This window comes from Hyperoodon ampullatus, assembly GCF_949752795.1.
Source record: "Hyperoodon ampullatus genome assembly, chromosome: 10".
Classification (NCBI taxonomy): Eukaryota; Metazoa; Chordata; class Mammalia; order Artiodactyla; family Ziphiidae; genus Hyperoodon; species Hyperoodon ampullatus.
The window spans coordinates 8,818,210-8,962,388 of record NC_136923.1 but is presented as its reverse complement, the minus strand read 5'-3'; the positions used below and the strand labels follow the sequence as shown (position 1 = coordinate 8,962,388).

At 48.3% G+C, this 144,179-nt stretch overlaps 1 protein-coding gene across 1 annotated transcript; it reads left to right on the top strand.

Annotated features, from left to right (window-relative positions):
- Positions 1–67,693: 67,693 nt before the first annotated feature.
- On the top strand, positions 67,694–124,769 carry LMCD1 (LIM and cysteine rich domains 1; the record flags this gene model as incomplete). Its single annotated transcript, XM_079712342.1, has 6 exons — positions 67,694–67,735; positions 95,773–95,861; positions 102,614–102,869; positions 109,201–109,530; positions 122,647–122,862; positions 124,611–124,769. 6 exons carry the CDS (start codon positions 67,694–67,696, stop codon positions 124,767–124,769), a joined length of 1,092 nt encoding a protein of 363 aa, XP_079568468.1.
- Between the last annotated feature and the right edge of the window lie 19,410 nt (positions 124,770–144,179).

The window sequence follows — 144,179 nt, the reverse complement described above, 5'->3', positions numbered from 1 at the left end:
CCTTAAATAGTTACACACAGGAAGTTTACATAAACAGTAGTTAAGTGTGTGGGTCCTGGAGACACCAGCCTGGGTTTGAACCTCAGGGTGACCATTCAGCAGCTGTGTGACCCCACACAAATTGCTGAACCTCTCCAGACATCAGTTTCCCTGTCGGCAAAATGGGATGAGCATCACCATATGGTTTCACAAGCCTGGAGTGAAGATTAGGTGGAATAATGCACAGGCCTCACACACAGGAGGCATAACAAACACTGCTGACCACCAGCTTTCCTGTGATTGTAATAAAAGAAGGCGAGACAAACCTTCTCTCCTGCACCCCTGGCGCTTCTGTCTTCTGGGTCCAGAGGCAGAATTCGGTGCCTTGCGGCTCTGTCATCCACAAAGGGGAGAGGCCTCGGGAGAGGGCAGTGGCCCAGCCCAGGAGAGCAGTCAGATATCCCAACACTAGAGGGTGGAGGGGAAGACAGCACTGGCCTCTCTCCCGTGCTGCATCCTTAGAGGGGGCAGGACCACCCAAAAGGTATAATGGGCAGAGACAGGGTGTCCACCCTAAGCTCTATGGCATTCAGACCTGCAGAAAAGGTCCCAGGAGAAACCAGCCCCCGAGAGGCCTGGGGGGCCACGACAGCCAGGAGTGAGACCAAAGAGGCCTTCATGTGTCCTCTGGGCCACGGGAACCCCATGGGGCCCTCACACAAGCCTGGGGATGGCGGGGGGCTGCTCGAAACATAAACCAGTCTGAAGGTCTTGCCCTTTCTGACAAATGGGGGAAGGGCCAAGGCAGACTGATTCGGTTTAGAAACACAGAGAATGTGGAGTGTTTCTGGTGTCTTCTTCTCCCCAGCTCCTCCCTCCCCCTCCCCCCCTTTTTCTTCTTGTGATATTCGCTCATGAGTCCATTGCATCCACCCATAGAGCACAAGCTCAGCTAACAAACAAACGCCCCGGCTGAGGTGCCAGCTAAGGACCTCGGTGAGGCTCCCAGGCATCTCTGGGCGTCTTCTACCAGGGCCACGGCCAGGCCACACCCAACACAGCAAGAGAAAGCCGAGGCCACACACCCACTGGTCCCGCTTCAGGGGACAGCCCCCTCAGGCCACACGGGGACAGAAAGGCCTGGGAGGCAACTGAGAGGTGCCGTGCAAGACCTGTGCTTGGGGGTCAGGGAGTCCAAACCTCAGCTCTGCCTCGTGCCCACACCAGCCTCCACTCTGGGCTCAGGTTCCCCTTCTGTCCAGTGGAGACTGAATCTACCTCGGAGGACCACAGGGAGAACTAAATAAGAGAATTCATGTCAGGAAGTTGGCACATCTGGGCTTGTGATAAATCCCATGGGTCTCTAAGTAGAAGTGAGTCTCAGTGCTGGTGTGAGCAGAGCTCCCTCCTCTGAGCCCCCTTCAGGAAACCAGACTCATCCCCATCACAACCTGCACCCCTTGGCTTACAGACCCGCCTCCCCAACAAACTGCACTCACGTCCTGAGGCCTGGATATACTAGATGCTCAGTAAGTGGTAAAAAAGTCAAGGAACAGGGTTTCCCTGGTAGCGCAGTGGTTGAGAGTCCACCTGCCGATGCAGGGGACGTGGGTTCGTGCCCCAGTCCAGGAAGATCCCACATGCCGCGGAGCGGCTGAGCCCGTGAGCCATGGCAGCTGAGCCTGCGCGTCTGGAGCCTGTGCTCCGCAACGGGAGAGGCCACAACAGTGAGAGGCCCGCGTACCGCAAAAAAAAAAAAAAAAAATAGAGATAATAAATGGTTGGAAGGCTTAGTCATAAAATATGGGGGTGCCCAGAACAGCACTTCAAACGTGTTCGCTCTCAGCATCCTGACGATCCTTTTTAATCACTGTGACTCATCCACCAGGTACCACTTTCCACGTCCCTATGTTTCACTCACGGGCAAGCCCTCCTCTCTGGGCAGTGGCTCTGTGACTCCCTGTCCCACCTCGTTTTGCTTTTCCATTATTAAAATGAGCTGGGCTCGGTCACCCAGTGGAACCCTAGCATCCCCCACGATCTCTCGCAAGCCTGGCAGCGTCTGGGCCAGCCACAGGCACAAGCAGATCAGGAAGAGATCGCGGGGTGACGGGGAGGTGGGGATGGCCAGCAGGGACCAGCTCCAGGAGTCCCTGAGCAAGCGGGGCTGGGAGCCACCGGGAAGGGTGTGCAGCCAAAGAAAGGAAAACTGGCGCACTACCTTGCAAATAACCATTCTCTGAAAAAGTCTCAGGCTGATCTGACTCAGTTTTGCCAGAAACATCTTTCTGGCCTGGGGGGGCAGTTTTCAAAGCCCTCAAAGGCATGTCTCAGCTTTCTTTTGCTGACTGGCTCCTAAGAGGACTTCACCCAATCTTCTCAACGTCACCGGTGCAATTTTCCTGGACTCCAGCTCCGATTTTTGTTTTTCAGGCCTGAGTAGGAACGAACGCTTCCTCCCAGGCTTGCACCCATCAGCCCCTTGAGCCCCTCCCCGAAGTAGCTGGCTGCCACCCTGAAGGACCCGTCGTCATAAATCCATCAAGAGCCTCCTGCCGAGCAGGAGCAGCTTTTCACAAGAAGGAAATTAAGGCACTATATTCTGCTTCAAAATGAGAAAATTCTCATTAACAAAAAGCATACCCTATGTTTTAATTTTCATTCGTTCATTTGTTCTTGTTAATTGTTAAATAAAACGAGACGCAAAGGGTCACGGGATGCAGATTCCCCCCACCTTCTTTCACAACACCTAGTTATTCCACTTGGTGTTAAAATCATAGCCTCTGCACTCAAGGTTACAAGGCCACAAAAACCCACCAGTCTAAGCTAACATGAGACATCGATATCTCCTGGCTTCAGTTCCTGGAGTTGCAAGTTTATTTATGAGGGATAATTAAATATTTTAACAAACACATCATGCGTTCTATGTGCAAGGCACTGCTCAAAACACTTACAAGCACTAATTCCTGTAACCCCTGTAATAACCCTACGAGGTCACTATTATTAGGATTAGTCACCTTTTGCAGATGATGAAAGCAAAGCACAGAGAGGTCGAGTTATTGACCCAAGGTCACACAGCTAGTCAGTAGCAGAACAGGATTAAAACGCAGGCAGGGCCTCCCTGGTGGCGCAGTGGTTGAGAGTCCGCCTGCCGATGCGGGGGATACGGGTTCGTGCCCCGGTCTGGGAGGATCCCATATACCGCGGAGCGGCTGGGCCCGTGAGCCATGGCTGCTGGGCCTGTGCGTCCGGAGCCTGTGCTCCGCAACGGGAGAGGCCACAACAGTGAGAGGCCCGCGTACCACAAAAAAAAAAAAAAAAAAAAAAAAAAAAAAAAAAAAAAACGCAGGCAGCCTGGCTGGCTACAACGTTTGTGCGCGTCGCCACTACACTATGCTGCAGATATTGTAACTAGAACTTTCCACTACACCTGAGAAAATGTGAATGGCCACCAGCTCAAATGGTGAAATCTACCATCTCAAGACACCGAGGTCTGAGAGACCCCTAGTGGCCACTCCGAGGTAGTACAACCTCAAAGTTGGGCTTAGCCTTGAACCTGGGGTTGACCCCTCTTCTTGATCTTGGCTGAGTGACTTCACCCCTCTAAGCCTCAGCTGCTGCTGCTGCTGCTGCTGCTGCTGCTGTGAGGATTAAAAGCGTAAAACTTGCACAGCATTTAGAGCAGTGCCTGGTGCAACTGAAGAGTTCAATAAATATTGGCCCCCGTCTTACCATCACCTTGCAGATGAGAACACTGAGACACGCAGAGGACTCTGCCAAAGCAGAGCCACACTCGTGCATCAGGGGCCAGATCAGATCCACGTGTCCAGCAGATTCTCCGAGGGCAGCTGTGGGTTCATTTTACCACACGCCCTTCCCGCCCCACCAGCTGGGATACCCGCTTGTTCTAATGACACATCAGGGCTCTTCCCTGAAGGCACCCCGGACACCCATCAGAGAGGAAAGGGATTTGGAATTCCAGCCTCGGCCCACAAGCCCTACGCTGGCAGCTCCTTATGAAAACAGTCTCCCCTCACACGCCAGCGTGCTGATGGGTGCTGGTTTATTTCAAGGTAGAGCTGTGGCCCGCGCCGTGACGGCTGGAGAAAGCAAATGGGAACCAACAAGGGAGAGATGGCCCCAAAGGCAAACAGACAGCCAGCGATCAATAGAACTCATCTGTCGGCAAGCCGGACACCAAACTCAAGTGGGTCTGCTGCCAGTCTGAAGCATTTATCTTGAAGGCTGAGATGCAGTGGGTGTGTCGAGAGAACAAGTTTGCATTTCAAAGATGTCTCGAGGAGAAGTGGTACCTGGCCTGCCAACAAGGTCTCTGAAGGTTTGTAACCCCTCAGCATCCAGCAAAACAATCACTTTATAAAGGCGGCTTAACTCTGTCAGAGGCTCAGCGGGGTGGTGTGGGGCATTTTCACACGCTTCCCCCCAGAAACCCCGCGAGTTTCTCCACCCACGTGTTACAGGTCAGCGGATCACCCCAGCAGGAAATCAGATGGTAACCAGAAGCTGCTCAGTCACCCTTCCCTCCCAGGTACGTTTCTACAAGGCCAACTTACCCATTAGGCATAAGAGGCAATACTTTTAGGGGACCTTGAACATGTTTTAATTTTTTTAAAAGAAAAAATGAATTTTTAGGGTGAAGAAAATATTTCACTACAGGATGTTAATATGTTTGTCTTTATGACAACATATTTCTTTTTCCTTAATGGAGGAAGGGACCAGTGGCAGTGAAAGTGCCTGGTCCCATGACCTGGGTTAATCCAAAGGCCAAATGGACATAAAAAAATGATGCTTAAAAGGACAAAGCTTTCACTTTGAAATGTTAAATGTCCCAGGAAGCAGCAAGCTGATGGAGAAATGGCCCTCGGCTACTCAGGGTCAGGGTCCCTGTTCCCATTTCCTTGGTTTTCTTGAGCTCATCAGCGCCCCCTCACGTGAAGGCTGGTGCCACGTGGTGCCTGGGACTCAGGCTTCGGGACAGTGGGTGTCCAGCTTCAGTGAGCATCAGAATTACCTGGGCAGCTTGCTTACAAAGCTCCCACCTCCAAGAGACACGACTTAGACTGAACCATAAGTAAGTTCACAAGTGGCCGTTTCACAAGGTTCAATCTAATAATTCGGCAGATCCGAGATGCGACCAGGTAAAATGTTTTACTATCAAGTGCCCCAAGTGACCCTGAGGCAGGGGATCCCTGAACCTTTCTCTCTGGAGTCCGACAGACACGCCTGAGTCTGGTTTCCCGTCATCTCTTACCAGCTCTTGCCCGAGTTACCAGGTGCAGCAAAGATTTTAACGGTCAAATGTCCGTGTGCTCCTCTACAAGGTCAGCAGTCTCCCCCACCTGTCTCTCCCTTGGCCTTCACCTTCAGGGCCCCATCTTCCAGATGGCAAGGCCACACGCTAGGAGAGGACCACCCGACCGACTTCCCATCTTTGCTGTGTTAAGCAATGGGGATTTCCAGGCTTACTTGTGGCTGCTGCCTAGCCTGGCCCTTCTTAACTAACACAATTAGCCTTTTCCCTGCACGCTGGGTACAGTGTGACTGTATTTGGAGAAAGGGCCAATAAGGAGGTAATTAAGGAGGCAGAGGGCACAGCCCTAATGTGTTAGGATCAATGCCTGTAAGAGACGCCAGGAGGGGGCTTCCCTGATGGCTCAGTGGTTAAGAATCTGCGTGCCAATGCGGGGGACACGGGTTTGATCCCTGGTCCGGGATGATCCCACATGTCGTGGAGCAACTAAGCCCGTAACCCATGACTACTGAGCCTGCGCTCTGCAACAAGAGAAAGCCAGCACAATGAGAAGCCCCCTCGCCACAACTAGAGAAGGCCCACTCGCAGCAACAAAGATCCCACACAGTCAAAAATAAACTAAATAAATTTATTTTTTAAAAAAAGAGACGCCAGGAGAAAGCTCACATTCTCTCTGTCCCTGCCGCACGAGGACACACAGCAGCCCTCACCAGGCACCGAATTCAGCTGATGCCTTGATCCAGATTTCCAGCCTCCAGAACTGTGGGAAATAAATGCCTGCTGTTTCAGTCACCCAGTCCAGGGCATTGTGATATGACAGCCTGAGCAGACCAAGGCTGGGGGACTGTCCTGGTGGGCTCAGTGTAACCACAAGTGAGAGAGGAGGTGGGAGGGTGACAGTCAGAGATGGAAGCAGAGGTCAGAGAGATGTGATTGCTGGCTTTGAAGATGGAAGGAGGCTCGTCAGCCAAAGAATGGGGGCCGCTCCAGAGCTCTAAAAGGCAAGGCTAGGAATTCTCTCCCAGAGCCCCCAGAAAGCATCGCAGCCCAGCCGACACCCTGATTTTAGCCCAGTCAGCCCCATTTTAGACTTCTGACTTCTAGGACTATAAGATAATAAGTTTGGGTTGCTTTAAGCCATAAAGTTTACGGTAATTTGCTATAACAGCCACAGGAAACTAGAGCAGGAACCAACCTGAAAGAGATCCCAGTGGCCAAAACTGGGAGCACTGGGACCAAAAAATATCCATAGCATAATACTGGATTACAACTCAAAGTGTATGATAAATATCTGAGTTAATGCATCCATACTGATATAAACGACTGAATGAATGAATAAATGGGAAGAAGAGATAAATCTCCATTTAGGGAATAATTTCAAATAATAGAAGTAGATATTTCAGATAACTGCATCACTTTGCTGTACACTTTGCTGTACACCTGAAACTAACACAACATTGTCAATCAACAATACTCCAATATAAAATAAACATTTTTAAAAAAGAAGAAGTAGACACTTCACCCTGCAGGCAGAGCTTAACCATCCGCCTCAGGTGAGCACAGACTCCACCTAGTGACTTGCACCCAGACTAGGGGTATGGGAAGGGGTCGGGGGCGGGGGAGCGTGGAACAGAGACCTAGAAAACCTAAACTCCACATGCTCAAGGGTGACTCAGGAGGGGGGTCACTCTTGGTGCCGCCATGAGACCCCGATCTCATCAGGAGAAAGATCAGACCCAAATAGAGGGAAATCCAACAAAAGATCTGACCAGTACTCTTCAAAACCGTCAGTCATGAAAAATAAGGAAAGACGAGAACCACAGCTCAGAAGAGACACACTGCTGGGTGCTGCGTGGGGTCCTAGATGGGATCCTAGAACAGAAGGGGGCACTGGTGTGGAAACTGATGACATGGGAATAAAGTCTGGAGTGTAATGAATAGGGGAGGAGTGGGGAGGGGAGGGAAGAGATGCGGAGGGGAGGGGAGGGGAGGAGAGAGGAGGGGAGGGGAGGGGAGGAGAGAGGAGGGGAGGGGAGAGTAGGGGAGGGGAGAGTAGGGGAGGGGAGAGTAGGGGAGGGGAGGGGAGAGATGCAGAGGGGAAATGTGATTATTTCTTAGCAGCCTGAGTTTGTGGTTACAATGCCCCACCAGCCACATAAACAACAAGGATGGGGTGAATATTATCATTTACTTCATAGTGCTAGTTAGAAACGCTGACACACAGAGAGCCCGTAGGCAAAGATATGTAAGCGTACAGTTACCTTTAGTCTACACCCGAGGGGCAGTTCACTAACATTGGAAATTCCCTAATCAGGAATCCACATCGAAGTGGTGGGGGGGAGTGTCTAGTGGACTCTCATGGGGGGGTCCAAACTCCGGAAGCCGTCACCTGAAGCACTTCAAACCTCTCCGTCTAAATCTGCTCTAGAGGGTCATTAATTAGCAGATGAGGCGTTAGAAATAATTTTTCCCTGATTAAATGAGTGAAGTTCAGGGTATGTGTGAGGCTGGAAATACGATGATACAGACACTCCATGCTGGTCAGCACAGGACAAGCATCCGACAAGCCGAATGGCGTCTCATGTCTGGAATCCCAGGGGTCCTGTCTCCTCCCCCACCTTTGTCTTCTGGCTTTCTTGCCTGTCGCCTGATCTGATTAGAAAGCTTAGCTGCTGTCTCACTAATCCTTTCAGACAAAGGGCTTGTTGAAGCTTCTAAAAGCACCATGGGTCTGTTTCTGTTTTGTAAATAAGTTCATTTGTATCATCTTTTTAGATTCTACATAGAAGTGATATCATATGACATTTGTTCTTCTCTGATTTATTTCACTTAGTATGATCATCCCTAGGTCCATCCATGTTGCTGCAGGTGACACTGTTTCATTCCTTTTTATGGCTGAGTAATACATTCCACTGTACATATGTACCACCTCTTCTTTATCCATTCATCTGTCGATGGACATGTAGGTAGCTTCCATGTCTTGGCTATTGTACACAGTGCTGCAATGAACATTGGGGTGCATGTATCTTTTCGAATTATGGTTTTCTCCAGATATATGCCCAGGAGAGGGATTGCTGGATCATATGGCAGCTCTATGTTCAGTTTTGAGGAATCTCCAAACTACTCTCCATAGTGGCTACACCAATTTATATTCCCACCAACAGTGCAGGAGGGTTCCCTTTTCTCCACACCACCTCTAACATTTATTGTTCGCAGACTTTCTGATGATGGCAATTCTGACCAGTGTGAGGTGGAACCTCACTGTAGTTTTGATTTGCATTTCTCTAATAATTTTTGATGTTGAACATCTTTTCATGTGCTTTTTGGCCATGAACTTATTTACAAAACAGAAACAGACTCACAGACTTCGAAAACAACTTATGGTTACCAAACGGGAAGGGGGGTGGGTGGTAAATCAGGAGCTTGGGATTAACACATACACACTACTATATATAAAATAGGTAATTAACAAGGACCTACTGTATAGCACAGCGAACTCTACTCAATACTCTGTAATGACCTATATGGATAAAGAATCTGACAAAGAATGGATATATGTACATGTATAACTGAACCACTTTGCTATACACCTGAAACTAACACAACATTGTAAATCAACTGTACCCCAATATAAAATAAAAATTAAATTAAAAAAATACAAAATAAAACAAAAGCACCGCAGGCTGCCAGTTCATGAGCCCACAGGACAGTGTGGGGCTGTTCCCATGGCCACCTGCTCAGTAACAGGTACATGTGTGGCACAGCTCAGCGGGGACAGGATACACCACCCAGAGGCGAGGCGGCGAGGGGACACCTAGAGCCCACACTTGCCTCCAATAAGTGAACGCTCATTGCCAAAAAGAGCTGGCCAAAGGAGCACGTGCCCGAGTGGGGATGGGAGGGAGGAAGGGAGGAAGAAAAGGGGAGAGAGGCGAGAAAGGGAGTAAAGGTGGAGATGGGGGAAGGAAAGAGGAGGGAGGGGCCGCTGAGCAGGAGCCCGGCTGGCTCGGGATGAAAGGGGACAAGGGACAGGAGCGGGTTAAGAAGGTCGCTGACGCAGCGATGGCTGGCCCAGATGCTCGGCCAGCAAGTGAAAATGCGACCTGCTTGCTGAGCAGTTTTTGCTGCCCCTGTGGTCCCTTCCGCTGCCACGAGCTGTCTGTTTCCCAGACAGAGCTGGCTGCAGGAGGAAACATTCTGGCCTGTGACTAAATAAACACAGGCAGGAGAGCTGAGTGGGACCAGTATGAACCGAGGTCCGGGGCAGAGAGGGAGACGGAGGCCCTGGCAATGGCACAAGGGGGTCCTGAGTTCCAGGGAGCGGAATAAAGTTAAGTGTTAGACCAACCAGGGCCCCTTCCTGCTGCAGCCATTGGGCACCAGGGACCCTAACAGCAGAGAGGAGGCCAGCCACGTCCTTCCGGTTTCTCCAGGAAGCAGCAGCTGGAGTCTCTCCTCCTCCAGGAAGCCATCCCTGAATGCCTCGTCCTTAATAATATTTTCCTCCACCATGTGCCTTCTGTGCTGCTTACATATAACACTTTTAGGCACTGAGAAGAGCACAGGGATTTGGAGACGATACGATAGTAAAATACGAATAATAACAGTGATAATTACTGGGGACCCAGCATGTGTGAAGCACTTACTCTGTGCCACACTCCTCGACATGCCCTGTACACATTGTCTCAGCCAATTTTCACAACACATGACACAGGGACTCTGAAAATCCCCATCTTAGTGGTGGGAAAATAAGGAAACTGAGGCACCAAGGAGCCAGGCATCTTTCCCAAGGTCACAACCAGTGGGTAAGGAAGCCAGGATTCAAACCCTGAATCTGACCCTAGCACTTGACACAGTAAGAAAGAAAGGCAAGGACACAGGCTACGTGTCAGTTAAATACAGGAACACATGTGGGCACAGGTGTACATGATGCCTCATTTAAGCACGGTAAGAATTCTGCCAAGCAGATACTCTTGTCCCAATTTTACAGATAATAAAACTAAAGGACAAAGAACATATTCACTGTTGTGATCATAAGAATCACCATCATTAGTCCAGTGTTTGCCATATGGCAGGTGTTGTACTAAATGCTCATATATATTAATTCAGTATATTTCACTGATTCTAACATGCCATCACTGATAAGATGAATCATTAATTTAAAAGAAAAAATACTGCCAATTATAATAGTAAGACTTGTTATGGGTGGAATCGTGTGCTCCCCAAACTCCTGTATTGAAATCCTAACCCCCTGGACCTCAGAAGGTGACCTTATTTGGAAACAGGGTCACTGCAGATGGAATCAGTTAACATGGGGTCACAATGAAGTCCGGGGGGTGGCCCCTGATCCAATATGACTGGTGTCCACAGGAAAAGACCACCGTGTAAGGAGACAGACGTGTACACAGGGAGAACACGATGTGAAGACTGGACTTAACGCTGCTACAAGCCAAGGAGCTACCGGGAGCTGGGAGAGCCCCCCAGAACAGATCCGCCCTCCAGCCTCCAGAGGGAGGACGGCCTGCCAACACTTTGATCTAGGACTTTACCCTCCTGAAAAGGGAGAGAATACATTTCTGTGGTTTAAGCCACTCAATTGGTTGCGCTTTGTTGCAGCAGCCCTAACATACTAAGACGACACTGTTGCTTGGAAGATGCACTCGAATTATGAGATACTGAAATGTCAGTTGTCCAGTCATGAAATAAGATAGTTCGGTCTTCAAAACAAACCCACAAGTGATCCCCAATTTACGGATGGAGAAATCCAGGTACTAAAGTATCTTACCCAAGATCCGTGTTATGCATTGGTGCAGCCAGGATGGAATTCCCCATAGCTGCACGCGTGCACACACACACACACCCCTCTAGATTTATACTTAGGTCCTCAAGTTTTAGACCATTTACAATTACTGACAAAGTTCCATCCCCAAAGAGGGAGGGCCATCTGCCCAAGGGGAGGGTTCACTGACCATTCCTTTTCTGGCCTCTGCGGCCAAAACCAAACCAAAGTTTGCTCAGTGCTCAGGCTGATGTGTGCCTGCAGCTTGGCCTCTTCATCGAGTCGTGGAGATTCTCCAGCCGTGCCCTGGTACACTTCTAACCATCACGCATCAGATGGAAACGGAGGCCTCTTCGAGGCACCCAGCAGGAATGCTGACCGAGGCCACGGCTCGCCCCCTCTTCACAACGAGTGGGACACAAAGTCCCCAGAAGGTTTCTGAAGTCTCCCAGGTGGCCTGGGGGCATCTGTGTCATGGTCTGGCAACCCTACTAAATTCTGGGCATGCCTTTTAGTCCCTTCATCATGTTCCCTACGTGCTTTTAGTTCTGAAAAGCATCTTGAGAAAAGGGCATTTTTAACACCACTCAGAGATACTCCATTTTGGTGATACTCCATTTAACACCCCTCAGAGATACTCCATTTAAGGACGAATAATTCCAGGGCTTTTGTTAAGAATTCATGATAGGGACTTCCCTGGTGTTCCAGTGGGTAAGAATCCACGCTCCCAATGCAGGGGGCTTGGGTTCGAGCCCTGGTCAGGAACTAGATCCCACACGCATGCCGCAACTAAGACCTGGTGCAGAATGAATGAATGAATGAATGAATGAATGAATGAATAAATGCGTTCATGATGAAGTGCCAGGGCTCCACACACACAAGGGGGTCAGAAACTGGCATTCACCAGTCTGACCGCAGGAAGGTGGGCTGGCTCTGTTTGTTCCCTGCAGGATCCCTGGTCCCAGCCCAGAGCCTTGCACATAGCAAGCATGCAATAAACCTCACAGAATTAATGAAAGGGGTAAGTCTCTGTCTCAGAGGTTTTCCACAGTCCCCTTGCTGTGTCTAAAATTTTGTCATTATAAATTCATTCCTTTAGACTGAAATAAAAGTCACCTAGTAAAATGCACAATTCCCAGGAAAAGACAAACCTTCAGCACTGAGGAGTTACCCTCTTAGCCAGGATCAAGTCAAACATCCTACAAGAAGTCAGAGGGAAGAAAGAAGAATCAAGGGTGCAAGAAAACAGAAGCCTAAACAGAGAAGCAGGAGATGGAAACAGCCTTTATGGGGCACCTCCTATGTGATAGGGCCTCTCCAGGCAGCCTTCCTACATTTAAGGTGACCAACCATTTCCTGGACTGACTGGGTTTCTAGGATGCAGCACTTTCAGGGCTAAAATCAGGAAAGTGCCAGGCAAACAGGGGCAAGTCTGTCATCCCACTTTCATCATCTCCTTTCATCCTCACAGTGGTCCTAGGAGGTAGACACTAGATGCCCCAATTAACAGATGAAGAAACTGAGGCTCAGAAAGGTAAGTCTCGCCTAAAACCATATAGAAAGTTGGTCGTTTGGGCCCTAATTTACAGAGGAAGAAACTGAGGCTCAGAAAGGTTAAGTCTTGACTAAAATCATACAGAAAGTCAGCTGTCTGGGCAAAATTTAAATCAAGACTCCTCTGGTTTCAGAGACCAAGCTTACCCAGTCAGACCATGCCATGAAATCCAACTGACTTCATACTTTATTCAAATATCTTTTCAGCCTCCAAATACTTCAAGGGCAATGAAGCCCGGCTCGCCAACCTCTGAGAATTCCCTAGACCAGAATGGAGCCAGGTTCTGTGCCGGGCACGGTGCAAGTCTTAGATAAATACCTGTCGCGTGAACGAGGGAAGAAGCAGTTGGGATACCTGGGTCCACCCCATCCCCCCCGACTCCAACCTGAAGAGTAACCTACTCTCCCGGGTCTCCGTTTCCCAGAGGTTTTCTGAGATGGAAGGATCTAGAGCCAGACCTTCCAAGGTGGTAGATTTTGACTGGGCAGGGAGGAGAGGGGCAGGAGGGTTCGGGAGGGTGGAATAGCATGAACCAGGGCAGGGAGATGGGACGGGGGTGTGAGTCAACCAGATGTAGACTCGAGAAGACAGTCTGCATCAGAGCGAAGGAACCAGGTGGCAGAAGGCTCTGGACGCCCAGGGGGATGGAGACAGAGGAAAGCAGTAGACGCCGACTTATGTTCACTTTTTCTCATTATTTTTCAATTTCTCTTTCTGTATGCTCTTCAATAAAAATAGCACATTCCTGAAGTAGGGCACATAAATGTCTAAGTACCATCCATGCACTGGGGCTTTTCAGGGTTTTTCACGGCTGGGGCATAGTCAGAACAACCTGGAAATCACTACATTTAGCACAGGGGAGCCTAACTTTTTTTTTTTTTTTTAAGTAGGGAAGTGAAGTGGTCCAAGTACCTACTATAACCTCCTATTCCCCTGGGCTTCACACTCCCCGAAAATACATTTTCCTTTCCCTCCAATTATCCAGTTACTTACTTTGCTATGTTGTCTTAAGCTGAACAAGCCATAGATTTGTGTCCATTCTGATGACTGGTGAAATACATATCAGCTGGGGGATAATCTGAAGGCCAGTTCCAACTGGACGAAAATATTACCCATCTCAGGTGGCAACGGAACTGACATTCTCTGTATTCATGACTCTTGGGTCTAAAACTGAACAAGGGTATTAAAAAATAGATTGTAATCTAGAACGTGCTGTGTGCCCACTGTATGCGGGCGCCTCGAACATAAAAGAGAAAGAAAGCGGGGGGAGGGGCGTCTCGCTGTTTAATGGCAGACACGGGCATGTGAATATATTTCTACAGTTCCATGTAATGAGCGCCTGGTAGATACTGGATATTCAGTAAATAGTTTCAACTAAATGAGAAGATGAATGAAGAGCTAAAACAAAGGGAAAGAAGAAATGTCTGGAAACCCCAGAGGAGCAAGTGCCCGGCGTGGCCGGGGCGGCGCAGGGGTGACGCATGCAGCTGGTGGCTGTGAGTGGTGATGTAGGGGGAATGACCTTGCCCGGCAGACAGGATGATCACAGGGCTCCAGGCAGAGGGGACACTCAGTCTCCCGGCATCGAAACCTTAGCTCTGGTCCTCCTGGCAGTGCCCTTCTGGAGAAGAGGGGATGGGACGGACCAGTTCGGTTTGACTGCCGAGGAATGTTGCAGGAAAGATGCTGCCTGACTCCACAGAGATGGAGGAACAAAGACAGGAAGGTGGCAGACAAAGGGATGGAGGGGCGGTTGGGGAAAACAGCGGGGAGAGAAGAACAAATCTGAGGGTTCGCACTCAGTTTTGACAACTACCTCATCCAACCACTAGGGGTCACCAAACGCAAAATCTGCTAGAAACAGGTCTAACGAAGCCAGGGAATCTTAATCCTAAAAAAATTCCTGAACTAAGTCCCAGAAAAGTCTTAAAGCTACAGAATGCTATACCCAGATCACTCGAGGTCAAGGAGGACTGATTTTCCTAATGATGCCAAAGGAGATACCACACGTCTAGGGTCCGGCATCTGCATCTCAGATACACAGGGTCTCAGTGAAGCCTCTGAACATCCTGAGGGGCAGGACCACTACTAGCCCACTTTACAGGTGAGAATACTGAGGGCCTGAGAGGCTCTTACCGACTCAAGCTCACACAGCTAGGAAGTGCCTCAACAAGGACTGAATCCAGGTCTGTCCGAGTTTACATCTGGGCTCTTTCACCTGTACGATGACGTCCATCCCAGGGACATGACACATTGTCACCAGCACAGTGAGTCACCAGGGCACGAGGCTCAGAAGGCAGACTCAAGCACTTCTTTAATTCACTAACTCCATTTTTCTAATACAATCTCTCTCCTTGATTTTACAACAGCTAAGCGGTACAGCGGGCAGGGGGGAATGGTAGCTTGGATGATCCCAAACAGCAGAACTTTATTTTTTTAACTTTTGACATATGTGTATATGTTGCATGTGAAACAAGGGGGCATCTGCGTATGTTTTTTAAATCAACCTATTTGTCTTCCCCATGCTGTTCAGGTGGGATAACATTCATCTGAGTGGTATGTTGCCTGATACAGGAAGTAGATGAGAATTCGGATCTAAAGAGAGAAACGGCATGTAAAAGGCCTGGAAAGCTCAGCGAGGTTCACGCTTTGCCACTCACACATCACAAGTCGAGGGACAACAAGAGTTTGGAGGGGAGCGGGATCCTGCATGTACAAGAAGAGGAGCTGCAAAATCCCAACGATGTACTCACTCCCTGTTTTGAACATTTCCTGGGAGCCACACAAGTGGCCAAGGCACGCCTTTGTCCCTTCAGGACTGGTTCCCACAGTGAAGACCTCTAAGTGAGTAATCACAATACAACACACCCAGTGCTACATGTGAGATACACTCAAAGTGGAGGGAAAAAAAGACAACAGGGAGGAGAGAAGAGGCTTGCAGGGGATGACGTTAGAAACCATGGGATCTGGGTTTAAAAGGTGAATAGAAGTTCAGGTACAGAAGGGGATGCTGGTCAACAGGAAGGACAGGTGCAAAGGCACAGAAGGTCAAGGGCACGACAAGTTCACAGGATGGCACAAGTCTGGGGGGGCCTGGGGGCCTGGGAAATGTGAGGAAATTGGGAAGGTGGACCGCAAGGAGACTGGCGGGGGAGGCAGGGGCACTAGACTTGGTGCCACTAGCTGCTGAGAACCTGAAATGTGACTGGTCCAAATTGAGATGTGCTGTGTGTAAAATCCAGAGCATATTTTGAAGATTCAGTGGAAAGAGAGAAAGCAAAAGACCTCATTAATATTTTTATATTGTTTGCCTGTTGAAGTAATACTATTTGGGATGTACTGAGTTAAATAAATAAAATATATTACGGAAATTAATTTTGCCTGCTTATTTTTACTATTTTAATGTGGCTACTAGAAAATGCGAGATGGCAAACGCAGTTTGCCTTGTAGCTCCCCTGGACAGCGCTGGGCTCATTCGAGCATGAGGGCATCCAATGCCGTCGTAAAGGGGTCGGGGCTCATCTAGTAGCAAAAGGGAGTCACCAGAGGTCTGCAGCAGAGGAGCGATTCAATACACTGAGGGTTTAGAAACACCGTGCGCGGGTGTAGACGGGAGGGGGAAAGCTGTGGTCTGGGAGGGTTCTCTGGGGGCCATTACAGTTTCCTAAATCAGGAATGCTTAGATCTGAAGAAAGCAGAGAAGGGAAACTTGGGAGAGCTATTCAGGAGAAGAGAAAATTCCTGGCAGGTGAACTTCAGACGACTGCACTGTGAAAAGACACACGATCCAATTACGGTCCTCCGGAGGGAAATCCTTTCTCATCACCCAATCACACCATCAAACCTCCCTGGCTGATGTAGAACACAAAGCTGAGAAGATAGTTTTCAGGGCACAGGAAAATACAGCCGGATGCTTAAGAACAGGACCTAACCCACTTTCCTTCTTACGGATCCAAGAGAAAACTGCGACCCCATTAGTCCCCAGAGAGCAACGCCTAACAGTGTGCTCTTTTATACCTCCCCTCAAGGCTGCTGAGAGGAAAGGCCGTTACCATGGAAACAGGCCCAGCCAGGAAGCCCAGTGGAGCAAACACAGACAGTCTCACGACCTGCTGTGTCCACAGAGCCGACTAGTTGGTAAATATTACACCAGGCACATACCAGAGACCCAAAGCAAACAGTAAGTCATCCCAACGCTGTGCTGGAAGAGTTCCAGGAAGAAATGTTGAACTTGGAAGCCGTGTGGCTTGGTTCCCAGGCTACGAAGGACCATCTTCCAACACAACGGGGCTGGCGATGGGGCATCTTGACAATTTACTATAGTTATAGTGAGTATCTTGTAGCATGTAGCCATCCCAGACTAGAGGTACTGATGGCAAGAGAGATGCCAAGGTATTCTATACAGAAGGAGGAAATCAGTGGGCAAGTTACTTCCCCTTTCTGGCAGACTCAATTATGCTTACCTGTAAAATGGGTATAATCTACATATCACAGGATCACTGGCAGCACGCATGGAGACAAAATAGGCTAATAAATGAGAAAAAATGTGTAGTTGGCATATAGTAGTTGCTTAATAATAAATGTTAGCGTCACTTCCCACTCCAGTGTATCCATACAATGTGTGGCATCTAGAATTAAAGATAGTCTCTGTATCGTCTGCACACTATATTAAGTATGGGATTATCACTTCCCTCACTTTAGAAACAATATTTCTCTTAAGGAAGCCTCAAGCTGCCTTAGCTTTCTCAGTACCTACCACTGAATAAAAGCACAAAGTGATTTCTTTCCCTTTTTATTTTTTCTACATCAACTGCAGCTCAGCCACATGTCCTGCATTTTCTACTGATACAACTAAAGATTCGGATTCAAGTCCTGGGCTCGTCAACCATCCCAGTAAATCCCATTTATTAGACTGAGGCCAAAGCTCTAGCCCAAGAAGATCATTTAAAAGCTGTCATCTGTTACAGAGACCAAACTGTGGATACTAGTGGAGAGGGGGGAGGGGCAACACAGGGGTGGGAGAGTAGGAGGCACAAACTATTAGGTGTAAGATGCACTCAAGGATGTATTGTAAAACACAAGGAATATGGCCAATATTCTGTACTAACTAAATGTAAAGTAACCTTTAAAAATTGTGTAACAGGGCTTCCCTGGTGGCGCAGTGGTTGAGAGTCCGCCTGCCGATGCAGGGGACACGGGTTCATGCCCCGGTCCGGGAGGATCCCACATGCCGCGGAACAGCTGGGCCCGTGAGCCATGGCTGCTGAGCCTGCGCGTCCGGAGCCTGTGCTCCACAACGGGAGGGGCCATAACAGTGAGAGGCCCGTGTACCGCAAAAAAAAATTGTATAACAAATTTAAAAAACCTTTTTTAATAAAAGACATTTTATATTTTTTTTTAAAAAAAGCTGTCACCTGTCCTCAAAGAGCTGTCCGGAGCAGTGTTTTTCAAAATGTGGTCTCCTAGTCCCCTGAACCAGAATTAATGGAGGCGATTGTTTAAAATGCAGGTTCATAGGCCCCAAGCAAAGAACAACCCCTTTTTTGGAGAGGACGAACTTTATCTGAGGCATGGGAGAGACAAATCCTGGAAAAAAATTCCAGATCTATGTCCCCTAGGAAGATGATGTCTCCTGAAGCAATACATTGTTCTGTAGCCAACGCCCAGTGAAGTAAAGAGGCTCTCCTCAAGGGGATTGCTGACTCTTCCAGTTAACGAAACCAAGAAACACTGGAATGACAGGAAACTGTGAAACAAATCTATGCGAAGGTTGGAAAGAGGGAGAAAGTGGAGGTTTAGAAACAAGGAGAAGTGATCTTGGTCTAGCAGAGTTTTCTACTCCATTCTGAGTCTACGGACACTTTCTATTTCTTGGTTTAGTGTTATCATGTCATAAAATTTAACCGATTAATCACTGCGTCCATTAAGAGTCTTTCATCAGAAGCTACAGAAACTGATTCAGATTAACTTCATCAGAGAAGAAATATATTAAAGGATGTGGGGCGACTCACAGTCAGAGAAAAACTGGGAGGAAAGAAAGAGCCCTCAAAAAGCCAGAAACCAGGGCATCTATGAGCGTCTAGGTAGCAAGAAAGAAGGCAGGCCCAGTGTCTTCAGGACATGGCATTCTTGATTAAATCAACCCCAAACACATATGCTCTTGTTCCATTCAGCAAAACTCCTGGGAGGGAGAGTCTGGGTCCAATGTGCATCCCCCAGCCAGGGGATGGCAGACCATCCTGACCAGTGGATTTTGCACACCCACGCCCCGTCCCCCCCGAGACATCTGACACTGTCTGGAGACATTCCGAGGCATCCATGGGTTGTCACCCTAGGGATCTGCTAAATAACCTACAATGCACAGGACAGCCCCCTACAGCAAAGAACCCCCCTTCTCAAATACCAGTAGTGTCAAGGTTGAGAAACCCTGATCTTGACTGACTGGTCCAACAGGAATGCGAAAGGGACATTTCCTTAATGGAGAGTTGAGGGTGTAGTGGCCACACCCACCGTCTGCTCCACCCAGATGCCCTGAGTCCCTTCGGCCATTTCTCTTTTCCCCCTGCCCAGCATGGCTGCTTCCACCTCCCACCTGCAACCCTCTTCAAAGGACAGTCCTTGGATTGTTGGACTCACCTGTAGGCTCAGAAAGCTGAGAGTGCCTGGGAATTTCCGTCTCCCACGATGACCCTCAGCTAGGGTGGGAGGGGCAGGAAAACCCAGCTCTCTTACCTCAAGTCAGGTGCAATTTACACCCCAGAACACCCACAGGATCAGGCTGAGGCTGGGACCTTAATTGCTTGGTACTTTCTACTTCCCCACTTTCTTCCAGGGTTTCCTGGGAACACTTTCTTAACAACTCATTTGTACCCAAATCCCCTCTCAGGGTTTGCTTTCAGGGAACCTGGCCTAAGACAAGATGCGTTACCAGAAGAAAGGGCGGGAAAGACTGCCGGACAGTCAAAAACAACAGCGATCTACTAGGAGACCTCCTGCAGAGGTTTCCAGCTCTCCCCTCACTACGTGACAGGTTACTGGGTGGCCAGGGGTCAAGTGCGTGAGCTTTGCAGTCAAACCTGGGTTCAAACCCTGATTTTCCTACTGTGTGGCTTGAAACAGTCGTTTCCTCAACTGTTCCCTTTTCATCTATAAAATGGGCATAATGTTAATACCTACTCACAGGGTGGTCTTGAGGATTAAAAGGAAGAAGAAGTGTTTATTCTGACATGGAATCCTTTATGAATACTCTTAAAGGCAGCAGCTATGGTTAATAATAATCAGATCAAGAATCTTTAATTTACAGAACAATGAAAGCTATTCCTTTAAATGAGTTACAGCTAAAGAAATTCACCTTTGAATGGGAATCCAGAAAGTGGGGATTTGTAGAAAGGTAAGCGAGACCCTTACAATTTATGAAGTAATGAGTGCCTTTATCTTATTGGTTTTATTTATAAGGTACACGGTAGCCTTTTCACAGTCAGTAATAGTTTAGAGAGAGAGAGAAAGAGAAGCGGGGCGGGGAAGGGAGGAAAGGAAGGAGGGAAGGAGGGAAGGAGGAAAAAAAGGCCTCAGAATCTAAATTAGCTAAGAAGCATCGCCCAGAAACTGACCCAACCTTGATGGAATTCCAACGGGTGGGTTGCAGGCCATCTGTTACCTAGAATTACGTCTTCATCTTCACGAGCAGAACCAGAGACTTAAGGCTCCAAGACACTTCCTAATAATGAATAGCAGGTTGCCACTTTCTGATCATTACTGGTACATACAGCAAAATCACCGCTGCCGCAAGGCACCAGGCATCATCCCTGTGGGTGGCTGAAGAGGCAGCCAACGCATCCAGGCGGGAAGAAGAGATTATGTAGAGGGAGAATGATGATGCTTAATCCCAGAAATGAGGTGGGGGAAGGCATGGCAGAAACCCAGGTGTGGACCCCTGGGGAGCTGAACTGCTAGCCGCCCGTGTAAATCAGGGCACCTGAGGGGTAAGGTCGTGACGGATGCCTTATGAATGGAATAGAAGAGATCACTAGTCTGCAGGTAAGAAAATGAGATATTTGCAAGCAGCAGAGATGAGCAAAGCAGAGTAAGCAATCTTCATGATGTGCAAACAAAGCCCTTCCAAGGGACTGAAATCAAACAAAGGATATTAAGAGAGATTGAGAAGAGGCGCAGAACGCTGGTCTCAGTGCGGGAAGGGAAGATAGTTCTCAAAACCCCTGTGTGTCTGCCTTCTTCACAGCCTGTCTGGTAATGACGTGAAGGGCGCTCTCGTGAGATTAACAGGATGCCTTCTGCTAGGGCCACGGGCACTGACTGACACAGCAGCCACTTGCCACATGTGGCTATGAAATATGTATTCTTTAAAATCAAATTAAGTTTAAAATTCAGGTCTTCAGTTCCACTGGCTTCTAATCCCAGCTCAGGGAACTTGGTTTAGGCAAATCCCATCCCCCCACCTCAGAGGCCCCATCAGAAAATAAAGGGGAGCTGATGAGAAGGCTGCGGGACCTCTGCCAGCTGCGGTGCTCCCTGCTCTGGGTCTGCCTTGGAAGAACTCAGGAGGAGCCCCATATTAGGTGATCAGTAGATCGTGGAAACCTACAAATCCAAGCAGCACATGGCCCCGCGGACCCAGAGCTGTGCTGCCCAGATCCACCTCGGGGAGCAATTTGCTTTCTGTGGCTCCTGGGGCTCCACCTCAGCTGCAGAGCACCGTCCCCCACAAGCTCCGGCCTCCTGGGAGCAGCCCGTGACTGAGAGAGGCGGGGTGGAAAGGCCTGGACCTTTCTCCATCACAGGGGACACCTCCTGAGCCCCCAGAGCGTCAAGGAGGCTGGGGGGGCTCCAGAGTCGTTCAGCGTTCCCTCTGCACATCCCCGCTTCCTGCCCACCCTTTCCCTGGTGTTGGCCCCAAAGAAAGGTCACGTGCACTCATAAACATCTCTGAGCCTGCTGCCAGAAAATCCCACCCTGTGTCAAACGGAACAGCGTGCGTGGCGAGGCAAAGTCAGACAAGTTGAATGAACGGATTCTGTGAGGTTCGGTAAGATAATAATACCAATAAATAACAACTGTCACAGCTAGCGGCTATAGGGCACTAACCAAGCGCCAGGCACCATTCCACGCACTTCACACGTGTTCACACATTTAACACTCATCATGACCCAGCGGATTAGGTGCCACTGTCACAGATCAGGAAACTGAGGTACAGAGAAAGCCCACAGCCAGGAAGGAAGCCGGCAGGGCCCGAGCCCAGGCAGACGGGCTCTAGAGTGTGTGCCCCTAAGCAGCCGCTTGTCATCATTACTCTTACTACTGGTCTTAAGTCACCGGCCTCCCTGGGCTTCCCTTTCTTGTTTTGTGACGCTTGTTTCGTGATACTTGGCCACAATGAGCTCCTGGTGCTGGGTGCCCTTCTCACCGTGTCCATAGTCGCCCAAGGCCAGACGCGGAGTCGGGCCCGGCACCCAAAGGCCACTGCTGCCTCCACCCCGACGCTCCTGGCGCCTCTCTGGTCTGCCTGCAGAGAAAGCGAGCTAGAGGAGGACAGGAGAAGGGCTCTGAGCCTGCTCCCCGCTCCTTCAGGGCACGAGACGCTGCTCCGGAAACCCCAGCCCGCCCACGTGCCATGTCTCCTCTCCCAGCATCGCAAGGTAGAACAGGTAAACGGGCAGGGAAAGTCTGCCGTGCCAGGGTCTCCCTCTTCCCCTCTCACACACACGCACGCACGCACGCACACGATGTGAAGCAGGGCTTTCTCCAACTTAGCACCTAAAATGTGCCAGGCACGATACTAAGAGCTTTTCATCTGTTCAGGTCTTTAACCCTTCAACAGAGGTGGAAACTGAGGCTCAGAGAGGGGAAGTCACTTTCCCAAGGGCACAAAGCGGGCAAGCGTCAGACGGAGGATTTATACCCAAGCAGCGTCCAGCACCAATGCTTTTGGTCTCTGATGAGGCAGAGGTCTCAGGACCCCCAGTGGTGTTTATTCAAAGGAAAGATGCCATCCCCAAACGGCACCCCAGCCCCAGACACACCCGGACTCCTGCAAAGAAGCAGGAGACTAAGGGGGGGTTGTTAAAGGAGAGAGAGGGGAAAAGGAAGGAGACAGGGAGGGAGAGACAGACAGATGGCTGGACTTCTCAGCCAGCGGGTGCCCACAAGGAAGGAACTACATCAGCTGCTTCTCCACTCTGACACCTGCCCAGGCAATGGCTGAGTTATCCCTTACTTTTGCAGAGAAGGGAGAGAACTGAAGAGAGAGATGGCGGGCAGAGGGCTGGGACTGGAAGACAAGGATACATGAGTTTCCTGATGGTTAGGAGGGTGCTAGGCCCTGGTATATGCACTTCAGACTTACAGTGACTCACTCGACCCCGACAATGGCCCCACGACATAGACGCTTTATAATCCCCATTTCGCAGGTGAGAAAAGTGAGGCATAGAAGGGTTAACTGATTCCCCGACAGTCACAGAGCCAGTAAGTGTTCCCTTGAGTCTCATCTCTAATTAGTTAACTATCTTCAGTTTCCATGACTGTGAATCTCCACGTAGCACGGAGTCCAGCAGTGCTGGCCCACGGAGGGATGGAAGGAACACAGCCCTGTGTGTCAGGAGGCCTGGTTTCAGTCCCATTTCTGCCCCTAGCAAATTCGCATCTCGGGCGGGTTCCTTCCTCTCTCTCAGCCTATGTGTCCCCATTTATAAAAAGACGGGATTGACTTAAATGATGAGCTATTGTGGTAACAGTAATAGAAGTAGTACAAGTATCACTAGTAGTAATATTAAAAGTACACAGTAGTAACACAACACTGTGAATCAACTAGACATCAATCTTTTAAAGTACATCGTAGTAGAACCAGTAGGTGCAGTAACAGAAGAGGGAACAGTAAACACAATAGTACTAGAAGTACTACTGATAGAAGCAGTAGTATAATTAGTAAAATATGTAGTGGTAACAGAAGTGGTAGTAGAAGTTACGGCAGTAACAGATGAAGGAGGAGGAAGAGAAAAAGATAAATAGTAGTGATAAAGGAAGTAGTACTAATGGAAGAAATCATCACAGTAACAGTAGCAGTCATAGCAACAGAGGTTGCAGTAGTAGTGGTGATAGATTAGTACTAAAAGGAATAGTGGTAGTAATAGAAGAAGTCATAGTAGTAGTAGCAATGAAAGAAGTAACAGTAGCGACAGAAGTAATAGTAGTAATAAAAGGAGTCATTGAGGAAGAGGAGGAGTAAACCTACCGACACTGACTGGCAACCTCCTCTGCACCAGGCACTGTGTGTCTCGGACACTCACTCCTAACATCTCTCCTTAGGTAGCTACCTATCCTTATGCCCATTTTACAGACGGGAAAACTGAGACTTGGAGATGTCAGCCTGTGCAGGGAGGTGGTAGAGTTTGGACTGTCCAGTCTGATGTGTCTCCCGTCACCCAAGCGCCCCCGCCAGGCCAGGCTCCCTCTCTAAGGCCCCCCCCCACAGTGCTCCAGAGGGAGTGGCTGGGTCCTTTCAGCTGTTACGGTGCTCATTCCAGACGTTTTGCTCGTCTCACGATCTGGCCCCCTGCCCTCTGAATTAGAGGGAAGCTCAGAACTAATTTCCCTCAGAGAAGGCCCTTTAGAACTAGTTTCCATGGAATGCCCTCTTCGCGTTGTTGGAAGGATCTGCATGAGACTGGTTGTCACCCAACACTCTGTTGACATTTCCTTTTTAAAGAACAGAACATACATTCTTGGGCTGGACTCAAACATTCTTACATTCTGGTGTGTTGGGGTTTTTTTTTTAACTATTTATGGACAGACATAATAGTTGGAAATGCTAGGTGGAAGCCCCGAGTTCTCTCTTCTTCTGTGACGAAGGACAGAGAATGTCAGCCGTCAATAATCCTAGGAGGAACACTCCCTCTCCAGCCCCAGCTTGAAGGAAGGGCACAAAGCTTCATAATAATAACAGAGAATGTACATTGAGCATTTAGTGTAATTCAGATGCTGTGGAAAACATTTCATATGCTTTTTTAAATGTAATTTTCACCATAACTTATGAGATAAGAGTATTGCCATCAGCCCCATTTTACAGATGGTGAAACTAAAGTTCTCAAGCATTAAGAACATCTCCCGGGCTTCCCTGGTGGCGCAGTGGTTGAGAGTCCACCTGCCGATGCAGGGGACGCGGGTTCGTGCCCCGGTCTGGGAGGATCCCACATGCCGCGGAGCGGCTGGGCCCGTGAGCCGTGGCCGCTGAGCCTGTGCTCCGGAGCCTGTGCTCCGCAAGGGGAGAGGCCACAACAGTGAGAGGCCCGCCTACCGCAAAAAAAAAAAAAAAAAAAAAAAAAAGAACATCTCCCAAGGTCACAAGTAAGTGACAGAGGAGGGCTCTTAAAACACAGGTCTGTTTGAATCCAAAGCAGGACTCCCAGACTGACTGGGAGTAGCTGAAATTAACCAGCTAAGGGAATTTAAGTAACTACAGAAGGACTAACCCACCAAAAAACAGTCATCAGAGGCCACTGCCAGTACCCACAAAGTAAGACTGGGGATGGGGTTGGCTCTGGGAATATCTTCACGATTATTCACTCATTCACTGTTTGTTCAACAAACATGTACTGATCACCTTTTGCCCAAGCAAAGCCCTAGGAACTAGGAATATAGGGGGAACCAAGTTGAGCAGGAGATACAAATCAATTACAACTCAATGGCAGAAATGAAACACTTAGGTTAACACAAAGGGACTACAGCAACCTGGGAGGGGACCTGATACAGACTAGGAGGAGGGAGGGTACAGTCAAGGAAGGCTTCCTGGAGGAGGTGACACCAAACTGCTATTTGAAGGACAAACAGAAGGCCACCAGGTGAGAGAGGCTGGCTATGGAAACAGTGTCCTAGGCAGAGAGGATGGCAAGCCTGGAGGAAACAGAGAGGGAGGCGAGAATGGGGAACTGGAGACCGGGTGGATGGATGGTGGCAACAGAGGCCTTGGTCTTGGGGGCTGGGTGATAGGAGCCAGTAAAATCACACAACGGAGAACTAAGTCTCCTAGTTGTGGCTCCAACTCCAAGCTCAGCCAGCTACTCTCTTGTTTTCATTGGCTTCCCATGTAGGTTTGTCTGTAGAGAGAGAATGTCCAAACAGGAGCTACATTTCAAATGCAAATTGATAAACTGACTCTGCAATTCTTACTTATGGGTCTCAAGCAAATCTGGTTATCACCAGGAAGTCAGTCCCCCGGGGCCCAGTCTCCCGAGTGTCCAAGCGCACATAATGAAAACCCAGACGTAGAACATGGTGCCCTCCAGAAGATCGAAATAGACATTTCTCCAAAGAAGACATACAGATGGCCAACAGGCACATGAAAAGATGCTCAATATCACTAATCATTAGGGAAATGCAAATCAAAACTGCAGTGAGATATTACCTCACACTGGTCAGAATGGCCATCATCAAAAAGTCTACAAACAATAAACGCTGGAGAGGGTGTGGACTAAAAGGTGAACACTCCTACACTGCTGGTGGGAATGTAAATTGATAGAGCCACTATGGAGAGCAGTATGGAGGGTCCCTGGAAAACTAAAAATAGAATTGCCATATGACCCAGCAATCCCACTACTGGGCATATATATGGAGAAAACTATAATTCAAAAAGATACATGCACCCCTATGTTCACAGCAGCACTATTTACAACAGCCAAGACATGGAAGCAACCTAAGCGTCCATTGACAGAGGAATGGATTAAGAAGATGTGGTATATATACATACAATGAAATATTAGCCATAAAAAAGAACAAAATAATTCCATTTGCAGCAACATGGATGGACCTAGAGATTATCATTCTATGTGAAGTAAGCCAAAGACAAAGATTATATGATATCACCTGTATGTGGAATCTAAACAAAAATGATACAAGTGAAATTATTTACAAAACAGAAATAGACTCACAGACATACAAACTTATGGTTACCAAAGGGGAAAGTGGGGGCAGGGATAAACTGCGAGTTTGGGATTAAAATATACACACAACTATATATGGAATAGATAACCAGTAAGGACCTACTGTATAGTGCTGGGAGCGATACTCAGTCTTGTGATAACCTGTAATAGAAAGGACTTTTAAAAAGGATATATACATATATACACATATAACTGAGTCACTTGGCTAGAGACCTGAAACTAACACAACATTGTAAATCAACTATATTTCAATAAATTTTTTTTTAAAAAAAGAACATGGTGCCCTCACTCTCCATGGGCCCACCTGGTTGGGCACACTGCTGTCAATTCGTGCATCACTGTTTATGGAACATCTGCACCTGTTAGAATCCTTTTTTTTTTGCGGTACGCGGGCCTCTCACTGTCGTGGCCTCTCCCGTTGCGGAGCACAGGCTCCGGACGCGCAGGCGCAGCGGCCATGGCTCAAGGGCCCAGCCGCTCCGCGGCATGTGGGATCCTCCCAGACCGGGGCACGAACCCGTGTCCCCTGCATCGGCAGGCGGACTCTCAACCACTGAGCCACCAGGGAAGCCCCTAGAATCCTTTTGATTGTGAGCAACAGAAAACCCAATCCAACGTCTTCAACAATAAGGCCACTTATTATTTCACCTATCGGGAAGTTCAGAGGACCCAGAGTTAATTCAGTAGCACGGTGATGTCATTCCGTGGCAGATTTTCACCGCCCCCCATTTTTGCTCCGCCATTGTCTCACTATAGCTCTTACTATCTGACATGGAAATAATATTCATCAGAAGAAAAGGGACTTTTCCTGCCCTACTGTTACTCCCCAAAGGGCCCCCTCCCCAGATAATTTCCCTTCATATTTCACTGACCAGAAATTGGTCATGTACCCCTTATAATTCGGCAAAAGTTGGTTAAAAAAAAAAATAGAAAGATTTGCTTGGACTACATCCGTCACAGGGAATGGAGAAAGTGTCGCAATGCCTGGCACGCAGCTCTATGGAGAAGGGCAAGAGTGAATTATCAGGGACTCTGCCAGCCAGGAAAGGTGGGGGTGGGTGAGAAATGGATAAGGGTCATAGTCTGCTGCAGTGGCCATGCCCCTGGCATACAGCAGGAGCTCCATAAATGTTTCCTGAATGAGGACAAGGAACAAGCAAATCGACATGGTTACCAGAGGGGGAGCAACAGAGCAGCTGCTGACACATCTTCAACACAACCCTTTGAGTTGAAAGCAACAGGAACGCAATCCAAAAAAGTCTCAGAGAACATTAATTATATGTATTGGTCCCCATAATTGAGGAGTCTGAGACTGTACTGGCTTCAAGACATCGCTGGCTCCACATATTCAAATAATATTTTTAGGAATCTGTCTCAACTCGTCTCTGGACTCTGCTTTTCACAAGATGCAGCTTCAGGCCCAAGTACCCCCAGTTCAACAAGCCCAAGAGAAAGGGGACCGTCTTCCCCAGTCTTCCAGCCCAAGTCCCTGATCGGACACTCAATGACCTGGCTCAGGCCATGAGTCAACCCTGACCCAAACCCTGTGGCCAGAGGGGGCTGACTGGTCAGCTCCAGTCACATGTCCATCAGATCTGGGTCATGTGACTGGCTCTCTTTGGCATTTTCCAACGTTCCTCACAGCTTCCACCTAAGTTTTCTCTGGCAGGTAGGAAACAAGTGACCAGTCTGTGCATTTCAATAGCCTCCACTCCAAGCTGAACAACAAAAATTACTTCCAAGAATCATTCCAAACCAAGAGCCGGGTAGGTGGTTGGGAAAAGAAGTTCATGCTTAATTAATGGGAACTGACAGTCTTCAAATGATCTCAGTGGTAAAAACCTCATTTAGCCTAGGTTTAAAAAGGGAACACTTGGGAGATTATTAATGAAGCTTGTTTTTCATGGCCCCAGTGAAAACACAGGGGGAAGTATAATTGATGCCATTCGGTTAAAATGTGGCAATTTAATCACTGGCAGATTTGTTCAGAGGGGTAAGGGTGGGGACAGGGGCAGGGCAGAACCAACCCCGCAGGCTCATCTGAACAGTGCACGGCCTAAGGAATAATCCAAGCTGCCTGTCTTGGAAAAGGAGTTGGACTGAACAGGTTAACATGTCAGTGGGTTTTATGCAACTCAGAACCCACAATCAGTGCACTCATTTCAGGAGAATTTCCAAAATGGGGCCGTCCTGCATGAGCCTGTACGAGGCGTCAAGCATCACGGTGATCACGTGACAAACATAAGAACACATGGCCATATAGGTTTGGTTGGGACATATTCTTTGCCCCAGTTTTCCCACCGAGAGGCCTTTGCCCTTGCTGACCTCCTCCCCAGATGCCCTTCCCCGTGATCTCTGCATGGCTGGCTCATACTCGGTCTTCAGATCTCATCTTAAATGTCACGTCGTTGCGGAGGCCTGACCACAGGACCAATTTCCCGTGGTGCTACGTGAATCCCCAGCATCTCAGCAGCTGATATGTATGTGGTCTATTGGCATGTTCATAGACTTGTGTATGTCCTGGCCTAAGGATGGTCCCATACGGGCAGAGCCCTGTCCAGTCTTGGTCATCATTACGTGGCCAGTATCCCAACCGGCGACTGGCACTCACGATATGTGTTGAAAAGATGAATGAATTCTCTCTGGCCCTGGCCCCCTGACACTCAGCCCAGACGGGGCCATGGCTGACTCGCTGCTCCTCTGTCTCCTCTGCCTTCTCACCCTCACCGACGCTGTTCCCTACGGGGTGGGCACGTCCTGCCCACTCTCACGTCCTTGGACAACCTCATGAATCTTGGCTCCCATGCTTTGCCAGCTGCGGGTACTCAGGAAAAGGGTTCACTTTTCTGGGTCTCAGTTTCCTCATCTGAACAACGGCGGTCAGAACAGCATCAACTAACAGAATTTCTGGGAGGGCTCAACGGGGTCAAGTACACAGAAGATGAAAGGTCCAGCCCTAGCACCTCACCCCACTGTTTTGGGATTCTAGCATTAATCACAGCTATCCATCCGTGTGTGTACCGACAGGCTGTGAATTCTTCAAGGAGGGAAAGACATGCAGTTTCTCTTTGTATTCTCAAGTCTTGCATTTTGCCTCAAACACAGTAGGTGCTCAATAAACGTTTTTCGAATTAAACTGGGTGCCATTCCAACAAGACCCAGGCATTCTAGTGGCTTCTGTACTCCTTGACCTTCAGCTCTCCAGAGAAGGCAAACCCATACAGCTCATGTCTGTAGCAAAACTTTAAGAAGAAAGGCTGCCAGCCATGAGAAAGTAAGCTTGCCCTGCATTCCCCGCGTCAAACAGAATTGTTTTCAGCCAAACATCTAGTCTGTGCACTCAGCCCTCCAAACCCATGTTTATTAGGGTGATTGCACAGAGCAAGTAGGAAATAACATTTGGCTGGTATCTGGGCCTGTCATCTCTCTCTGAAATGGACGCATCTTCACATCCACTTCTCAAGCAGAGGCCTGTTCCCCCCCGCACCAAAACTGCCCAGAAAACACAAGACCTAATGCCCTAGCCTTTTGCTGCCTCAAATGGCAAACGCTTCTCTTCTCTAGCCTCAAGGGTTGTGTCAACTTTAAGATCCTGACTACAAGGCCACAGAGGAGCCAGACATGCTAACAAAATATTATTTGCTTCCCTGGTCTTTGGTGCATTCGACAGGAGCCTTCAATCCCCAAGACTCTGAAAATTCCTGTCCCAGCCCCTAACTTCACCACTCACCTGGGCACTGATCATTTTTTCAGACACCTAAGGTGGCTCCAGCATCTCATTCCAAGTTCTGACTCCACTCTTTTTTTTCCCAACGTTATGAATGTGCTTCTTTTTTAAAACGTATTTTTCTTGGAAAGATCTGTATGTCCTCATTACAGTCTTTCAGATTTCACCGGAGCATAATATGCCCCTGAAAAAGTCAACCACCACTGATTAACATCTGCAATGCGTACACTTAACAGGGAAGCAACAAGATACGCTACATCATCCCAAGATGGTACTGCTGCTGGGAGGGGAATGTGGTGATGGATGTGAGATCGCTGACGTGCCATCCGGAAGCCATTCTTCATTCAGCAAGTCGTCATTTATTTGGAATATCTGTTCCATGGATTTAAGGCATGTTTTCTCATTCAATAGGAAAATGGAAGGAATAGGTCGAGACCTTTCATTTTTCTCATTCCTGTCGTATAAACATGAAGAAACTGCCCTCTCTAAAAATGCTACTAAGTTAGGGCAGCCCAGGGATATTTCAAGCCTGCATTCTGGCCATTTCTCTGTTTTATGTGGCTTCCTGCTCTCACATCTGATGAAAATAGCTCTTTCCATGGCAACACTGCATAGAGATAGGGTAGGTTTGGGTTTCTGTTAAGCAATACTGTTTATCTTGAAACTGAACTGAATTCTCCCCCTTTTTCTCTCACTCCACAATCACACCAGTCTTGGCAGACTCTTGGGAGCGTGTGAGGACACATGTTTACCGAGGGATTGTAGTTCTTCCTCTAGTCCCCCGTACAACGTTAATCCTGTGTACCTGTAAGGAGGTTTCAATTTTGAGTGCTAGAGTTCAAGATCCTAGCTTGATATTCAAGACCCTTTACAACTGGCCCTGCCTGCTTCTATATTTTCATATCCTAACAGTGCCTACATTTTACAGTACATGCTAACAACGCCAAGCTGCTTATCTGGGACCCAAACGTACCTGGACTTTCACGGCCAGCTCACCACTGCACTACAGTCAAGTTCAGCGTATCACCTTCTCCCACGCATACACATGCTTACACACAAACACAGAGACACACAAATCCATGCCTTAGAGCATTCAGACCATAAAGTGTAATTTTACTGAGGGTCTGTGGAGACAAGACTGAAGAAGGGGATTAGACTGCGCCTCATTTGGCCAAGGTCCTCTAACAATTCCTTCGAAAATATTTTCTCCAAGTCCCTTTCCCTAAGACAGCTGTCAACTGTCTCTCTCCCCTCTTGATGCAGAAACTGCTCTCCAATTGAAGTTAACTCTTTCTCCTCATCCCGCCCTCGGCTCAAATATCCATGGAACACAAAAAACGGGGCTGAGAGGTTGAAACCAGATCATTAGGCACACCCTGATGACCCAGCATTCCTGGTGAGTCCCGGGCTGTGGAGAGATGGGTGCTGGTGCTCCATTCACTCACTGTGTGAAGTTTACAAACATACCAGGCAGCTCTGGCTCTGTGAGTGCACAGGTCACTCCCTCCTCCTGGCATGCCCTTCCCACGCTGCCTATCTGATGAACCATTCAAGGCTTCAAGACCCAGGACAAGAATCACCACTTCTGAGACACCTTGGGGATTTCAGACTTGCTTCCTCATCCAAAGGAAAAAATGGAAGTCCAGAGCTGACCGCTCTGACCTAGCACTGTTACACAATCCTTGGGTTCTGCACTTGTTGGCACCCCCTTTTGCCCTATTAGGCCGCAAATTCCTTCAAAAAGAAGTCTTCCTATCTGAACGTCGGCTCAGCACAGCGCCTGGTACGTAGTATATGCTCAGTAAACGTGTGTCAGGTGGAATTTTACTTTTACCACATAGCTGGGAGTTAGGTGGAGTGGATGTATATAAAAACAGGAATCCTAGGCAGATTCTTTCTCCTTTCTGAGCCACGGGGTATGCTGAATGCATTCTCTAAGCACTCTCCCTGCATTAATTCATTCAATCATCACAATAATCCTATGAAGTAAATGTTACCACCATCCACATTTTACAGATGATAAAGATAAAATTTTAAATTTCCCTATTGCAGATTTTTAACAGTGTTCAAAATACCTGTTGCCCACCCCTTATATAATCCTATGTAAGAGGATTATATACTCACGCATGGGTATGTGACCTGCTTTGTCCTATGAAAACTAAGACGTGAGGTGTGTCATCTCCAGAGCTTTACGAACCAGCACATGGTTTCCCCTCTTTTCCCTCGGTCCTGTGAATAGCCTGCATCCTGTCACTCTGGGTCCCAGAGTGAAGAGGATGTGAAACAGAAACGCAGCTGACCACTGTGGCCAAATAGGACAAGCAAGTCTGTGTTTGTAAGCCACTAAGATTTGGGGGTCATTTGTCACCTCAGCGTAACTTAGCCTAAACTGACTAATGAACTCCACAAACCTGGAAAAAAGTTTCCATGTTCCCATGTCAGTAAAAGAGACTAACGTCCACCTAGCCACGTAAACTATAAATCTGGAATTTATCTCTGCTACCTCTTCTCCCCCGCCCAACCCCCCGACAAAAAAAAAAGCGTTCAAGTCCTGTCAACACGCTTCCTAAATCTCCCTGGGATGGAATGTCTTCAATTTCCCCCTTCATCTGCAATGCCACCACCTCAGGTCAGGTCACCATCATTCTCTCCCCCTGGCTGTTGAAAAGATGTATCTGAACTCCCCAGCCCCACGCTCCACCCACCCGTCCCTCCTTCCACACTATCCTATAAGGACGGCATCAATCACGTCACCATGGGGCTTGGAAACTTCCAATGCCTCCGCCTTATTCTCGGGAGATAGAGCGATATCCTTAACCTGGAGACAAGTCGCTCCGTGACCTGGCTCCGTCCCCCTCCCCAGCCTCAGCGTGTCCCTCCCTCCTACTTAACCTCACTGGTCCAGCCACTCTGCCCTTCTATCCACTCTTAGACGAGCCTGGTGTCTTCAACCTTCAGGCCTCGCATAATGCTGTTCCTTCCACCTGGGGCTCTCTCTCCACTTCAGCCATCATTCTCCATCTTGCTACTCAAATGTCACTTCCTCGGGGAAGCCTCCCCTGGCCCCCATCGTTTGGCAAACAGCCCTTTACTAAGTGTTTTCACTGGACCATATACTTCCCTTACATACTATTTTTCACAGTTGTAATTTTAGATGTATTTATAAGATTGTTTTCTGAAGCTGCCTCCCCAACTAGACCATGTTAATGAGAATCATGCCAAATTCACCTTTTAACCTGGTCACCCAACAATTTCTGAAGCATGGAAGATGCTCAAATGACATTTGATGAGTGAAGGAATGAATAAACACGGGAAGTGGAGACCCTTTCCATCTGGACATTCTAGGGTTCCCTGTAGCGCTTGAAAAATACACGGGCTTGCTTTCCCTCTTAAGCTGGAAAAAAACAACCCTTTCCACTCAATTTGTTGGGTCAGGAAATCCCAGATACTACAGTAGTAATATTTTTGTCCGTGTTTCCAATGGTACTTTCCCATGTAATCTCATCCACTTAGCCCTCCGGCCATGAAGATAAGAAGTTAAATTCAGGCTTGCTCTGGACACTGGCTCTGGACCTAAAGCAAATAGATGAACAGGAGTAGTGACAAGTACGGCTATCTCTCTGCAGTCTCGAAGTTAACTTGGTCATAAGCTAAAATGGCCTGCCTGTTTTTGGAATGGGTTACAGATGGTGACCAGAAATGGAGCACTTGCTGAGATTTTCCCTCAACAATAAGCCAGAGCTCGGGGCATCCCAGGGCACGGACTGAGCAGTTTCATATAAACAGTATCAGAGGGCCACGGCGGGGCCCCCGTGTTTTTCTAGCCACCGATGGTGACACTGGCTGAGCTACTGCCCTTACTGATGGCAGTCAGAGGGAGGAGGGATGGGCCAGCTGCCAGAAGATGCTCTGTAGCTGGCAAGGCTCTATTTATTTCACAGAGTTCCAATCTGAGTCCTAGAAAACAGCCCTCAACAGTTGTGTTGAAGTTCGCACAACAGGGGAGCCCAAGCATGAGCAGCAGGCTATGATGAAAAGAACCAAGCTCTGCCCATGTTCTTGGGTTCAAATCCCAGCACAGCTACTTATCATAATGTAAAACTGGGCAGCTCACTGCATTTCTCTGAGCCTTAGTATCCTCATCTGTTGAATGGGAAGCACGGCAAGGATAATTCTTTCTACCTCTGGGACAACTAAATGCACGTGAAGCACCGAGCAGGTAGTAGGTACTCAAAGAACACCCACATCTTCTCCCCATCCCTAACCCTTCTGCCAAGTATGTAGCGAAGTCGAAGCTTCAGCTTTTATCTAAATAATTAAGAGAGCGATTCTTTGAATCTCATACTCTCATCTTTAATGGAAAGAATGAAAACTTTTAGTTCCTTTAGAAGTATGACAATTGGGGGTGACTTAATGAAAACCCCTGGAACACTGTAGAAATGAGTGCATATTAAGAAGGATCTCTCCTTCTGCCACAGAAACAGTAACATCAATGTCTGTCTCTTCTTGAGTGTCTCCCAGGGGTCAGACACTGAACCGAGGGATTGGCATCCCTGCCCGAGGTGTGACCTTGGGTTAATTACCCATCTATGCCTCGATGGCATCTACTGTAGAATAAAGATCATAGTGTTACCTTCATCGTAAGGTTGCTTTGAAGTTAAAGTGAAATATTCTCTTGCACTTAGGTCAGCTTATAACTGTATGCACGTCAAGCATTCTGTAAATGGCAGATACTGCTTTCATTAGGAAACACACAGGAGCCAATATGCTGCTCCAAGAGCAGACTGTGTACATTTCTTCCCAACTCTGTGCTTAGTGCCCTCACATAGATAGCTGGAAGTCAGCTACAGTGGGTGTATTTACTCCAAAGAAATCAGCAAAATACAAATAAGGGCTCTTTATTTTCAGAGAGCTCATCATCAACCATTTACCAGCACCCCACTCAAATTATGCTTTCTGTTTTACCAGTAAAGAAAACAATGCTTCTGGAGAATTTAAGTGACTTACCCAAGGTCACACAGCCAGTAAATGGCAGAGTTGGGGATTAAATCAATTCCATTTGACACCAAATCTCACATTTTTTTCCCATAATAAATGTGCTAACATTCAAAGTAAAGGAAGAGGAATCAACTTGCATTTTTAACTGGTTCCTTATACATCCTGAGGGTCTTCAAGACAATTACAACATCTGACTTATTGTTTTTAATGTAGCAAACACCTTTATAGCATTTACTTTTATTCTGCAACAGTGCTTCACAAATGTGAATTCATTAAATTCAATGAGGTTGGTTTTATTATTGTCCCACTTTACAGATGAGATAACTGAGGCAGAGGGAAGCTAAGCAACTTGTTCAGAGTGATGTAGCAGAACAGGGATTGAACCCAGATACTCTAACTCCAGAATCTGTGTCCTTAGCCATGATGGAGACTATGCTTCTACGTTAACAGGAAGCATTGGCTTCAAGCTGCAGCACAAAATCTGTTCCAATCCTTTGCCCTGGGAACTTAGTGGCCCTTTCTTTTTTCCTCCTTGAAGCAGAGAGGAAATATTTATGGATGTCCCACAGCCACACCACGGGGGCAGAAGTCAGTTTGCACAAGGGCCTAGCATGTGGAACTCTTCAGTCAGTGAAGTTCTAGTTATTTCTTGAGGCTCCACTTTGGAGCAAGCCCTCATGCTGGTGAGAGCAGATGGGTGGAGCCTCTGAGCGGACAGCCGGAGGTAGTGCACGGGAAAGATCTCCATCACCTCCTAAACTTACATACTTACTTACTGATTTATTTGGCTGTGCCGGGTCTTAGCTGCAGCATGAGGGATCTTCGCTGCCACTTGCAGGATCTTTAGTTGTGGTGTGTGGGGTCTAGTTCCCTGACCAGGGATCAAACCCAGGCCCCCTGCGTTGGGAGCATGGAGTCTTAACCACTGGACCACCAGGGAAGTCCATCCTTAACTTTTTATTATAGAAATTTTCAAACAAAGGGGAAAGGTGGAGGGAGGGCTAAATTAGGAGCTTGGGATTAACACATACACACTACTATATATAAAACAGATAATCAACAAGGACCTACTGTATAGCATAGGGAACTCTACTCAATAATCTATAATAATCTATAATGGAAAGGAATCTGAAAAAGAATGGATATATGTATATGTATAACTGAACCACTTTGCTGTACACCTGAAACTAACACAACATTGTAAATCAACTATAATATAAAATAAAAATTAAATTAAAAAACTTTTTCAAACATTCACAAAGCTAAAGAAATTGATCGTTTTCAATTCGAGGACTGATGTCTTTACCGACTGAAAAACCAGAGCATGTTCGACTCACGTGTTTCAAAGGTCAATGAGGCAAGTCCAAATATATTCCAATTCCCATCATTTCTCCCCAGGTCCACTGCCGTGACCTTAGCCCAAGCTGAAGGTCTCACTGCCTGGAAAACGGAGGCAGAGTCCTAACAGGTCTACAGTCTCCCATGCCTGCTGCCCTAAACTATGCTCCCTTTAAAGCAACCACAGTGAGCTTCATAAAGTATAAATTACGTTACATAACATCCCTACTGAAGCCCTCCAGTGGCTGCCCATCATACAAGAATCAAATCCAAACTTTTGCCATAGCCCTTAAGACCCCACGAGATCAGCCCACAGCCAATATCCTCAACCTCATCTCCCACCAGCTCCAGCCAATGGGCTTTCTTTCAGTTCCTCAAACAGGACAAGTTCCTTGGAACCACAACACAGGGCCTTTGCACTTGCTCTTTCCCTACCTTAATTTTTTTCTCCAAATGGTGATATGGCTGGTTCCTTGTCATCATTCAAGGTTCAACTCAAACACCACTTCCTCAGAGCACCTTGCTTGATCACCCCCATTTAAAGGACTCCTCCGGCATGTTCTAGTCACTTGCTTATGCATTTCTTGTTTAATTGTTTATTGGTTCTCTCCGCTAACTGGAATGCAAACTGCATGAGAGAGCAGAGACTTTGTCAAGTTCACAAGTGTCTCCCCAGTGCCTGGAACAGTGCCCAGGAGGTGTGTGATCAATATTTGTTGAATGAACTAACAATACATGACGAAAATGAAATATGCAAGGGTGATGGGCTGCCACTCCTACGATTACACAGCATCATGTAAGGCTCCACCTCAGGGCTTCCCTGGTGGCACAGTGGTTAAGAATCCGCCTGCCAATGCAGGGGACACGGGTTCGAGCCCTGGTCCAGGAAGAAGATCCCACATGCCGCGGAGCAACTAAGCCCGTGCGCCACAACTGCTGAGTCTGCGCTCTAGAGCCCGCGTGCCACAACTACTGAAGCCCGCACGCCTACAGCCCGTGCTCCACAACAAGAGAAGCCACCGCAATGAGAAGCCCACGCACCGCAACAAAGAGCAGTCCCCGCTTGACGGAACTAGAGAAAGCCCGCGCGCAGCAACGAAGACCCAACGCAGCCAAAAGTAAATTAATTCATTAATTTTAAAAAAGAGAAAGTGTTCACCTCAGCCGAACAGCGTGAGAGAAGCTCCCTCTCTGTTGTTGGCTGCAATGCTGTGAAACAGACAGGGGAGAGTCATGTGGCAAGGGGCCCTCCAGGAGCTGAAAGGGGTCCCCAGAAAAAAGTCAGAGAGGAAATGGGGACCTCAGTCCTACAACCAGAGCAGATGGATTCTGCTAGCCAGCCAAGGGAGCTCAGAGGTGATTCCTTCCCCAGCTGAGCCTCTGATGAGACCACAGCCCTGGCTGGCACCTGGAGTGCTGGTTGATAAGACCGAGTGGGGGACCCAGCTAAGCTGTGCCTGGACTCCAAGGTAATTAACATTTGAGGTAATTAACATTTGTCTTGTTCTAAGTCACTAAACATGTGGTAGATGGTGTCACGGCAATAGAAAACTAATACAAAGGAGATTAAAGTCATTCAGTTATTTACAGAAACAAAGGTGCCTTCACTAAAGGTGCCTTCTGCACTCAGGCCAAATCAGAAGCAATTAGAATTTACAGAGCCTGCAATCAAGAAAATAAAGAATATGATGCTTTTATTTACTGTTTCAGAGACAAAGTTTGTAAACCAGTGGCCAATATGGTTATGATGTCCTCTGGTAGTTAGCATTAAACTAAGAAAAATGTCCCTATGAGCTTCTCTTCTGGAGCAGAAGGGAGAAGAGAGACTTGTTGCACTCCCCAGCCAGGGTTGGGGGCAAGAAAGTCCCAAAGGAGGATGTATGTTGTGGCCAAGGACACAGCCGACTGAGACCCTGAGGTTTACAGGAAAAAGAAGAAAGAAGACTTTTTGTTGTGCACAACTTGGGCCCCAATTATACAGGGGTGCTTCGTCATAAAGGAGCCACTGGTGGGCCCCAGTGTACAAGCTGCCCCCTCTTTCATCTCTCTGTCTCTCTGGGAACCAGCTATAAGCATCTTCAGATCACTGACTTGCTCAGGGAGGAGCTTAAGGTCATGCTGGGGCACCCATCATCTTGGTCACCGTGCACTCCAGCCCAGGAGGCTGACCTGGGCTCACTGGGAGTTAAATGATGGTGCTGATCAGCACTGGCACTGGGTTGATTCTGAGCATGAGTTGGGTTTTAGGTCCAACCACTTCCCCAACTCCTGGGTAAATTTCATGACACACTTGTGACGGTCCCATGGGGATCATCGTCATCCCTCAGAAGTCATTGCAGTCAGCACCTTGAGATGGCTGACACCAGGCACCAACCATATTTTTGAAGAGAAAGTACAAATACATGGCGGAGCACAGATGCAAAAAAAACAAAAAACAAACGTCGTAACTAGAACCAAGGGACCTTCCTGGGACATTGTCTTCATACTGACTAGTGATCTGCATCGAAGACATGGAGTGTTTTCCTCCAGGAGGTTGCGACTCAGCTGCCAGGCAGTGACTAGTGTGTGGGGGGGCACACTCCAGCCACACAGGCACCCTGGGTACTAGTATCCTCTAGGGGCAAAGAGAAGGGGAACGCATGTCAAGGACTTAGGGAGAAGGACTGAGGGGCTCTCTGGGAAGAAAAGGGGGCACAGAATCAAGAGGGAGATGAACGGGAATGAAGGACAAAGGTGCTGAAATAGGACTGGCATGAAATCAACGGGGAGAGGAATGACCATCACTAATGAATATCACTCACCTTCGGTCATAACCAGGTTCCTTGGGAAGTGTAGTTCTTGCACGAACAGCATCAGCATTACCCGGAAATTTGTTTAAAGTACAAATTCTCTACTACCAGAAATGCTGGGAGCAGAGTGCAGCAGTCTGTGTTAACAAGCTCTCCAGGTGATTCTGATAAATGAAGTTTGAGAACCATGGCTGTTAGTTATCCAATGCCCTCACGCTGTCTTCAGGTTCCAAATCTCTGCCACATCTAGAGGATAAATGGACTTTATGTTCTTCTCACCTTCCCTCACGTAATCGTATGAGCCCTGTCTGCCAGGCCTTCCCATCACTACTCCCCCTGGAAATAAGCCACCTAATTCATACTCAGGTGTTAATGGTTGTCACAGATTGAATTATCAGCCCCAGCTCTTCAGTGAACCCCCCCTGCATTTGGTGCCATTTGCGACAAAGCCATGCCATTCCTCCACAAAAGGCACATTATAGGGGCTTCCCTGGTGGCGCAGTGGTTGAGAGTCCGCCTGCCGATGCAGGGGACACGGGTTCGTGCCCCGGTCCGGGAAAATCCCACATGCCGTGGAGCGGCTGGGCCCATGAGCCATGGCCGCTGGGGCTGTGCGTCCGGAGCCTGTGCTCCGCAACGGGAGAGGCCACAACAGTGAGAGGCCCGCGTACCGCAAAAAAAAAAAAAAAAAAAAAAAAAAAAGGCACATTATATAACCCTTTCCCTTTTGTTTGGGCTTCGTCATGTGACTTGCTTTGGTCAACAAGACGTTAGCAGATGTGATACAATTAGGGGCTTGAAATGTGCTTGTGCAGTTGAGCTTAACCTCTGGCACCTCTGCCATCCCCATGAGATGGGCTCCCCCCGGGAACACGTGACCCCCTCAGCCTGATCCCAGAATGAAGCCATGTGGAGCACAGCCAAGCCAGCACAACCTAAGCCAGCACAACCTAAGCCAATGCACAGACCAATGAGCAAAATACTTCTTGTTCTAAGATTCTGGGTTTGTTTCTTATCCAGCAATAGCTGACCAGTACACTGCGCATCAGTGGATTTTGGTGCTAGTCACCTGGTTGATCTATTTCACCTACGACGTGAGTCTCCTGAAATCCCAGTGTCTTATGGCAGAGTAGGACTTTCAGGCCCTTGAAAGGAGGTAGTAGGGAATAAATTTTAAGGGGACCAGTTTGGTCGATGGCAGCTCTCCACTTCTCTCAAGCAGACTGTGAGCAGGGCTGCCCTGCAAGACACTACTGGGTCAGACGATGAGAAAGACACATGGGGCAGAGTGGGAAACAAGACTGGAAGGAAAGACAGGAATGAGTTTGAACGGAAAAGGGGACAGCAGGTTAGAGAGAGAAGAAGGTGACCAGCAACAAGCATCATTTGACATGCTATGTCCCACTGCTGAGGGCCCCCAAAGGGAATGTGTAAGTCTCTCAGCTCCAGGCAAACCCATCTTCATTTATTCCTGCTTCTGACCAGGCTTCCCTGTCACCTGGCTCTTGCTTAGCACGCCCTGTTGCAGCAGTGCCCGGATGAGAAGCAGCATCCTCTAGGTGGGAGGCGGCCGGGCACTGTTTGTATTGAGGAATTATTCACTCTGGAAGCCAAGTACTCCCACCCAGATTCTTAGACCGCAGTTAATTGCTCCTGAAGTGTTCTCTCAGTTGGGGTCACAGCAGTAAAACGCCACACGGGCTCTCAGAGCTGCCTGGGAACTCAGATGGTGAGAGAGGCAGCACGTGTAACATGCTAGCTGCCACAGGACAACCCTGGCCACGTGGGAAAAGCTGAGGTTCCTCTTGGTCATTGGCACACACCCCCCCACATGGCAAATGATGCTTGCTATGCGCACAGCAGTGGCATCTGTCCCGTAAGTCAAACTCTGTCAAAAGGAGAAATAGTTTAACAAGTACTCCCTGGATACCCAGAGGCGGGGACTTGGCGGTTTTCCACACTGGGTTGCCAGCGTCTGAGACAGGCTGTGAATACTCTCTCTTCTCTACCCCAGTGAATTCAGCTGGTTCGTGCCGTGACAGCATCAGCCAACGCACACCGCCCCCCACCACAGGGATGCGAGCTGACCCAGCTTCTCAGAAAGAAAGGGAGGTTAAGGGTAACACTGCCGGCTGAGCACGTGCTTTGTGCCACACAGCACGCCAAGTGGTTTACATCAATTGCTTTCATTCCCATCTTCACTCTGCAAGGTGGTTTCCTCACCCCCGTTTTACAGACGAGAAGGCTAAAACTCAGGGAGGTAAGGTCACATAGCTGTTAAGTGGACCGCCAGGGTTGGAATCCAGACTGAGCTAGAAGCCACCACTGGCATTCTTGCTGTAATACACTATAGGCGCTTGTCTACTGTATTAATAATCATTTTACTATTAACTTCCTGAGGACAAAGACTGGGTCTGTTCTCTCCCTGGGCTAGGTTTTACACAAATTGTCTCATCTAGTCTTCTCAACGCTAGTGTTATCCTCATTTTACAGATGAAAAAAGTAAAGCTCAGGGGCTTCCCTGGTGGCGCAGTGGTCGAGAGTCCGCCTGCCGACACAGGGGACACGGGTTCGTGCCCCGGTCCAGGAATATCCCACATGCCGCGGAGCGGCTAGGCCCGTGAGCCATGGCCGCTGAGCCTGCGCGTCCGGAGCCTGTGCTCCGCAACGGGAGAGGCCACAGCAGTGAGAGGCCTGGGTACCGCAAAAAAAAAAAAAAAAAAAGTAAAGCTCAGAGAGGTTTAAGCAACTTGCCTAAGGCCACACAGCTAGTAAGTGGTAGAGCCAGAGTCTGAATCCCTAATCAAGTGCCCTTTCCTTAGGCTGTGGATGTCTGTGCATTACCACCGTATCCGGCCTGTTGAGAAGTGCTTATGAGTCAGGAAAAGAACTGTCTAAAGAATGTAGATTTCTCCAAGCCACAAGACACACCCCAGACCTCTTAGAGACATGTGACCTTGCTAACTTCTGCGTCTATGGCAACCTTGAAGCTTCCAAAATATTTTGGGAATGAACTCTACCCTCTCACGCAAATGCCCTGACCCCGCCTCTGGAACTCACCTTTGGAAACTGCAAGAATGAAAGCAATGAGAGCAGTAGGTTTGAACGAGTGGCTATAAAAGCACGGCACTTGGATGAGAAACAATATTAAAAATGTATTCCAGAGGGTCACAGTTCCCCAGCCTGAAAATATCCAAAAATGGAGATAAGAGAGATAAACTGGAAGAAACAGAAAGAGCCATGTTCTAGGATAGTTTTCCCCTTGTTAACCCCAGTCTCCATGAGCTTGGAAAGAGACACACAGGGTTTTCCCCATGGACACATCAGAGGCTCCCTACCTGAGCTCATACCATAGTAGATGGAACCATTTTTCTCTCTCAAAAGCTGCCTTTTCGAGTTGGTTTGGCCTTGCCTGCCTACCACCTCTCCTCTCTTCAGGGAGCATCACCCTCATTTTCCTGGAGGGGAACTACCATCTCCCACTCGGGTTCCCGGGTTTCAGGAGGGGAGAACTCCACTGTCAGTCCCAAGGGCACCTGATGTAACCAGGTTTCGCCAGTTGGCATATTCCATGGTCCCGGCTACAAGGACTGGTTCAGGACCTGCTGGCAGCTCAGTCTGGGCCACTCAGAGGGAGTCCGAGGCTTGTGGGGAAACTCCCGGAAGAGCACCCCTCCTCCCCTGCCAGTGTCGGCAGCTGCAAGAGGGGATGGTGCAGGGGGACCCTGCCTGGAAGGGAACCTGTGAGATGGGGGGAGACTGACTCCTGACTATGTGAGCTCATTTTGCCAAATGAGGGGTAACCTCAAGTTCTCCCTGCATGGCCAGATTTGAACATGAGAAATGCACAGCTCGGTTCTTTGTCAACAGCTACCCAAAATCCTAGCTCACAGAATAATAATGAGTAGAATCCAGGAGAGAGACACAAACGGCCTACATCCTGGGGCGCTGGACTGGCGATCCAGTATTAACTGGGTATGTCCTATGTCCCACACCCTGGGCCAATGCTCTTCTTACTTTGAGGGCAACTATACTTGCTTCTACTCAAGTGGTCCTTCCTGGAATAATCTCCGCTCATCTCCATCCAGGGCACTCCTACTCATCCTGCAAAACCCTCCATCACCGGCTCCTCTAGAGTATGACGCCACCCCCTCTGGGCTCCCACAGCATGGGTCCACATCTCTGTTGTCACCTCTGTCATACTCCCTTGTTTCATATCTGCCCATGTGGTGATTTTTTTTATTAGCAGTGTAAAAATATTGAATGTAAAAATAAATAAAAATCCTAACAATATATGAGGGAATGAGATAAAAAGCAAGATAAATTCTCTCTTTCAACCCAGTGTCTCTCCCCAGAGGCAAACATCATCAACACTCAGTGTGAATCCATCCAGGTGCTTTCAATCGCACTACGTTGAAATGTCCTAGGACATGCAACATTCCAAGGACAGGGATTTGGCTTCCTACGTTTTGTAATGATACCATGGTGCCACTCAGCCTGGATTCCACCCTGGCCCAAACACTGACTACAATTTGTGACCTGGGACAAGTTAAGTAAACTCGCTGTGCCTCAGTTTCCTCATCTGTAAAATGGGATTTGTCTCCTGTCTCATCAGGTTCTTGTGAGCGTTAAATGAGCTGACATATTAAAGCACACAGAACAGAGTCTGGCACATGCACAAATGTTTACTGCTACCATTAGTCTCTCTCTCCAGTGTCTAGCCCTAAATAAAAAGTTCTGACTAGGTGGGGATGCATTTCTCTCAATCTGTGTGATTTCAAGTGTGCATGTACCTGGGTGACCACCAGGACTCCAGCTCGTCCCTCAGGCAGTCTTCTGGAACTTTCTCACTGACATTTCCTCCCCTTGGTAAGATCCACCTTCATCACCACTACTATTTACTGAGTTCTTATGTGCCAGAGCGTATCGTATCTCATTTTACCTCCTGATATTCTTATTTATAAAAAGTACTCACCATTGTTCATGGCAGCATTATTCACCATAGCCAAACTACGGAAGCCACCCAAAATATGGGAGAACTTGGTCAAGGTTCCCACAACTAGTAAAAGGCATTCAACACAAGTCTCTGTCACCCTAAGTATACTATGTGCCCAGTGTGCCTGGTTCATTGTCGGTGCCATTTTCAGTGCTTAATAAGTTATCTCTTGGATGCACAAGAGAAGCGAAAGCTATCCTGATGATTAGCCTTAATTTTCCCTCTGCTAGGTGTAGTCAATGGCTTCCTGGAAACAGAGCGACAGCAAATGAAATCAAGGAAAAGTAAGAAAGACGTCAGCACTATCTTTGTTCACCCTGGGACCCCCAAACCCCAAAGCAAGGAAATTCCTTGGTGCTGCCAATCCAGACACAATTTTCCAAAACGACCCACCCCACGCTGTGGACCAGACAAGCTGGACTGTGGGCTGGCGGGGGATGGTCCCTCCCAACACGTCCGCCACACACGTACTACAAGCAGAAGAATCAAAGAAGCTGGAGGTAGGTCCCGAAGCTTGGCTGGAAGAAAAGCTGTCGTGGTTCCGAGGAGAAACTGAAGCCCAAAGATGGAGGGACCCATCCAACGACCTCCAGCCCATGGGTGGGACCACAGGGGCTGGAGCCAGACCTCGCATTCCAGGCCCACGGACTTTGTAGTAGGAAGACAGTGTGGCCCTGAGATCCTGGATATACACTGGGTCAAACAGGTCCTCCATGGATCGCTACGTGACCTCAAGCAAGTCACTTCACCTCTAGGACACTTTGGTTTCTCCACTGATGAAGTGCAGATATTAATTCTTCCGTTTGGATTAGTAAAAAAAAAAAAACCCCAAAATCAGTAAGTAAAATACAACCAATGCAATAGAAAAAGCAGGGAAAAGAAACAGTTCACAGGAAAGGAAACATAAGGCCAAAAATAAATAAATTGATATTCTGCATCATTAGCGATCAAGAAATGCAAATCAGTACCACAACAGGAGACCAACTTTTTTATGTCTATTAGCCTGGAAAGTACATTTAAATGTGACAATTCCAAACACTGAATTGGATGTAATCCGAAGGCTCTCTTATAAGTTGCTGGTAAGTGTGTAAATTGGTGCAACCGCTTTGGAAAACTGAGACACAGAAGAATGTTCAAAGGCCACAGTGTCGACAAGAGCAAAAGTCTGGCAACCACCCAAAACCCCGGAGCATAACAGTGACTGAATCAACTGTGGGCTATTCCCCAGTGGAATCTTCTAAGGCCATCTCTATAGATATACCACGAGAAGGGCACAATACAGATGATCTTGGCCACGTCCCTCAAATTATGAGTCCCTTGATACAAAGTTAAAAAAACTAAAATGAAATATACACATGTAGTATGAATGTACACACACGAGATACAACTGTATCAAGAGGAAAAGCCAGAGGCTGGTGGGAATGGGGTTCAGGATAATGGCCACCTCGGAGCGGGTGGCAGGGATGAGATGGGGGAAGGACCCCAGTATACTGAGATGTAGTTAGTGTCTGCACTTGAAGTCCAGGCCATGAGTGGTCACTGCATTATTAAAATATGTAAGTTTTCACATGTCATGAACTTAGAGTCGTTATTAATTTAATCCTGTGAAGCTGAGGACCAGTGACAACGACAACAGTGACTCCTTCTGGCGGGGACGCTGTGAGGCTCCGGCTCCCAGGCACCAGCTGCGGGCTGGGGGTTGGCACCCGCCCATAATCCGCATGTGGCTGGAAGACAGCTTCAAGCGAGCTAAAGAAAATAAAATTCCTTTCCCTCTGACTCCCTCTGCCTCAGGGCTCCACCGATCCTGTGAATCATTACAACCTTTCTGCTCTCCTGGGCCTGGTGCTTTTAAATATCACCCAGCTCTTGTCCAGGAGATGACAAGACCCGGTTACTTCCAAAATCGTCAGCTGACATTTTTTTGGATAGCAACCTCTTCAAAGCTCGTGATGTGCCCACGCTTTCCCTACAGAAAGAATTCTCACAGTCGAGTCTCTGGCCCTGTCCTTTGACGTGGCCTGGACTTCGGGTTAAAAGAAAGCTGGCTTTCAGCAGTAAAGGGGTGTGTGTGTGTGTCGGGGTGCTTGTTGACACCACTCTCCCAGCAGCTGCAGGTAAGAGTTTTTCCTCCCACGTAACACAAGGGACAGAGAAGTCATTTAAGCTTTATACATACTGGCAGGCTCAAAAAGCAAGTCACCAGCCTTAAAAACAAGGCTCTGTTTCCTGTGGCTAACTTGCAAATCCAGTCATATTTTCAGCTAAGAAGGCAAACAGAGAGGGTGGAGGAGATGAAGGAGACCCATCTTAGGCCAGTGTCTTTACCGAGAGACCAGGAGGAGAAAAGCTACTGGAGTCTTTCCCTTTCAGGGAAAAGGAGGGCAGCCAAGCCCACAACAAGCCCCACACCCCGGAGTGTAGCTGAAGTAGGCATTTCTTTCTGCCCCTTCAGGAAAAACATCAGGACACCAGTGAACAGGGTGGCAGACGTATTTGTGCCAGATCCCAGCCTCAGGGCTTAGAGGCAGGGAACAGGGTCGAAGAAGAAACTGTTCTGCAGTCCACAGAGCTCTAGAATGGAATGGGCTGCCTGGAGAGGTAGCAAGTTCCCATCTCTTAAAAAAAAAAATCTATACCTTGTGATAAGCCCCTCTTAGACGAGGAATGTGGAATGTTCTGGTAGAAGGTTCTGGTAGAACCAGATCAGAAGCTGGAAGCTAGAGGTAGAGAGGATGAAATAAAACCCTCTGAAAGTAAAGGCAGAAGTTTGCAGAACCGGAATGCAGGCTCACAGCTTCTACAATATTCTCAGAGAAGCGTGTGACCCAAGATGGCTGTTCTCCTGCTCTCTGTACATCCCCTGCTGGGCCAGGGCCTGCTTCACCTACACCCTACTCACCTGACTGACCTTCCTACATACTTATCCCAGGCCCCATATAATGACTGGTCTAACTTTAGCCACCATGGTAGCTTATCAAAGGGGCGGTGAGAGTGTGCCCCTCTGCTGGTTTCCTTGGTAACTGATGAGCCAACCTGACATCAATTCCCCTGTAACTGGTAACCTTCCCCTCCCCCACGCCAGAGCAAAGACTGCCGCCATGTCCTGCCCTCTGTCCATCTCACACAGTGGGGTGTTGCTCCAGGACCCTGCTTCAGACATATAAGCTCCCCCCATTCATTAAACCATGGATGTCTCTGTTGCTGACTCTGGGCTTGCTCTTCCGGTCTTAAGGCTGAGCAAGTACAGGGCTTGTATGCCTGTGGGGTGCAGCCCAAGAGACCCTAAGAAAGATAATGAACCAACAGACCAGATAATCTTTAAGGTTCCTCCCCCAACCAGGCCCCAGGTCCTGGAATCCTTTATGTCTCTGAATTCAGGCTGAAGCAAGCAGATATTTTCTTAGACTCAAACAAGCACCCTAAGTAGAATGTGGGCTCCATGAAGCCAAGGATTTCTGCATTTCCTTCACGGCTGTAGCACACCAGCATCTCCACCTGTGACTGACACATGCTAGGACCTTGGGGAACATCTGCTGATGAATGTAGGTGAATGGACGCCAGCCAAATCCTCTATTTCTTCTCCTAAGGTGACCCATGGACCACGATGTCTCACCTGGACAGCCGTGGAGGAGGCAGGGCCCCAGCCAGTGCTCATCCTGGGACCTTATCTGCACGGATTCAAAGAGTCACCTCTGAATGTCTAGGGATGACCACATCTGGAGCTTCTGTCGGCTCCTCATTATTTAATCTGATGGGCAACCCTGAAATGTCTCCTCCTCCCCATCTAGAAAGGAAGGTGTTAACTGTGGCCCTGGACACCAGATTTATAGAAGGCTTCCGCTGCCCTTGACCTCCACGTAGCTGATATTGAAACCTAATTGTGTTGATGTTGGTCTCCAAGGTAAACAAAGCTTTACAGGGGAAATGTTTGGACCTAGAGATTCCTGTGTGCTCCAAGTTTGGACTAAGAGCCGGAATCGTGAGCATTTCCCTTCATTTCCTTTTAAAGGGCTGTGTTTAGCCCAGCCGGGTGGACAGCCCCAAACCATGCCTACGGGCAATTTTCAAAAACAGCCTCTGGAATACAATCAATTCTTCCCACCTCTGTGGAATTTCACCTGGAGGAAATGCCAAGGACTGTACCTCAATGAAGGCCCCAAGAGCCTAAGAGCCTAAGAGCCAGGAGAGGAGGGGAGAAGACGGCAAGGTCAGCAGAGAAGAGAGAAGAGAAGGACAAACAGCAGCGGCTAATCTGAACTGCTCAGTTCCACCCTTAAGATGTGCCCCTTGCAAAATAAAGCCTTTTAATTTTAAATGTGCAATGGCTCAGTGACTCTTTTCAACAACCCTGAGGAAAAGGTTTCACTTTCCCCATTTTATTGATGGGATAACTGAGGTCTCAACACTTGCCCAAGGTCACACAGCTGAGGTACAACCAAGCTGGGATGTACACAGAGATAAATCCGCACTCTTAACCACCAGTTTGCACTCTCTCTTTATGCCCAAATCCTGCCCCTCTCATCACTACAGATATCCTTCTATGGGATATGAAGGATGGTTTCTGAGTCAAATTGTGACTCCTCAGGCCTAGAGAGAAGAGAAAGTGACCATGTGAAATGAGGAACTAATATATGGGTGGGTTGTAGAGGCTGGAGATGGGAGTGCAGCTTGGTGGGGAGACCAGTGAGCCTGACCCTGGCCAAATCCGGGCCAGGGCAGGGTTTGAATTGGGGATGGAGTGTGGCCAGGACTGTGTACTAGAAACAGCAAGCTGATGATGGCGAGCCAGCCCTCAGGAGGCCCCAAGCAAGACGGACACCGCTGGGATGAGGAAGTCGTCTGGCCCACGGTTCTCCCAGAAGGGGTGAGCCTGGTAGACCTCAGCCTCGTAACCCAGTCTGGGCAGCTGGCCCCTGTTGGGTTTGGCAAGGAGGCATCTATGAGCTAAGCAGGAGATAATGCCGAGTGTCCCTGGTTTAGAGAAGAAGAGGATCTGCTGCATCCCCATCACAGCCGGGCCCTCACACGGGAGGGCTTGGCAGTGTGTCTGGCTACCTTTGTTTCTGATACGTGTAGCATCGCACCCCAATTAAGAGTTAGGCTCATCCTTGGCACACAGGGCTTAACAATCTGAAAATGATCCCTGTATCGTGCTACTCCAAGTGTGGTCCAGAGACCGGCAACAACAGCATCACCTGGGAACTCGTCAGAGATGCAGAATCTCAGGCTGCACCCAGATCGGCTGAATCAGAATCTTTAAAGCCTGAGAAGCCCTGCCTTAGACGGTGCCGCGGCCTAGGATCAGAACCTCTCCAGCTATACTTTTCCAATCTGCTTGATGTACAAACTCCCCAGGTGAATCAGATACATGCTGAAGACTGAAAACCAGGACAGGAGAGCTTTGAAATGTCATAAGGACACCATCACTGTGGCATTCAAACCACATCTTTCAGATACCTCCTGCACCCAGGAGCAACACAAACATTTCCTTTGAGATGGCAAGAAAGGTATCATCAGTTGATCTGTAGCCCACCTACTTCTGGAAACGGACTCGTGATAGCTTATAAACAGAGCGGGCCAGCTAAGCAGCATGACACAATGTATTGTGGGACAGTTCCCCAATCCCACAACCCACTCAGCGCCTTTCTCCACACATGGGCTATTAAAGAGCCTAAAAGTCCATCACTGCATTCTCCTTGGGCTTCTTTTTAAAATTATAAGCTTTCCCCAGAAGAAAAAGCACATCTACATTCAGACCCAGCCGGTGAGGAGCCTTTTCAGAGCCTGCTTCTCCCCGTGGCCATCTGTCAGCAAGTCTTGTCATCTGACCTACCTCCAGAGAGAACCTTGAAAGTTCCACTTCTCTCCACCTCCACTGCTGCGTCACAGCTCACGTGTGCCTGCCAAGAACTTCCCAGCTGGTCTCTCCATTCCCACTTCCGCCTGCCTCTGCTCTCCGCTCCACAAAGCACTCAGAGTGGTCCCTGAAAGATGCAAATCCCATCATGTCACATCCCAGCCTGAAGTTAAGAATTGCCTGTATCCATTTCCTTTGGCTGCTGTAACAAATTACCATAAACATGGTGGCTTATAATAAAAACTTCCTGTCCCCCAGTTCTGGGGAACAGAAGTCCAAATCAGTGTGATTGGGTTGAAATTAGTGTGCTGGCAGGGCCACGCTCCCTCTGGAGGCTCTAGAAGAGAAGCTGTTCCTTGCCTCTTCCAGCTTTTGCAGGCTGCTGGCATTCCTTAGCTTGTGGCTGCATCACTCCAATCTCCCCCTCCCTGGTCACACTGCCTTCTCTTCTTCTGTGACAACTTTCCCTCTGCCTCTTTCTTCACAGGGATACATGTGGTGGCACTTAGGGCCCACCCCGATAATCCTGGTCATCTCCCGACCGAAAGATCCTTCACTTCATCACACCTGCAAAGTCTGTTTTTGTCCTATCAGATGACATTTACAGATTCTAGAGACGAGGATGTGGATATCTTTGGGAGGATCACTATTTAGCCTACCACACTACGTTTCCATCACCCTTGCTAAAATCCAAACTTTTTACCGTGGCTCTGAGGTCCTTTGTGATCTGGCCCCTACCCACCTCTCAGACCCTCAGACCCCATCTTGTTCCATATTCCCCCTCTCCCAGCGCACCCCTCTGTCTGCTTTTAGATTTTCAAGTAAGCATGTCCCTGCCAAAGGGCCTTGGCTCTTGCAGTCCCTTTTGCTTGGAAAACTACTACTCTTGGCCTCATCTGATGGATGAATGTCTTCTTCCCAAGAACTCAGGAAAAGTAGAAACAGCAACATGAGGAGACACGAACTGTGCCCACCTCCCAATATCGCCTGGTTAAAGATGCTCCCACCCACTCTTCCTTCAGGTTCCAAATGCCCCAAAACGTCCACAGCCCTTGGTTACCTGTAGACTCTGTCCGGAACGGAGTCACTTTGGACAGCAAGGTCAGAACTGGGATAGGGATAATGCCAGTGGCACCAGCCCAGCCTCCATGTTCTGGGAGAAAATAAGACTGTCCAAGATATAGAAATCTGTTTTGATTTCCTTTTTATGACGTGTCTTCTTTTAGTGGTCAAGAAACACCCGCTGTTGATTTTGTGGGAATTCTGCAAAGGCCACTGCTAATGGGAGCATCCTGCTCTGGAGACAGGAGGCTTGCCCGTGGTAAAATGACCTTTAATTTTCTCCTGACTCTGAGAACAGATCTCTCATTAAATGGAATTTCTAGTGTGCTATTATGATGAAAATATAAAAAGCTTTTTCTTGCCCCAAAAAGGAGTTTTGTGTAGTTATACAAACAAATCAACAGCAATCAGTATATTACAGACAGTGGATGGTCTCAAGTTATCAACTCACCTTGTTCTAATTTGCCTGGGTCTTTCTCCATTAGCAGTGTCAATCCTGCATCCTGGGAAACCCCTTAGTCCCAGATAAACCAGGACAAACCGGTCACCCTAGTGGTAGCTAAAGGCCTATCCCTAATACTTGAGGAACCCGGGAGAAAAGGGTACAAGCAGAGGCCTATATACGGTATGTCTAAATATACAGAATTTATAAGTCAAGCTGACACACTGCTCAGTAAAAATATGGTCTATCTTCCTACCATGATCAATGTCTTTAAAACTACCTGGAAGGCTAGGTTTGAATTCCAAGCTCTTGGATTTTCCTGTGACTTCTGTTTCCACCTTCATTAACCACTCCCGAGATCTGTCCCACACTCTAAGGGATCTTGCTCGCACATATGCAGATTCTTCAACATCATCCACATGCCATAAAGAGCCACCTCTTGGTTCTCCATCAGGCCTACCGGTAAACTGTGCCAAGGTCCGTCCTCGGAGGAGAATGGTCCCACAGAAGAGGACTGCTCTGCTCTGGAAGTGGCATTAGGGTCTTTCAAGCAGGAAATTCTAGGGTCTAGGGAACCTAAGCCTGGCCTGGAAGGAGTGGGTGACTAGAGGGCCAGGGTGGGGTCCCCAGGACAGGAGCCACTCTTGCCCTTGGGACTCATCCCTCCCTGGAGGTCCCTTGAAATTGAAACCATGGAATACTTTCCCATGTCCAAACACACCAGGTCCTCCTGGGCAGAGGTCAGAGTTGACCAACTCAGGGAAATAAAGTTTACACAAAACCTTTTAGATGCCCTTAGACTATTCCTAGAAAGAAGGAACTAAGGTCCTCTCTACAGGAAACAAAATTATAGTATGATGAGGCGGAAAAAGTCATGAGGCAAAAAAGAAATTCTTAGAAAAAGGCTCTCTTGCCTGGAGATAGATAAGAAAAGTACTGGTGACAGAGAGGAGACTGGGAACTTGCCAAGCTCTTCCTGCAGAGTCCATGCTAATCCAGGTTTCTGTTTTCCTTCATGGGATTTACTTTGATGGGTGATGCAGACTGTAGTCCAAGTATCAGTGTATTGAAAGCAATGCACTCCGGAAATGACTCTGCTGCTTTTGCAGCCTTGCTCCTCTGAGTGTGGTGAGTGCCAGGCCACCACTACTACATAAATAACAGCACAGAGGTGATTTGATATGAGGTGGTGAGAAAGATCATGAAGGTAGAAAGCACTGCCGTGGTGCTTAAAGGACAGTGTCAAACAAGTTGGCTTCAGATCATTCCATTTACTCACGATGAGACCTCAGGTGGGTTACTTTGCTTATCTGAGCCTTGGTTTTGCTTTTTCAGCAAAAGAGGGATCCAAATAGCACCTATCATATGTGACTGGTACAAAGATGAAATTAGACACAGCATATAGAGAACTCAACCAGTGGCTGTAACACCATGTTACAAAATATCCCCTGCTGGTACTAACAGGAGTGCTGGTGAGAGCTGCAGTACCGCGTTAGCAGAGCAGTACTGGTTGTCGAGAAGAGACAGTACCATTATAATTATATGGGATTTAGGCAGACTAGGTGGATTCTGAGTCTCACTGTTTGTGAATCTGGAAAAGAAGGAGCCATCTTTTTTTTAATTGAAGTATAGTTCATTTAAAATGCTGTGTTAGTTTCAGGTGTACAGCGAAGTGATTCAGTTTATATATATATATATATATAACTTTATATATGTATAACTTATGTATATATATTCAGTTTATATATATATATATTATATATATATATAATAACTGAATATATATATAAAAGAATATATCCTTTTTCTGATTCTTTTGCATTATAGGTTATTATGAGATATTGCATCTAGTTCCCTGTGCTGTACAGTAGGTCCTTGCTGTTTAGCTCTTTTATATACAGTAGTGTGTATCTGTTTTATATATCTGTGTGTATCTGTTAATCTCAGACTCCAAATTTATCCCTCTCTAATGATGGAGCCATCTTTCATGATAATGAGACATCAGGTAAAAGAATCCCTTTGGGGAAGGGATGATGGATGAACTAAGCCTGTGGCAACTGCAGACACCGAACAGAAAGGACAGGGAGACACGAGGAAATGTGACTCACTCACGCCTCCACTGAGAATATGCCCCCGTGAGCACAGAGTCAGCTCAGACCACGTGGGCGACACCAAAAGAAGCTGCTGAGTGCGCTCACCATTATATTCACAGTTGTACAGACTCAAGCTGAGTCATCATAGCAGTTCAGTCACATCTCGAGTGATAGAAGGCTGACCACTCACTGGCAAGCCTGAATCACCACACTGCTACAACTACCGCCATCCCTGGCCAAACTGAGGTACTACTCAATGTGTAGATGAATCACTTCTAAATTAAGCATGAAGATTTCCAAATTAACTCACAGTCATCTAACATCTGGACAGGAGATATTTATTACTGAATTGGACGAGGGGACATAAGGAGAGAGAAAAAATAGAAAGAAGGCTATGTTCTCTAAGAAAACTATTTTCTTTTGAAATATAGGACCTATTTATGCAAAAATGACTGACTCATTTTCTTTTTCTGATCATCGAAAAGGAAAGCAAGTGGGTGTAACGGAGTGCTTTACAACCAAATAAAGATGTCATGTGGGCAGTAGGTTTTTAACTCAGTTTGTATTACTCTAGCTACATTTAAAATGCACGTATGAGCATACCACTGAGTTATTTCTGGGTTGCACTCCCTAAGGTCTTTCTACTCTTACATGTAGCTTCCCTCAAAGACTTCTCATGCCTTCTGGGAGGCAGGAACACAGCTCACACCAAGATGCTCTCTGACCCGGTCACCCCAAGTTCTTGCTCTTGTTCCCGTGGGCTGCCAGCCTCGTTGCAGAGTACTTGGCTCTTTGGAAGTCAGCTAGGAAGGTCCAGAGGCTCTCTTTGCCTTGAGTTCTCTGTGCCTTTGTAACAGGCTTCCCAGTTCCTGGGAGGAAAAAAGCATCTATGGTTATCACCATGAGCTCTGGGAGCAGACACAACAAGGTTCAATCCTGGCTCTGTCACTTCACTCTGTGCAACTACAGACAAGTTCCTAATCCTCTTTGAGCCTCAGCTTCCTCATCTGTGAAATGGGGATACTTGGAGTCCCTCACTCAGAGTTATTGGGAGGATTAAGTATGACCATCTTTGTAAAGGACTTCGCTCAGTACCTGGCCCCATACCAAGAGTTTCATAAATGTGAGCTCTAATTCTTTCTAATGGAGGACTGTCTGCAGTCACTTATTTAGACACCCTGGAAGTTAAGCCCCTGGAATCTGATGTTTTAGGTAATAGAGAACTGTAATATCCAGCCAAACTGATCTTCCTTCCCCTCAGGGCCCATGTTTTTCCTATCGCAATGATCCCCATTCATCACCTTTTGCTGTAATTGCTTGTTTAACATCTGTCTTCCCCAGGAGAGTAGATCCTGTGAATTTTTTTTTTTTATCACTGCCGCATGCCCCACACCCAGCAGAGCTTTTGGTACAGAAAGAGATGTGCAATGGTTGTTTGTCGAATGACTGAAAGACTGAGAGATCAACGGACCAATGGAATGAGACCACGTGACCAACTGAACCACAGACCAAATGACTGAATGACCTGAGTGATTGAATGAATGAATGAATGAATGAAATTAATCATCTACATTCAACGGATGATCTGAAAATACCTTCCTAGCATGACAAAACACAAGACTACTAAATACAGGATTTTAACTTGGACAAGTAGGATCTTTGGGGGGATATAACATAGTTGGTTTTCAGTATCTTAAGCAGTTCAGTTCTCCCTCGCCGCTATCAGTGATGGCACGGGTGATAACACCCAACTGGAAAATATTACTCACTCCACACTCATGTAGCCCTCAAACTGCACATCCCTCCCCCACGCCATCATAACCCAGGATCTGCTTGACAGCTTCTGGCCTCGGCGTGTCTATCTGTGTCAGATGACATCATGGCCAAACCATGTTGTCTTGGGCTGTGAAAACAACTGGGAGAACCAAGGGGAAGCAAGCCCCAGATCTTTCACTGCCTAATTTCTGAGAACGAAGAGTCTTCCCTGAAATCGCCCACCCCTTCTTCTGGGTGAACTCATCCAGTCTTTCCAGAAAGGCGGCTCAGGGGCAAGGTCTTGCTGGACTCCATCGGCGGGATTTGGTGTCTTCATACCTTGTTCATCAGCCACGGGACACGCTCATCTTTCAGAAGCTCTGGAATTCTGCCCACGGACATCTGGACGTTGTGCTGCATTCCCAGAGGGCCTCTCAGGACATACACAATTAGCCAGAGAAGATGCAAATTGTTTTTAAATGATAACCTGCCTCAAACTAACAGACTGAAAATGACCATTGGATGGTACTTTGACTATCCTATCCTCCTGAGAATCTGTGATTGTAATGAAATAACTGAAACACTTACTTAAGGCCATTTTCCTGTTGTGATGGAGGAAAGGACCCCCACATCCAGGCTGAGCAAAACCTTAAGGGGCCCTGGGAAGATTTTAAGTGAATGAAGCATGATGACTACCTACCTGAAACTAAGCAAAGAGTAACTGCATAATAATTAAATAATAATTACACAGCCACTAGGTATCAAACACCTTCTCCATGCCAGGCACTAGACTGCATGCTTTCTAGACATCAGCACATTTAACCTGCGTAGCAGTACTATAAGATTGGTATTATTGTTTCCATTTTACCGATAGGTAAACTGAGGTTCCCAGTAGGTGCCCAAGCAGGGATTTGACCCGAATCTGTCTAATATCAAAGCTGGTGCTCCTACCCCTCTAGAGACTGCACCACAGCCCACTGAGATAGGAGGGAAGGGCGACCGCCGACAAAGTGGAATAGAAGGGTGGGATGTAACTTAGGCAGGATAAAGTGGTACCTAAAATCTGGAGGGGAGAAGGGGAAGAACTGAACATAGGACCACAGTTTTCTAATAGATCAACCGTCATCATGTGAGAAGAGGAGAGCCCTCCAAAGAGATTCCAAAGGCTGGAAAGAACAGATGGGTGACATCCTGGGAGGCAGATGTCAGCCCAAGGTAACCAAGCCCCTCGTAACAGTGAGCGCTGTCCAAAACTGCTGGAACTCTCTGGTCAGAGAATGAGCTCTTAGACACAGAAAGCATTCAAGCACACAGGAGGAAACACCCTCGTGGGTGCCACAGAAGTGGGGATAGGGTACCTTGGGGGTCCCGTCCAACTCCCAGTCCCTCTGCTGGCTCTGGGGGAATGCTCACTAAGCATCTGACAATGTTACCCTTGCGTGCACCCGACCACCATCTGCCGCAGGCATGCAAGTAAAACAATCTTTGCAGAACTGGTCCATAGCAACAGTTTCATCTCTCTCAGGACAGAGGAAGCAATAATGGGGAACCGTTATTCTGAACCTATTTGTGATAAACAAGGAAGAATTGGGTGGATGTTAGAAGGGACAGGAATCTTGGGAGAGGAAGGCAACTATGGGTATTACTGTACTGCTTGCAATTGATTGGGTGCATTCCCTTACTAAAGCTGGGTACGATCCTCTTGAAGTGGGGCTCATCATTTCCATCTTACAGCTAGAACAATCTAAGAGAGAAGTTCATTTGCCCACGTTGCATCGCTAATAATTGGTTCAAACTCAGATATGCCTGATTTAAAAACCATCCCTCCTTTGCAGCCAGTTAAGCCAACTGTGCTCTTTTCCCCATGGGGGCCCAGTGTGCAATGGCTGCAAACAGCAGCTTCCTCGGTAGTGTATGCAGCCTGTTGCCTGTATGGGTTGCCCTAAGGGACCTTGGAGACAGCCCTTTCCAGTGGACATTAATGACTGGCATGCTGTCCCCAATCTAGGCTCCAGACAGGTATGCGTGGTGCCTTTGGAAAGCCCCAGGGCACAGTGGCCAGGGTCCACATTGGCCAGGTCATAATGTCCATCTGCACCAAGCTGCAGAACAAGGAGCATGTGATTGAGGCCCTCCGCAGGGCCAAGTTCAAGTTCCCTGGCCGCCAGAAGATCCATATCTCCAAGAAGTGGGGATTTACTAAGTTTAATGCAGATGAATTTGAAAACATGGTGGCAGAAAAGCGGCTCATTCCAGATGGCTGTGGGGTCAAGTACATCCCTAATCGTGGCCCCCTGGACAAGTGGCGGGCCCTGCACTCGTGAGAGCCTTGGCGCTGCCCCCTCCCTACCCACGCCCACCAATAAACTCTACTTTCTTAAAAAAAAAAAAAAAAAAAAAAAAATCCCTCTTTTCTCCAAAGTACGTGTTGAACCCAGGGAGGGGGAGACCGAGCAGAGCCCTGAGAGCATGGTACTGAGGACAGGTAGGTTGTGAAAGGCAGAAAAGGAATGATAAGTCTGCAGCGTAGAATAAGACACAGGGAGCAGGTCAGAATGGGCTGCTCAGGCAAGCTAATTTATAATCACTGAGCAAAGACAAGAAACACGAAATGCATCAAACCAGAAATCACCTCCTTCACAATTCAGTCTAATTTTGGCCTAGAGCCCAAGCTACAAAACTGGTTCCAAATTGCCAATAATGCAGGTTCATAGACAGGACCTCAGACATTTCAATCTGAACAAAACCCACATATGTCAACTTTGCCCTCAAAGGTAACATATAAAAGCACCATCACCATTTTTTTCCAGAGTACAGCATGATTTCAACATCCCATAAGGAGATGTTACCAGGTAACACAGGTTCACAAGGCTTTGGAAAATTAAAATGCCAACATGGCAGACAGAATGGAAAACACGATGATGAGAAAGGATGTTAATGAGTGCTTTAACTATACTGATTTTTATCCCCTCTCTGTTCCTTAAGTTCTCCTGGGAAACCGGGGTGCTACAAGGCTCCCCCCGACCTCTCGCTCATTAGAGATTTCATGATGGGCTGACCAGGCCTGATTTTCCCCATTATCTGGTGTGTAAAAGTTATTCTAAAATAGATTTTATTCTAAACAGTTGCTATTAATTAGCTTGTTGAGGGTTACCTACAACTGGACCACAGATTTGAAGTGTCTGTTGTGGGCACAGAGGGCTGAAATGCTTCTTATGTCTACGCTAGGGATTCAGACCCTACACTGTAGGAATTAAATGTGATGAACTTAGCCTGACACATGGAGAACAGCCCAAGAAATGGTTGCTGTTGCTTTAGCTGTTGTTTCGTAGTTTTTATTCATACCATCTTTGGAGTTTGACACATGTGAGTCCAATTTCAGGCTCTGCAACCAGCTATGTGACCTCAGGAAAATTATGTAACGTCCCTAGGGCTCAGTTTGCTCTACTGTAAAAGGGGGACAAGACCACCACCTCAGGAAGGTGTTGGGAGGATGCAGTGAAATCGCTCAGGGACAGTCTGGCAGAGTTGTGCTGATGGGAGCTCAGAAAGGGCACTTGGACCCAATTATCCTGAGCACAACCCTTGAAGCTGGGAATTCCCCCTTGGATAGGCCACTGTAAATCCTCCACCCCACCCCCTGCAAGCTAGTCCACCCAGGACCCCCCTACCCCCAAGACCACAATCATTCTCAGGCTAGGAACTCGGAGCTGCACGTTTGCCCCTTAATCCCATTCAAGCGCCTTTCTCCTTCGTGAGTCATATCAACACCTGGCGCCAGTGTGCCAGGCCAAGCACAACAAGCATCAATATTTTGCTACCGCTTGGTTGCAAACTCCATGCAGGTCAGCAAATTACAGTGATTCCAGTTTAGGAAGAGGGTCCAACTCAGCAAATTGCTCCGGTTTCCCCAGTGTCTCACACGCAAGCCTCATCCTCAAAGACTCAAGACGAGCACCCTGTTAGCTGGGGCCTGGCACGGGAATGCTTCACGTTTGGAAGGGCCATCGGGACCCAGACCCAGCTGCTGCACACAGCCCCGCATTCGCTCCTCAAGCCATTGTCAGAAGCCAGGGGACTGAGGCACAAGGGAGTGAGAGACCTCAAGTCACCATCACTGACCGAAGTCACTCCATGGTCAGTCTTCTCCTCAAGACTCAACAGCAGCCGGCAGATCTGCCCAAGAGAAGGCTGCCAAGTTTCTGTCTTGCCTTTCCTAGCATCTCTATCTGGTTTTCCTATTCTAATTAATTGCTAAGCCTCAGATTCTTTTAACTAACTCACATGCCAAGAGCCAAAAAGACAATGTGAGAGACCACAGGGCAGCCCGTATCTCCACAACCTAGAGAAGGGGTCCTCTCTAAAGCCCACTTTAGCTTCTGGATGGGTCAGGGGGCTAGCTGGAAACACTCGAAGGGGTAACTGAAGGGAGTTCAACGAAAGGGCGAATCAACGAAGGAGAAAATAGCACCGAACCATGAACCCACTTGGAAGGCGCAAGCATCCCGGGGCCAGCGACCACAGGAGGCAGGGACCGCGCCCGGCCTGCAGGGGCAGAGGGAGAGAGCTGTCCCCAGGCTGACGGGAGCTGTGGCCGCAGGTGGGGGAACACGACCACCTCCGAAACCCAGGCCAACAGAGAAGAAGCGGGGAGATTTAAGACACCCACCTCTGATCTCGCACCGGGGCCTCCTGCGCTGGCTGAGCTGTGCATGGAGAACGCGGGTCAGCCTCCCAGGCCCAGAGCTGGAGGCGACAGGAAAAGGGGATCTTGAGGGGTCACAGGGAACATCCAAAATGATCCCCAGCTGCCGGGAGTCCTGTCTCTACGCCATCGTCCAGGCTGAGCCCTTACCCCGAAGCCAGGCATCTCCTGAGGGATCCCTGTTGGGTCTGGATCCCAACTAGCTCTGAGGCTTGAGCAGCTCACATAACACAGCGGAGCTTCATTTACTCATTTGTAAATAGGATTAACAATACCTACCACCTGGGGCGGTCTTAAGGCTTAACCACGTAAAATGCTGACGGGAACAGAGAAAACACCAAGCACCTGTTCGCTTCCTTCCTACCACGCAGACACATGCGCGCGCGCGCACACAAACGCATGTGCGCACATTAACGCATGCGCGCGCACGCACGCAAATACACGTGCACGCACACAAACGTACGCATGCGCACGCACACAGACGCACACAGACGCTCACAAAGGCACACAGACGCACACACACACAGAGGATGGATAGGCGGAAGGTAGCAGTAAATACTACACCTATGGAAATTATACGTGGATATGGTTCAGTTCTCCAGGACCATAACTAGAAAGTTCTCGTTGGTAAGAGTAAATGCTGCTTTCCAAAGGCCACACTCAACTCATGTAACTTACTGCCCCAGGAAGCGTTAAGAATTGAGGGGAGCAGATGTATTTCTTTTAAAAATAGGTACCAAACATCTTCTCCCCAGGAAGTAGCAGAGATCTTTTTTTTTTTTTTTTTTTGCGGTACGCGGACCTCTCACTGTTGTGGCCTCTCCCGTTGCGGAGCACAGGCTCCGGACGCGCAGGCTCAGCAGCCATGGGTCACGGGCCTAGCCGCTCCGCGGCATGTGGGATCTTCCCGGACCGGGGCACAAACCCGTGTCCCCTGCATCGGCAGGCGGACTCTCAACCACTGCGCCACCAGGGAAGCCCAGAAGTAAATCTTTTAACCAGATCCAAGAGTAAGGAGGATGATAGTATGTTGGTTTTCAATACACTGTGTGATAAATTACCACGAACTTAGCAACTTAGAACGTTTATCATCCTGCCGCGTGGTTGTTGGCAGAATTCACTTCCTTACAGACGTGGAACTCGTGGCAGCTCACTTCTTTAAGGCCAGCAGGACTGAGGTAGAGATTTCCTCGGTTTCTGACTTCTGGCTCCTCCTGTGGACAGCTCACCTGATTAGGTCAGGCCCACCCGGGATAGTCTCCCTATTAGGGACCTTAATTACATCTGCAAAATCCCTTCACTTTGGCCATAAGACTCCACATCATCACAGGAGTGGAATCCCATCACCTGTGCCACATTCTGTTCGTTAGAAGCAAGTTAAGAGGTACCACCCACACTCATGGGGAAGGGATTATCTAAGGACCTGGGTCATTGGACAGCATCTTAGAATTCGGACACTACAGATAGTTATAGATGAACATATGGATATGCCTTGTATGGCAAGAGGAATAAATATTGTTATCCTCATTTTTTTCAAGGACTCAGACTCTTAAATATATTGCCCAAATCACTGAGCTCACCCCCGTGATGAAGCTGAAACACACATGGAGATTTTCTGGGTCTCAATCTCGTGCTCCTTCCACTCCCTTGTCAACCTGGCAAAGAAGGGAATGGCTCCATCACACCATCAGGTGCAACACATAGCTGATGTTCAGAGGAAATTGATCACGTGCCCCCAGTAACTAATGACAAATTTGAGTTGTAAGTGGCCTAGTGGATGACAGCAGCCACACCGCTTTCAGCAGAGCCAGAATCAAATGCAGGGCTCTGGACTCATGACCCAGTGCTCCTTTGCAATGGACAGATATTCTTGTGCATTTCACTGTCCCTGTCAAAGACAGGCTCTAAGGCAGGAGAATAGCTGGGTCCAAGAATCATGTTTTGTTTTCATCCAGATGCTTTGGCCTTACAGGCAAAGCCTTTCTTGATCTAGGAGTCAGCCCATCCAAAAATCTGGAGAAAATTAGATAGTTATTCTAAAATTAAAGTTACTGTAAGCATGGCAGGAAAGAAACCAAAAAATTCAAGTCGTGAACAATTCACATATATATGGTACAAATGATGGTCCAAGCTGATACATATTAAAATATATGATGTAGTTCATGGTGTATTTATATCAATTAAAACACATTAAAATATACTACGTGGTTCACGGATTATTGATATCTACCTACTCTTAAGTGTTGGGTGTTTTTAATGAAAACAATATGTTAAGGCAAATCATAACCAAATAGAAGCCATCATGCATGTTTGCATATTAAAACAACTAAACCACATTTGCTACATTATAACAGTAAAAACATCATCTTTGTGAGCCATGATGATTGGGGATTTTCTAAATTGGCATGGAACTAAAAGATCTGGGTTCCAGGTTTTGCTTGGCCTCTTTCTAGCTCTCTTACTTCGAGGAAATCACTTTTCCCTCCCAGCTCAATGCTTGAAACACACATACGAGGCCAGAAACTCAGTTATGGGTTCCCAGCCCCTCAGCCTCATGCTCTGATAATCAGGGGTTGTTCGTTACCAACTGGGTTTCTATTAGAAGCTCCTGGGTGTCCTTGCTGTGGGTTAACTAGCAAATCAGATACTGCCACTCCCCTACTTAAAGCTCTATAACACCCTGTCCAGTATGGTAGCCACTGGCCACACACGGCTATTAAGCATTTGCAAAGTAGCTGACCTTAGCTGAGATGCCCTGTAAGTATAAAACACACACCAGGTTTCAAAGATGTAGCACAAAAAAAGAATATAAAACATCTCAATAGTGTTTTACATCATTCACAAATGGATATGACACCATTTCAGATATATGGGGTTAAATAAAATATAGTTTACCTTTTTATAACTCTTTTTTAATGCGGCTATTAGAAAATTTTTAATGATATATGAGGCTCCCATTATATCTCAGTGGGAAAACACTGATCTATAGTTTCCTACTGTCCTCAGAAAAAAATTTAAATTCCTTGGGACTTCCCTGCTGGTGCAGTGGTTAAGAATCCACCTGCCAACACAGGGGACACAGGTTCAAGCCCTGGTCCGGGAGGATCTCACATGCCGTGGAGCAACTAAGCCCGTGCACCTCAACTACTGAGCCTGCACTCTAGAGCCTGCAAGCCACAACTACTGAGCCCTTGTGTCACAACTACTGAAGCCCTCGCGCCTAGAGCCCGTGCTCCACAACAAGAGAAGCCACCACAATGAGAAGCCCGTGCACCACAATGAAGAGTAGCCCCCGCTCACTGCAACTAGAGAAAGCCCACGTGCAGCAACGAAGACCCAATGCAGCTAAAAATAAATAAATAAAATAAATTTAAAAAAAAATTTTTAGCTCCTTATCAGCATCCAAGGTGATCCAGTTCCCACAAGGTCCCCTCACAAATTCTCCTTGTCCCTCAATACTCTCCAACTGTAATGACCCTATGATCCCTCAGACACATCAAGCCCATGCCCACCTTAGGGTCCTAGCACTCATGACTCCATCCTTCTGGAATGTTCTTTCTGTGGCAACTCTGCTCATTGCCATGCTGACTCGAACTCCCTCTTTAGGTTTCATCTCACACATCACCTCCTCAGTCAGGCCTTCCTGGACCATCTGATCTCAAGGGACCACACATCCAGTGACTCACTCCTCCATTTATTTCCTCTGAGGCCCTCATTGCCATTCTTAGTTCCCTCGTCTAATGATCTGTTCACCTGTTCCATGCCGGTCTCCCCCAACCGGAATAGAGGGCAGGAACCTTTCCGGTCTTATTCAGTCTATGTCATATCTACAGCTCAGGGCCTCACCCATTAGAGTTCTCAGCTCAATGTTTGTTGAATGCATGAATGAACAGTGAAAAGAGCATGAAACTCAGAGTCAAAAAATCCCACTCAGGACAAACCCAATGACAAGGATAACGAGACCATCACCTTGCTCCGAATGCTGACTCTTGTCCTGTAATCAATCCTTGACAGTCACTATAGGATGCAGCGTGATAACTCAGAGGACACAGTCTGGAGCTAAAAGCCCTGAGTTTGAATTTTACCTCTGCCACCTGCTGGAGTATGACCTTGGATGGAGCCCTTGACTGTCCCAAATCTCCATTTTCTCCCAGAGATATAATTAGAATTATTATGGAATAATTAGAATTATACCACGGTTGTCTTGAAGGTCAAGTAAGATAAGAGCTTTGTGAATCAAAAAGCCCCAGTGATATTCATCGGACCAAGACATTCTTGAAGGGGAAGGATTCTTTTATTTACCTGGGTGTCCCCAGCACCTACAACAGGGCTTGGCTTAAGGCAGGTGCCCCCAAAACTACTTGATGGATGAATGAAGCTTCTAATAAGCCCCAGCACCACCAAGCAATGAACCTTGGGGAAATCAGATCTCTTTGCTGTTCCAACCTGGAAAAGATACCCCATTTTCTCCCAAAGAGAAGCAAAAGGGCCCCAAAGATGGAGTGAGGCTGAGATATAATGGGCCCTATTGCCTCCATTTTCCAGAACCGTCCTGATTATAAGACTCTGTCCAGGTCTCCAGTCAAAACTCTGACTATAGGTCCCCTGGAACATTTGGCTTGAGAGTAAGATTTAAAGAGAGTCAGCATCCTCAGCTGAGGACAGACGAAGCACTACAGGAAGCAGGGAGCAGCTTTCTGCCTACGACAGGCTCTTTTCCAGAAAGGAGAGACAAGGCCATCCAAACAGTAGCTTCTTTTTTTTTTTTTTTTAAATTAATTAATTTATTTATTTTTGGCCGTGTTGGATCTTCGTTGCTGCGTGTGGGCTTTCTCTAGTTGTGGCGAGCAGGGGCCACTCTTCGCTGCGGTGCACATGCCTCTCACTGCGGTGGCCTCTCTTGTTGTGGAGCACGGGCTCTAGGTGCACGGGCTTCAGTGTTGTGGCTCGCGGGCTCCAGAGCACAGGCTCAGCAGTTGTGGCACAAGGGCTCAAGTGCCCCGTGGCATGTGGGATCTTCCCGGACCAGGGCTTGGACCTGTGTCCCCTGCATTGGCAGGCAGATTCTTAACCACTGCGTCACCAGGGAAGCCCCCAAGCAGTAGCTTCTGATACTCATATTCTGAGAAAGAGCCACAATACCTGCTTCCTTAACTGAAACTGTAGCCAAGGGTAAAAATAAGAAGAGGGGAAGACTGTCTTGTTTGGAGCTAAACAGTGTTACAGTTCATAAAAGTCAAATTATTCCATGGAACAATAATTTCTCAAAATGGGGCAGGGAGGGTGGCTGGGAAGAGAGTGGGAAATGACTTCACTGGGTAGGCTTCTGCCTAGTTTGCAAGGGATAAAGCTTGCCTTTGTTATTCTCCTGGCTTCTGTTCCCACAGCTCTGAAGTCTAAAGGCTTCTGGCAGGACATCCCAGTTCAACACCATTGTTTCTAGGATTTGCTACTGAAAGGGCTATTCACGTGGAAACCTCTCCCAGTCCAGGCTTCCGTCGGCCACCGTTAATTTACACCCTGGTTTAATCATGCAGCCCACCTAGGAAGTTTGGACAAACCAGACCGGGGTGGCACTGAGCCAACTCTCCCAGTCCCACCTTGCCAGCTCACTGCTGGTTCAAAGCCAGAACGCAACCTCCGTTCATTCCCCAGATGTGTTCTGAGCATCAGTCATGGGCTAGGTGTCGGGGCTACAGGTGGGAGCAAGCGAGACAAACACTGATCAGAGCAGAAATCCATGAAAGGAGAAAAAGATCATCCCGCGTCTTGGAAAAAAGGAGTCACAGATAGAAAGCCCTTTCCAGGAATGTGAAAAAAGAACCACAGCTTGGGATCATGGGTCAAGATTCGGGACTGCTGAGGATGATGATGTGTTAAGAACCAAACTGGAGGAGGCTTTAAGAAGGAAAGCATCTCCAGTAAGAGAAAAAGGCCTAGAATGTGCTGCAGCTTCCCTGTCCCCTTACATCAGTCCCACACGACGTACTTTGAAACCACCCTGCATTCTCCTTGCAGCCGGGTTTTATTTTAGCCCACTTGAGCCCTGGTTTCCAGCAGGGGGGCACTGCCAATGTGGGTTACAGGAAGAAAACCTCATGACAGAGTACTCTCCTGTCTGGGAAAAAGGTGAAAAAGGGCTGTGTTTAATCCTCTGTCTAGGCTGGGAAAATGGCTCTGGGAACCCAGGTCTGTGGAACTGGCTTAATAGCTATGGATTATAGGCAGACAGCATGACACAGTGAGACCTGGCCGATTTTGTCTTCTAGGACTTGTGATGTTAGATGTTGCAAGAGACTTCCTCCCAAGGATGTGAGAAATCCACAGATGGAATGTTGCTTGTCCAGACCTGCATGACTCAATTAATCTCAAAAAATATGAATTTCCTAGTTTATGGCTTGTTATCCTGTGTCCCTTCTCCCCAGATGATCTCTCATGCTCCCTCTCTCAGGTTAAAGCCTTGCTGAAGAGTTCGCCTTTGTCCCAGTGACCCTCTCTGATCCTATTCCCTCATCCGTTAAATGGGAGTGACAATCATCATCATTATCATGGTAGCAATAGCAATACCTGAGATAATTACTAGATAACAGTGAGAAAATATGACTACAGGAGTGAAGATGTACATGCTGCCACTTATAAAATCAGGACAGTGTTCTCTTCCTCCCTGAATGGAGAGGACTGACACGAAAGCAAGTTATAAAAGGCAGATTAATACTTTACAAACATTAAGTTTAAAACACAAATCACAACTCACTGCAATCTCACCTCCTCTCCGATGATTGGAAAACTTGCCCAAGTTTGGGAAAAGCTAGCCAGCTTAGTCAAAGCTGCTGCATACCACCTGCCCACCCCTCTACCACAAGGCAGAAAGAGTGGGCAGGGGAACACAGCTCAGCATTTATTTTTGGATCCAGCTCACTAAAAATACCCGAGCCTTCCTGTTTGATCACTCTCCCTTTTGACCTGAATGGATCGCGGGGCCCGGCGGCCCGCCCCACCCTCTGCCCATTGTCCTTTAAAGGAGAAGGGCGTGGGGACGGATTCCTGCCGCTCAGGGACAGATGTGCGCCGCCCGGGCAGGCAGTGGCCGCGGCCGCACTGACGTAAGGGCAGCGCTCACTCAGCTGCAGCCTCCCGGCCGGGCCCAGACCAACCGAAGGGAGGGGGGAGCCGCGCGCTGGGATTGGCTGGCCAAGCGCGAGCGCCCGCGCCGATTGGCTGGCGAGGTTTTAGAGGGAGTCCCGCTCTCCAATTAAAGGGCCCCGCCGCGCCGGGCTGCGAGCAGAGCTCGCCCTGGGCTAGCGATCCTGGCCATTCAGCCACCGCTGTCCGCGCTGCGCGCCCTCGCGCCTCTGCCTGAGAAGCCAGGCGCTGTTTGTCCACCCCAGAAGAGGATGGCAAAGGTGGCCAAGGACCTCAACCCAGGAGTTCAGAAGGTGAGCTGCGATCTGTCTGTACTTACCCAGATTCTTTCTTTCCCCGTTTCCCTCTCCTCTGTGTTTGAGGCGGCTTACCTACAAGTAAGGAGAAGGAAATTCATTAAATTCCGAGACTTAACAGAAAATAGAATAGCTGGGAATAGTGTGTGAGCTAACAGGCACACACCCCAAATTTTACTCTTAAAGGCCGTCGTGTAAAGTTTTTGCCAAGGATCTTAGTTCTCTGATGATGCTAATTAAAATTTAAATAAGGTAAAACTTTTTCTGAAATGGTAATTCTCTGGTCTGTAGGGGGGCGAAAGACCATAACTTCCCCCTCCTGTGATTGAGGTGAAGGTTTGGGGAGGGGGTTATATTTACTCACAAGGAATCTCCCTTTTTGCTGTCATCCTAGCGTTTTGTGTTTTTCAGACTCTCTCTCACACACACACACACACACACACACACACACACACACACACACACACACAGAAACCAGTTTCTTTAGTTGGTAATATTGGCAGTGGCGGCAATTCCAGCACTGGGGAACTCATTTCTGTCCCCAGGGTCTGCACGTTTCCCTTTCAAGAAGGGCTGGCCGGGAGCCCAGAAGGTCATGGGTGAATTACTGCCTGAGGGGCCTGCAGCTGTGCCCTAGCCCCAACCACCGCCTTACGTACCTGCAGGCAGTTGGGAGGGGGCACAGGCCGGAGGCTTAGAGGACCTGGGAGCTGGAAGGAAGCCGAGAGACAGCCTAGACCAGTGGAGAAACTGAGGCCCAGCGTCACAAAGAGTTGCTCCCAGCAGGCAGCAGAGCCTAAGGAAAACCTTAGGCATCGAAACGCCAGCCCTGCCACTTTTTAGCTGCATCACAATGACAGAGTCCCTTTTCTGAGCCTCAGTTCCCTTGTTTCCCATGGGGGGATGATAGGTCCCACCTCCCTCACAGAAGCAGTAACAGCTATGGTACCCTGTAGGGTCATCTCCCAAAGAGAACTTGGTCTTGCAGGGCAAAGTCCTCTTTAGACATTTGCCATTACCGCAGGCACGGGGTGGGGGTGGGGGGTGCAGGGGTAAAATGAGAGGGGAAAAAAAAAACAACTATGTCAGAATCAAAATGCAAGCCAGCCACTTAGAGGTGCAGGATTCACGCATCTGATTTTACAGCTACGCCACTGCATGGCTGGCCTGCCCCAGACTCGCATACACAGAGTGCATCAGACCCTTCTGAATGTGTACACCAGGGCAGACTTCATCAGGGCATCTCTCTGGAATGTACCTGCCCCCATTGCATTTGCCAGACTATCTGCAGAATCCAGTCATCTCTCCTCCTATGGAATTCTCACAGCATGTTAGACCTTGGTAAGATACCCGGTAATTTCTACCACTAGTGAGTCAGGCACACACTGCTCTCACTTCTCTACCCACCTTTCTAAACTCCTGGAGGACAAACCTTTCTCGCTCATCTCTGTCCTGACGCAGCACGCCATGCACAGCAGGACTCAATCAACTACAAGTGAACGGGCTAAGACCATGGTGTTCTCGGACGGTACAATTTGTGCGTTATTGTTTTCTAACTTGTGGCGGCAACCGGGATATTTGTGTGTCTGAACTGCCTCCCCAAATTCAGCCAAGGTTAAAAGAGTTCAGAGCTAAAGGGGCAGCGTCCCACTGGCCACTGGAAAATCAGATGGTTCGGGGTGGTTTTACTACAAGCTAGTGGACGGTTAGTGGGTGAAGGGAAACAGGATACACGGAACACCCCTCCTCAGCACAAGCCCCGGCCACCACTCGGAGGAAGGCTTGCTTTTACTTTCCTTTGCATGGGAGTGTGTGATTATCCGGATTAGAGGTGGAACACAGTCTCCGACCTGTCACCCTCTAGTGCCAACTTCCTTGGCCTGCAAAGCGTTTATTTTCCATTTAGATCCAATTACAGGCTTAGCGAAAGAATGTGGTGGGTAGAGATGAAAGGGTGGATATTTTTTACCCTTTGGGACTGTGACAGTCAGAGGAGGATCACCACTTGGTTGATTAACGCATGTCATCAACTCAGAAAGTCAAGGGAAGGGAAGGGAATGGGGGGAAAGCTCCACTTGCTTTTGTATAAGCTTGGACTTGCTGAGCTGTACAGCGGTGATTAAACACTGGGTCACATCAACAGCATGCTGCAAAACTTTTATTGCATAATTTACTTTCAAAAGCTGCAACAGTGGGGGGTTTTCTAACATTTGGCTTCAGGAGGCATAATCACACTTAGGCATTTTGAAACAATTTCATAGCCCCTTAGAGCTTCAAGGGACCTATTTACAAAATGAGAAATGATTTCAAATGGGCTACAAGCTGACTCCACTGCCCTGCCCCCAAAGGGATGGGCGCTGCAGGGAATCCCTAGCAGCTGGAAACTCAGAAAAAAAGTCTTCAAGAAAGAGAACATAAAATCCCAAACCTGGAGTAGGCTTTGAGACCATCTATCCAATCCCAGGCAGACAGGGGGACTGGCCGTGGGTCACATCCATAGTTCGTGGCAGGGTGTAGAAATAGTTGCCTACGTCCTCTCATCTGTACTGAGTCGAATGCTCCCATTGGCGGCTCTCGAGTCACGATTTGTTTTTCAACTGGGAAAGAGGTTTCCTAGCATGGAGAGTTTCCCTGAGAATCAGGAACTAGCCACCATGCCCTGGTAACAAAAAGCCTGGAAGGCCAAATGCCATTTCTCTTGGTGGAATCAACCAACACTGTGGATGTGCTCTTCTCTTGTTTATTAAGTGGTTAGTATTCTTGTAACCAGATCTGGGTTCAAATCCCAGCTCCACCACTTACTAGCTGTGTGCTCTTGGGCAAGCTGATTTACTTCTGAGTCTGCGTCCTCATCTGAAAATTGGGAGACACTAAAAGCATCTCCCTCCCAAGGGGTCCGTGATCATGAAATGAGCTGATGCGTACAAAGGGCTCAGCACATGAGCGCAAATAGGTTTAGCCATTGTTATTGGCAGTGGTGGTTGTGTATTTCAGTGGATGTGTGATTGCTGAAAGGAGTCTTTTGGTGGATGAAGGACCTGTTTTTTTTTCTTCAGCTGACTGGCCCATCTGACGAGTAACTAATTTTCATTAGGCTGAGTGAAAGCCAGCTGCTCAGCCTTGATAACCTAGAACAATGACCAATGACCTTGTCTTCATTCTAGCCCAACAGATACAAAATCTGCTTACACAACAGAGGTCATCAGTCACTGAGCATTTCACTCTGGAGTGCTGGAATGGTAGGCCTGGAAGCAGACACAGAGCTCTTTTTACTTTATAGATTAGGAAACTGAGACCCAGAGAGGTCAAGCCCCTTCTCTGAGATTGCTAAGAAGGTGGGCCAGGGCCCATTAGGCTCTGTAAGAATACAGGCCCCTTGGCTGCCAAAGAGCCATTTGCAGGAGTTTGGAAAGGACTAGAACAAAAAAGATCAGAGAGCATGTTCACTGCTGACTCTGAGTCTGCCAGTGGACCGGCTCCGGAGGGTTCTATTTTTCACCCCTCAGCACCATGTCGGAGGAGCGTGAAAGAATGGTTCGTCCTAGTGCACTGCCAGGTTCAGCGGGGCGTCTCCCTCCACCCTTCTCCACATCACGTCCCTCTTGGCTTTCCTGTCCTCCAGCTCTGCCCTCCCCTCCGTACTCAGTCCTTCCTGCTTTCACCTCCAGTTCCTGCCGCGTGCAAAACTGCTGGCGCACTGCCTGGGCAAGCCGATCCAACATCAACACGGCTCCTCAAGAATTGTCCTTGGCTCCCTCCATCTTAGAAATATATTAAGCTGTCACTTAAAGAGTTTAATAGCCAAGCCATTGGACACATGCCCATAGGTGTATAAGTAACTTGGCCCAAAGAGAGCCATATTTTAAAAAAAAAAAAAAAAAAGAAAGAAAGAGAAAGAAAGAAAGAGAGAGAGGAAGAACGAAAGAGAAAGAAGGAAAGAAAGGAAGGAAGGAAAGAAAGAAAGAGAGAAATTATCCAAGTCCTTCTTAAAGATCTCCCCAAACAGATGCTGAAGCCACTGCTTGTAAGTTGCAGATGCTTGTCATGTTGTGCAGACACGTCCGAATATATGGGGTTGCAGTTAACAGCTGACTTTCACCGATGCATCCACCCCCTTGAGGTGGTGGAAGGCAGGGAAAGGTACCTCGCAGATCATCTCTCGGCTTTATTCTAAGCCATCTCAGCTCTAAGGCCTTCTCCCGGCCCAGGGCTTACCAACAGTTCTACAGGCAGGACAGGGGAAAAATGACTTTGGTATTCCCCTCTGGATCCCATGGTATCCCTTACGGATCTTCCTGTAGTTTGATCTCCTCTCCATGTTAACTGACTAAAGGTGACGAGGGAGAAAAAGAATGGGCTAGATTCAGCAAAGGCCTGGGGACCAGGAGGGAGGGATAGGTGCACAGACTCACATGTGCATCTTCCTTTCCCACCCCTGCTCCTGCTACTTCCGGTGAGGGTAAGTCAGGAGCAGAGAAGTCAGGGAATAGTTCCTCCTGTAACCCACCCACTAGGGTCAACGGGGCTCCACAAGAGGTATTCCATTTGACTTGGGCAAGGAGAATGTTTCCTTCCAACTTGCACATTCAAAACAGTGTCTGTATAATAAAGTGGAAATCTGTCCTGATAAGCACAGACCCTGGGAGTTCTTATCTCCCCAGTGTTCATCCGACACCATTTAAATATGTATCATAAGAAAAGTTTTCTGGCTGGGGGTGTGGGGGGTCGAGTCATTACAGTAACTGCAAGCACTTACCGGTGACTTTGGATAGGTCACTTTCCCTAGGAAGTGGCCAACCTTGAATGAGAACTGGACTTCGTTCCCCCTGCAGTCCACTGACCTTTCCTGGATACCATACTGTCTCCCAAAGAACACATGATTATGGGAAAACAGGACTAAAACTCAGTTCCACTGAAAGCAGAATTGGGGAACAGCTTTTTGGGACCTCCAGAAAGAAGAGACAGCTGCTGCTCTCTAAGTGGCTTTGTTTGGAAATATCCCCCTCTTCCCTTTCATTTGCTAACAGGAAGAGGATTTGGCTGGCAGCTGCCGTGACTTCACCAGGTGCAGGGCCACCAGCTACTTGTACAGGAGACCCTCAAGATCGAACCATTTCCTTAACTTCACATGCAACATTGGGGCTATCCTGAACCCATTCTGGGAGCTGAGCACATATCCATGGCACAGATCTGCAGATGCTCCAGAAATGCTATCTAGATAGCTTTTCTAGAAAGAGTGAAACAAGAAGTCAGGTCTCCTGTGTGGACCAAGACTCTTTTAGCGGCAGAAACTTGTATTTTGTACCTAAGCCTAAATATTTGATGTGGAAATCCAGTTGCTCACTGTCTGCTCTTTTTTATGAGAAGTGTTTACATGTTTTCTCAGAAAGGATGTGCTGGTCTTACTTTCATCATCCATTTGGACTCTTGTCCCCTAAGGATCTGCAGGAAGACTCATCTGTTCTCTGTTAGGATGGACAAGTTTGGGAAAAGGCACAAGAAAGGAAGGAAAGATGTCTTTTGAGTACATTCAGGATGCTTGAGGTTTTCTCACATCCTATCTCTCTTAGCCTTTAGGACTACTGTGCAAAAATATTAATATCCTTTTTACACATGAGTAAATTAACGCTAAGTGTTTAAATGACTTGCCTAAGATCATATGATGACACGTTAAGAACTCATACCCGGTCTTCTCTGATTCCAAAACTGAAGCTCTTTCCACTACAGGAAGAAACCAGAAGGCTTTCATCAGAAGCAGAAATCTGGTGGAGAAGGACTAGGATTATTACTACAGGCTTCACACAGAGGTCAAGGTCTTCCTACACATTGATAGTGTGATTCAGGAATGGCCCAGCATTTGCCAAAGGTTACCAGGCATCTGTGCCTCTCTGATAGTTCTTGGCCACGACCAGGTGTATACCATCACCCACACCAAGTCAAAGCTATTTCCCAGGTAGAGAAGAAAGACTTTCTAGATTTCTCCCTTCCTGGGTTTCTAGAAGTCTGATAGAACTGTCTAGAGAGAAGGCTGGTAGAGAGACAATCTAAAGAATCATACAATATTATCCAGAAATTACTGAAGAAGCAATGATACTTGACAAAAAAAAAAAAAATCCTAGAGATCCAAGTTCCAGAGCTTCCAGGAAATTCTATCCTGGGGATAAGCTTGGCCTCTGGAATGTGTATCTCTACATGCCTGGTCAGCCTGACTCACGGTCTACCCAATAACACGGGAATCAGGACCAAGCAAAACAGCCCAAGCCCCCACCAGGACATGCTTTAAAAGGAAATAAGATTGCCGAGGGAGAAGAAACCAAAGGCTGTATTTGGCAAGTCACTCTTTTGAAGGACAAAGTTAGTGCCTTGGTCCAGCCCATGGCGGCTGTTTCAAATCCACATGATATGTGTATGGACTGATTTTTTTTCCTCCTCCTATTTTAAAACGTGGGGTCCTTAAAATTAATCTTTGGAGAAAATATGAAGGAATCATTATATAAAAGAGCTGAGACAAATCTAGTGATCTGCCTGGTCAATCCCTTCATGTGGCAGATGGGACATGGGGGGAAAATGTCACATCCAAAATTTACATGTGACATAGCAGAGATGCACTGACTCACAGCATCTTTTAAGAATGAAGGAGAAAAGGGTATCTTCTCTCTTCCGTCACTTCCATGGCCATGGTACCCTGATTTCATGTCACCCTCATACCTTCAAAGCTCAGAAGGTCAGGTGAACATTTTGGCTGTGAACGTATCTTTGGCCACATGGTTCAGAGGCCATTTTGAGAAGTGGCTAAACATGCAGCCTTTGCAAGCATGGAGATCTAGATGTGACACGTAGTTCTGACATTTTCTAGGTCTGCAGTCAAGTTGCTTAGCCTCTCCGGACCTCTAGTTCCTCATTTGAGAAAGAGAATTAATAATACTGCTATATTTAAGCAGGAGTCTAATGAGATAAAGCAGGTAAAGTGCCTGGATGCATAGTACGTTCTGAAAATAATATTGCCTCCTGCTATTATTGGTACGCCCTCTCATCAGCCCAGTGCAGAAATCCCATAGGTAGTTAAGTGCTAGAATGTGGAAGACCAAGTTCAGCTTACTGACGTCACAGGTGGCTTCTAAGGTATCAGACTGCAGGACCTTCTCTTTGTAGTTAAACTTAGACCTGGCCATAAATAGACTCTGGTCACATCATCTGCAAAAATCTTGACAATGGCAACAATTTGCCTTGGGTGTGTGGTTGCCACACTTCCAAAAAGCAGCCCTCCCCTTTGCTGAGACCACTTGTTGGCCCCAGCTGGGTGATCTGACCCAGGCACTTACCCTCGCCAAGGCCTCGGATGTCTTGCTTATAAGACAGGGTAACAGTCACCCATTTCTTCATTTAGCAGATATTTATTTAGTACCTATTATGTGCTGAGAACTCAGTACAAGGCAATGAATAAGAAAGTTTTGGTTCCTGTCATGTAAACTTGAGTCCAGTGCAATGTGTTTTACATGACAGTGAGAGAAGAACCAAATAATGGCAGTGTTCTTTCACTCTGTGTGTTCCTTGACCTCCCCCATCACACACACACACACACACACACACACCCCTCTTCCTCCTCTTTTGCTGTCTACCCTCAGTTTCAGCACTGCACACATCTGAGCCACTCCCAACCTCAGTCATCTCTACAGTGTAACAGTGAAATAAGTATGACAATTCTGCCCCCAGCTGTTGCATTTTAAACAGGGCATTGAGTGAAGAGAAGTCTGAGGCAAGGGGGCTACTGGCAGCTCTCACGTACCACCGGTAAGCAGTGGCCCCATCAGCCCCCTCGCAACTGGTGGTAGACCAGTTGTCTGTGCTCAGCCCATGTCCTCAGGCAGCTCAACACCCCAGGCTCTCTCCTTCCTGGTGCTGGTGTCAGAGGCACCAAAGGGCAGGAGCATGGGATGAGAGCTCTGGGCTGACTAATGCCCCATAAGAAACCTGCCTTAAGAAGGTAGCGTCTATTTGGGCTATATGACTAAGAGGCATTTCCACGTACTGATTCACGAGGCTGCCCACCAAGGTGACTGACCTGGCTAATCCTCTGGCTGGAAGAGGTGGAGGGAACGTGGAACCCAGCCCTGCCCTCATCCTGGAGGAGAGCCACCCACCTGCCAAGGCACACCTGTGCTCCCCACCCCCGCTTTGGCCCTGTGGCCACCAGTGTCCTTGTTAAGGGGGCTGGCTCTGATGGTGGGGAGGGGTCAGCATTTGAGGCTTATTTTAGAGGAAGTCTGGGAGGGAGATTTTGTTTTTAATCTTGTTAGTAGATAGAGGAGAGGTTCTTAACCCGGGATCCGTGGATAGAATTGAGGGACGTAAATTAAGAAAACTATTGCATCCTTATATACCCAACCTCTAAGTGAAATATAGAATTTCCTTCCATTATAAATGAAGACAAAAGCCCTGGCAGTTTAGCATCCCCTATGCCTTTTTCTTTTTCTTTTTTTTTTTATATGACATTTAAGTTAGAAAATGATAACTGGAAATAGACCCCCGTTCCCTTCATACCGATGGAAATCTGATGTTTTCATAATCCTATTACAGCCAAGAGAAATGCCAGGCATACTGCTCATGCCTGTCCTTGTTCTGAAATAACAGTAATTAAATCCACGGCTGGTCTTGTTAATTAATTTAACAAAGGCCCGTATGTTACTAAATTACAGATTTGTTTTTATATATTGGTATTATTTCAGTAATATTCATTTCCTTTGTAATCCTACATATTTTAACTTGTGCATTTAAAACATGGTTCTGAGAAGGGACACTTCCATATCAGACAGTCAAAAGGCCTCAAATAGATTAAGACTTCTGTTGACATAAAGCTTTAACAGTATTCTACACACATGCGTGCACAAATATACCCATGTATGCATATAAAACACACATGCACACACACAACCATAGTGGATTGAAATCTGAGGTCCTTAGAATGGACAAACGGGGTTCAAATCCCAGCTCTGCCACGTGTTTCCTACTTGGATAAATCACATTACCTCTGAGCCTCAGTTTCTTCATCTATAAAGTGGGCCTAAAATTGTTGTCACAACAATCTATTAAGTTCTTAACACAGTATTTGACAACTAATGAATGTGTGTTACACAAGAATTATCATCACTATTGAAAGAGCCAATAAGAGTGAAATGGTAAAGAGAATGAAAACATTATTTTGATGACACTTATTACCCACCTCTGATTTGGCTGACTTTAAGAATTTATTCTGTGCAAACACGTATTCCCTGTAATTATTATAAGCCAGGGACTGAGCTGGGAAGCGGAGAAGTAAAAAGGAAAGAAATCCCAGAGGCTGATGGTTTGAGAGACAGAACAGCCAGTCTGGCCATCAGAGAACCAAAGCAGTGCCAAAGGCCTTGATCAGAGGTACAATCCAGGGGGTGAGGGAGATCAGAAGAGGAAGTACTTAACCTCACCTGCGGAGGTCAGGGAACGCTTACCGAGGAGACGGCATCTGAGCTGAGTGTTGAAAGACAAGGATGAATGAGTATTAGGATCAGGTCACAGGCCAGTTTTATGCGTTCCAAGTCTGAGACGCATATTCTCCATCTGATCTGACTTCTAATTTAGGGAATATCATCCATCTTGAACTACAGAGAAATACATTCCTACGTATCCATCCATCCATCAGGCATGTCTTGTAACTTTCTCGTATGAGAACTTGTTCCTCTCGCCTCTCAACCAAAACCCTTGGGGATGATAGGATAGCAGAGCCTGCCAGCTGGCATGCTTGAGACTCCTAAGCTCAGCAAAGAAGTTCCAGCAAGCTCACCCCCAGTCAGTTTGAAGTTTTGCAGGAAGATGTAGATTTGTGTTGTGATCAAAGGAAAAAAAAAAGTTACCTGAGGATATGCAACATATATGGAAAGAAAGGAACACACAGAGACACAGACAGACGACAGACACACACACACACCCTCTGCAAAATTCAGCACGCTGTCCTTGTGAGCAGAATGTGAAAACACAATTCAGAGGACCGTAGGATGCTGTGTCCACCCCAAGTTTTATTCACCTTCCAATTCTCAAGTCATTTAAGTGGTAATTAGAGGAAAAGAAATTCTACAGAGGATTTCTTGATAAACTGCGAGGGGGAAAATCAGCCTTTCGAAATATGGAGACTTGAGTAACGAGATCCAGACTCCTGCATCAAAACAATTCCTTTTGCACTGTTCTTCAGATTTCTGACTTGGTCTGAGAGACTGTGGGTCTCTTCTTGCCATGTTTTTGAGCAGGTGATGCCTCAAAATGAAAACCATATGGTTTGGATATCAAAATACCACTGGGATGATTGTTGTCAGTTGATTTTTTCAGTTGCTTGTGGTACGTTAAACAGAGGGGGGATAAAAATCCCAGATGATTCCCTGCCAATTATCTGGAAAATGAAATTCTGGGGACCATCCCTCTGTTTGCAAGGATCAGACAAAGAGGTGAAGTTTGATGGAAAAGTTGTGTTTCCTCAAGTCTGTCCTCATTCACAGCCAACAGGCCCAAACAGCCTGTGGAGAAAACACACCTTACACTAAGATTCATGCTAATTAGAACGGCTCTTGTCACCACCCTGTACCTTTCCTTGGACCCAGCCCAGGGCTGAGACCATCACAAGGGAAATCATCATATCCTTATTTGAATAATTATTATACTGTATATTTCAGCAATTAGAATTAATTTTTAAGAGGTAGAACGGGCCTTATAGGTTCCCTGGGTCAACTTCCTTGTTAACAAACAAGGAGAGAGATCCAGCAGGTTAGGTGATATGCTCAAGGTCACAGAGGTAATTAGTAGAAGAGCTAGGATTAGAATTCAGGGTGTTTTAGCATCTCACGTTCAGAAAGACTTAAAAACTATTTTGTCTGGGCTTCCCTGGTGGCGCAGTGGTTGAGAGTCCGCCTGCCGATGCAGGGGACACGGGTTCGTGCCCCGGTCCGGGAAGATCCCACATGCCACGGAGCGACTGGGCCCCTGAGCCATGGCAGCTGAGCCTGCGCGTCCGGAGCCTGTGCTCCACAATGGGAGAGGCCACAGCAGTGAGAGGCCCGCGTACCACAAAAAAAAAAAACAAACCTATTTTGTCCAAGTAGCCTATCCAAAACCTTAAATGGGAGATGAACCAGAGGGCCAGGTGCTGTAAGAACCACTGACAAGCACTGAAACCTCGTCAAGAGATCTGTTTTTTTGAACCCCTTTAATTATTAGACAGCTCTTTCTTATTTTGAGCTAAAATCTCTCTCTCTCTGCAACTTCCCGCCACTCCCCATTGGTTCTCTCTGTTTCCTCAGTTCCTTAGTTCAAGGATGCAATGGCCACGTTTTTCTAACATTCTGGTTCTGGTTCACCGACCAAGTCCTACACATTGGTCAAGACTGAGGTCAGAGCATCTATTTCCTGGGTTGCTTCCTACCTGCTGGGAGGCCTAGAATATGCTTTTAACTGAGTGACATGGCCCACAGACAGCCCCCACTTTTTGTTTTGGCATCAGTTTTGGGACGTGTGTCACCTCCTCCAAGTAGGTACTTCCATCCTCACCCAATAGGGAAGGCCACTTCTGTGCCACCAAACTATCCTGTTCCTTGGAAGAGAGTTTTTTTTTTTTAAGTGGAAAGACATGTCAAGTGAAAGGAAATAGAAAATTTTAAATCACTAAGGGAAGAACTCCAAACCCATATCATAAACACTCATGAAAAATCAGCACTGTTCCACATGCAAAGTACCTGATTGATCAAAAGTAAGGGTTGGGGAGGGTGCGGGTAATACGAAATCAGAGGCAGCTATGAAGGAAAAGAAGAAAACCTTGGTAAATAGGGTAATACCTTTCTGAAAAGCTTTTAAAGATGATTTGCAAAGTTGTCATAGCTTATTACTCTATGGAATGCTAGAACAGTAAGAAAGTAGTCTAAGTTTTATATCCTTATGACTCTTGCATCTGGAGGGAATGCTCAGTAAAAAAATATGAAAGCTGGTCATCAAAATTAACTCGATTTCATTAAAAGATACCACTAAGAAATCGAAAGACAACCCAGAGAGAGAAAATATTCATAGTACATATATCTGACAAAGGATTGTAACCCAAAATAGATAAATAACCTCTATAAATCAATAATTTTGAAAAAGCAATCCAGTTTTTTTAATAGGTGAAGACTTCAATAGGCATGTCACAAAAAAAGATGTCTAAATGGCTGATAAGTGTAGGAAAAGGTGCTCAACCTCATGACTCATCAGAAAAATACAAATTAAAGGCACAATGAGATAGCATTATACACCCTACAGAATGATGAAATTAAACATTGACAAGAGCAAGTGTTGAGGGACTTCCCTGGTGGCGCAGTGGTTAAGAATCCACCTGCCAGTGCAGGGGACACGGGTTCGAGCCCTGGTCCAGGAAGATCCCACATGCCGCGGAGCAATTAAGCCCGTGCGCCACAACTACTGAAGCCCGTGCGCCTAGAGCCCATGCTCTGCAGCAAGAGAACCCACCACCATGAGAAGCCCGTGCACCGCAATGAAGAGTAGCCCCCGCTCTCCACAACTAGAGAAGACCCGTGCGCAGCAACAAAGACCCAACGCAGCCAAAGATAACTAAATAAAATAAATTTAAGAGCAAGTGTTAAAAGGGCGTGGAGCAGCTGAGCTCACATACATTGCCAGGGAGAATGTAAATGACACACCCACTTTGGAAAACTGTTCGGTAACCTCTAACAAGATTGAACATACACCTACCCCGTGACCCAGCAGGGTCTATATCCATGAGAAAGGAGCACAGATGTCTACCAAAAAATTTGGACAAGAGGAGTTGGAGAAGTTTTATTCACAATGGCCAAACTCTGGAAATAATTCAAACCTTCATCAACAGGAGAATGAATAAATAAATTATTTTACATCTACACAACAGAAAACTACCTAGTATTAAAACAACTACTAATATATGCATCAACGTGGGTAATCTTAAATAAGTTGTACAGAAGAAGTCACACTCAAAAGACGACCTACTGTCTAATTCCATTTATGTGAGATTCAAAAACAGGCACGACCCATCTACAGTGACGGAAGTCAGAATAGTGGCTAAGAAGAGGTTGTTATTGGCTAGAAAGCAGCATGAGGGAACTTTCTGGAGCACAGGAAGCGTTCTTTATCTGGATGGTGGTCCCAGGGGATATACATATAAAGTACTCAAGTGAATACGTGGGATTTCTGAATTTTTACTGCATGTAAATTTTACCTTGAAGCACTGTTAGAAAATAATCAAGACGATATTTGACAAATAACTGGAAAGGGCTGCATATTCAAGCTGAAGGATGTGGGGACAAAGAGGCTGAGGGCTGAGTTCTTGCTTCAGCCCCGGGGAGGTACCACTTTAACAGACAGCTTTGTCCCAGGGAGCTGCCCCTAGGACCCTTTAGAATCTCTCCAGTGACTTGAGTCTGGCATTAAAGTTTCTACATGATGGGGCCCTGATCAGCCTTATCCATCACTACAACCTTCTGTTTACCCCAACCTGATCTGTCACTTTGTCCCTGAAAACGCTTGATCTTCCTCACTTGCATACTAAAAGGCTTTCTTCTCCGTGGGCCAGAGTCCCATCCATTCCTCAGTGCCTTCCTCCGTGAAGCCTGCAGTGCAGACAAAGTTCTCTCTCCTCTGAACTCCCAGCATGGATTTTGCTCTCCTACTGAATGGACGTTTCGTTTCCCAAATGGTCCTGGAACACATGCTATCACCGTCCCACCCGCTTAACTCCTGTCCCATAACATCTTTTTTGTCCCTACATCCTCCATCACTAAGCTCCTTGAGGGCAGGGGTCATGCCTTAATTCTCCTTTGTGTCACCTCGGAAAGGCTGGCATACAGTAAGGGCTCAGTAATATTATGGACAGAAAAGGAAATGGGATGGAATCAGGACACAGGAGAGAGAAGGAAAGGTATCAAGAGAAGTGAGAGCGGGCTTCCCTGGTGGCGCAGTGGTTGAGAGTCCGCCTGCCGATGCAGGGGACATGGGTTCGTGCCCCGGTCTGGGAAGATCGCACATGCCGCGGAGCGGCTGGTCCCGTGAGCCATGGCCGCTGAGCCTGCGCGTCCGGAGCCTATGCTCCGCAGCGGGAGAGGCCACAACAGTGAGAGGCCCGCGTACAGCAAAAAAAAAAAAAAAAGAATTGAGAGCAAGTTGGTTCTCCTTCCTGACGGAGACAAGGAATCCTGAGAGGATAGAAAGGGGGAGAGAGAAGATGGGGTCGGAGGACAGAGACAGACATGGAAGAGAGTAGGTCAGACTGTTAACCTCTTCCACAGCCCCATACACGTTGCTTAATCTAAAACCTTCTGATGCGTGGACCACGATCCGAACTGGCAAGATGGTGGGAATGGGGCCAGATGAGTGGGAGGAAGACTCCTTGGGAGTACTGCGGAAGGATCTTAAGATGAAAAAGAAATGAAAGTGAGGGGGATGGGGAAGGCACCGTTCCAAAGCAGACTCGGAACTTTTGAAGTCTGGCCCCAAGTTTAATGATCCTCCTTCGAACGCATCTATAAAAGGATGGACTTTAAGATGGCAGATGGGCCAAGCCTTCATTTGTTTCCTTCCTTCAGACAACAAACTGAAACCTTCATCTGAACCTTGAGGCCCCCTGTTTCTGGCTGGAAGTCTCTTGAGAACAAACTCCAGTGATTTCTCTGGTCTGGGGAGAAAGTTGGCTGGGACCTCTAAACAACGGCAGCCTCATCTCAGAAGGGTTGGCCCTCCTGAGAGATAAGATCCAGGGGGACGACTGAAAATTGGCTGAAATTTCGTCCAAACCACTCATAGCTCAGGCTGATATCTACTTTAAGTTTCTAGTCCTTAATGAATATTTATACCAAAATAGAGCCAGTGGAAGAGTTCCATCTGTGTGGATTTTAAGAGTTTTGCCTTCCCTCAGCCACGTTAACAAACTCAGGAAAGTGGCAGAATCACTGCCAAGCACATGCTCTTTGAAGTGCAAGCAATTCTGAGAAGGGCCCTGGACCCATCATATTTCTTCTCATCCTGAAGGCTCAGAGTCGGGACATTCCCTTCTTTAAAAATGCTTAATATCAACACCTCTCGGTACTTTACAATTTTAGCCCAGCCTTTCACACTGTGCTGAGCGTGAACTCTTTTTTGAAAGAGGAGATAAGCCTATTCAAAGCTCTGCTGGGTGAAATTGCTTTGTTGGCTGCTCTTTTCCCCATCTTTTGAAAATCTGAATGGTCCAGTTCATCACTTTAATTCTCCTCTTTACTCTGCGAGTAGAAAAATGGCCCCAAGTTTTCTCCTCACTTTTATTAGTCATTCCATACTCCTCGGAACCAAATCACCAGAAACTTGAACCAGTTCTGCTCTTGGTATACGGGGCATAAAGAGAAGCCTTGCCCTTGCACTTGGCCTATTAACTGCACTTATCAAGCACAGGCTATGTGCCAGGCATTGTGCTACACAGTTTTTTCCTAATCTTTACACAAGTCCTATTTTACAGATGAGTCAACTAAGGTTCACAGGGATGAAGTAAATTGCCACAGTGACACAGCTAACGTGATCAACATGAATTAAATGTTCAGGTCCTCGTCTTCCCTCTAAACCATTTCTCGTCTATACCGAACATGTTTACAGGGTTCCAGAACGATGGGCCATGAACTTGTTGATCACAGATGAATTGAGCTGGTACCCAGACATGCATTAACAATGTTGAATCACATTAGGCAGAATTTGTCCCCCTTTTCAGTTCTTTCATCCTTTGGATTATATCCAGGAGGAAGTCTGCACCTGGTGCTAAAATGGCTTTAACACCTGGATCACTTGCCCAGTGTCACTTTGAACAGATGGAGAGTGGTCCTCAGGTTCAGAGCTTTAAAACGGCAACAGTATTAGCTAGAATTTAATGTTGTTGTTTCATGTTTATTGTATTTTTTATGGCTACCTCCTATTCTTTCAAAACAAACAACTTTTTATTGAAGCATAGTTGATTTGTAATGTATTAGTTTCAGGTGTACAGCAAAGTGATTCAGTTATACACACACACGTGTGTGTATATATATATTCTTTTTCAGATTCTTTTATATTATAGGTTATTACAAGATATGGAATATAGTTTTCTGTGCTATACAGTAGGTCCTTGTTGTTCACCTCTTTTATATACAATAGTATATATCTGTTAATCCCAAACTCCTAATTTATCTCTCCCCGCCACCCTTCCCCTTTGGTAACCATAAATTTGTTTTCTATGTCTGTGGCTTAATTCCTATTTTTATACGTTTTAGGGATAAAGGTTTTTTTGTAAGAAACAGGTTTTTTAAAAGTGATCTGTTTGAAGAAAAATTATAAGTAAACAATCACACAGATGGTATACTGAGGATAGGATTTAGGAAGAAGGAACGTAGGGCTTCATAAACACCTAATACTTCATAATACCTGATCTCTACAGCACTTTCCAATTTTCAGTATCTCATATAAATTACCACATTGGATTCTCACAACAACCCCATGAAGCTGGTAGGAATTAGCCATTTTCAAGATGATGCATTTAAAAACTCGAGGTTCAGAGAGCAGGAACTGCTCACCATGGTCACACAGGCAGTGAGAAAAGCAGCCAGAGTTCAGGTTCAACTCCAACATGTATGGTGCTCCGCCAGCACTCCGCCGGCGCATCATATCAAGGGCAGGATCAGAGGAAGGGCTATTCCAAAGCAATGGGCCAAGGCCAGAAATGCCAAGGAAAGTCTGCAGAACTTGATGGCTCTCCCGATTGGCCTGAGTTTTCACAAGTTCCCCGTGCTTGTATATATTCTATTTCCTGGACAAGCCGGCGTTTGCTCCATTCTGAGTTTCTCTAGAGAAGTCTGACTCTCTCTCCTTCTAGTGAGTCTCCTTCCAGAAGATTCAGAAACTGGTCCTCCCATCAGGGCAACGTCTCCTACCTTCTGGGATCCACTACAGAAGGGGTGACACAAACTAGAAATGGGCCCCTCAAGGAGGAAAAGCCAGCCTCTGCCCGGTAAGAAGAGCATTTCTTCCAGCAGTTGACTAGGGTTCAGACCACAGGTCCAGGTGACTGGATGAGCAGGGATTCCATAAACGTGGGGGAACCAGTGGGTTTGGGTGGCAAAGGAGGTGAGTTGGCAATTCCATCAGTCTATCCACAGAGAGTTTGCAGGAGCTGAACACGCTCCTGGAAATGATGCCAAGAGCCGGAGGGAAGAGTTGAAGCCGTTTGAGCAGATTGATGCATAAGAGAGAAGCATCCTGAGAACCAAGGGGAGACCAGAGCCAGTGCTGGAACTTTGGAGGGGGGAGGGGAGCAAATGAGGGGAGCAGAGAAGGGCTGCCCGGGCGGGTTGGGGGACCAGGGGAGGCTAGAATTCTGGAAACCACAGGAAACCAGGGTGGATCTTCTTCCAACTTGTCCTGCAGACAAGTTGTGTTAGCTTTTACGGCACCAAGAAGCATTGCTCAAAGGCAAAACTGAAAGCATTACCAAGGAAGCTATTGAAACCCATGTTTATTGAGGAGCTACTATGTGCAAGGCACTGCCTTAGGCACTGGTGATAGAGAAATGAACTAGACACACAGGGACCCTGCCCGCATAGAACTTACGGCCCAGCAGGAAAGAATGACATTAAAGAGTTATATCCAGGGCTTCCCTGGTGGCGCAGTGGCTGAGAGTCCGCCTGCCGATGCAGGGGACACGGGTTCGTGCCCCGGTCCGGGAAGATCCCACATGCCTCGGAGCGGCTGGGCCCGTGAGCCATGGCCGCTGAGCCTGCGCGTCCGGAGCCTGTGCTCCGCAACGGGAGAGGCCACAACAGTGAGAGGCCCGCGTACCGCAAAAAAAAAAAAAAAGTTATATCCATGATTAAATAATTATAATCATGATGGGTACCACAAAGAAGTATAAGATACAGGCTTTTCTAAGACCCTGTAATAGGGGTACCTAAAGGTTCAGAGGTTCAGGAGTGTGTTAGGTGAAGGGAGAGAGATGAGGAAGATGGTCCAAGCAGAGGGAACTGCGTATGGGCTGGCTTAGAGGTATAGAGGAATTTGGCATCTCTTCTAGGGCATATGGTTAAATGAATAATTCTAAATTTACTCCAGAGATAATTTTCTGGAAAGGAACTTGGCTTCAGTATCTCTGATTTTACATATTCATTGTGTTCCATGACCTTCAAAGGTGGGACCTTGAAAAGTGGCCAAGTGAATGACCATCTGCTAATTTCTGCTTCATAAAAGTGAAAAACTTGGCCTAAATCCTCTCTAAGGTGTTTCCCTTTCTAAGAATCAGTGCTTTTCTTGTGTCAGGTTTTTGTAAACGCTGAATTCAACTCTATAGAGTATGGACAACTAGTGCTTTATGTAGGGGGAAAATCAGGGAAAGGATGAAATATTTGAAAGTATATTTAATGTTAGTTTTAATAGCAATAAAGAGAGAAGAGAGAAGTCATTTATAAGAAGGATACTTGATTTAAACCAAGAAAATGTCTCATGAAGAACACCGCCCAAAAGCACAAGTGCTTTTTTCCATCAAGGCACCAGTGTTGGCTGAAGGAAACGTGTGCCTCAATGCTTCCCTTGTCCTATACGTTAACCGTGAGATTCCCAGCAGGAATCATTTATATAAGCAAAGCCTTCAGACATTTAGTAAGTGTTGTAAGTTTACACGCACATTTCCTTTTAAGATGTTAAGATTCAGATAGGCAAGATAAAAAATTCTCCAATTTGGTTTGCTAAGTGGCCCGCCCCCATTTCCAAAATGGACTCCAGTAACAGTGTGTTATCCTTGGAAAGCTCAGTGATGCTGCAAGTTCAGAATTCAGAGGCACACAACCACACACCCCAAATTACATCCTTATAGAAAGCTGTTCTTGAGACAACAGGCCTCTAAAATCAGGAGAGTCGTAGTAAAACTGGAGAGATATAATGAGTAAATATTGCCAGCCTCAAGCTTACAGTTTTACACTTGAGGAGGGGTCTATTAAGGGTCCAAACCTAAGAACCACGCAGCCAGTGAGATTTTCACTTCCGAGAGTAACCTGGGGGCACCAAGCTTGCTCTCATTTGGGAAAGGGGTGGGAGGCGATAAAGACCCCCCGCAAGGACTTTATTTTCTTTTATCTCAACTCCCCCGAGCTACTTCGTAAACCTGTAAATAAGATTCCCAGGAGGACTGGATAACTCTGAGCGAGGCTGGTGGCTTTACTTACATCTCCCCCAGAGCTGGCAGGGCCTATCTAAGAAAGAAAAAAGACAACTCCAAGGAAAAAAAGATTGTGTCGGAGCCTCTGGAAACACTTAAGTTAGGCAAGAAATGCCAGGTCAGCTCCTGCCCTGTGGAAATCCCTTTCACAGCTGAAGAAACGGTGCGCATGCTCTGGGAAGCTGAGTGTCTCAAAAGGTCCATAAAAAGTCTGGGGGGTTGGGCGGGGCGAGAGGTAGGAGGACCTCTGCTCACATTGACTAAGTAAGCAGCCAGTGACATGTTCAGATAATGGGCGAGCTTTTCTAGAAACGGGCAATTCTCAAAAATGGGAGAGAAGGGTTTTGCCCCCTGGGCTGGTTTGATCTGTCTGTGCTTGGCGATGCTCTATGCACAGTACCCCGGGCATCGTCTGCAGTTGGTTGAAAGGGAGCTAGAGTCAAAGGGGAATAAGAGTTCAGTCCTAAAAATCCTATCACCTGAGTCCAGCAGGGTCCCTCATACAGAAGATTTGTGGACCTGCTTTGGATACAACCACACGTAAACATCAGCTCTCAGCAAGAAGCTGGCAGCCCAAGAGGCTGGTTTGCTTTCCGCCCTGTCAATAGAATGTTAAACAAAGGAGTCAGAGTCCTGGGCCGGGGCTGACGACTCCCTAGATTTTCCATAGCTGTCACACAGATCCAGCCCCCCAGCCGTCAGTGGCTCAGTTTAGGATATGGGACTTTTTTGCCCCCCTCAGTACTGCTCTTTTTCGAAGTGACCCCAGCCCCATCACCTGTGAAAGGTAATAAAAGATACTCTGCGAATATTTCAAGGCTGCTCCCTTGCAAGGGCTCTGGCGGTGCCAGCTGAGAGAGGAGCCCTGCCACTTCAACTGGTTCATAGAATTGCTACAGCTATTCAGTCCAAACAGCCTTCCTGTCAGGCCTTTCCATGAGCTGCCAACCCTTGAAAAATGTACTGATTTGAGTCTTGTCGCCTCCTGGATTATTTTTTGATGAAAGTGCTAAAAACACAGAAGAGTCAATTTATCGAAAAGGCAGACAGAAAGAAGACAGAGAAAAAAGGGGTAGATAATCCCCTATCGTGGCTGCCTGAGCATTCGGTGTCCGCACCGTCCTGCCAAGTGATGATGTGGTACAAGGCAGACATTACTAATAGACTCAGCCAAGCAGGCCAGATAGCTGAGGCAATCACGACGGCAATAATTCGTTTTTCATTGGGGGGGAAACTTCCAGGATGCAGCCGGTTGAGCGTGGGGTCAGCTCTGGGGGTGGAGTGCGGTTTTAGAACCAGCCACCCCAAAGGCAGGGGGTCTGGGCATTCGTGCTTTTCTGGAACCAGCCTCAAATCAGTGAGGCTTGTCTGACAAGGGTTGGGGGAGGGAAGGCAAAAGCAGGGTCTTAAACAGAGAAGGCTTTCATTTTATACCTCCCTGTCCACATATGGATTTGTTTTCCGACTTGGTTTTCATAGCCAGATTAACCCTTTTTGTTCACACACGATGCGAACCATGGGGATCTCCAATCATTTCCTCCCCCGCAGGGGAACAGAACCAAGTAAGTGATTACAACTATTAGAAATGTTCCGTAAACGGTCGTATATGGCGGTCAGGAACTTAAGGGGGGAGGGGACCTAGTCTAGGAAAATCAAGGAAGCAAGAAGAGGAACTGGATGGTGGTTTCTAGAACTTGCCTGGAACATGCTCATCGAGGAGCCTGAGCAGATGATTGGGACCCACTTCAGGGACAGCTGGTGTGGGAGATACAGGAGCAGCAGGCCCCTCACCCCACAAAGGGCCTGGGCCCACCATGCTTCCTGTTCACCTTTCATGTGCTCTAGAGCATCCGTGAAATCAATGCTCCTTCCTGGCCACCCTGATTTTAACTTAATTGTACCTGTTAAACATGGAGGTATTGAGAGAAAGGGGACAGTTCCTGGGGACATATCCAGAGAAAACTCTAATTCAAAAAATGAATGCAGCCCAATGTTTATAGCAGCACTATTTACAATAGCCGAGACACGGAAGCAACCTAGGTGTCCACTGACAGAAGAATGGATAAAGAAGATGTGGTACATATATATACAATGGAATACTACTCAGCCATAAAAAAGAATGAAATAATGCCATGTGCAGCAACATGAATGGACCTAGAGATGATCATATGAAGTGAAGCAAGTCCGAAAGAGAAAGACAAATCATATGCTATCACTTACGTGTGGAATCTAAAAAAGAATGATGCAAATGAACTTATTTACAAAACAGAAATAGAGGCACAGATATAGAAAACAAATTTGGGATTACCAAAGGGGAAGGGGGTGGGGGGGATAAATTAGGAGTTTGGGATTAGCAGGTACAAACTACTGTATATAAAGTAGATAAACAACAAGGTCCTACTGTATAGCACAGGGAACTATATTCAACTTAAAAAAAATTTTAAAAAAAGGACAGCAAAGGAGAACATGGTATATTTTACACTAAACCCAAATTCTCCTAGAGCTGAACCTGTACAAACTATCTTGATGGACAAAACCAAAACAAAACCCAGATGAAACACCATTTCTCACAGGAGTGAAAAGTACTCTTGTTGGGCATTTGTCAACAACTTTCTTTGGGACCCCAGACACTCCTAACATCCTGAGCTAAATCCATCAGACTAACTCTTCCAACCACAGCCAGTCCATGGGATCAACTTCAACACACACATGTAATAGGAAAAATAATTGAGTATTTACCCTAAAATACTAGCAACTCAGCCACTTCTGCAGTCAGTTCGTCACCCACCCAGTGTTTTTCTTTTCTGTCACTTTAAATAGGATTGGTCTTTAAAACCAGAAAGAGAAAAGGAAAAGTTTTCCATGCACAGAATTCTAAGCACTAGATCAGTAGGGCTCATCTGAGTTTGTTTAGTCTATGCATTTTTATTCTCATTGCACAATTTAGGAAAAGAGAGTCTCTTTTCCTAATTGGAGAGATTTCTTCACATCCGTGCTTGTCCAGACAGAGGAAGAGAAATTCCCAAGGAGCAAATGTGGGGGACAAACAGTAGATTTGGACACACACACATACACACACACTCTGCCCCCAGATATGACCTCTAATGTAGACGAGGATGTTGCTCCTGCTTCTGGGACTCGCTGTGGTTTTAGGGGGCACTTTATCCAAACCTGTCTCCGTGGTGACTTACACGTCATCACAGAGAGCGTGGGTCAGACGGCACAGGATGGAAATTTGCAAAAGGGGAGAGACTGCCAGCATTTGGTTCTGCACACTCTTGTCTGTTGCTACCATGTTCTGAGCCAGTCCTCTTAAGGCGGAGGGAATAAAAGACAGAACCCGCCAGGGTCTGGGCTACACATCCCAGTCTTTCCTCTCCTATTTGGGGAAACAGGGTTCTCTTGGCCAAGACCTGAAGCCATAGCCAGGTTGGGCTCCTCCGTCTGGCACGACCCCTCAGCCCCTGCTTTGGCTCCGGGTGGACGGGGGTGGGGGGAGGACCACCCCTGACCTCAGGCCTGGTAGAGGGTCTCAGGATCCGTGAGAGCCCCCGAGGGGCTTCAGGCAGCCAGTGAAATTTAAAGGAAGAGGAAGGGTGTGGTTTCCTTTCTGCCTGGCTGTTAAGAAAGTTACTGCATTTGGCAAGGAAGCCTGTGAGGCAGGCCTGTGCCAGGGCAGATGGGACCAAAATGAAAGGACAATAATAAAATTCAGGTGGCCTGTAAAAACTTACATTGGAGGGGGTGGTGGTCTGCGAGTGGAGTAAGAGAGGGGGAGACATTAAGCCAAGGAGCTGAGAGCCTTCAAGTCCACGTTGGACAGCTGAGGGCCCAGTGGTGAGGCCTGGATGTTCCCAAACTTGTCTTCACATTAAAATCCCCTGGGGAACTTCCAAAAATGCCTACAGCCCGTGGTCCATCCCCAGAGATTGGAGCTAAACTGCTCTGGGATTCAGCCTAGGCTTTGGAAGTGTGAAAAGATCCCCAGGTGATTCTAATGGGCAGACAAGTCTGGGAACCACTGGAGTCCCTGGCTACTCAAAGTGTGGTCCCCAGACCAGCAGCATTGGCTTCCTCTGGGAGGTCGGGAGTACTATGGAATATCAGGCTCCCCCCAGACTTGCTAGACTAGAATCTGCACACTAGCCAGATCCCAGGTAATCTGTATGCTAATCAGAGTGTCTGATTAACTTGAGAAGCGCTGCTTCACACACACACACACACACACACACACACACACACACACACACACACAGACTAGGTCAAATCCTCCTACTCAAGTACAATCTCATGGCACATGCCTTTTCTCCTTCCTGGCATGGATTGCATTTGTAACTGTATATTTATGTGAGCTATTACAGAAGTCAGTGTACGGGCCCAAAATATCTAGAAAAGGTTTCTTAACATTGCCTATAGTGCATGGGTTAAATTAAAATGTAAACTTCAGTCAGAGTTTCAGTGAGTGCCAGCTCCCTGGCCTGGTCCTATGCATTCGTGACCAGTAATCATTTCAGGCTTCCAGTGCAGGGCAGATAAACTAGGTGAAGCCAGGGCCTGGCTTTCTCTCCCATAGGCACTGCCCGTGGTTCTGATTCTCTTTCTCCTCTGGCTGCCACCTCTCCCACTTAAGCCTGTCTGTTGCCTTGAACATCTATACTTTATTTAGCAGAACAGGGTTAATTGGTAGAAATCCTGGAACCAAGGTGATCGTGACCTTGCCCTTGCCCCTGACCCTTCCAGGACCTCCCATCCCTCCAGAAACGCCGCCCGGACCCAAGTGGCCCGAGGCCCCGAGTCAAGGCTAGGCTCGTGGGAGGCTGTCTGGGGTCTGGAGACGCCCGGTGTGGTAAGAAGTCACAGGATCTAGATTCCAAAGACATGAGTGTGACTCACGTCCTGAGCATCGCATCCTATCAGTTCTGTGAGCTTGTTTTTCTCCTGAGCCAAAGGCAAGATATTGACATCCTAGGGTTGTTGTGAAAACCAAGTGAGATAAGGGATGTGAATACACTTTGTAAACTCTCAAGTGCTGTACCTGTGGTGGAAAGTGCCACAGAACAGTAGATGAGAGCAGAGCGAAGGAGTAACACCTGCCTGGTTTCACTTCCTGGCTCCCTCGCTGGCTATTGGATCTGGAAGCGGAGGCATAACCTCTCTGGGCCTGTTCAGCCCCCCATTGCTCTCGGTGGCACTGTTCCCCTTTCAGACTTCCCTTGGGGTTCACTGAAGGTAAAAGCTTGAGGAGGGAGGAGGTCCTGCCGCTCCACACCCTTTGTGTCCCAGGGGCTTCTGGTCTCATCCAAGTCCTTTTAAGTCCCTGACACCATTCAGTTCCACAGCATCAGATGAACCACATCCTACTACCCCGAGCCAAAGAAAATTGTCCAAACACTTTATCCTCCCCTCGGGAAAAAGGACAGAATGGATGCTGTATTCCAAGAACCCATTTTTTTTAAGTGGTGGCTCCTTTCAGGCGCTTGTCTTCTCAGCTACTGTGAGCCACTTTGCCATCTTTCATCTGAGATGGCGTCCACATCAGAGAAACCCACTGTTTACAAACCGGAATATCTCATTTGAAACACCTGTTCTGGCTGATGTTTTCCCCTCGTCGATAAACAGGATGGTCATTTTCTGTGTCGGGGAGAGCTGGGTCTGTCTGCCTCCTTGGTGAATGGCACGTAGTGGACAAATGGCTGTTTACTGTGTTAAGCTGTCAACCAGGAAACCGGCAGCAAGTGTGGCCTGATGGCCCAAATTGGTTTCTTCCTTGCAAGGCCATTTATTTTTCTCACCCACGGACTTCTGTTACCATGGAAACTGTCCCACTAGCAGGATAGAGACTCAGCCCAACCCTGCTTCCTGCATCCAGTGAGAGAGGCAAGATTTATAATCATGAAACAAAGTAGGTAATAACAAAGTATACGGGGTATGCAGCTAGAAAAGTAGTTCCTCTTAAGTTGCCTAGAACTCTGAAGCTGGGAAAAAAAATGTTTTTGAGAACATCTGATTCAGAGTATGTTTATATGAGGTATACTGACAACAGCAAACATTCAGTGCATAATAAGTGCATGCTAAGCCCTTTCCGTGCGGCAGCCCATTGAACCCTCTCAGTGACTCCAGGGGGCAGGGTGGTTCTTATTGTCCCCATGACACAGATGAAGAAACAGACTCCGCAATGCAGTCACTGGCCCAAGTTAACAGAAGAAAGGGACAAAACTGGGATGAAAATCCAGACCTCTGACCCCGAAGCCCGGACCTCTTGACTTGAAACAGCTGCCTTCTCTCTATCTCTCTTGCCTCTGTCATAAGCTAGCTCTTGAAAGGCACTGGACACCCCGGTCCATCCAGCATCCACCATTTTTATTTGATCATATAATCCTTCCGACCTCCGCCACAAGCCACTTTGCAAGAGCCCACAGAACGAGGATTCCACGCAACAGGATATGGGCCACCCCGATCCAGGCCAGTTTTCTCATTTCCCAGAGGACCACCTTGGGCTGGGCAGGGAAACGACTCGCCTCTAGCTGCACAGCTAATAAATGTCAGAGTTGTCACCACAGGGCCAGCCCCCCGACCCACGGGACCGAGCTTGGCTGTACTGGGCTGCCTTGCATCTAAACCAAACCCTGAGCCAGCAGTTCCGCTCTCCCGGCCAAGCATCAGGGCTAATCCCCTTGTAGGATGGCTGTTAAATCCGACAGTTGTTAGAAGAACAGTGCTCCAGTGGGCGGGGTGATTTGCCACTTAGGAAATTCTCCTGCGTAGCTCTTCTGTTTCAGGCTTTGCTGCCTCCAGGTAAACCTAAAACCATCCAGTGATGAAGCCTGATTCATAAATCATACACCTCCCTGCAAAACTTCAAATCACTTAAACATGAAGTGTTATGGGATCGTTGTATTTCAGCTAGTAGAATCCAACGTGTCAGGAACAAGAGGCAAGGTTTTCTAGGCCAACAGCTTTAGGGACCAAAGTTCTGCCCACGAATGAAAGTTCCGCAGCTCAGACAACGAGACGGTGGTGAGCACCGTCTTGGTTTTCCATTTTAACATGAATCTAGCACTGAATAGGCACAAATATAAACATGCATCCCTTCAAATACGTGCCACATGGCTCTTACTCCCAAGGCTGTGAAGGTGTATTAGACAGAACAGCGAAGTGTCTGAGGACGTGGTATAAACTACAGTCACCAAGCAAGAGGTGTGGAGCTGGGTATTATCGCGGGAAGACTTGGGCGGGAGAAGAGAAATATTGTGAAGCATAACTGTTTCTTCCTATGTCCTTCTTTGAATTCTGACACTAGCCATGAGGTCGGCCTCACGACTTGTCTTCTCCCCACTTACAAGCAGGGAGAGTCGAGGTGTCATGCCCCACAGAGCGTGCTCAGATTGTGACACCCTACCCATCCAGCCCTTTTGTACCCTTCTGCTAGGACCTCCTCCTCCTCCTTTTCTGCCTGCTCACCTTGCACAGCCCCAATCCTGAATCACCGCCTCTGAGAAGCCTGTCTGGAATTCCCATTCAGGTTAACACCTTCCTCTGTGCTCCTAAAGTCCGTGTGCAAGGTAATAGCAGCTACCATTTGTAGCGGCTAAGGTGGCTGGGCACATTACATGCATTATCTCTGTACCCATTTGACAGGTAAGGAAACTGAGGCTCCGTTTGTCCAAGGCCACACGGCTGTTAAGTCACGAAGCTGGGTGTGGAATCCAGGTCTCTCAGGCTCCAAAGTCCGTGTCTTTCTACTACACAACAGGCAGCTGTCCTTGCCTCAAACTAATCCCTTCCCAGGAAAGGGGATAAGTATGTGTTTCTCCATCTCCCCCTAGACTGTGCATTCCTCTAGGGCACCACGACTCTTACCATGTATCCCTGTGCCTGGCACATAGCAGATGCTAAATAAATGGTTAAATGAATCAATAGTTTGTTGAATGAGCTTATCCCTTTATCCCACAAGTTGATGGAACACTGCTTCTGATAAAATCCTAGTACATGTGGTTCCTTTCCCAAGTCAGCGCCCACCCCCAGTGGAGAGTCAGGTCAAGTTCTCAGCTGGCAGATCCATATACTAACCCACTGCTTCTCCAAGTTTCATGTCATATGAATCTCCTGGGAATTGTGTTAAAGTGCAGATTCTAATTCAAAAGGGCTGAGACCCTCATGGGTGGGGCGTTTCCTGCAGGCTTCTGGTGATGCTGCTGGTTTGAAGACCCCATTTGAGAGCCGGCTGGGTCTAAATACATCAGCCAGCAGCAGCCAATGCACTTTGGTTACCTTTGGCTGGTAATGAACAATATAACCTGTCTCATGTGTTGCTCGCCTTCCAAAAGACGACCAGATTTCAAATGCTCCTGATTTTCCATGATTTACCAAAATATTTAAGTTATGCTTTGAGCTATAAACATTTGGCAGCATGAACCTTTGTTTGTGCCTGTAGCTTTGGTTTAATCACACCCTATCAATAAATCACAAATAAATGAGAGACAGGAGGCACTCACTGGAAGATTCCATTCCAGTGACAAGTGGATCAGGGGAGCGGGTGAGGGTGGGGGAAGGGGCGGATGAGCCCCAGGGCATTTCTACTGGGAAGGTTCCACCCTTCCACACTTCCCTACCCCATGGCCACTTTCCCGACTGGTCTCCTCCATTCCTGGTAAACAGTAAAGTGATGGCTTATTCATCTTGAGACCTTTGAACCCCACACAATCGCTTCGCTGGCATGCCAAGTCTTTAGAGGTCAAGCATCCCCGGTCCAAGACATTTGGAAGGAAAACACCCTCTTTTCTGTCTCCTTTTCCAGATGTCCCTGGGCCAGCAGCAGTCAGCAAGAGGTGTGCCTTGTCTGAGATGCAAGGGGACGTGTTCGGGCTTCGAGCCACATTCATGGAGGTAACGGAGTTTGTCAGGAGAGGCTCTGCCTGCCTTCATTTCTTGGCTGTCCTTTCTGGGAACCCTGGTCATTCTCTGCTGGGACTGCTTAGGATGCATGTGTTGCTGGTGGACTGGCTCCGGGGTGAATGCCTTCTTGCTTGGCTTAATTCAGAAATGACAGAAAAGCCCTTGAGGGGCCAAGATGAAGAAGGAGTTCAGGGCTTTATAAACCATTTCCAGGTGGAGGCTGCCAAGCTCAGCCCGGTGAGGATGCTCTGGGAAGCGGTGGACAGTTGTTAGCTGGTGCCTGGTCCATGCTGAGTAGACCTGTCTGTCCTGGGGTTTGGTGTATGGGCTTCATCTCCCCCTCCTGCGCCATCATCCCCCCTGGGGTTCTGACCAAAGAGTGCCCCTGGGACAGAAATAACAGTCACTGTGTCCACAGTACTTAAAAACCAGGACCTGGTATTCACATCCAGGCAGGAGGGCTGTGAGATCCAGCTGGACTTGGACTCGCAGCGCTGTTTTTTTCTTTTCATTGAGGACTCTGCAAACAAGAGGTAGGGCTGCCGCTCTGCACAGTCCCCAGGCACTATTCACATGAGCATCTGTGTGGATCGTATGCCCTGGAGGTGTGCAGGGCACAGCCTGGGGGACCGTCCCTGCAGCCCTAGGAGAGAGAGGCTAAGCCCTGTAGGGCATGAGAGCTAAAAAGGAGCTTTTGTCTCCACTGCCAGAGGGTTGCCTTGGGCACTCAGTGGAAGAACAAAATTGGGGAGATGTCTGTCTCAGAGAAGTTGGTTTCCACTGTGAGATAGCAGTTACAAAAAATACTTATTGAGCTGAGCTAAATCTTTTCTACCTAAATGCTAAAATAACCCTAAGCAGGAGGTATTAGTATGTCCACTTTACAGATCAGGAAACTGAGGGTGGGTAATGGGGGAACGGCTACCAGAGGGCAGAATTCGGACTCAGGTCTGTATGAAGCCCCATCCCATGCTGTCAACCATTCTGCATGCAGTACTGTGGTCCAAGCACAAGATTGTTCCTTGACGCTATTCCCAGGCAGTCCCCACTTCGGAGGATCTCATATGGTCTTCTGGACGCCAGGGACCGTCAAGGTCATCCAATCCCAACACCCGTCCCCTGCACAAATTCCTCCCACAGCTAGGATGTCCTTCCAGGACGAAGAACTCCCCACGCATCTATTTTGGCCACTTGAGCTCTTTCTGGCCTTGAAAAGAGTCCGCCTCCCTATCATTTCACCCCTTTGGTCCTGAATCTGCCACCAGGGTGTCAGAGAACAAGGCTGGCCCCTCATCAGCTCTCTGAAGACAAGCGAGGATGCCTCCCGCAAGAGTTCTTGGAGCCGAGGGATAATGTTCCCTAAATGCACACATGGCGTCAGCGCAGTAACGTTTCCATTCTCTCAAGGACCACAGTCCCGCGCTGTTATCTGGCATCTGAAAATGGGTGTTTGATATATTTTGTCTGGTTTCCTAGTTGTTTATGGCAGGAGGGCAATTCTGGACACTGTTCCTCTCGGCTAGGAGCAGAAGCCTCTCAGCACTGTTTTCATCCCATTTCCTCATCATCCTACAAGTTCTTTGAACATCAAGTGAACTTGTCCTTGAGAAACAGAGACTGCAGCTTTTAGGTCCTGCCTATCCAGTGTCACCTTGGAACAACCTTAATAGGGACCTAAATTTGAGGCTTCGTGGAGCAGTGAGGTCGCAGAACCTTAGCAGGGAAACCATGTCAAACCGTTTTTACGCTTCAGTTCTCATGCTCTCAGTAGTTTGAAAGATATTTAAAGGATCAGAGTGGCAGCCAGTCTGGTTTCATGGGAAAGTTTCCTAACTAATAATCGCAGGACAGAATTCATGTGCTGACTCTGTTTGAATAAGACACTTCCCTTCTCTAAGCCTCAGATTTCCCATCTGAAAAATGGGAAGGTTGGAGATGGTGGGCCCTAGGACCCCCTTCCAGCTTTACAATTCCATAGTTTCAGGCAAATTGTCTGGAATCCAATTATGGATTCGCGTGGTTAGTAGAATTAGAACGGTCTTCATATTCGCAGCACAGAGTAAGTAGAATTACTTAGAGAGGAGGGCACAGAGCGAAGACAAGAGAGACTTTCAGAACAAACATATCATGGAAATGTAAGGGGAGGTCCCCCCAGCAGCCTTCAGCATCCCGCTTTCCACGTGGCCACGCCGGACTCCCTGCCCGCAGGGGCCAACCTCACAGGATGCTGAGCTGCCATACAGGGCGGAGGGAAGCGGGCCTCCAGAAGGCCGAGCTTTTCAGAGAGAGCCCAGGGCAAGGCTTCTTCCTCGCAGGCAGAGATTTATCATCATCATCATCATCATCATCATCATCACCATCATTCTAATAGTTTTATTTTTTAAAGGCACACCAATTTCAGTGAGTAGAGGGAAAAAACCTGATCTGAGGGAAGCAGGGGACATACTATGAAAAATGGAAGGGAGACCACTGGCTCTGCAAATCACAAAATTTTACATCCTTTGGGGGTCTCTCTGGATAGACTCCCCCAATCTCCTCATCGCGGCACCCCTGTGATGTTAATTCTGCTCCTCTCTCCAGGGTCAGGATCTTCATAGGTGGCTGCGCGGTAATACAATAGCTGGGCTTCCTGTGCTTTTGGAGTGACAACTTACAGAAAGTCAGCCTGAGGTGCCTAAGTTCCTGAAAGGGACATACTCATGCCTCTCGTGCTTTGGGGTGCATGAGAATCCCCTGTGGAACAGGGTCGCTAGTGCCCGGGCCCAGATCCCACTCCAGATGTGTGTATCTAACTGGCGGGGGCCAAGCGGGGCATCCCCAAGTTAACACAGCCTCCCAGGTGATTTGGGGGTGCAGCAAAGCTTGAAAACTCATCAACTAGATCAGGGGTCAGCAAACTTTCTTTAAAGAGCCAGATAGGGCTTCCCTGGTGGCGCAGTGGTTGGGAGTCCGCCTGCCAATGCAGGGGACACGGGTTCGTGCCCCGGTCTGGGAAGATCCCACATGCCGCGGAGCGGCTGGCCCCGTGAGCCATGGCCGCTGAGCCTGCGCGTCCGGAGCCTGTGCTCCACAATGGGAGAGGCCACGACAGTGAGAGGCCCGCGTACCAGAAAAAAATAAAAATAAAAAATAAATAAAGAGCCAGATAGTAATCGTTTTCAGCTTCACAAGCCACATGGCCTCTGTCACAACTATTCAACTTGTAGCAGGAAATCATCCATAGACAATATGTAAATGAATGAATGTGACTATGTTCTAATAAATCTTTATTTAGGGACACTGAAATTCAAATTTCTCATCATTTTCATGTGTCCCAAAAGAGTTCACAGGCCATATAAAAAGAGGTGATGGACTGGGTTCTGCCAGTGGGCTGTAGTTTGCCAACCCCTGATATAGACCAACCCTCTCATTTTACAGATAAGAAACTTGCCAGGGGTCTGCTGTGGGCTAGTGTTCAGGCTGCGATTAGATGCCAAGGCCATGCCATTTCCATAATTCCAGGTTGCCTATGACAGATTGCAGAAATGGCCGTTGTGACACCATTGAGGATCTTTCCAGATGTGTCTGTGTCCCCTGCAATCTGGGTGCCTGGAAAGAGCGGGGTGGGACCAAGGGGGTGTCCTCCTCATCTGTAAAGTCTCAGAAACGTGTCTGGTGACATGAAGAGCATGAAGAAAGGAAAACTAATGTGGACACAATCTCAAAGAACAGCTATTTGTCAGCATTTTCCATTTCAAAGCGTTCTGCATTCCCAACGCCTCGCACAGCATCCTGAGCGTCTACATGAACCAGCAGAGCAAAGGGCAGCTTCCTCCCCCACTTCCACGTATGGAAGGTTTGGGGGCATCAGAGGACCCGGTGGGACGCTGGGCTTTCCTTCACTTCCTTCCTCGTCCTCCTCTCTCCGCTTCCTGCTCTGCTGCTGCCCACCTCATCCCGCCCCATAAACCAAAAGTGCCCTCACCTGTCTTCTTAAAGAATCAGCTTCCTCCATGACTGGCTCATAAAGAATATTATTGGGTCATGAATAAAATGCCCCAGTTCCATAAAACAAGCAACCCTTTCTCATGAGAACGAAAAGAAAAGCCTTCTTGCATTTGCCCTGTACCGTCTTTAGGGTCCTATGCATCTTTAGAGATAATTTCTCTGGAATTATCATTGAGATCTGCGATTTTAACATGTCTCAAATGGCAGCCCACTGAATGTGAACTTGGACTGGAAGTTTCTGCTCAAATAACGCTGGAAATGCTGCCTTCTCTTCCCCTTAATGTCACACTGCACACCCGTGCATTAAAAGCAAGAAGCAGCCTTGCACTGAAGAAATGTGTTCAACCTTCTGTAGCCTGCTGACCTCCATCGCCGCTGAGCCCTTTCCCTGGGCCACATCCTGACCTCCTGGGGGAACGGGTCCAGGCAGCAGAACCGCCCCCCCCCCCAGAGCATATGCGACTCCCACGTGGCCCAACCTGATTCTATCTTATGTCATGATTTCCACCTGATTTTCTCTCCCTCTCCCACCCCAACTGCAGTCTCCTTGAAGGTTGTGATGGGGCCTCCTTCTCTTCATATTAGACTAGGATTTCTCAACCTCAGCACTACTGACATTTGGGACTGGATAATTCTTTGCTGTGGAGGGAGCTGTCCTGTGCATTGTAGGATGTTTAGCAGCAACCTTGGCCTCTACACTATAGACGTCATAGCACCCCATTGGGATATCAAAAGTGTCTCCATACTCAGCCTTAAAAAAGAACAAAATAGGGGGCTTCCCTGGTGGCGCAGTGGTTGAGAGTCTGCCTGCTAATGCAGGGGACACGGGTTCGAGCCCTGGTCCGGGAGGATCCCACATGCCGCGGAGCAACTAGGCCCGTGAGCCACAACTACTGAGCCTGCGCGTCTGGAGCCTGTGCTCCACAACGGGAGAGGCCACGATAGTGAGAGGCCCCCGCACCGCGATGAAGAGTGGCCCCCACTTGCCACAACTAGAGAAAGCCCTCGCACAGAAACGAAGACCCAACACAGCAAAAATAAATTAAAAACAAAACAAAACAAACAAACAAAAAGAACAAAATAATGCCATCTGCAGCAACATGGATGGACCTAGAGATTGTCATACTGAGTGAAGTAAGTCAGACACAGAAAGACAAATATTATATGATATTGCTTATATGTGGAATCTAAAAAAAGGGTACAAGTGAACTTACTTACAAAACAGAAGTAGAGTCATGGATGTAGAAAACAATCTTATGGTTACCAGGGTATGGGGGGTGGAGGGATAAATCAGGAGGCTGGGATTGACATACACACACTACTGTATATAAAACAGATAACTAATAAGAACCTGCTGTACAGCACAGGGAACTCTACTCAGTACTCTGTAATGGCCTATATGGAAAAACAATCTAAAAAAAAAAAGAGTGGAATATGTATATGTATAACTGATTCCCTTTGCTCTACAGCAGAAACTAACACAACATTGTAAATCAAGTATGCTCCAATAAAAATTGTTTTTAAAAAAGTGTCTCCAGACATTGTCAAATGCCCCCTGGGGACAGTTCTGACCTTGGTTGGGAACCACTGATTAGACCATGAAGGCATGCGTCTGGTAGCCCCACAGTCAAAATTTGCGCTCAATGATTAAATGCATAGTCTCCTGAGTTTAGAAGAGAAAAGAAGGGTTCTTCCAGGCAGGCCTGGGTGTGAAGCGCTCGTGCAACTGCCCTGACATGTCTCTGGCTTAGCCCTGCCCCATCCCGCGGTAGGTCTTGATGTAGCTCACTTGACCTAACAAGCTCTAAATCACGTGTGTTCCAGCATCCGAGACACAGCACGCCTAAGGGGACACGGCCGGGAAGGGAGGGAGCGGTTTTCCTCTCACACTGGGGAGCCCTCTGGGTATCTAAACCTTAACAGCAGGACACAAAGCAGCCAACTGCTTTTGTTTTTAATTGTCAGAGGGAAGTGTCAGGCTTCAAGTCACTGTGAAGCTTCCCCAGGACGCTTTTCCTTTTCCCAGCCCCAGGACAAAGCCTTGGCAAGGGACATCAATCTCTCCAGCCCGAGGGGTTTCCTAAACTCATTCCCTTCCCCCCAGGTCCTGTCCACCAGTTTCTTGAAGAAAATTTCCAGCTGTATTTTTACTTCAGGATGAGTGCTAAAGAGTTTTACAAGTTGCTGAAGCTCTGAGGCTCATGAATCTTGGGAGACAATTTCAATAATTCTTTAGAGCAGGGATCAGTAGACTTTTTTTTTATAAAGGGCCAGATAGTAGATATTTTAGGCTCGGTGGGCCATGTGATCTCTGCTGCAATTACTTATCAGCTGTTGCCGCCCAAATGCCGCCCAAAGACAATATGTAAATGAATGGGCATAGCTGTGTTCCAATAAAACTTTATTTACAGAAGCAAGTTGTGGGCCGGGTTTAGCCCACAGGCTGTGAAGACTCCTGCTGTAGAACATCTCCAGTGATGAACCAGCCTTTGCCACCCCAATGACCAAGAGGAAAAATGTGCTGCTCTTTTTACCCACGAAAGTCATACCCACATTCCCCACAGATAGATAGGAAGACGTGAGTCTCTGATCTCAAAGGCCTTTTGGGCTCCGGTTACCCTTTGTCTGCTGCTAACCTTTTCAAGTTACTAAAGTTAAACTTTGAGCTTGCTTTCCAAAGTGTAGGTGCTGCCAGCGGGAGATTCTGCCTCTCTTTTCTGGAGGTTGCTCTCACTTGTCCCCATCCCACCCCCCAGGAAAATGTGCAAGTCATGCAAATGCAGTCAGGAGGACCACTGCCTGAGCTCGGACCTGGAAGACGATCGGAAAATTGGCCGCTTGCTGATGGACTCCAAGTATTCCACCCTCACGGCACGAGTGAAAGGCGGGGACGGCATCCGGATTTACAAGAGGAACCGAATGATCATGACCAACCCCATTGCCACCGGGAAAGATCCCACCTTTGACACCATCACCTATGAGTGGGCTCCCCCTGGAGTCACCCAGAAACTGGTAAGAGAGCTTCCTGCAACCAAGTGGTTGTTTCCCTACCCTTGTAAATAGGAGCCATGCCATAGGTTCCTGGATGTCAAAGACAAGGTAAGAAGAGGGCAAGTTTGCAAAAATGGTAGGAAAATAGCTATGGTTTCGAACCTGCTCCTGCCTCACTCTGTGATCTTGAAGTGAAAACTGTCTGGGCCTCAGTTTTCCTCATCCATGAAATGGGTAGAGGTGTTCACATGAATTCTAAGGGGCCCTTCCAGCTCTAGTACAGGGTTGCTCATGGTTCCCTTTAGGTTCCCCACTTCTGAACAGAGGATGTTTTATTGTTCAGAACTCTCAGAGTGCTCATGTTCATCCATAAGTTCCTCATTTTCCCTCAAAGTGGCCTGGGATGTGCCCTTTGCAAGTCTTGGGGAGAGCACAGGAACACTTCTCTCTTCTCCCTAACTCCTGGGTTTAAAAGAGAGAAGTAAATTGGCTTTACACAACCCTAAGGAAGAGGCACCCAGAGAAGGACGAGACCCAGAGAGAGCAGGTGACTTGCACAAGGTCACCCTGTGGCTGCCCACTAAAAGGATCCAAGAAAAGTCCCCATGCACAGGCCTCACCCCAGACCACTAAATCGGAAGCTCCAGATTGCAGGATCAGAATTATCAGACACGAGTATTTAAACGAAGCCCCAAGTAATACCCCATGTGGGCCCCCTTCAAGACCCAGAGCAGCGGACCAGCGCCCCTCAAATTTCCACAAGTGTATGAACCATCTGGAGAGCTCACAGAAACACATCGAGTAGGCTCAGGGCCGTTCTGAGAATCTGCAGTCCCGCCAAGCTCCCAGGTCATGCCGATGCTGCTGGCTCCCAGAGCACACCTGGAGGAGCAAGGACCCAGGTGATTTCTACAGGTTAGTGAGATTAAAAAAACCTACAGCGTTAGAAATGCAAGCCTGACGTTGAATTCCATCTCTCCGGGGAGAAAAGGAGAGCCTTTCGAGACCCGTGTGTCCCTGTCCCTGCAGGCTTCCCCCACAGCTCCTGCTACGCCCCCTCACTGAGTACCTTGCATGGCAATGACCTTCCACCTTCCTGCCCTGGACCACTCTACGGCAGGCCTGGGCTCTCTAGGCTCTTGCCTTCCTCGGGGACTTTGCACATGCTGTTCCCTCTCCTTGAAACATCCTTTCCCAGCTCTTCGTATGGCTGGCTCCTCCTGCCAGTCATATCTCAGACAGGCCGTCCCTCACTACCCAATCTGTGGAAGATGCCACCCATCCCCCTACTACATTTCCTCTCTCTCCCAGTTCTCCATTGTTTCTTTAGAAGCTCTTATTTCGAGCTCTCATTGTCTCACGCCTGTCTGTGCTCCGTCATCACCTCTCCCCCACACTGGAGTGAAGTAAGGCCCACGAGGGCACGCGCACGCCTGTCCCGTGTACCGTCTCGCCCCTCGCCTTACGCTGCACAGGGCACGCAGCAGGCTTGAGGCGTATTTGTGCCACGTTGCCTCCCAGCCAGGGACACTGCACGTGTGGTCTGTGGACTGGCACTGCTCCACAAAAGCCTTGTGACTGGTCCACAATCGGAAGCCCAGAAATTGGGAATAAATGTTGGGAAAATTTTGTGGCACTTGACATCCAAGCGCGTGATGGCTGAGCAGAGCTCCTGCATGGTCAGCCTCACGTGGAAATCCCATGTGGCCTGAGCTACATTCTCGTCACATGCACTGAGCCCACAGACCATCCTGCAACCTGTGGAAAAAACACCAAACAAACCTTGATCCTTCACCATAGAAGGTTCAAGCAGCACAGGGCTAAGCTGGAGCTTAAGAGGGGGGAAAAAATCCCTTCTAGATAAAGTGAAGAGAGGCAACGTTTTTTTGGTGTTTTTTTTTAAAGCTTTGCTTTTTGAGAAGCATATTTTAAAAGAACACTTCAGCCTGCATGAGCTCAGCCACCCTGTGAGGTGAGCATTAGTTTACATGTGAGGAAACACAGAATGCTGAACTGGACTTTGACAGCTCCAGTGGGTAGGCAGGGGCAGGTCGGGGGCCACGGAGGGTGCCACGGAATAGCAGCAGTGCCGGGTGGTTCCGAATGCGGGTCTGCCCTCCAGCACCCGGGCCTGGGTGAGCCATCAGTGGGTCTCCAAGATGTCAGTGGAAACTAAAGTAAGCAGCTCATAAAAGAGCCAGCTGTGGGCGTCAGGAACTGACTGGTGAAAACCCCAAACGCTTCAGCCCCAGACTAATCAGAGGAAGGCATCGTCGGGCCATGATTAATGCCGGCTCATAAAACCACATGGGATAAAGGCCCCTCTGTCTGCTCGGCGTCTGGCCTGCCCGAGCAAATCACATTGCTGAGATTGGATGACTTTCTTCCCACTCACCCTTCTGACTTTTTTTTTTTAATTACCAAGTGATCGGAACTGATTATATTTTGGAAATGGGACCGAATCTTGCTCTCTGTCACCCTTCCCAACCAGAATAAAAGCCAGAGAAATGCTTCAAAGACTAAAGTCTTCAAAGACTAAAGTCACAATAAACCTAATTGCTAGTATGTACTGAGTACTTACTATGATCCAGGCACTACGCTAAGGGCTACACATGCACAGTCGCATCTGATTTTCCAACACTGTTAGGGCTGTACTATTATTACCCTCATCTACAGAAGAAGAAACTGAGGCTCAGAGAGGCGAATGGGTCTTTGAAAGCTAGCTGGGAATGTGGGGGGAGGCAAGACGTAGAAGATGAAGGGAACCAGTATCCATGGAGTGTTTGTATATGAAGGATATCAATACCTCACCGCTCCCTGTGCGCTGGGTGCATTACTGCCCCCATTTGACAGGAGGGCAAACAGAAGCTGGTGAGGCGCGCATGCAGGGCTGGCATCCACTCATCCCCCACCCTCTGCTCCCTTACCCAGGGCAGTCAGAGCACTGTCTCCCACTGAGCCCTCATTGGGCCTCAGAATCCTACTCAACACAGCACTCCAGGCTGCCATGATTGACCAGGATTAACATGTAACGTGAAGCCCATTTGCTCTCTTTGTCTGACAGCTGGAGAAGAATCAGAAAGCGCAGAATCAGGACTGGGTTTTCTGATTCCAGGGTCTGTGTGTGTCCCACTGCCCAACCCTGGGAAAAGAGCATCTTTCTCCTCCACTTTTCTCTCTGCTCTTTTGATTTCTCTCCTGAAAAAGCCTGGTTCCAGGAACCTCTTCACCCAGTATGGCTGTGCCAGACAGCCAAGCACCAAATGATTCAGAAAGTTTCTCACGAAAAACTTAAAACCTAAACCAATCTTTCCAACTGATCCTAGAAAAGGCATCTTGCTAAAGGTTTTGGGAACGTGACCTTAGCTTCATGGAGAAATACCTGAGAGATTCTCTTAGAGGCTCTGAGCAGCACCGGCAGCTGACTCTGACCCGGCCTCTCTCCCCATCTTCCCCGACCCGAGACCGTGCCAACGGATAGTGATTGTCTGAGGGCCGCCTTGAGGTGGGTTCTGAGACCCTCATCAGGGTTGATTAGCAATGTCTGCCATCAGTGTGTGGATAGGGAGTGTGGGAGGGGTCTCAGGCCAGCCAGGCAAGGCCAGCCACCAGGAAACAACACATGCCTGTGGTAGCCGGATGCTGGGGCCTTGCCAATGCAAAGGCAGAGAGCCGGTACCCAGCTGGGGCTTTGAGGACGCTGTGAGTGCAGGCGCAGCCTCGACCACAGGGCTGACTTATGAAGTCGAGCAGGGAGGGGTGCAGGCCCTAGAAGACCAGAGCCACACACAGATCCAGGGACTACAGCATCCTGGCACCAGGCGATGCTTCCACACCCCCTCACCCTGAAATGATGACAAAAGGAAACTCCCCCAGAGATTGGGGGACATTTTTTTTCTCTTTGCAAATCACCCAACTTGTAGACAGTCAGTATAGAAGAAGTTGAAACCCAAGTTGCTGAGTTCAAAGCTGTCTCTGCCGCACACTAGCTGTGTGACCTTCGGGAGGTTACTTAACTTCTCTGTGCCTCAGCTTCCCAAGGGATAATATTAGCACCTTCCTCCTAGGGGTGTTGTGAGAATTAAATGCGTTAACATAGGTCAGGCACTTAGAAGAAGGCCTGGAACGCGGTAAGCAGCACGTAGGTGTTAGCTGTCCCTACCGTTCCTCATACCACTCCACTGGGGGAAGAAAGCAGCCTTCCTAGAAGAGGCTGCTCTCCCCTCAGCCGAATCCTCTGTGCGACCGGGGCTGCTTCAGCACTCGGAGTAAGTGAGACATCGGCCAGGTCTGGATGCCCTTTCTGGCAGCATGAGCAAAGCTCTTGTTTCCTCTTCTGCAAAATCCTTCCTGAGATTCTAGGAGCCGGGCAGGCCCCAGGCAAGAGATAGGAAGGGCTTGCGGGGGTACTTCCCCTGCCCTGCCCCTGCTGCATCTCCCCAGGGTCCTGTGCCCTACCGTACCCTCATCCATCTCCCCAAGGCCCTGTGCCCCACCCCAGCCTGCTGGCTGTTGGGCTGCTGCTTCCTGTCCTCTGTTGGTCCCATCCCTTCCCCCACCCACTGCCCTCAGATGTCCTACTTCAGACTCCCCCAGGAGGACCTATACAAGCACTCACTTCCAGGCCCCTAGATCAGAGCGGGCCTGGGAAGCCTTCCCACAAGGTCGCCAAGTGAGTCCCATGCACCCCAAAGTTTGAGACAAGGGTCTTCAGATCTACCCGTCTGGCCTGTTCTCGTTGGAGGCCACCTGCAGTTTCACACTGATCAAGAGAAAAGCCACGGTCTTCCCAAGACGCAGCAGGAATCAGCCCCTGCCAGACGTGTCGTCAGCTGGGGGACTCCCCGGGGCTTCTGGTTCTTCTGAGTGCTGGGTGAAGGGCCTGGGACTCTGTGGCCAGCAGCCTACCTTGGCCCCTTTTCGGGGCTGCGGACTCGGCTGAGTGACACTGCTCCCTCTTACTTGTGAGGAAGATCAAGTGAGGTCGCCACTGACTTCTCACAATGGCCCAGACCCTAACCATCATGCTTGCTACCCTGAACTTTGCAGATGAGGAAATGGAGGCCCAGAGAGGCTGGGTGCTTTCCTGATCTTATACACAGAGCAGCACCAGCAGGGCTGGAGCTAGAAACCCAAATGTCCCGGCACCCCAGGATTCTGTGCACCACCCAGGCCATTTCCTGTGTCTAGAAGGTGCCCTGAGAGTATGAGGGGCTGTGCCCACAGGGCCGGGAGGTCTCAGCCGGGTCCCCCGGGACCTAGGGCTGAGCCGCCGAGGGTGGGGCACTCACAGCCACCCCTCAACTGCATTCCCACACCTGCCTCTCCCTGTTCTAAAAAGGCTCTTATCCGGAATTCATTTATTAGGAAATTCAGCAAACCAGGCTCTGGACTAGCACCCCCCAGCCCCAGGTCCTCACCCCCCGTTCCCTACAGACAGGCCGCAGCTGGGATGTCCATTATGAATCGCATTTTCCATGTTGGTTAACACAACTCCAGTGTGAGTCCAGCCTCAAGGACAAGATATGGGGCACGCAGATTCTAAGAGGGTAAATACGGCAGCAGCCATGGGGGCATGGGAATCAGGCCGTGTGGTGAGCGAGTCGGGTACGGGTCAGGGTCAGGGTCGGGCACAGTGGTGGAGAACAGTCATCGAGGACCAACAACTGGCCTTTCACACTTTCTCATGCTGTGTGGCCTTGACCTTTATCTTCCCCTAATCTCCCCGTCCCTGGGACCCACCCAAGTGTAAGATTTCTGCTCATTTAAAAAAAGCAAGCAAACAAACCAACAAAAGGCCATTGGACAGTTATCCATGGACATATTAATATTCAGATGGTCTACCATCTATGCCAGCCCTGTTGGTGTGGAAATGTTACTGACCTGAGACCTTGTCGATTCTACTATTAGAAGGTGCCTTTGCATATTTTTAAATTAATGAACTATGAAATACCTTCTGCCTATAGTGATTTAATTATACTTTGCCAAGAAAAGCAATTTTAAACTAGATTGACTTTTTTTTTTTTTTAATGAGAAGCATTGCCATGAGGTAAATGAGGTAAAAATATTCAGTTTTGAAAGAAACAAAATCCTTGTTGCAAAGCCAGCAAATCTAAAAGGAACGTCTACTGAAATGACCCGATTCTCATCAAGAATGTGAACCTGTGAATGTGACTCAGGGGAGAGTGGAAGCTTACTTAGGCCTCTTTCCAGTGTTCCCCAAATTCACCCCATTTCTTCCTTGAGAATAATCCTTGCGTTCTGCAGAGACCTGAGGAAGCCCAGGTCTTGCCAGGGCTCAGATCTCTGCCTGGTGCTTGGGAATCACGGTGCTGGGTCTCCTCTTCCCCAGGGCCTGCAGTACATGGAGCTCATCCCCAAGGAGAAGCAGCCAGTGACCGGCACCGAGGGCGCCTACTACCGCCGGCGTCAGCTCCTGCGTCAGCTCCCCATCTACGACCAGGACCCCTCTCGCTGCCGTGGACTTTCGGAGAACGAGCTGAAAGTGATGGAGGAGTTTGTGAAGCAGTATAAGAGCGAGGCCCTGGGTGTGGGCGAAGTGGCCCTCCCCGGGCAGGGCGGCTTGCCCAAGGAGGAGGGGAAGCTGCAGGAGAAGCCCGAGGGCACAGAGACGGCCGCCCCGACTGCCAACGGCAGCATCAGCGACCCGTCCAAGGAACACGTAAGTCTCTCCCGTCCATCCATCCATCGGGTCCGGCTGAAGCCGCCCAGGCCAGGGCTGCAGGGTCAGGGCCCCAGGCCAGGGCTGCAGGGTCAGGGCCCCAGCTCCGGGCTGTGTTCCCTCATTCCCGCCTTCATTCGTGGTCATGGTCCAGGAGAGGTCACGGACAAGCAAACCGTCGCAGTGTGGAGAAAGGGCATCGATCCTTGCTTGGGGGTGAGGGTAGGCTTGGGGGAGGAGGTGAGGCCCACGCTGGCCTTGGAAGAATAACTAAGAGTACCCCAGGCCTTCAGGCTCTTCGGGGAAGACCTGTGTTGCCTTAAAGAGGCGATCATGTGCAAAAACAGGTGAAAGTCTCAGAGAGCCCAGCACAGTCAGAGGACTGAATGAAGTCCCAGGTGGCTGAAAGTGTGGTACCAGGGGGCTGGGGGGCCCAAGGCTGGCGAGGTCAGCAGGGGCCACACTTCCTGAAGGGTCATGCCCTCCGTCCATCCATCACTCGAGCATTGATTGGCCTGTACTGTCCGCCGAGCCCCAGGAAATCAAACAAGCAGAGGACACTGTCCCCTATTGGGATGCTATCGATTTAGGACTTTACTCCAAGGGCCGTAGGGAGAGGTGGCAGGCTTGAGATTGGGGCCACGTGGGGCTGTTTGCTAACGTTCATGGGCCCCCAACCCCTATCAGCCAAGAGGCTTCATGCTTCCATGTGACATTTGGAGATAAAAGTCCCAATATACAGGGTCCTCAAGCAAACCAGCTGCCTTGCTGGGAACAGGCTAGCCGTCACCCACGTGAGCCAGACACCCCAGGGAAATGCCAGCCCGAACAATGCTGTCAGTACCTCCAGAAGGGGCCGGGTCTTTCTTCTCTGTAGTGACTCACCCTTGTTATCCAAAACCTGCGTCCTGCATCTCCCAACCCCGCCCCGTAGGCACGTTCATTTGGGATTGCCATCCAATGCAAAGAACAAAAAGACAAAAAGACAAAAGAATGAAATTGATTTTCACTCACAAATTGGTGGTCTTGAAAAGACCCATTTCTCAGGAAGAATTCACATGCCAGGAACTTCTGAAAACATTAGATCCAGTTACCATGTTTCATAAACTAGCCTCGTCCCCAGCCCTGCCTTCTATCCACCCTCCGGCAGCCATAGGTCTTTAACACATTAGTACCACGTAATTCCAAGCTGGAACGCAACGTCTTTAAGTCTGTGACATTTCCCAGTTGCCATTCGCAAGAGAGAAATGCTGATCTGAGAACGTATTTTATCCTGGACTCAGCCCACGGGTTTGGACAGCGTGGAAGTGGGGCAGGGGCGGCCTGAGATCCCAGGGCCTTGGCAACAGTCACCATTAGGAAATGGCTGTGACACTTTGGAAGCATTTAAACAAGACCAGGCAGTAAAGAGGGAATCCGAAGGAAGCCGATATTGGTGGGTTGGGCTGGCTGGGAAGACTTTTCCTTCCTGACCCTAACCCCAATCTTAATTAGATAACGAATTATGTCATTAATAGACTCACGTCCGTCACCCCCTCTAAATGCTGAGGTCCTGTCTTGTCCATCTCTGTATCTGCAGCAGGAGCCATCAATACAATATAGAGAGTAGGTGCTTGATAAATATGTGATCCATGAATGACTGAACAAGGGACTGAATGAATGAATGTTCAACCTAGCATCCGGTCTCAGTGGCAGCACGCAGGATCCTTCGTTGTGGCGTGCAGGCTTCTCTTTAGTTGTGGCGCGTGGGCTCTGTAGTTGTGGCACGCAGGCTTTCTAGTTGTGGTGCGCAGGCTCAGTAGTTGTGGCGCACAGTCTTAGTTACCCCGCAGCATGTGGGATCTTAGTTCCCCAACCAGGGATCAAAGCGGCGTCCCCTGCATTGCAAGACGGATTCTCAACCACTGGACCACCGGGGAAGTCCCATGTTCGAACTAAATTGATCCTCAAAAGATGGGGACCACTTGGGTGGCCGTTTTGCCTGAAAGGACGATGAGATTTCAAGTTCACATGCCTTAAGCACCTGCTGTGTGCCACATGCTATGCTCAGTACTTCCAGGTCTTGGATTAATTCGAACTGTTACCTGGTAGGTGGATTTCGCCAGCCCCATTTTACAGGTGAGCAGTCAGAGATTCAGAGAAGAACGGTGGTTTGTCGGAGGCCCCATCTTTTCTGAGGGGCAGAAGCTGGATCATCATACGCTTTCTACTGCGTGATGCTGAGTTATAAAACCCTGCTTGTTATCTGTATTTAACTCCCTGTTTATCTCCTTGAAGCCGGGGAGCAAATTCTATTAAGGTAGCTAAGTAGCCTGCCAGGCCATAGATGGCTTGTCCCCGGCAGCCCTGCCATCGGGCCTGGCTGTGGGCTCGCTGCCTGAACTGCTCTGCTGTACCCCAGGGGGCGGCACATCAAGGGGACATGGGTGCTGGCTGTCCTGTGTGCTGGGCTCCTCTTGTTCTCATCAAAGGGCAGGTAGGACAGTCACCACAGACAAGCATCAGGCACGAAGCCTAACTTTTGCTCCCCTGACGAGGGCCACAAACTTTGCTAGAAGCAGTCAGGGCATTCAACTTGAGAACCCACGTACAGGGAGGAAGCATAGGACTGACACCCCAAATCAAACAGTGATTTATGAAAGAAAAGGCGGCAAAAAGAAGGACATGTGAAATGTATTACACTGGAGCTACGATGGTAACATATCACACTTTATCATCCTAAGGGAGACGTTATTCCTGTTGTTAGCGGCTACCATTTAGTGGGCTTTCTCTGGACCGAGGACAGCGCTGAGCTGGAGAGTATCTGATGTAAAGCTCCCAACAGCCCAAGGGAGGCTATGGGATTCGAACCAACTGTCAGCCCCCAAACCCCTCTTTCCTGTTTCCCAAAGCTTATTCCTAGAAAGCTCATGGCCATGAAGCTATAAACGGGCCATGTGGCCACGTAAAGGGGACATCAGACTCAACAAAACGAAATGGGTTTCTTTAGGGCTGGACTTCTCAGAGCCTTTAGGAGGCTACGGCAGTGGTTCTCAAACTAAAGTCACCTGGAAGCTGGCTAAAATCCAGGGGCCTGGGTCCCACCCCAGACTTGTCGGTGCAGGTGGAGGCTGAGGATCTGAATTTCTAACGAGTCTCCAGGTTGATGCCAATGCTGGGGGCCACACTTTGAGAACCACTGCTAAAGAGGGTTAAAAATGACCTTACATTTAAGCTCAGCCAAAATGATACTGCCGATCTGGTATACAGGGAGGGTCCAAGAAACGCTAACAGGGGCATTTTCTAGACTTATGTGGCGCCCTGGCTTAGGGTGTCCGGCTTTGAGAAGACTGCACAGCACTCTTGAATTCCTTGAACTCTCCACGGGGAGTGGTGGAAATACAGACACAGAACATAGCCCACTGCTCTATACCCGCCCCGAATGCCCCATCCTAGAGCGCACTACACTCTACACTTGGCAGCCGGAGGCCACGAGCCCCGCTTTCTCTGAGCTGCCGGTAGCCTACACCCCACGGCGGTTCTCCCAGGAGCTCGCTCGGCGCTGTCCTGCTGCTGGGCGGCCTGTTACAGTCGTGCCCTTCCTCGGAGACCTGGGCTGCCAAGTCCTCCCCCCAACCCCAGGCCCCTCCACCAGACTGTCCAGACCAGAGGAGCATTATCGCCAAAAGGCTGTTCCAAGTCGCCTGTGTGGAATCCCCACCCACGGGCTGAGCGCTGGGTGAAGCCGGAGGGCGGTGGGCCAGCTGGGTGACGGGAGCAGCGCCCTCTGAGCCGACGCATCCTCATGGCCGGGGCTCTTCACTTACTCGGATCTGAGTAAGGCCCTCCGCCAGGCCTTCCCACGGGCCCCGTGACAGGACGGGCAACCTGAAATCAGCCGTGGCACGTCTGGGAATGAACCCCAAAGCTGCGGCTGCCCATGCCGACCTCAGGGCAGGTCCCTGAAAGTGTCATCCTGACCCTGAGCTCAGGAGAGGCAGTGGCATGGCAAATGCCCTGAGAGTCATCCCTCTTCATGAGGAAACGCCACGGCACAAAAATCCCAGATACTAACCAACTGCCGTCACTCCCAAAGCAGGCCCTTTAAATCAGTGAGGCCAAGTAAAAAAAAAACCAATATTTAGCCTTCTCTTCCCCTGACTTGCCCCTCTGTGTGTGCGTGGAGCGGCGAGGGTGGTGGGGAATTGTTACTTCACGGCAGGCTCGTTCATCTCTTTGAATCCTCCGAACGACCAGCAAGACAGCTTGGGGTTGTTATGCCCATTTCACAGACGTGGAGCCTGAGGCACAGAGAGGTTAACTGGTTTGCCGGTGAGGTTCCAGCCCGGGTCCTTTGCATCACCAGCCCTGCAGGGTCCCAGCAAGGTAGGGACAAAGCAAGGGCACGTGCATTTATGTTTGCTGGGGTGGGTGGCAGTGTGCAGAGTCACTCCCAGCCCAGCCTGGTGAAGAACTTGAGGGCCCCTTGTCTGCGAGCCAAGAACAGGGGAAGGACGTGCCTGCCCCACCCCAGTCCCACCCACCATGGGTTCTCGGGGGTCTTGGGGGCTTCGAAGCGTTCCGTGGCTGTGGAGCTGCCCACCCCAGCAGCCCAGACCATTGCACAGCAGCACGGCGGGGCCCCATATCTGCTTTCCAGGCCCCCGCTCCCGACCACTCCCACCTGGATGGATCCTACGGACACTGGACCTCAATGCTCGGACGGTGAACAGCTCTACCAGACCATCTCCCTGCGTTTAGAAAGTTTACTGGATATTTTCTCCGAAATTAAATATACCAATTTCCTGGGCATGGTCATCCTGCCCAGGAATTTCCGCCCTTCCCTACACCCCAAACTTGTAACCGAAGAAAGAGGAAAGCAAGCCAGGACATAGCATTTAATGTCATCTCCGCCCTTTCGTAGTTTTCATCCCTGCCGGGAGACCCCAGCTCCTGCCTCACGGGCCAGGCCGTGGCCCCAGAGGAAGTGATTAAAAGGAGAACAGACTGAAAGAAGTGAAGACATTGCCGGAAGTCGTAAAGATGTGTTAATTTGGTCCCAAATTACAGTGTAACCTCCCTGCCCCCTTCCCCCACAAGAACGCACAAAGGAGGGACCAGAGGTGTGGGTCCCCTCCCTCCCACGAGGTGGGCCTCTCGGCTGGAAACTTAACAGCCGCCGGCGGCTCAGCCCGACTCCAGCCCCGACAAGGGACATACTTGTGGGCAAGGGACTTCCAAAGCTTGGTCCGAGCAGATGTTTGGCTTGTGGGCTGGCAGGCTGGTTTTCCTGCCAGCCCCTCTCTGCGAATTTGAAACCACCGTGCGCCCCCAGGCCTGCAAGCCCTGCCTGAGCTGGAGGACAGAGGGTCAAAGGAAGCCCCCCCCAAATTGCCATGGTTACCAGGCTTCTCAGCATCTGCCTGCCACCTTGTTCACAGGGGAGATATTTTAATGACATTAAAGGAGATTTTATTTTCCACGGAAAATTCCTTTTATCCTGCTTTCCATACTATAAATACTTTGCCGTGTTGCCTCATAAGGCTTCACAGCTATCTTTTTTTTTTCCCCCCCAAAGTGGGCTGCGTAATAGTCCATTGACTAAAGCAGGGGTTGGCGAACTTTTCCTATAAAGGGCAGACTGTGAATATTTCAGGCTTTACGAGCCACGAGGTCTCAGTCATAACCACTGGCCTCTGTCCTTGTGGCACTGACGCAGCCAAAGACAATATCTCAACAGATGACCAGGGCTGTGTCCCAATAAAACTTTATTTGCAAAACCAGGCAGCAGGCTGGATCTGGCCCCAGGGCTGTACTTTGCTGACCCTGGAACTAGAAGAACCATAAAAAATGTTTTTCACTGTTTATGAATGACCTGGGCTTTGTTCAACTTTATTATGCTACTGGAGGTTACTTGGTGACGCTGATGATTCGGATGATAGTGTCATCTGCCATTCGTTGACGACCTACATGGTGCCAGCACGCCAGAGGCTTCACACGGTTGTTTCATTCAATCCCAAGAACTACCCGGCAAGATATATCATCCCCCTCTCTAGTCGTCTAGCTGGTGAGCCGTGAAGCCAGAACTGGAACTCAGGCCTGCATCACCTCAAACCCCACACAGACTCCAAAGGACGGCAGCTCCCGCTTCCAGAGCCCCCGTGTGGCCCAGACACCTTGCGAGGCCTCTGCAACAGAGATGACCACACGTAAGCCTTGTCCCTACTCAGCAGCATCCCGTTGTAGGGATACACTTGTCAAGGCCGGATTCGGGAGCACCCCAGGCTGACGTTCTCTCTTCCAAGTGTCGCGTTTGGGAAGCCTTCCCGGCCCCATCCTCCCCCTTCCCCAGATAACCAGTGAGGGAGATGCGGTTAGAAACGCCTGACGTTCTGCCTCGCTTGGAAGAGAGGCCCCTCCTCAAGGACCTGCCCCTAGAAGATGCGGGAGACAAAGCACTGGTGGGCCCACAGCACTGACCCCATGTGCAAAGCACTTCGCACGATCAGGGCCCACCTTGTGTCACAGATGCGGAAACTGAGGCTCGGAGATCCCCCCAGATGAAGCTACGGCGGGACCTCATGCAAAGGTCGGGACCCTAACCACAGCGCCTGCGGCCACCCACCTATTCTGCACCATAAGGAACCTCTCGGGAAGTTGCCCGTATGGGGCAAGAGAACGCAAGAGGCTAAAGATGCCAGCCGTGACACTGGGCCAGAAAAGAGGGAAAAATGCCCCCAAAAACTGCCGATAGACGAGGCTGCAAAGCAAAGATGGTGAATAATCGCCATAAGAGGAAATGGAGAGATGCTGTTTATAAATAAATTGTTGAGTATTTGTGTTGGAAAGAACCCAGTGCCTGAATTCAAGGCCCTTGAGTCAATATTTACTGTATTGTAATGGGGAGCTTTTCACAAGGCAATCTGGGTTTAGACCGGGGAGGCCTTTGGATAAGGGCCTTCCAGAAAAGAACCACATGATTGGAACAGAACTGCTGGCAACCGCGGCCGACAGATTACGGCTGGTTTACAGGGCTCTCCATATCTGCAGATCCGTCCCTGAAGGCCAGCGCGGCTCATCCCTGGAGACACCTCTTTGGCCGTGGAACCCGGGGCCACTGTCCTGAATCTGCTGCTTCCTGAAACACTCTGTGTCTTGGTTACTGCTATTTCAGAAGCCTGAATAACTCTGCGTGTCCACGTGTGCTGCTCCTGTTACCTGGGGCCGCACAGCAAACCACCCTGAGATGCAGCAGCTTAGAACACCTGTTCCAAGACGTCTGTCTTCTCACAGATCAGCAATCTGGGCAGGGCTCAGCGGGAGAGCTTGTCTCTGTCCTTGACCTCTGGCCTTGATGCTCGGAAGACAGATACGGCTAGGGCTGGACCAGCAGGGGCCCCAGCCTCTCCCTCTATCTCTGTGTTTTCTCCGTGTGGCTGCCCTAGGATGCGGGCCTCAGGACTCCCAAGAAAGAGCCAGTGGAAGCTGTGTTGCCTTCATGACCTACCTCAGCGATCTACAGCATCCCTTCCACCACATTCTGTTCTACAGAAGCGAGTTACTAAGGCGGGGCCATATGCAAAGAAAGGGAATATGGGTATTGGTTGGAGGAGGGTCCAAGAAGTTGCCGGCATCATTTCCACTCCTCACGGCAGAGGGAACCCCAGGCCTGCAGGGTCTGAACTTTGCAGGCAGCTGAATCTAGAATGCTCCTCAGCTTTCTCAGTGCAAGTGTTTACAAAGCCCCAAAGTACAGAATATACAAACTCTTTCATTTAGACACTTGTGATGAACAATCTCTCACCACTTGAACAACAGGGCAAGACAAAACTTCAGTGGCACCAGGAGAAACGTCACATGTGTTCTACCTATGAAAGGTCTGTGCTACAGCTCCCTCCCCCGGAGGCACCACAGTCTGCAAACTAGGTTACATGGCAAAGGCTGGACAGATTCCCATGAGAAGGCTTTAGTTTTAGACAGTTGGGAGTCTGAATGAGAACCCACTGACATGCTAATGATCAATGGTCTTCTCTGTGCGTTTTAGCCTAGTTCCAAAGGCCTTCTACTCGACCAAAAGTGGCTCCTCCAGAGGGGGAGTCACCTGGCAATGACCACATTGGGCTTTCTTCAAAATAGTCTAGAATTTAAGCGTCCCAGGAATTCAAATTGGCTTTTGCTGTAATGGAACCTAATTGGTCATGTCATTTTTGCTGAGTTTTTATATAAGGTCATGTTCAAACACTCTATGACAGTGGGTCTCGAAGTGCGGTCCCCTGACCATACCAGCATCCCCTGGGAATCTGAAAATTCCCCTGCCCCCTCCCAGACCTACTAATCAGACACTTGGGGTGGGGAAGTGCAACACTCTGTTTGAGCAGCCCTCTAGGGATGCTGGGGCAGACTCGAGGCTGAGCACGCTGTCTTGGGGTGGGGGGTGGGATGGGAGAGGGAGAAGAGTACGCCCACCACGGCGGGCACTGATTGTAGCTGAGTCTGGGGTAGTGACAGAAGATGAAACTCACATGACTTGATTCTCTGGCCTTGCACAGAGGGAAAGAACAGAGGGGGAAAAACCCAGAGCTCGTGGGTGGGAGGAATGACCTCTTGCCAATCTACGTGCTCATGGTGCTACCGAAAGGAAGCCAGGCCTCCAAACCAGAAGCAGATCCTGCCTTCGACGTCTTTGTCATCTTAGGAAATGGATTTAGCTCCTCAACTTTCTGTAAGGAGGGCTTCGTAGGGATAACGGGAGATTTTCGCTAATTATTACTGAACCCTTGTAAAGTTCACTAATTCTATTATCTCATTTAATCCATGCAGCAGACCTGTGATGTTCCGAGTATTACCTGACAGGTGAAAAAACTAAGGTGCAGAGAGGTTGGGTAACTTGCCCAAGGTCACACAGCTAGCCCCCGTCTCAACCATCCACTGCAATTTAGAAACTGTCAACCTCCCTTCCAAGGATGGTAGGAGAATACGTTTGTGCAGAGAAAGGCAGGACCCGGATCACAGGACCCCAGGCAGGCTGGGCAGTCTGACTCTTGGTTGTCAGGCTGCCCCTAGCGGCTGAGGGGCCACCAGCTGACAGAGCCAAGACACCGTCAGATCTCTTGTCCTTTGAGACCACAGGGAAGGGGGCATGGAAAATAGCTCAGAGGCCAGAAGAAGAAATTGGTTCCTGATGCATGTTGACAGGACTCATTACTCTGACGGCATGTTTTCATAAAATGTCAATGACACTGTTTGCTTAAAAAAGGACTGGCTACTGGTGGTAACAGGGTGCACAGCCAGGGATGCTGGGGGACAACGAGGGAAGAGACACTCCCCAGAGAGGCTCCTGACAAAGCCCATTCAGACAGTGCTCCCAGAGTTACCTGCTCCCAGTGCAAACCACACCCCAGCACTCCAGAACCAGCACTGGCTTCCCATTACCTCCAAAGTGAAGTCCCAACCCCCAGTTCAGAGTCACCCGGGATCACCCACAAACTGCTTCCTGACCTCACATCCCTCTAGTTCCTTCTGTGGGTTGCGGGCGCCAGCTGGTACCCACCAGACACATCCAGGTGCATTTATATCCCTCCCTTTCCCCACTTCTGTGTTAGGCACACCTGGAAACTTGGAGTCAGGCGCCCCACTGATGTATCCTGGTGATACTCGACCAGGTGTGGTGGCTGGACAGTAAGCCCCTTCTGTGTGGGAGGAAAGGGGCCGGAAATTTCATTCTGTGAAATTTAGAAAGACCAACAGACAGAAAATTCACTTGCTTCTCAAACAGCCCTCATCAGACAGTTTACACTTCTGGAGACGTGACAGTCAATGAACGCGGATCCATCACCCATTTTTGGTTTGTTTTGTTTGTTTGTTTTTAATTTTTTTGCCACACTGTGAGGCTTGCAGTATCTTGGTTCCCCCACCAGGGGTCGAACCCGTGCCCCCTGGTATGGAAGCATGGAGTCCTAACCACTGGACCACCAGGGAATTCCCCATCACCTATTTTTGGTTCAGACCCTCTGATGAGTTCCAGGTGAGCTGGGGCTCAGTCACATGCAGAAGGACAGGGTTTCACTTTGGTGAAGGACTCACACCCGTCATTCTCGTGGGCATAACTGAAACCAAAAATCCAGCACGTTCTAAGGAACATCATCATCAGGCAGCCAGGAGCAATTAACCAGACACACTCCTCACCTGAACACGAGCTCAGCCACGACCGCGCTTAGGGACCACACTCAGTACGTGGACATATTTTGTCATTTTGTTTTCTTTCCCCAATTTCCACCATTTTAATTTTTATTTCCTCTTCATATACAAGAGTATATGAAGTATGCAGTTAAAGTATGTAAAGAATTCTAAGTGTTTAGGCTCTGAATATATCCCTATTCATCTTTACATAGCAAAACAATAAATATATCTATTTGGGCTGACACATAATTTGTGCTTAGTAAGACAGAGTGTTCATCTCAAGCCAGGGGTCAGCAAACATTTTCTGTAGAGGGCCAGGTGATCTATCTCTCAGGTGTTGTGGACCAAGAGCTGGAGTTGATGATATCACGTAGGTACTTTACGTAACAAGAGAGAAAATAAATATCCACAATTTTTTTTTGAAATTCAAAATACAGTAGTATAATTAAGACAGGTCTTTGTAATACAGGCCGCATTAGCTAGCTCAGGCTGCCATAACAGAATATTGCAGGCCAGGTGGCTTAAACAACAGAAATATATTTTTTTCCCAGTTCTGGAGACTAGAAGTCCAAGATCAAGGTGCTGGCAGGGTTGGGTTCTGGTGAGACCCCTCTTTCTAGCTTGCAGAGGGCCACCTTCTCACTGTATCCTCACATGGCCTCCCCTCTGTGTACACCCAGAAAGAGAAAGAGACAGCCATCCATCTCTGGTCTCTCTTCTTATAGGGACACCAGTCCTATTTGATTAGGGCCCCACCCTAATGACCTCATTGAAACTCAGTTAACTCCTTAAAGGCCCCATCTCCAAATACAGTCACATTGGGGGTCAGGGCTTCAACATGTTAACAGGGGAAGGGGCACCATTCAGTCCAAAACCCCGGTCTACTATGAGAAAAATGGAATTCTTTTTAGGGAGAAAACATTTCACTAAATTAGAGTTCAAATGTAAAACCCATTCGACGCTGATGGGTCCTACAAGAACAGGCAGAGGCTGGGTTTGGCCGTAGTGTGCTGACTCTGATGGAAAGGCCGCACGGTGGAGCAGAAAGAACCTTGGCTTTGGGGTCAGGCTTGGCCTGTGTTCGAATCCCAGCTTTGCCTCTTGTCAGCTATTGCTACTCAGCAATCACTGAATCTCTGTGAACCTGGGTTTGGCCATGTCTGGGGGGAAATATAGGTCTCCTTAAAAGGGAGATAAGGGCTTCCCTGGTGGCGCAGTGGTTGAGAGTCCGCCTGCCGATGCAGGGGACAGGGGTTCGTGCCCCGGTCTGGGAAGATCCCACATGCCGCGGAGCGGCTGGGCCCGTGAGCCACGGCTGCTGAGCCTGCGCGTCCAGAGCCTGTGCTCCGCAACGGGAGAGGCCACAACAGTGAGAGGCCCGCGTACCGCAAGGAAAAAAAAAAAAAAGGGAGATAAGTCTACAAGGGAAAGTAACTCTCTCGGGTTTCCATAAGGGTGTCAGTCAGGAGGGAACACCTGAGTTGGACATACAACTGCCCCAGGGAGATGACAGCCAGCATCATCCTCATCATCAGAGTTCTGAGGAGGAGGTGAGAACTCCGAAACGACTGGAAAGATTTTACAGATCGAGGCTGTCGTCTGCATAGGATGTGATGAGAACGGCCTTTCAGCTCTGTGGTCTTCCTCCCAGTGCAGTCATGATAACATCAGGCAAATCCCAACTGAGGGCCAGTCTCCCAAATATCTGACTGGTCCTCCTCCAAGGTTATTAAAAACAAGGAACATCTGAGAAACTGTCACAGCCCAGAGGAGCCTAAGGAGACATGATCGCTAACTGTAATGTGGGATCCTGGATCCAATCCTACAAGAGGAAAGGGACAGTAGGTAGAATCTAAGCACATCTGGATAAAGTCTGGACTTTAGTTACAAATAACATATCAATACTGGTTAATTGGTTGTGACAAGTACACCATATTAATGTAAGTGCTAAGAACACAGGAAAGCGGGTGCGGGGTATACGAGAATTCTCTGTACGATCTCCACAATTTTTCTGTAAGTCGAAAACCGTTCTCAAATTTTAAGTTTATTAAAAATTAATCCTGCATAGGTAAAAGATCCATTCAAAGTGCAAGGTGGACCAGTGGGTTTTAATGTAAACGGCATGAAAGGTTGGTTGATATGGTTTCAGACTCCACATTAACTAACTTTTGAGATAGTAACACTTGTCTAATTTTGATGTAATAGCAAAGAAAAATACTCCACAGTTATCTAGAAAGGCTATTTAAAATGCCTGCCTCCCTTTTTCAATTTCTAATCAGTGTAAGGTCAGATTTTTTTCATGTATTTCAAAGAAAACCACATAATGCAAAAGATGAAAAGCTAAAACACCTATAAGAATCGAGAAATCCTCTACTGAGCCAGTCATTAGAGATTTGCAAAAATGTAAACAATGCCACACTCTGACTCAATTTTTCTGTTTTGGAAAATATAGTTATTTTTAATTACAAATATTTATGTTCATATGCTGTTGGTTTACTATTTTTTAATGAATTAATAGTTATTTAATTTTTTTCCTCAGTAATTTCTTGTATGGTAAATATCAATAGCTATTACCCACATGAAAAAAACTCTTTGGGCTTCTCAAAAAATTTTAAGAGTCTAAAGGGTCTTGAGAACAAAAAGTGTGAGAATGACTGTGCTAAACAAATATTGGGCTGGCCAAAAAGTTCATTCAGGTTTTTCCATAAGATCTTACAGAAAAAAGCCAAATGAACTTTATGGCCAACCCGATACTTTATTGAGTCCTCACAACTACCTACTAGGTAGGCAGTATTATTATTATCCCACTTTGCAGATGAGAAAACTGAGGAACAGAGAGGTATAGTAACTTGCTCAAGGTCACCCAGGAAGTAAAGAGACTGGAGTTGAAACTCGAATCCAGGTCACGATGCACTCCTGACTACCTTGTGTCCTGAGGGTCCTCCCCCACCCTTCCAGGTCTGTGAGCTCTGCAAGGGGGTGGCCCCCGCCGACAGCCCTGTGGTCTACTCGGACAGGGCAGGCTACAGCAAGCAGTGGCATCCTGCCTGCTTCGTGTGCACCAAGTGCTCCGAGCCGCTGGTGGACCTCATCTACTTCTGGAAGGATGGGGCGCCCTGGTGTGGCCGTCATTACTGCGAGAGCCTGCGGCCCCGGTGCTCCGGCTGTGACGAGGTGAGGACCAGTGGGGTGGGCACCCCCAGACTGCAGGAGGGGACCCAGAGGCCCGGGGGAGTGTGGCTTCAGGATGATGTGATCCACAGATAAGAAAACTGAGGCTCAGATCCCCCTTCACACTCTCAGCCTCTGTTTTCCCATCTGCAAAATGGGGCAGAAATTAGTTCCCACCCCCGGGCCTGTTGGGATGGGTCAGACACAGAGGACCTGTCAAGTCTCATCCTTGACACAAGGCTTGGCACTAAGTAAGGGCCCAGAGGAACATTATGGGGTACCGCCAGGAGGTAGACGGCCCACATTCAAACCTGGCTCTGCATCTGTGAGGCATGTGGGTCCCTAACTCCTGTGCCTCAGTTTTATAACTTACCAAATGGGAGGGTAACAGTGCCCATCCCATGGAATTGCTGTGAGGATAAATGAGATCATGCCTGAAAATGCTTGGCACGGGGCCCGAGTAACTAAGAAGTGGAAGCTGCTGTGAGTCTTAGGATAATGTAATACAAGATGATACAATAAAATCATGTAGCATTAACATAACACAATCCGACAGTTAGGAGATGCTGTGAAAGGGGTTCAGCTCTCCAACATGGGTTTAGACTAGAGAAACTCTAAGGTGTGTGAATAGTGACAGTAATGGCTATGACAATAATAACTACTGCCTGCATGCCTCTGGTGACGAGAAACTCACTACCTTCATCTCTGGCACATATGAGGGTTAGAAATGTCTTCCTCACTTTAAGGCAATATCTACCTCCTCCCACCTTTCACGTGTTGGTCTCCGTGTGAAGTTGAGACCCTGTAATCCTCCTACCTCATAACTGAGTGAGCAAGGATGTTACAGAAGGATAAGGGCTGTCAGCAGGCCTGGTCCCACCCACCTCATTTCTGTGAGGACAGCAGTATGCTCGCGGTAACAACACCTCGTCCTAATGTGCTACAGACGTTGTATGTGATGTACCGTTTACATCTCACAACAGTCTTTCAGGGAGAGAGAATCATTGTCTCCGTTTGACATTTGAGAAAAGTGCAGCTCAGAGAGGTCAGTGATAATCACAAAGCATTGACTTTGTCCCTGTTACCATTCCGAGTACTCCATCTGTAGCAACACATGCAGCGCTCATAAAACCCCATGGGATGGGTAGTATTTATATCCCCATCCTACAGATGTGGAAACTGAGGCACAGGAAGGTTGAGTAATTTGCCCAAAGTCATGCAGCTGGTATTTAAGTGAAAACACATACCTGGTCCCTGTTTGACCCCAAAATCAGAAAGCACATTTAACCAGTATGCTGTTCTGCTCTCTGGTTCCTCACCAGATTGTACAGATGTTCCAAAGTGTTACTTTATTCCAAGCCCAAGTGACTCTGGGTGTTCTTGCTCTTGAAGACTGGCCATTGGTCGCTCAGCTACCGTTAGGCCATCTTCACTGGGGTATGTAATTCCGTCTCTGAGCACAACTGGGCTTTGGATTTGGCCCAGACAGCATCATAGATGCCAGATATGTAAAACCTGTCAATAGTGGAGGATTTTTTTTTTTTTTTGATCCCAGAAGCTAAGACGCAACCATGACCTTCGCCAAACACTGTACTTACTGTCTTAGATTTATGTCAGATTTCTCCAGTGAGGCACTGAAAGGTCCAAACAAGAATGGGGGACGAGGGACCACCATCTTACGGCTTGTCTCCCGTGCCCTGTCTACTAGGGACAAAATCCGAGCTGTACGATTCTTCCGCTCCCCTCCCCAGATAATCTTCTCAGAGGACTACCAGCGCGTGGAAGACCTGGCCTGGCATCGAAAGCACTTTGTCTGCGAGGGCTGCGAGCAGCAGCTGGGTGGCCGGGCGTACATCATCACCAAGGGTCAGCTTCTGTGCCCAACGTGCAGCAAGTCCAAACGCTCCTGAAGGGCCGTCCACCCACGGCTGGAATCCACAGGATCCCACCGAGAAGCAGAACCAAGCATGCCAAGGCCATCCTAAGGGCCTGGCGAGACAGCCAACAAGCAACAAAAACAGTGATCTTTTTTCAGTGGAGATATATATATATATATATATATATATATATATATATATATATATATACACACACACATATTCTAGATCGGGTGGGGAGGGATCCCTGAGGGTCAATAGTTTCAAAGCCGGAGACGTTCTGAGAAGTCTCAGGACGCAGTTATTTTGTTTTTGCTGCTGTTGTTGTTTCCCAGCTACCAACGAAACACATCCTGCCCGTGCTCTCTAGGAGGAGTTTCCCAGAATGCAACTCTGAGTGATCAAATCACAGAGCTGGCAGATGTGCGTGCTTTCTCGTGAACCTGGGGGCTCCTCCAGGAGCAGCCTGGGATCCCAATGCTCGTTTGTTGCCTCCCTTTCAAATGGAATTTGAATTTTAAATAAAAAAATGTTGGCATGATAAATATATCAATAAAAGTTTTACAAAGTTCACACAGGCCCTGATCTCATTATTTACACCTGGCGGTCATTTCACAGCATCTGTCTTGCCCCAAGATCCTGAGTGCTGGTGCTAGCGGAAGGCACTGGAAATGCAGGTGTGCCTCTTCATCAGACTCCTTTGGGGACTGAAGGTCCTCGGGGCAGAACTCCCATCCCCCCAGTTCTGGGCACCCCGAGAGCACTGATGGAAACGAGCGTGTCGTGTTTCATGGGACACCTAAAACCAGCCTCTTGAAAACTGGGGAGCAGCAACTCAGGTGTTCTCCAAGCCCCGGCAGGTGACGAGTGAGCCCCTCTGGGTGTAAGACCAGGCAGGGGACTCAAAGCAGCCAAACAGGGCCACTGAAGCTCAACCAATGGGTGCCACATGGGACACGGTGACAAGTGCAGGCCAACCTGAAGAAATATGGATTTTATGAGAAATCTCTCCCTTTTTTAAACATTGCCAACGGAACACTGAATGAGCCTAACAGAATAGCTCTTTGGGTGAGACTGTCTCTCTTTTACAGCCTCTCTGTGTATTTACAGTCTCCAAATTCGTTTCCTCCCCACAATTTCAGAAAAACCTTTCTTTTTCTACTGCGGATATAAAGGTGAAAAAGACCTGAGGCTTAGGAGCTCACAGTCTCATCACCATGGCCTCTCTTTCCTTTTTGTTTAAGTCACGCCACGAGTTCCCCGACTAGGGATCAAACCCGCGCCCTCTGCATTGGAAGTGCAGAGTCTTAACCGCTGGACCGCCAGGGAAGTCCTGGCCTCTCTTTCTTAAACTGCCCATCTATTGCCCAGTTTCTTTACTTTCACCACCCGAATTGTGCTCGCATTACCTCGTCTACAATACCTCCGTTCATGTGCTTTGCAAGCTGGACGAAAGCTATTGCCCTATCCTTCGCAGGTGGTTTTCTGCTTCCAGCTCATCTCTCCAGCCCCCGTGTTTCTCTGCCACGTCCACCTTCTCAAAGAGGAGCTTTCGGACCCATCCTTCCAGGATCCCTGTTGCCCCTCAACTTAACCACCAAGTCCTCACCCTGACATGTGAGGCCTTCCAACACTTGGCTTAACTGTCCTTCTGGTCTTAAAACCCTTTCTTGCTCTAGATTTCGATTTCCCTATTTCACTTAAGCATTCAGAAACTCCTTTTGATCAAGACCCTCTCCCCTGCCACCACCGCCCTGGTCTGTGCTGGGTCCTTGAAGACCAATTCCTTCTACAGAAATTCTATCTGTCCTAGAAGGAGCTTCTGAAACATAACCTGCTCAGCAGCCCTCCCTGAAGCGCCAATGGAATATGCACTTATTCATTCCCTCATTCATTCATTCCACAAGTATTCACTGAGCACTACAGAATTCCAATTCGCATGATGAGTACAGGGGGTACAGTGCTCACAGAAAGAACAGTGCCCCTGGACTTTACAGTCTGTGCAGGAGATAGGCCTCGGGCAAATATTCCCACAAGTTGATGCAAAATTACTGCTTCTATGGATGGTATAAAAGGCGGGGGGGGGAATCGGGTCTCTATAAAGCAAATGAAAGAGACTGGACCTAATCAGGGATGTCAGGAAAGGTGCTCCTGGGAAAGTGACACTTGAACTGAGATCTAAAGAGCAGTAGATGCCGACTAGCCAAAGAGGGAAAGGAAGTTGGTTAAAGATGGATGCACGGATGGCATGTGCAAAGACCCTGTGGCTGAAGCAGCACCAGTTTATTCAATATCTACTTATTGCTGTTGGAGATACAGTGGTGACCATGAATGGGACTGAAAGAAGATGGGTGGGGCAGGTCCACAGAGGGAGGATGGATGCTGAGGCACAAGAGGGTCACCAGCTTTGTGGGCAACAGAAAAGACTGGTTTCTGTCCTACGAGCAATGGGGAGCCTTCCGAGAGTTTTCAGCAGGGGTTGGTAATGGTGTGACAGAGAGATTACAGGATACATGATCTCTCCTCTTTTGAAACCCCAGCGTGATGCCTGATCGATTTTGTCCTGGTGCCTCTGTTCACACCACTGTGGACAGGAGTAATGTCCCCCACAGACCCCAGTGGATGCCACCCAGAATGTGCTCCTGCCTTCCTGGTGTCTACTAACGACACCAACCCTGCACTTGGAACGCCGAATCCCCCTTCGCCTCTGATGGTCACTCAGTGCAGTCCTCTCTCCCATCACCTCTTCCTTCCATCCCCAACGTTGTATTTCACCTTGAACATTTTCTGCCCAGACTGACAACGATCTCCTGGTGAGTCTCCCTGCCATGAACTCACCCTGTCCACACACCTCTCAGCTGGACTCTTCAGAAACACATCCTCGCCATGCACTCTCCTCTACAGAACAGGGGCTCCCTGTTCACACAGGGGAGAAAGTCAAAGCTCCTTAGCTTTGCAGTCAAGTTCCTTAACTTTCCTGGCCCCAACCCACCTTGATTCCTGCTCCCTTTTCAGAAGCCAAATGCATAGCACGTGGGTTCCTCTATGTGACCCAGCCTTCCCCGCCTCTGCCCGCTGCTCCGGCTGTTCCCTTTGCCTGGAGCTCCCCACACGGTGCCCTATGACTGCCTCTTCCACGGGGCTGCCGTAACTGAGCGGGATGCTGCACCGAAATTGGAAAGACACATGCTCTACGATGTAACAGCGTTAATTCTTGCATGGTTTATCCCCCGCGTCAGCAGGAAGCTCAGCTGCCATTCTCCAGCCTCACCCTCCCTGTAAGGGTATTATAGGTACCCTTGCCCTTCATCTGTGCTCTCAAAATACCCCAGGCTTACGGCGATAATTGCACTGATTCTACTGTGCTATAAATATTAGTTTGAGAAAGGCTCCCCCGTGCACTTCTTTTTTTTTTTTTTTTTTTTTGCGGTACGCGGGCCTTTCACTGCTGTGGCCTCTCCCATTGCGGAGCACAAGCTCCGGACGCGCAGGCTCAGCGGCCATGGCTCACGGGCCCAGCCGCTCCGCAGCATGTGGGATCTTCCCGGACCGGGGCACGAACCCGTGTCCCCTGCATCGGCAGGCGGACTCTCAACCACTGCGCCACCAGGGAAGCCCTCCCCATGCACTTCTTGAGAAAATACTCTCCTCATCTTTAGTCTCCAATCCTTAGAATAATGCCTAGCAACAAAATCAAAGAATAAACAGCCGAGGGCCCTTCAATGATTCACTGCTGCTAATGGCACTGGGTTCCAAAAGGGCCTAAATCAACTATGCAAACTTCAGAATGAGGCAGACACCGTTGGCTGCCTATGTGCGGCCATTCTCCGCCCCATTTCCTTCTTCTTTGTGGGGAGAGCCCACTTCCTGCGATACAAACTCACTTTCCCAGCTTCCTCTGCAGCTGGAGGAACAGCATGTGACTCAAGGCTGCCCAACGGGGCTTCACCTTTGGGGAGCTGCTTAGAAATACTCTCTTCCTTGATGAAAAGAGCTGCTCTGGAGGGAAGAGCCATACTTTCTTTTTCTTTTGATATTATTTCAAACTTAGAAAAAGAGCCACAAGAAGAGAACAATGAACTTGTCTTCTTGAACCATTTGAGGGTGTTGCTGACACTATGCCCCATCACCCCATCAATATTTCAGTGTGTAATTCCTACAAGGACATTCTCCTACCTAACCATGAAACAACTATCAAAATTAGGGATTGGGCTTCCCTGGTGGCGCAGTGGTTGAGAGTCCGCCTGCCGATGCAGGGGACACGGGTTCGTGTCCCGGTCCGGGAAGATCCCACATGCCTCGGAGCGGCTGGGCCTGTGAGCCGTGGCCGCTGAGCCTGCGCGTGCGGAGGCTGTGCTCCTTAACGGGAGGGGCCGCAACGGTGAGAGGCCCGCGTGCCGAAAATAAATAAATAAATAAAAATTAGGGATTAACATTCTACCAATCTAATCCTCAGATCCCTGTCACCAGTTGCGCCAATAAGGTTTTTTATAAAAAAAAAAAAAAAAAAAATCCAGTCCAGGATTATGCACTGCGTTTAGTTAACTTGTCTCTTTAGTTTTCTTCAATTGGGAAGTGTTCCTAGTTCTTTCCTTGACAGTTATGATCTCAACATCTTAAAAGATGAAAAGCCACATAATGAGTAGAATGTCCATCAAATTGGCTTTGTCTGATATCCTCTTATAATTGGATTCAGGTTATGCTTTTTTGGCAGGAAGGCCATGGAAGTGATGCTGTTTCCTTTTCATTGCATCCTATCAGATAATACAAGATTTTTATTTGCTCCATTAGGGTTGGTATTAATTTTCAACACTTGATTAGACTAAATTTTTCCACTGTCAAGTTACTCCTTTTCCCTTTGTGTTTAATAAGCATTTTGTGGGAAGGTACTTTGAGACTATGTCAACATCCTGTTCCTCATCAAAATTCCACCCATAGGTTGTCAGTACCCACTGAGGTTTCTTGACTGAATTATTACCATGACAGTTGCCAAATGTTGATGTTTTTTCTAATTCAATCATTCCTTCCATGTTTATTACTTAGCATTTGACTATAAGGAAAAGCTCTGTTTTCTCCCTATTTATGTATTTATTCATATTTTATATCAGTTTGGAGTCATGGATTTCTATTTTATTAAACTGTTTATAATCTATTATTATCATTATTTATTTTGATGTTCAAACTGTCCCAAATTTGGCCAACGAAAAACTTTTACAAGCTGGCTGTTATGTCCTTTTAACAGGTCCCCATCATCCTTTGAACATAATTTTACATTCTGGCACCACAAGGAACTCTCAGCTCGTCTTATACTTCTCCTGCCCCAGTTTTGGATTCAGCCATTTCTCAAGGAGTCTCGTCTTCTTAAGCTGGGTGCTGTCAGGCTGGAACATCTTAGAACCTTGAAGACACAAGTGAACCAAGCTAATAAGTTGAGAGTGATGGAGCTGAGACTTAGACAGTCTAGATCCTTGGCTATATCATCAAGCCAGTGAACTTAGCTCTGGCTTTCTTGTTACATGAGACAATTTCCTTCTTCTTTATGCTGGGTTATACATTTATTACTTGTGTAATACATTTCTTCACCATATAGTTTCTCTTTAGTGAGGTTTTATTCATTGTAGCCAGAAACAATGGGACTAATACCCAAGATGTTTCCCATTTTAGCTTGAGTGAATTAAACATTTCTGAAGCCATTACACCCTCTGGTTCATCTGGATGTTTAAACAAGTCTATCTGGGGAGGACACAGGCGATAGTGACATGAGTGCTTGACTCACTGGGTTATCAGACTTTGGCTCCAAAAGTTTGGCTTCAAATATGAGACAGTTCCATGGAAGCAGAGAGGGTGCCACGGCATGTGTGCAGGCCACCCATGCCTTTGACGAGCTGAGCCTGGAGATGATGCTGTTGAAGGAAGAAGTGTGTTTGCTCCTTCTCAACCATGATCTGTGTTCATTCAGATGCTACTAGTTTGAAGCAAACTGATCTCCTGGACCGATTCCCTCGGTTCTATGATAATAGAATCTGCACGCATCAGTGTATGGTGTTTCTTTGGTCTGAGTTTGGGACAACTTTGGTGCGTTTTTTTTTTTTTTTTTAAGATTTTTTGGATGTGAACCATTTTTAAAGTCGTTATTGAATTTGTTACAATGTTGCTTCTGTTTTATGTTTTGGTTTCTTGGCCACGAGGCATGTGGGTTCTTAGCTCCCCGAACCCACACCCCCTGCACTGGAAGGTGAAGTCTCAACCACGGGACCACCAGGGAAGTCCCACAACTTTGGTTCTTAAACAGCAGAAAGGATGTGGACTTGCAGACAGAAGAAATATTATTCAGGCCTCTCTTGTTGCAAGGGAAGGAAGTCCAGTGCAAACCAGTTTAAACAACAACGATGAAAAGGAAAACCTGGAGGGAATCCACATTCTAGAATCTATGTTCTCGTTGAGAATCTGCTTCCTTTCTCCATCTCTCGCCTCTTTTCCTCCATGTCAGCTTCGTTCTCAGGCAGACCAGCCCAGATGGTAGCAGATGGCGGCCCCCAGAACCCAGTAAAGGTCACATTCACCCTCAGAGCCAGTGAGCCCAATGAAAGGGGAGTGTCTCTTTCTGGGGCTTTCTGGGAATGACTTTGATTGGCCCAACATGGGTCATGTGCCTATCCCTCAACCAATGATTGTGCCCAGACAGCCAGGGTACCCTGACTGGCAATGCCTTGATCACATGCCAACCAGCCAATCCCTGAGTGGAGGAGAAGGGATTTGAAAAGACAGCCACCCCTTGGGTCTTCCCTGGTGGTGCAGTGGTTAAGAATCCACCTGCCATTGCAGGGGACACGGGTTCGAGCTCTGGTCCGGGAAGATCTCACATGCCGCAGAGCAGCTAAGCCCGTGCGCCACAACTACTGAGCCTGCGCTCTAGAGCCCGCGAGCCACAACTACTGAGCCCACGTGCCACAACTATAGAAGCCCGCGCACCTAGAGCCCATGCTCTGTAACAAGAGAAGCCACTGCAAGGAAAAGCCCACACGCAGCAATGAAGACCCAGCGCAGCCAAAAATTAATTAATTAAAAAAAGAAAAGAAAAGACAGCCACCCCCAAATCATGTAAATCAGGCCCCTTGTAGAAAAGAGAGTCCCTGTTAGAACTGCAGGTGGCAAAGGAAATCCTTCTGGGCAAAGAGAGGCAGGATGGATAAAACTATAGGAGCAAAGCACAGAGAAGGAGCAATTCGAGAAGTTGGAAGGGAGCCAAGCCAAGGAATCTAAGGATAAGACCATCCTGGGATTGGGGAATGCAGGCTCCCAGGGGGAGCCCAGCAAAGAGCAAGGGTAGAAGCCAAGTCACAACACTCATCTTGAACTAATTATCACGCTACTAAAAGTCTCATTTGTCTTGACTTTTTTTTAATTACTGGCAAGAAAAGACAAATGTTTTTAAAGGTCTGCATAAAATGGTATTCCCTAAAGGATTTTATTGGGACCTTTTTTTTTAATTACATGAAAGATGATGGAGACTTACTAAACGGTCTTTCTGGGAAAAGTTTAATAAATGTGAAGGATGTACTTCCATGCATTCAAATATGGAAAGTTTTAAAATAGAAGAGTGACACAAGCAGCTAATGATCCCAATATGCTAGATTATGCAGGCTGCTGGCACAGGTTCTGGGTTTTAATCAAATATATAAATTATGAAATATTGTTGCAAGGAATTGCAAGCCTTTGCCCTACAAGGGAATGGTTTGTGCATCGTTTGACAGGAGAGCTCTGTGGAGTTCATCTTCAGCTGATAAGGGGAGAGAAGGCAGGAGCCGACGGGTGGGCGGGCATCTTCGGCCAAGGCAAAGAGACCATCTGTGCCAAAGCTGGACAGAAGAATATGCTCCAGCCAGAGCCCCAGGCCAAGGAGGAAGGTGTTTGTTCAATATGTGGCCTGTGTGGTCCCCTCTGCAGGGGAGGTGTCTGTGACATCTCGGGCCAGAGCTTGTAAACACTGAGCTTTCAGCGCTTGTTCCCACCCAAAAAGCCACCCTTCAGCCGCCTCCACTTCAAGGCTCAGCAGGAATGCTCCCTCTTCCAGGAAGCCCTTGCTGATTCCTCCAGATGTTCAGAGTCTCAACCAACTGTGTGCCTGATGTGGCCCTTGACCAGACTGTACTTATGTCAGACTCCACGTCTGTCTTCCGAACAACAGGCAACTCATTCACTGGTTCATTCTTTGATTCACTCATTCACCATGCTTTTACCCAGGGCCTACTATGCCCCACGCACTGTGCTATGCCTGGGAAATACAATAGTGAACAAACGAGACATGGTTTCTGCACTAATGGCATCAAAATCTCTCAGAGGAGAGCAACCAATAACAGACCATCATCTACTCAGACACGCCTGCAGCCCAGCAGAATCCCAGCTCCTGTTCCCCCCAAAGTCTCCCCAACCTCCTCACAAATAGGTCAGTAGGAGGCCTGGTCTTTCTCCCTTGCTCCCCAAATAGATCCTACACGTCTGGTGGTGCAAGCACAGCCACTGACGGCACGGGCTTGGGACCTAGGTACCTCAAGTCTAAACCCAACTCCATTGTGTCACTTAGATAAAGTCATTTCGCTTTGTTCCCAAGTTTCTCCTTTATAAAATGGGGATAGTAATATCATTTCCTTTACAGGGCTGTTCTGAGGATTAAGTGGGCAAACGCATGTTAGAAGACCTAGAACAGCCCCTGGCACCCAGTGAGTGCTCAGTAAGTACTGGCTTCCATCATCGCTGTGGCTTCTATTCCCCAACAGCAAACCTTGGAAGAAGATGGCTTAATTGGAATCTCTTCTACTCTTGGAAACAGTGGTTTGCTTTTTCTGCTGTTGTTTTTAATTTGGTATTTTTATTTTAAGTTCATCAGCAAACTTCCTTTTCTTATTTCTGGCGAATGCCCAAATATGACCAACCTACCCGCTGAGAGAGACATTTCAGCATCCTGCTCTACATACACACACACACACAGTTGTGAATGTAAAGTGCTGTCCTCTGTGAGCCTGTAGAGGTTAACTATCTTGTTCCCTTGGTTCCAAGGTACACGTGAAATGAAAACACGGCATTCCTAGAATGGGGACTCATCTCGGAGTGACGATGCACGTTTACCGTGGTTGAGTTTCGCCCTCCAGCCCCCTACAAAGTTGTCACTTGGGTGAATGGTACGTGCAGTGAGCTAAAATCCACGGATGAGGGGACATCACATCAACTGGAAACCACTCATGTAAGGAAATCTTCCTCCAAGGGCGCTGCTCTAAGACATGGTGTTCTTTGGCTTCTGTCACAGTGCGACAGAGTGTGACAAGCCGGAGTTCTAGGTCAGGGCAACCAGCGCTTTTCCATCGAGGAGAAACCGCATGGCTGGCTTTGGTAACCGGACGGGATTCACGTGGAACCAGAGACTGAAAATTGTCATCGACTTTCAGAAGCTGCACGTCTCCCCACCAGCACCCACCACAACGCCCTATTCCCGCCAGAGTGGTTTATGACCGGTGTTACTTCCCTAAAAGGAATCAGTTCGGTACAGGCTGAATTATCACAAGTTCCAAATGAGCGTGTGGGCCTGAGGGAACGGACCATGACTGCACCTACATATTCACATGTTTTTTAAAGAAAGCATTTTTTAAAATCAAAAGATTGTTAAGGGCTTCCCTGGTGGCGCAGTGGTTGAGAGTCCGCCTACCGATGCAGGGGACACAGGTTCGTGCCCCGGTCCGGGAAGATCCCACATGCCGCGGAGCGGCTAGGCCCGTGAGCCATGGCCACTGAGCCTGCGTGTCCGGAGCCTGTGCTCCACAACGGTAGAGGCCACAACAGTGAGAGGCCCACGTACCGCAAAAAAAAAAAAAAAAAAGATTGTTAAAATAAGGACCTGGAAGAAAATGCCAAATGTTCTAGATGAAACACCCACATCCTAAAATGAAAACACCTCATGTTGGAAGGAGGAACAGCAGTTTATATGGCTCCAGAGATGCGTCCACTGAACTGGTGTGAAGTCAGAAAATACCTGGCAGTCCGCCATGGCCTTGGAGGCCGGCTTTTCTTCTAACTCTTATTGCTTCTTCCATATTTAGAGTGTCAAGTGCCTTCTGATGGGTAAACGTGTCTGTTTCGGTTTGGTGGTTGAGACGCTGTCCATCTGCCAGTTAGGGTGAGATCTTCCAGATTTTGCCCAAATTGTGACTGCCTTCTAACGTCTGGTGAGAGAATCCTGCAGGAGAATGCACACACGGCCCTAAAAATCGGCCATCGGCTTCATACTGAGAGTGACTTGGGGATCAAGCTCCCGCTGGTGTCGGGGCACTGCTCACTCTAGGAAACTTCTTTCTATCCCAAAGGCAAACCCAGTTCCAAAGGTTTTATGCACCATGTGGCATCCTCCATGCTAGGAAACTTTCCAAGAGGAAAGGAATGGTATTTAGAAAGAGAGCAAAGGTGAACTTTATCTGTTCCATTTATAATGAAGAACCAGAGATATTTTCTCTAATTCTTTAAAATTAGATGGCTTTTATTCAAAAGGCTAAGTCATCTGCGGGCAACCGTGCAGTGACCAGAATGATTATTCCAGGGACCATATTAGAAATGCATGCAGCGCTGGGCTTCCTGTCGGCGGGGAAGAAGAGGGGTTGTCATCCCCCCTCCCAGGTAACTCTGTAATAGGGAAGAACAAATCTGACTCCCTATTAGATCTCTTTCTTTGACTTTAACCTTTGTGTTCTATTGCTTTTGCTTCAGTTAAGGATGTTGCCTATGGCCTGAAATATACAGGATAACCCATTCTCAAGGCTCTGACCTTTAAGGTTATAACACTTTTCCATTCACATAGAGGTAAAAAGTTGCAGAACAGAGGATAACATTTGTCTTATTGGAAATTTACAGGAACAGCACGACCTGACCTACGACCTAGGTAGACATCTGCAAGAACAAAGGATTCCAACACCAAGAAGTCTGCAAGGACCAGCCACGCCCCTCCCTTACCTTGCCTTTAAAAGTGCTTTACTGAAACCCTTTTCAGGGATTTGGGCTTTTCTGGGCACGAGCCACCCCTCGCCCCTTGCGTGGCCCTGCAATAAACCTTTCTCTGCTCCAAACTCTGACATTTCAGTTTGTTTGGTGTCGACGTGTGTCAGGTACTCGAACTTGCATTCAGTAACATCTGGAGGCCAGACATCTGGGTTCTCCTCCCCTTCTGCAAACACTCTAGCTGCAGTGTTGCAGGAAAAGGTTTAGGAAGAGGAAACACAACTCACACTATTACCCCAGCCCCAAATGACCCATCGGAGGAGTCAATCCCAGCTGCTACTTACAGAGAGGAACTTTCTGAGGTTCCTGATGACGAGGACACCACTCTACACCCATCTCTCTGCTGGCCTGGTATCTGGGACCTGCTGGCAGACGAGGGTAGGGCAGGGAAGAATTCTTTTCCCTTCTACCTGTCTTAGGTTCATTGGCTGGGGCCCACCAATCAAACTGATGAAAGAAAGATTAACAGGAGGAAAAAATCTTCTAATTGCATACCTGTGCCCAGGAGTTCACAAAGAAAACTGTGGCTCAGGAAGGCAGCCAGATGAATGAGGCTTATGGAGCATCTTAGACAAAACAAAGGGGTTTGGGCTTTGGGGGATGCGGGCAGGGCAGTTACAGGAAGGTAACCAGGACAAGTCCAAGAAACTAGAGCTGTTTAGGAGGGTTTGTTAGGCAGGTTTAAGGCCAAGCTTTCTCCATTAATAACAGTTATTAAGAGTCCTCCTCTTCAAATTATGAGACAGGGAGCTATCTTTACAAATAGAAATTTCCCTTGTGAATCTAAATGTCCTTCTGTGCCCTGTTTTCACAGCTTTTTCTGCATCTGCTGCTTCTCCACGGCCTTCAGCTCACTTGGACGCGGTGCATTCCCACAAGCATCATTAACCTAGACTTTTTCTAGCCAGGGCCCTCTTTCTTGGGGGTTCTTAGATAGGGGACAACAGGGAACTGGCCCCGAAGGCAGAAAGCCTGAGCTCAGCCCTGGGCTTTCCTGCTCCCTGGCAAGTCACGGGAGCTGTCTCACCTCAGCATCACCTGCAAAATGGGGCTGAGCATCCATCACGCCCACGGCTCAGCATTGCTGTGGACCAAATGGGAGATCGGATAGGAAGGATTTGTGTAAATCGTAAAGAGCCCTATTCATGCACAGCCCGCTTATCTGATATTCTCAGAAGAAATATTAGCTTTCTCCTGATCCGGTTTGAGATGAACATTCTTTCAGCAGCCCATAATGGGCTAACTCAGGCATATGCAGACATTTTTCGAACTCTTCATGTCAATGATATTTATACAGCTTCCTCGTATATGAAATAAATTAAAGCAGGGCTGTAGCATGACCAGGAGGCAGGCAGCCAGAGACCCACCCAATCCACTTATGCATCAAACTGATGGCAACAGCTGAGGCCTCCCCTCAGACCCCAGGGCTCCCAGGAACCAGGGGGGAAGCTCTAGACCAGATCGTGCCCTAAGCCTCATCCTTGAGAGGCAGGAACAGAAGCCAGACCCATCTCCTTCTGGAAGTTCCTTAAGGAAGGATGTTGGGAGGGAAGAGAAGGCAAAACAGACCATTTATTTGACCACATGGTTCAAATCAGAGGGCCGGAAAGGGGTGTCACTGGGGGAGAGGACTCCGAAACGTCCAATGGCCTGAAACGAGGCTGGCAATTTGGTCCCATGTTGCAAAGGTCACGTTCATGACTCCCCTTCCCGTCCTGTCAAGCTCAGCCTTTCATCACACGCTGCAAGCGAAAACTACCACCCAGGCTCTGTCCAGACAACCCACGTGGTCATGGATGAGAGGGGAACTGGGGGAACTTTCCACATGTTCGATTTTCTTAACCAGCCAACCAGGTGGAGAAGCATTTTGGCCCTGGAGCAGCCGGTTCCCAGGCCAGTTTCAGGGTCTTGCAGGTAGAGGACTGGGGCCCCATCCCACCCAAGATGCTGATGTCAGGTGGGGAGCTAGCCTTGAAAAGGACCTGGAGCTACCCTGGGGGTCGCCCCTTCTGTCTGCCCGACCTCGGACTCGATCAGGAGACAACGGATCCTAAACGTGAAACACGATCACAGCTCCTGGCCTCACATAACTAGCAAGGGCTAGCTCAGTCCCGTTTCTCCCCCAAACCGACAAACCCTGTGGCTCTTGAAAAAGCAAGCTCAAAACAACTGTGTTTATTTCCTTGACTATCACTGAAGATGGCCAGATACCCAGTGTGGAGCCGAGGAAGATTACACCGGGGAACGTGTAAGGACAGTTCAAGTAGGCAGGCATTACTGTACTATGACGCAGACTAGAAACAGTGTTTCTGGGGACCCTCACACATGTCCTACCTACACCACAGTAGGGGTCACTCATCTCCTTTTTGCAAATGATAAAACTCTGGCTCAGACAGGTTATGGAACAAGCCGAGGGTCACCTGGTGGAGAGCTGGCAAACCAGGAGAGGTGACAACTTGTGTGGTAGGGATTTTATACATGAGGAAACTGAAGGCCCAAGAGAACTGTGACTTGCTCAGGACCACACGACTGGGACGTAGCAGAGCTGGAACTGGACGCCCGTTTTCCTGGTTCCTGGTCCTGAGATTTTTCACCTCCTCTGTGAAAGCAGTGCTAATAACCGGGAACGCAAGTAGCGATTATTAAGGATGTTTTTGTCACTATTTTTGTTGTCTTCCTTGTAATTTTTTGACCAAAGGTCAGAGAATTTAATTGAGGTTGGCAAGCAAAGGAGGAACTGATCCTAAACACACACTCATTTTTCTTGTTTTATTGTAATTCTGCCCATATATTCTGCCTGCAGTTCCATTTGGTCCTCCGCTCTCAATTTAAAAGTAAACAAAATCCACCACCCCAATTAGTTTCATCCACACTGACCCGGTCCCCAGGGGCTCATAGAAACCCTGTGTTAGCCAGTTTGACTGCAGTTCAATGAACCGAGAGGCAAGGATGACCTCCATTCTCACGGAATCCACATTAAAATATTGGCTGGCCCGGCAAACACTTCTGAGCCTCATACTCCAACGAGGACGTGTTAACAGGAGGCAAGAAAAACGGCTCACGACCCCGGCTGAGCCGCGCAGATCAAGGCACGAGCCCAGGTCCTGGACTCTGTTCACAGTTCACTCCAAGGGCAGTGGAGAGGGAAGCTCGGGGCCCAGAACCTTCCATCATGGGCTCTTCCCTGGCACTCAGGGAAAAGCCCGGCTTTGCCAGGCCTCCAGAAGACTCCGCAAGGGGCCACTTTTTTTTTTTGCGGTACGCGGGCCTCTCACTGTTGTGGCCTCTCCCGTTGCCGAGCACAGGCTCCGGATGCTCAGGCTCAGCGGCCATGGCTCACGGGCCCAGCCACTCCGCGGCACATGGGATCCTCCCGGACCGGGGCACGAACCCGTGTCCCCTGCATCGGCAGGCGGACTCTCAACCACTGCGCCACCAGGGAAGCCCCAAGGGGCCCCTTCATAAGAAGCTTCGCTGGTTTCCCGGCAGGGGAGCAACGTTGAAGAGAAAGTTGAGCACTTTGGGAACCCCATGCCCAGTGAGAAAGACGAGCTCACGAAGCCAGCATGGGGTGGGGCATGTCTCCGTCCCAGGTTTGTACGGGTCTGCTCCCTGATGCTCTGTTCTCTACTCAGTCCGGGGGACCTGTCCTGGGGCACCCTCATCGTCCGGCGTAGCGCCTGGCACTTGTCGCCTCTCACCTGGTGACTTTAGTTGCCTCCCAACTGGTCTGTACCCTTGTCCCCCCATGACCCATTCTCCACAGCTGGTGACTGACACGCCTAAGTCCTTCCCTACTCACAGCCCTGTGGTGTCTCCCATAGAATCAAGTCCAGTCCCCGTGTCATGGCCTGGATGATCTGGTGCCCGCCAACCTCCCCAATCTCATCTCCCACCACTCCCGCCCTTACCCACTATGCTCCAGCCACACAGGCCTCTCCATGGCACTGAGATATAACAGCCTCAGGACCTTTGCACTTGCTGTGTAAGGGGATGCTCCTTCTTCCCCAGATCGTCACACACGTCTTGCCACTGGGCATCAACTCAGATGCCAGCTCTTCACAGAGGCCGTCCCCAGTCATTCTTTTTTTTTTTTTTCTTAATTTATTTTGGCTGCTCCATGTCTTAGTTGTGGCACACAGGATCTTCGTGGCAGCATGCGGGATCTTTTAGCTGCAACATGCAGACTTCTTAGTTGCGGCATGCAGACTCTTAGTTGCGGCATGTGAACTCTTAGTTGCGGCACGTGAACTCTTAGTTGCGGCACGTGAACTCTTAGTTGCAGCATGCATGCAGGGTCTAGTTCCCTGACCAGGGATCGAACCCAGGCCCCGGGAGCACAGAGGCTTACCCACTGGACCACCAGGGAAGTCCCGTCCCTGGTCATTCTGCGTCATATCCCTCCCCGGGACGGAAAAAGTCCTCTACACCAACTAAAGGAAAACCCTGTGTGTCCAACTCCGTATGCTGGCTGTTCACAAAACCCTTCTGTGACCAGTAGGGACCCCTGTAGCTCAGAGCCCTCCCAAATTATTCAAACCACCCAGCCCTCGGCAGCTGCGCTTACTCACCCTGCCTCCCGTGCCGTCCCATGAAAACCACAGTAAAGGCCCCGGCCCACGCTTTCTCCTCTCTCCTTTCGCCTCCTGATGAAGGTCGTGCTTCCCTGCCTAGCCCCCCATGGCGTGGTGTGCTCCCTTCTCTTGGGAATGAATAACAAACTCTATTTTCTATTTTTTTAAGATTTATTATCTGTTTACTTATTAGTTTATTTTATTTATTTTTGGCTGCATCGGGTCTTAGTTGTGGCACATGGGATCTTCGTTGAGGCATGTGGGATCTTTCGTTGCAGCGCGCAGGCTTCTCTCTAGTTGTGGTGCGTGGGTTCCAGGGCGCGTGGGCTCTGTAGTTTGCAGCGCGCAGGCTCTACAGTTGAGGTGTGCAAGTTCAGTAGTTGTGGCGTGCAGGCTTAGTTACCCCGCGGGGTGTGGGATCTTAGTTCCCCGACCAGGGATTGAACCCACGTCCCCTGCACTGGAAGGCGGATTTTTTATCACTGGACCACCAGGGAAGTCCCCCTGGTGGTCTCTTTTCAATGGCCGTCCTCTCCTGATCTGTTGGCCTCATCCTACATAAATAGTAATGAAACCTACATTTTCATACAGACTCCCACCCCCAAACACAGAGCCTGGCACTCAGCAAACACGCCACAAAGATCACACGAGGGCAGAAGCCATGCCCACCCAGCCCACCGCTCTACCTCCAGAGCCTAGCACACTGCCCACCCCATAGCGGGCGCATAAGAAATACCAATTGAATAAATGAATAACAAGGGTGGACTAAGTGCCAGGAACATTCACATCTGGGAGGATAGCACAGTGGGTGGGAGCACGGATCTCGAAGCCTGGGTTGAATCCTGTTCTGCCACGTTCTAGCTGTGTAGCTTGGACAAGTTACTTAACTTCTCTGTGCATCCTCATAGGGAAAAGGGATAGGTAATAATGCCCTCAGAGAGTCGCTGTGACTGTTAAGTGAATTTGTTTAGGCAGGGGGTGCAGAGCTGCGTGTGGCACGTGGGCATCACCACGTATGTAATTACACGTCCTTGTTTTCTCCACCAACCAGCTCTGAGGACAGATTACTATTCCCATTTTGCAGAGGAAGACACTGAAGCGAAGAAGTGGCAGGGCTGTACCCTGACTATTCATCGTGTATTAGAATCCAGGGTTCCTCCGAGTCAGGGCCAAGAGCTGGGCCTCCACCCCCCGAGGGCCCCCAGCCCCCTCTGGCTCCTCGCCCACCCACCTCCTGACCTGACCTGCTCTCCTGAGTGCCGTATCTTGGGCTGCACACACAAGCCGTTCGGAGCAATGAGCTGGATTCCGGGTGTTCAAGTTAAACTACAATTACGCCTGTGAAATCATGACTGTGTTATGCTTGGCAGAGAGGCTGTCCAATGGGACTCAGGCCATAGCCCAGCCCCACTCCCCACCAACAGAGTTTAAGCATTTTTTAGCTGCCAACAATGAAAAATTGTGAGATTCCACAGAAAACATCTAAATGTCCACATTCTGTTGAAAAATCAAAAGGTCTGGTCTTATCAGAGTTCAGAGACCTGCCTCCCCATTCCCGCTGACCCTTTGTCCACTCTCACTCAGACTGTCACAGCCTCAGGTGCCCCTGCTTTCACCCTCTCTAATCCTCCCTTCAGACAACTCCCAAAGAAGAATTTCACTCCATTGCCCTTGTCACAAGAATCTTTTAGAAAATATCAATTTTATCAGGTCATGCCCTTGCTGTGAACTTCTGATTCTCTGTTTCTCTACAACTTCATATCTAAACTCCTTACTGGGGCATTCTAACCCGCTATGGCCCAGCCTCTGGCTACTTTTGCAGCCTCAATTCTTCTTTCTTCAAAGCTATCTTAAACTATAATCATATCCTAATGTGGAAGACAGACAATGAACAAACAAAGAAACAAATGAACAAGATTATAGAAGAGATATGAAAGAGCTGAACAGGGCAGTGTGATAAATGGTAATTGTGGGTTACCTTGAGGTAGAGCCATCTGGGAAGGCTTCTCAGAGGAGGTGGCCTTTGAGCTGAAACTCTCACGGGCAGAGTTATCTCCTGAGTGCTCACAATGAATCTTAAAGATGGATCTTCATCCATCCTTCATCATGAAGGACTCCAGTCCTTTGTGTCTCCCTGTCTCCACACTCCTTGCAATGCAAATGTGCTGCCCTCCCACCAAGAGATATAGTCTATTTCCCTATTCCTTGAATCTGGACTAGCCTTGGGACCTGCTTTGGCCAACAGAATGCAAAGACCATTCTTTCCCAATCCAAATGCTTAGGCACCTTTGTTGAAAATCAGTTATCATATGTATGTAGGTCTATTTTGGACTCTCTTCTGTTCCACTGATCTATGTGTCTACCCTTTACCAATACTACACCACTGTCTTGATTGTTCTGATATAGTAAGTCTTCAGACCAGGAAAAGGAAGTTTCCCCACTTTGTTCTTTTCCAAAATTGTTTTGGTTGATTCTAGGTCATTTGCATTTCCATATACACTTTAGAATCAGCTCATCAATTCCTACAAAAGTACCTGCTGTGATTTTGATTCGGACTATGTTGCTCCATTTGGGAAAAATTGTTATCTCAACAACACTGAGTATCCCAATTCATGAATATGGTATACCACTCCATCTACTCAGGTCTTCCTTCATTCTCTTATGGCAGATGTCTTCCACTATAAAAGTCTTGGCTATCTTTGGTTAAATGTATTCCTAAATTGTTGGTGATACTGTAATTTCTAAAAATTTCATTTTCTAATTGTTTACTGCCAATACATAAAAACACAATTGATCTTGTTTAGCCTTTGCTGGAAGCTGCTTACATCCGCCCTGCACATGTATTTTCAGTGTTCAGCCAGAGACATTTTGGAGAATATGGAGAATTTAGGGGTTCTCCCCTCCAGCTCTCCTGCCCAGGACTCCACCGTCACTCTCTAGTGGCCACAGTAGCCCCACAGAACCAAGCTCTGATTCCCAGGCCAGAGATATGGCAGGATTTCTACTGGAGTTTTAGCTACTGTTTATTTCACCATGACTGCACCCTACCTTCAAGCTAAAGCCATAAAAACTGGAAACTCCTCAATGTTGAGTCCCTTCTTTCAAGTTTTCTCCAAAATCTACTTACTCTGTGCACTTTCCAGAGGCTTGAGGTCCTGGTTATGTTTTGTTTTGTTTTGTTTTTAAACAGTCAGCTTTCCTCTGGCTGACCTTTCTTCCTTTTTTTTTTTTTTTAATAAATTTATTTTATTTATTTTATTTTTGGCTGCATTGGGTCTTCGTTGCTGCACGCGGGCCTTCTCTAGCTGTGGCGAGTGGGGTCCACTCCTCGTTGCAGTGCGCAGGACTCTCATCGCGGTGGCTTCTCTTGTTGTGGAGCACAGGCTCTAGGCACGTGGGCTTCAGTAATTGTGGCTTGTGGGCTCTAGAGCACAGGCTCAGTAGTTGTGGCGCACGGGCTTAGTTGCTCCGTGGCATGTGGGATCTTCCTGGACCAGGGCTTGAACCCGTGTCCCCTGCATTGGCAGGCAGATTCTTAACCACTGCACCACCGGGTAAGCCCATGGTTATGTATTTTATTCAGAGTTTATAGTTGTTCTCTGAGGGAGGATCAGCCTGTTAGGAGCCTACTCTGCCATCCCAGAAGTGGAAGCCCTTGTTGATTTTAACACCTCTGATGGAACAAAGAATTTTGAAAGAAACATATCTTTAAAAAAAAAAAAGGAAAATAACAAGTGTTGACAAGGATGTGGAGAAATTAGAAAACTTGTGCTTTGCTGGCAGGAATGTATAATGGCACAGCCACTGCAGGAAAGAGTTTGGCAGTTTC